Below are 137,913 nucleotides of genomic sequence, written 5' to 3' on the forward strand. Positions count from 1 at the left end.
AGAGTAATTTTTTTAAATCAGATTTTTTAAAAAAGAAGAAGAAACAAACATAAATAAATTCTTTGTCAAGACAGAATGGGGTCCAGATGAGCTATTCCCTAAACATGCCATGGCCTAAACACTCTGATGTGCCCATTGGCTGATCCTGTAAGTAATTACATTGGAGGCCAAAGCAGAAGCCACACTAAACAGGCAGCCGCGGTCGATAAATGGCAGCCGTTCATCTGGCTTCCCCCTCCTCTTCTGGAAAGTCTAGCCGAAATGACTGTGTCCTTGCATCACTCCAGGACTCATTTTTCTACTGACGCTGGCATTTCTTTGGGGAGGGTATGTAAAGGGAGCAGCGGGGTGGAAGGGGAATCATTTTAAAACTGATTCTGCAGTCTAGTGGTTAGGAGACCCAGGTTCGAATCCCCACTCTGTCACGGAAGCTTGCTGGGTGACTTTGGGCCAGTCACACACTCTCAGCCTAACCTACCTCACAAGGTTGTTGTGAGGATAAACTAGAGGAGACATCAATGTAATCCACTTTGGGTCTCCACTGGGGGAGAAAAGCAGCGTATAAGTGAAGCAAGTAAATAAACAAAAAAAAACCTTCAGCTGAGCAACTGGTGAAAGCAAATTTTAAATCTATAGTGTCATCATAAATCATGAGACAGCTTGTTTGGGGGCGGGGGGGAGGATGCTTGGTCGACTTTCCCAGTTTAATAAGGATTAGAAAAAGTAACAAGGAAAGATGTCCTCTCCTTTCAAACAACAAATGGTAAATAAGTTGTAGGTCCTTTCTACGTTTTACGGGGGCCACTGTGTTGGTCTTTTCTGCTTATTCCCTTTTTTTAATCCACCTCTTCCCCCAAAGAGTTCAGTACTGTATTTGTAGTTCTCTCCTATGCTATTGTTGTTGTTTTGTTGTTAATAATACTAATAATAATAACAACTATGCTTATGTACTGCTTTTCTAGACAGATTAGTGCCCCACCCAAAGCAGTAAACAAGTTAGTATTTTTGTTATCCCCACAATACAGCTGGGGAGCTGAGGCTGAGAGGAGTGGCTTACCTATTAATAATAAAATTTATTATTATTATTATTATTATTAATTCCAACAACAACAGTGTGCTTATATACCACTCTTCTAGACAGATTACTGCCCCACTCACAACAATGAACAAAGTCGGTATTATTATTAATCCCACAAAACAGCTGAGGAGCTGGGGCTGAAAGGAATGGCTTACCCAAGACCACCCGCTGAGCTCATGGCTGTAGTGGGAATCGGACAAGCAGAGTGCTGACTCACAGCCCAACCACTTAACCACTGTGCTATAGCAGCCACCACCCAGCCACCACTTAGGGAAGCTAGGATGCAAATGGCACCAGGTCACTTAAAGAGCTTTGTGGGTGGCTTCGGAGGGATTTCTGCCCACTTCTTCCTGGTTCTGGTCCCATCTGCTGTCCATTGTACATTCCTGGATCGTCCCAAACCTAACGCAGGGAATATCTCAGGTATCTTTGGATTTTTAAAATTTCGCTTTGGGCACTTCACTAACTCTTACTAAATATATTAATACAGGCCTCCTCCCAACCAAACTGGCCCCCCAGGGCAGATTCAACTGGGTCTTTGGGATGGGAAAATCCAAAGTGTAACGAAACACAATCAAAATAATGCTACGATGGGCAGCCCTGTCCGCCTCAGGATAATTTGAAATCGTTTTTTAAAAACTCAGTGTGCCTGAAATTCTATAACAGGTGACAAAAGCCAGCGTACAGTTACCAGGCAAACTCAAATGTGCGTGACTCCCCTATTAAATAATGCGTGAGTATCACTTTAAATAAATAGCTTTCTGGATAAATATTGAAAAAGGACTTTGAAAATAAAATGGCAATCCCCTCGGGAAATAAATCCTCAGAGTCTGCAAATGAAAAGCACCTTCCTGACCCAAATTTGTATCATGCAAATATCCTGAAAATTGTCAAATATCCAAACCAAATAGTCATAGCTGTCCCCACTCCGCTGTGAGAGACAGGGACATTCGGTACAAAACACTAATGTGCACAGACCCACTGAGGCGCTGCCCGCCCCAAGAACTGACCCCATCCAGTGCCGTGACTAATGAGCATCTCAGCCCTGCTCCTTCAGGTAGCAACTGTTTGATTGGCGTAGTAGTCAGAGACTCAGGGCCAAGCTACAAGTGATGAATGGCACTTGAATGGCAAGTGAACAGACTCACATGTATTCCTCGCTGTTCACTTGCGCTCCACTTGCACTCCACTCGATCACATAGTGTTCACTTGCCATTCCAGTGTAATTCGTCACTTCTAGCTTGGCCCTCTGACTAAAGCTAGGAGACCCAGGTTCAAATCCCCACTTGGGCATGGAAGTTTGCTACGAGCCAACTTTTTTCCTCTCAGCCAAACCTGCCTCACCATGTTGTTGTGAGGATGAAAAGCAGAAGAAAGATCCGTGTGATGGAGCTCTCTGGAGAAAGGGTGGGATAAAGATGATCTACATAGATGGTCTGACTGACAGTTTCTCAAAGCCCATCAGGAGCCACCTTATTCCAACAAGTAGGGTTGCCAACTCCAGGTTGGGGAATTCCTGGAGATTGGGGGGGGGGCTGGAGAGGATGGGGCTTGGAGATGGGAAGGGCCTCAGTGGGATATAATGCCACCCTCCAAAGCAGCCATTTTCTCCAGGGAACTGATCTCTCTGGCCTGGAGACTAGTTGTAATTCTGGGAGATCTCCAGCTACCACCTGGGGCATGGCAACCGTACCCACAAGGGGAGAGGAGCCGCCACCACCACCGCCGCCAGTGCCGCCGTCACCACCACCCCATGATTTTTAATACACCTGAGTCTCCAAGCAACCCAGGACTTCCCCAGCCCCTTCTACAATGGCAAGCTGTCCTTCCAAGGGCCAGTAGAACAGACAAAACAGGGAAAAACCCAAGCGGACCCGTCCCCTTCCAGCGCTCCCAGAGTCTCCCTCAGGAGCCCAAGAACAAAGGCGGGGGGGGGGAGCCAAAGCCTGGACCCAACAGAATGCATCAAGGGTTGTCAACCTCCAGGTGGTGGCTGGAGATCTCCCAGAATTACAACAGCTCTTCACACAGCAGAGATCAGTTCCCCTAAAGAAAACGGCTGCTTTGGAGGGTGGCCTCGAAGGCACTACACCCTGCTGATGTCTCTACTCGCCCCAAACCACGCCCTCCCCAAGCTTCACCCCTCCCAAATCTCCAGGAATTTCCCACTCTGGAGCTGGCAACCCTACTACACCTGGCAGCTCAAGGCATCTCGTACTCAGGTTCAGGAGAGCGTAGCACTATGGATCGTGGCAGGATTAGGGCCCCTGCTCTGGTTGCAGGAAAGGGTGGGCTTCCTACATAACCTCTCCATTTGGCTCTAAGCCCTGACGGCCTGGGACTCTTGTGCCTCAAGCTCAGCTGGCCTGGAGCTCAACAGGATAAAGTCACCATTTGCAGGTTCACATTTTTATTCCATCCTTCCAAAGAGCTCCGTGCAGCATCCAGCAGTCTCCCTTCCCTCACAACAACCCTGGGAGGTAGGTGAAGCTGAAAGAGACTCACTGGCAGCCCAGGTCCCCCCAGTGAGTTGAAAAAGGATTACCCCCCCCCCCACACACACACACACTCCCTCCCCCCAATGGGGATCCAAAGTAGCTTTTCACATCATTCTCCCCTCCTCCATTTTATCCTTACTACAACAGGCCTGTGAGGGAGGTTAGGCTGAGAGAGATTGACTGGCCCAACATCACCCAGCAAAGCTTCCATGGCAGAGTGGGGATTCGAACCTGGGCCTCCCAAATGCTAGTCTGACACTCTAACCACTAAGCTACGCTGGCTCTCATTTGAAGCCCAGGCCTTCCAGAGTCCAGTCAAACCTTACTACCTGACACAGGCCCACCATTTTACTGCCGACAGCATTCCCCACATTGTACCTGTCGGCTGCAATCCTCTCATTTGTGCCCCTCGGTAGAGAGATCTTCACGGGAAACGGAGCCATCAGCAGACTTTACACTCGGGCTCCAGGCAGCAGAGCGATCTCGCTCTCTTCCTGCAAATCAGCGCCTCCAGGACGCATCTGTCATCTCCCGAGTCCACATTTGCCCTTCTGAACTGCAGCTTGATAGAAATATAAAATGATGATCTTCCCCCAAGACAGCCATAACTCGCTCAGGTTCAAAATGGATACAGGGCAATAATTCTTCGGCTAACAAAGCCAAATCCGAACCATATGCTAACTGCCGCTCTTCGCGCAAGTCTCTGCTATGGTCGAGTCTTAGAATTCGAAAGCGTCTTTCTGCTTCCGTTGTTTTTTAAAAAAAATTCTTTTCCCTGAAGTTTCACAATTTAAGCTGCCTTATACCAAATCAGACATGGATCCATCAAGGTCCGCATCATCTATGGTGCGCTCTAGAGTCTTTCACGTCACCTACTGCCTTGTCTTCACCTACTGCCTTGTCTTTTTAAACGGGAGGTACTGGGGGATTGAACCTGGGACCTTCAGCTCACAAAGCAGAGGCTCTACCATCAGCAGTAAAATCCAAGTCAGGGCACAGATGTAGAGAATAGATGTAGAGAATAGATGTAGAGCTGGGGGGAAAGTATTTCAAATTTATGCGATGCCCACCCAACAAGGTGGAGTACGTGCAGTATAATGCGTGGCGGGGGGAGATCTACATCAAATGCCATGGTGAGGGTTTTCTGCTCACAAATAGGGTCAACAGAGGTCCTCTGAAGGCCAGAAGTAGACTCGTCTGCCAGAAAGTCTGTCTCACATTATCCTTCCTCTGAGGCCTCCAGGACAGCATACGTGGTTCTCCCTGTCTCCATTTTATGTTCTCATCAACCCTGTGAGGTAGGATAGATGGAGTGACTGACCAGCGTGGTGTACTTGTCAGTGCCGTCTTAGGATTGGGGAGAGCCAGGTTCAAATCCTCATTCAACCGTTGAAACCTGGGAAAACCCCACACACATACTGTCTCTCTCCTCCCTGCCTAACCTACCTCACAGGATTGTCATAAGGATAAAATGGATGACAGAAAGAATGATGTGCACTACCTTGAGTCCTTGGGAGGAAGGGCGAGAGTAAAAGTACTAAATGAATAAAGAGAGGAGATTTGAACTCAGGCCTTTGTAGCCTGACGCTCTAACCACACTGGCTCCACTGTGCAGAACTTTGCTGGAACACACAGAAGATGCACAGCGGCCTAGAAAACCCCAGCTGAAATCTCCCCTCAAGCAAAAGCCCACTCAGCTGCTTTCGGTAAGCAACCATCCTCTCATTCTCTGCCGCTGAATACAGCTCCTCTGCAATGTGACAATCCCACTCTTGAACACCTTGCAGGGCTGTTGGAAGGGTGACTTGAGACCAGGCCTGTGGACTGCTTTGGCAACCTGAGACAGGCAAGATCCATGCTGGATTCACCTAGTCACACATCAGTCTTTCCCCCTCACCACAAACCACACAAATCCCTCCCAGCAGCCCTGATTGTTTGTGAAGGCGTGGAATCGCACGCCTCTCCCCACGTATTACTTTCATCCATTTTATTTTACTGCCGATTCAGCAGTCAACCCAATAATATGCTTTCAAGTGAATTATCTCTAAAAGCGACTCCCTTCGAGGCACAAGTCTTCCTTCGCCTCCCCTTCACTGCAGAAGATGCTCGTTCAAGAAACCAGGACGGAAATGTAAAGGACGCTCACACGACAGAGTTAACGCTCCTTGAGCAGCCGGCAGAGTGGGTGCCAAATTCTTTGGTTTGCCCCCCTCAGTCCTGCTCCCTGTGCCTTGAGGCCTGGAGCCTCAGGTGACAACCACGGTCAAGAGTGCCTTCTTGGAAGCTTCTGTAACAGAAAAGCCTGGCCACTTGTGAGGCGAGCCTTGGTGACTTCCAGGTTAGACTACTCCAAAGCACTCTATGTAGGTCTGTTCTTGAAGACAGTCCAGAAATGTCCACTGGTTGACAAGGCAGTGAACCATCTTTCATCAGAGGTGAACAGTAAGGAGGGAGCACACCAGTACTCCAACGTAACTTCACTGCCCATTTTTCAGAGCACAGTTCAAGATGCTGGTTGCAACCTTTAAAACGATAGACTGGGACCCATCTTTGGCAAGCAACACCTGTCCATAAATTCCTTCCCACTCACTCCATTCTGCCACTCAGGCCCTGCTCTGGGGCCCATTATGATAAAAGGTTATCATTTCCCAGGAACTGGTCATTTCCAGCCGTTGTCCCAACTTTATGGATCTCTTTTCCTCTGGAGGCAACACTTCTGTTGTCTTTTTGAAACCAGATAGAGGCTTTCCTCTACCACTGGATGTTTTAACATCCTGAGAGGGCTTTTAATATGTTCAGAGTGATTTTGATGCTAAGATGGTTTGCTGCACGTTTACTGATTTTGGCTTTGTAGACAGATTTGCTTTCTCTGGCCTTTTATGAAATCTCAATTGTTAGTTGTGGTTTTTAACTTTTTGCAAAGTTCTGAGCGTTTTTTAAAAAAATATATAAAAGCATTCTCGTCTCTGACAGTGGTTTTTCTGGGGAATAGGGCACAAAGGCCCTAGCCCTCACTGTCCTGAGTGGTGGTGGAGAGTGCCCTCAAGTCATAGCTTACTTATGGCAACCCCACCCCCCCTGCCCTTGCTGGGGTTTTCATGGCAAGAGACTAACAGAGGTGGTTTGCCATTGCCTGCCTCTGCAGTCCTGGCCTTCATTGGAGGTCTCCCATCCTCTCGACCCTGCTTAGCTTCTGAGATCTGACGAGATCACCTGTGCTATCTAGGTCAGGGCGTTTGTCCCAAGTGCATGGTATTTAAAGATAGACTTCCTCTGAATAGGGAGGCTCTGTGGGTGCTGACTCATCAAGAGAAAGGTAGGTTTATACATATTTTTAAAAATCCATCAAATTTAGCTCCTGTGGCCAAGGATGAACCAATCCTCCATGAATCTGCCCAGCCTTTTTAAGAATTAAGCAAGAGGCCATCGCTGTGACTAACGCTGCATAGAATTCTATACATTCCTTTAACGGTGAATAAAGATTTGCATTTATTACATTTTATCCTACCCTTCCTTGGAGGAGCTTAGGGCCACATATGGGTCTCTCCTCGTCCCTCTTTATCGTTCAAACCACCTTGCGGGGTCAGACCAGGGGGGCGTTCGTTGAATCCGAACCCAGGTCTCTCCTGTTCTAGTCCAGCTCCCTGACCACAACATCACACACGTTTTCTATTTGTTTGTCTTGCAGATCAGTTTCGATGAGTTATCCTCCGATCTAGAGTTCTGAGAGAGGGAAACTGTTTCTCGGGGCACTCTGTCCCCACCAATTCCAGTTATGCTTTAACATCTCTCCCCCCCTCCCATGCAGTTTCCTTTTTTCCTTAATAAAAATGACCACAGTGGAATCCTGCCCTATCCCACCGCCGCCTTCAGACTTCCCTAGCAACATCTCATCTGACCTGTGCATGGCTGTGGAAACTGAGGTTTAATGACTCCCGTCAACACAGACCATTTTCATCTGGCCACTAAATCTATAGAATACTGACACCTGCTGGCGAAGAGAAGGGTTTGCATTATTGGGGCAGGGAGAGAGGAAGACTCAGTTTGCAAACGTGCCGAGTCACGAAAGCTGATACCGGAATAAATTCTGTCCATCTCCAAGGTGCCTGCAGAGCTCAGTTTTACTTTACTGCTGCAGACTAACGCAGCGACCTTTCTGGAATTCAGCCCTAGTTGCATTAAACATTTACAGGAATTTGTCTCAGGGCCATTTCACACATTAAGCAGGGCAAACCCAGGTCAGCCAATAGACTGAAGCTCCCCAAGAAGTATGATTGCATGCTATGGCTGCGTTGGTAGGTTTAGGTGTAAGCTTAAAATATCTGAGATACACACCCAAAAATGTCCCCTCTGCTTCGCTCCCCTGGGAGAGAAAGCCTGAGGGTGGGCATAGCAAGCACAAGGGAAGGATTTCAGTCACTCTTGTTTACCCTCTTCTTGGCTTACTCCTAAGGAAGCACGCACAGAACTGCAGCCTTAACTCTGTATGGTGATCATTCTACTACTGAAAAGTCCAAGGCTGTTGTAAAATGTACCTAAATATCCAAATGTATAACTTCTCTTTAATTACGTTACAGGGGCATTTCTTTTGCAAACTCTACCGGTTCTGGATGAGGCTGAAGTCTGCAAAACCATTTCCCAGCACAGATAAATAAACTGTTCCTTTTGTTTAATACAATATTGACAGTTCCCAATTGTCAACACTAAGGGCTGACCTTGGGGACATGTGCAATCCTCGGCCACCGAGGCCCAACGGTGGGGATTTTTGTAATTATTTGCCCTTGTGTGGAAATGAAATGGACTTCTTCTCCCCAGGGCAGACTGGCTATCAATCTCACCGAGAAATTCCCAGTAGTCCTTGCCCTGGAAGGCTGGAGACAGCCTCCCTTAGCCCCCAGACAGATGCAGTGACAGCTGAGAGGTTGGTCCCAGCAGCCAGCAGCCCTGACCAGAAGTGTCTGCAAAGAAACAGAGTTCAAAGAGAGAAAAAGAGGGCAGCCCTGAGGCTGGGATGGAGGGGGGGGGGGTAAGCCTGCCCTGGAAGGGAAGGGCTGCTCAGAGCAGATTCCCGCACTGTTCCTCCCCCCTTTCCTGCTTCTGGGCACCTTTTACTTCGATGCCCTTTGACATACTAGGCTCCACCCTTAAACCTAACCAGAAACATATAAGGAGGCCACTCTGAAGCAGTGGGGGGTTTTTGCTTCCTAAGCCACCCCAGCTTCCACTGTGCATGTACATAGCTACTTCCTGCTCGCAGCCTTCAAATGTCCATCAGGGACACAGCCTTCTTGATGGCACTCTAAAGCAAGACAAGATAGGGGCAATGGGGTAGGAGGGGGAGGTCAGGCAAAGACTATCCTACCTAGTGACACTTTGGAGACAGGTTGGATCTTCTTCCCTGAAGCTGTCATCTTTTTAATTTGGAAGGCTGCCTCTTCATTCATTCATTCATTCATTCATTCATTCATTCATTCATTCGTTAATTTACTTTTGCTTTTTGGGATTATAAACTATCTTGCATGGCCTTATATCCCTGCCTGGGCATAGCATTCTTCTCCGCATGCCCATTTCATGTTCCCTCCAGCATGAAAAACAGGGCCTTTTTGGTGGTGGCACCCTGCGTTTGGAATTATCTCCCCCTCTCCATTCCACTGCTGCCTCATTCCACTGCTGCCCACCTTCAAAAGCCAAGCTCTTTAACTGGTTTTTAATTAGGGGATCGCCTCTCTTTCAACTGCCTGCCCTCGAGGCTCGTGTTTTATTGGTAAGTCCTGCTTCAGTTGTGCGTGGCGCTTCCTGAGCTACGGAAAAAAAGCTGCTCCACCTCTTCTCCAGGAAATAGCACCTTTACCAGAATACTAATGTCAGCCTGGCCCCCAATTCCTCCTTGCTCTGTCTATGGAAGCGCCATGGCTCATTGTCTCTGAGCAGAAGTTCATTCCCAACTTTAAATCATTTCATTAAAAAATAAATTACATTAAGAGCTAAGCCTTGATTTTCAATTTTGTCTCATGCCAGGGTCTTTTCTTTTCTTTTTTATAACCAGCGTATAAAAAATATATTTTAAATTAATATCTAGCCTTGGCCATATATTGCACTGTAAGTTTTAATCAACCTTCCCTGAAGGGAAGAAAATCTAATAGTGCTGGCAGTCACTGCACAATCTTGTTTGGAACATTTTTTCTGTTTCCCCATTATGTCGTTATATTTAACGCCGCGGCTTCCAACATGTGCTCTTCATCTATCTGTCATTCAACGCATATCTTATTTAAATCCTTCAACGGTACCACTACAATATTATTTACTGCAGGGGGGAGGATTTTTCCGAGCTGCAAATGGCAGCTATGTGCCTAATTCCCACGGAATTTGCATCGCTTACTGATTATACCTTCTCACACACAGAGGGGGCTAATGAATTTTCTCTGCCCGATGGTTAGAATTATGCCTCCCATCTCCCTCTCCTCCTTTAACTTACCATTTCTAAACTGCTTTATGAGTACCATTTCTTCTCAGTTTCTTTTACAGCCATCTCGGGCAGATCATAATTTGACACAGATACGCAGGGCTGCTGCCAAAAATGGCAGCCCCGTGTCCAGTTCTTCCCTTCCAGTCTATAACAGCTAGTACAATTTATCCCATTTACTAAAACAATGATATTATCTCCCTGGCCCTAGCAACCAAAACTAACGGCCTCAGGTCACGTTCCCCCTACAGGATCAAATTTACACTGTCTAGTCCCCGTTAGAAAGAAAAACAAGGTGATAACTCTCGGAATAAAATAAGCCCTTTTCCCACAAGGGGGCCCTTTGCTGGGGATGCAGCCCCCCCCCCCGCCCCCGCAGCCCAACTCACCGGCCATAGACAAGGCATCCTCCCGACTGTCATCGTCAGCTGGCTGGTGGATGTTCCAGGAGGTTAAAGGGAGCGAAGCAATTTCTTCATAGGATGCCAACTTTATCATGTCCATGTGGCTGCCACCGGGTTTGTACCGTGGAATGAAACACTCCTTGCCTCGCTGAAAAATGTCCTTAATTATTTCTGCTGTCTGGACTTCATCTGGCATGCTCAGAAAGACCGCGATTCGGCTGGATGCTTGATATTTGGGATGCTCGACAACCTGCTTTCAGAAAAGTAGAACGGTGCTTGGAGGATTGAAAAGCTTATGGAGGGGAAAAAACCTGGCATGTTTGGTTAAAGTGTACCTGTTCCGCAAGACTTTTGGCTCTTCACCATCTTCCCCAGTTTATAACTGAGCTTTAATACCAAATAAGTTTCTGGAACTCCATGCCACTGGACAGCCACTAATTTAGATAAGTTTCAGAGAGAATTAGACAAATTTATGGAAACTGAGCCCATCTATTAGTCAAGATGGTTAAATGGAGCCTCCATATTCAAAGGCAGTATACCTCTTGACGTCCATGGGTGGGAAAACAACAGGAAGAGGCTTTGGCCTCCGTGCCCCTGTCTGTGAACCTTTGGAGCGTTTGGTCAGCCACTGCGGGATACAGGATACTGGCTACAACAACCATCCATCTGATCCAATGCGGCTTTTATTCTGCTTGTGTGTTGTTGTAGTGATAAGCCAGTGTGGTATACTGGTTAGAGTACTGGTCTTGGATCTCAGAGGCCCAGGTTCGAATCTTGACTCTGCCATGGAATTTTCTTATGTGACCTTGGACCTGTCATTCTCCCTCTCTCAGTCTAACCTATCTCACAGGCTGTTGTAGTGAAGAAGAAATGGAAGATGAGAGAACAAATTATGAGTGATTCCGCACACAGTGGATAATGCACTTCCAATCCTCTTTGTAGATCATTTGGAATGGATTTTTTCGTTTGCGGAACAAAAAATCCACCTCAAACAATTGATAAAGTGCATTATCCAACGTGTGCGGAATCAGCCATTGTAGGCCTCTTTGGGTTCCCATTGGACAGAAAAGCAGGGTAGGTTCAAATTTTACATAGCTATACTTTCCCATATTCCTCCCACTCCCTCTATTTTTCGCCTTGGTCTCCTGCAGACTTCATCTGTTTTTGTCTAAGAAACTCGCCCCCCCTTTCCCATGGGTGCTACAGGGCGCAGCCACGCTCTGTGGAAGCTTCCCCAACTGTGCCATACTGTGAATGAGCCTAAAAACTGTACTGAAGTTTTGCAAAAAAAAAAAAAGGAAACACACTCGCCTTTCTGGATCAGCGGACTGCCATTATTGCCGAATCAGAGCATGCAGCCCAGCAAGACTTCAATCAGGAAAGCAAACATTAAGGCAAGCAAAACCATCCGGTTATCTAATTAAACACCAGTGGGTAGGTCAGCGCAGAGCAGTTAGTCTAATTTCAAATTAAGACTCTTGGAAAAATGAGTCTTTAGACAAAGCCGTTGGAAATAATATTTGCTTCCCACCCTCACCGCTTTCTGTTTCCAAGTATTTCAGTGCCCTTCACAACATTTTCATCTCTTTTCCTCTGCATCTTGGACTGGATTAGATACTCCAGTCTGGCATTCTTCCAGCGTTGTACAGCACTCAGCCACTAGATGGCAGTAAAGTCTAATGCCCACTGGATACACGTAAGGGGAGTTCTATTCTTACGGACATTTATCTGACCTTATTGCTGAGGACTAGAAACTAGGAATAACTCCACTGAAACAAAACAGGCACACTAGTGAAATCTCTGGAGTGTGCATCTTTGGAATTAAACATAAACTGAAGGCATCTACTAGCATTTGGATTGGAGAGGGGATTCGGATATGAGAGAACCAGGTACAAAGATCCAGCTTGCCATGAAATTTATGGGTTGACCTTGGGTCAATTGCTCACTGAGCTCATCGCTCACTGTCAGACTAATCTACCTCACAAGGTTGTTGTGAGGGTAAAATGGAAGAGAACTATGTACATTACTATCCCTTGGGGGGAAGGATCAAAATTCATTAAACAAATATATAAGACTCACTATGGCTTTTGCAAATTGCCTGTGCACTGCAGAGAGATTCGGGTTAAAAATGATCTTATAACTATATTGTTCTTGTTATCATTTATATCCTGCCCTTCCTTGAAGGAACTGGGGCAGTGCATATTTCCATTTCATTTACACAACAATCCTTCTAGGTAGGTTTACCTAGAGAGCACAAGACTGGCCCAAAGGCACCCAGTGAACTTTAGAGTAGGGGGTTGAGTTCCACCTTCTCTACTCCACACTTGGCAGTCTTAACACTGATACCGTACAGCCTCAAGTGAATGGAGCTGGGGACAATGATAACCGGAGGAGGCAGGCTATTGGAAATATACAAGGAAATAGACAATATAGGAAATATACAAGTGTTGGCTAGGCAACCTCTGATCGTGCCTCTGGCCTGGTGACCCCTCCCAACTCAAGCTCTTTATCCATCTTTCTCCCTCCCCACATTTTTGGAGGAGATAGGAGATCTTGCGGTTCCTGTGGGCCAAGTCAACAGGCCCGGCATCATCCTCCAGGGAAGGGCAGAAAGGGATGTTACCCATGTTGTGCTTTTTAAAATAAATGTGCTTGTTGTTTTAACAGGGCCACACTTCGGTGATTGTTTCGGGGGGGGGGGTAGCCTAATCCGCAGTCAAAGAGCAAGCTTTGAGTCTGGTAGCACCGTCAAGACCAACCAGGTTTCTAGGGTACGAGCTTTGGAGAGTCAAGTTCCCTTCGTCAGATATCCTTAGTTTGACTCTCAAAAGCTTATATCCTAGAAATCTTGCTGGTCTTGAAGGTGTCACTGGACTCGAAGATCTTGCTCCTTGGAGACAGTGGCTTCTGTTTATTTGCACTTGCTTTGGCTGATGCATCTGCTGAATAAACATTTTGTGCCCCCAGCACACAGATGAAGGAAAACATTTATGCCCCGGGTTCAAAAGCAAAGCGCTGGCCAGCCATTCCTTTCTGAAGTTGGGAGAAAGGGACAGAAGGGCACTCAGGAATGGAAAGAGAGGGTGGTGAATGGCAGTGGAAGGCCGGGTACAGCAACTCACCTGGCCTGAATGCAGTACTTATTTTTAGGGGATATTAACAGAACCCCCCTTCTCTGAGCATACACAGAGTGCAGGTCCCACTCCGCCCACTTAACTCCAACTAAATCCGATGTAAGTGCGGAAAGGAACACAGCAGTGGAAGAATCTTAGATCAAACTCTATTCCAGAGGAGCCCAAAGCCCGGGGCCTCTCTTCCCTTAAGGGCTAAGGCACCAGCAGACGTAAGACACGGGGACACTCAAGGGAAAGCTCTCCCATTGTGGACGCACCTGTATCACTAGGGAGGCAGCGCACACTTGCCTATAGAGGAAGCCACTTGAGCGTCCCCCTTGCGTAGAGAGCCCCCACCTGCCACCCTCCGCCCGCTTCCACGGGAGCCAGGCCCCTTTGCACGCGGCGGGGTTACTCGGGAGCAAGCCCCCACCGCTCCGCACTTCCGAGCCAGCCGAGCAGTCACGTGGGCGCCCGCCCCCTTCGCGCCCGCGGGAGGAAGCAGCGCGGCTTCCCGGCCGGGCCAGGGCAGGGTTTTTCCCCGGGGATCCCGCGGGCGGGTGGGCTTTTTTGCGCGTGGGCGCGCCGGCTTCGGTTCGCGGCGCGCCTGGACGCGGCGGGGCGGGTTTTGGGGGCGCGTGGGAGGGGAGAGGCCGCGAGGGGGATTCGGGCCGCGGGGCAGCCCCTCCGGCTGGCCGGCCGGTCTTCAGGCACCCACCTGGGCCGCCAGCAGGCGCGCCTGGCGCAGCTTCTCGCTCTCGCTCAGCGCCCGCAGGCGCCGCTTCAGCTCCGCGCGCAGGGCCCGCTTGGCTGCCTGCAGGCCGGCCATGGCGCCGCCGCCGCCCGCCCCGGAGCTCTCCATGCGCCCCGCCCCGAGGACAGGATTATCCGCGTCGACTGCGGAGTTTCGCCCGGCGGCCCTTAAATGGGCTGCGGGAGGGGCGGGCAGGGCGGCTGCCCCTGCCCCTCCTCGTGCTTGGCTCCCAGGTGGACTTTAGACCTCAGTTGGGGTAGGGTTGCTAGCTCCAAGTTAGGAAATTCCTGGAGATTTGGGGGGCGAAACCTGGAGAAAGTTGGGTTTGGGGAGGCAAAGGACCTTGGCATGGCATAATTCCGTAGAATCAACCACCCAAAGTAGCCATTTTCTCCAGGTGAACTGATCTCTGTGGGCTGGAGACCAGTTGTAATTCCGGGAGATCTCCAGCCACTACCTGGAGGCTGGCAACGGGGAGGCCTGATGGAAATGAGTGCAGCCCGCAGCGCCCAGCATCTCATCTGAACTTTGCAAAGTCTCCAGGCGTGCTTGGTTTAAGAACACAGGGGCATTAATAACAGCATGCTTCTATCAGCAGAAAAGAGAAAGAATCCAGTAGCATCTGTAAGACTGAACATTTGTGGTAGGGTATAAGCTTTCATGAGTCACAGCTCACTTCTTCAGATACCAGCACGGTTCTTCAGTGTGCTTATATTGCGCTCTTCTGAACAGATTAGTGACCGCTCAGCACAGTGAACAAGATCAGTATTATTGTTGCCCCACAATACAGCTGGGGAGCTGAGGCTGAGAGGAGAGGCTTCCCCATGCTGGATCAGTCCAGTGGCACCTCATCCTGTGGCTGACAATGGCTAGTTAGATGGCACACGGAAGGCCATAAGCAGGGCCAGTTGACAACAGCCCTCCCACTCCCAGCGGCCCCCAGCCAGTGAGAGTCCCTGGCATGTTGCTTCGGCCAGTCCTGTGCCCCATAAATCTGCCCAGCCCTCTTTGGAATCCATCTTGAACTGGCAAGCCATCCCTGTGCCTTGTAGCAGTGAGCTCCACAGTCCCAACTTCCCATTTTGGCCTCCTTGTGTCTACTGACTCCCTTTTTGTAGGATGACCCTGAATTCTAGTATTATGGGAGAGCAAGAGCAGCTTCCGTTTCGTTTCTGTACGCCGTGTGTTATTTTGTAGACACTCTAGCCTGTCCCCTTTGACTATAACCCTATTCTTGCCAGATTCAAAGAGCAAGAGGGATTAGGGTGGTTTTGCTGTTTTACTTTAGAGGAAACCCTAACTGTCGAATCCTGGTTTTTTTTTTCCCCAGAGGGGTAGCCATGTTATGCTATTGTAGCAAAACAAAACCGAGGCCCAGTAGCCAGGGATCTGAGATAAGGTAACTGATGTATGTCTCAGCAGCTTCCTCCTATTTGGGGACATTCTGGTGTGAGCAACAGTCCTCTCTCGAAACTTGCAGGCCAGCACGTCCATGCTTCAGATGGTGCATGCATGTCATCTGCTTTGCTCAGGGAACATCACATGGCCGGAAATGTTTGGATTCAGAGCTCCGTTGATGTCATGTCATGTTCATAGCTGTTGCACAGTCGGTTTGACGCTGACTTCCTGCACTGCCGCCAGTTCTTCTTTGAACACCTCCTCCGTTCTTGCCCAATAGCTGTCGTAGGTGCTCAGTTGTCGGGTCAATCAGGGCACTTGGTGTCTTGCAGATATGACGCAGCCCTTCCATTCAGCAAATTAAACCTGCCCAACTTCTAGCCTTCCCTGGCAGACTCCATGCCACGCACTGAGGCCAGCAACAACATACAAGAAGGTAGTGGGTGGCAAATAGGCTGAAAGCCAAAGAAAAGGATGCTTATTTAAATCCTAGAGAAGCTTGTTCATGGTCCCAGTGGGTCATTTAGGTTATTATCTAGACTGAGCTAACAGAGCCGGTGCAGTGGTTAGAGTATCAGGCTGGGATCTGGGAGACACAAGTTTGAATCCCCATGCTGCCACAAAGCTTACTGGGAGAAGGCAGGCTCCCATGTGTCCATATTTCATGGAAAATTGCAGTCTGATATACTTGCGTCATACAGAGGTCTAGAATTGTAAAACACAGACTGTTTTATTGTGGACAGTTGGTTGTCAATCGCTTCTGCCATTTGCCTTATTCACTCATATAAAGTCTCTAGAATTCTTACAAAAGTTACTCCATCAGTGTGGGATTTCCAGGTCTCTAAGAATGAAGCTTGTATGCTAATTGAGGAACACATTCTTGGCTTCAAAAGCTGCTATTCTCTAGTTGACTCGTCCCCTTCTTGTCCTCTTATGATCATAGTTCTAAATTGCATTATGATTGTCTAGGTGAAGAGTTGGTCTCGGGAACTCCCCAGAGCTCCCGGGACACAAAGGTATTTTTGTTGTTGTTTTAAAACAATCTTTGTCTTGAAATATTGCACAAGAGAAGCAGAGTTGCAAGGGAATAAATAGCAAGGCAATAAACGTCCGGCTTCCCAAATGAAATACAGACGTGTCGGCCTTCTGTGCTCTTAGCCTGTTGGTTGAAAGGTTGGAATCAGAAAAATATCCGCATCAGCTACACTAACACCGCCCACTGTTGCAACTCTGATAGTGATTAATGTTTTCTTTAGCACCAGCTAAAACACAACTAGAATAAAGAGGCTGGAACAGGGCCTTTCTTGGAGGGCTGAGCTGCTTGCATTTTGTGTTTTTAAATGCATGGTGTTTTCTCACCTGCATAGTATGAGGACACCTTAGTATTTTAGCATCACACCTCCAGCTGCATTGGCTTTGAACTGAGAGAGGGCCAAGCTAGAAGTGACGAATTTCACTTGAATGGCAAGCGAACAGACTCACGTGTATACCTCCCTGTTCACTTGCACTCCAGCTAGAAGTGACATAGTGATCGAGTGGAGTGCAAGTGAACAGGGAGGAATACTCGTGAACAGGGCTTTTTTTCAGCTGGAACGCGATGGAACGGAGTTCTGGAACCTCTTGAAAATAGTCACATGGCTGGTGGCCCCACCCTGATCTCCAGACAGAGGGGAGTTCAGGTTGCCCTCCGCTCTGCAACTCCCCTCTGTCTGGAGATCAGAGGGTGGGACCACCAGCCATGTGACCATTTTCTCCGAGGGCAACCCACTGAGTTCCATCACCTCTTTTCCCAGAAAAAAGGCCCTGCTCGTGAGTCTGTTCACTTGCCATTCAAGTGTAATTCGTCACTTCTTGGTTGGCCCAAAGAACATCATAGTTGTATTGTCGAAGGCTTTCACAGCCGGAGAACGATGGTGGTTGTGGGTTTTCCGGGCTGTATTGCCGTGGTCTTGGCATTGTAGTTCCTGACATTTTGCCAGCAGCTGTGGCTGGCATCTTCAGAGGTGTAGCACCAAAAGACAGAGATCTCTCTGACACTGAGAGATCTCTGTCTTTTGGTGCTACACCTCTGAAGATGCCAGCCACAGCTGCTGGCAAAACGTCAGGAACTACAATGCCAAGACCACGGCAATACAGCCCGGAAAACCCACAACAACCAACATCATAGTTGCGCTCTTGATTCATAGCTGAGGTTTCTACACGAAGGCGCCTGCTAGAGCAACACAGGAAGCAAGTTCAAGTCCCATGACAATCGAGATGAGTGTTGAAGCAGAAGACTGAAACCAGAGAGGCAAGCAAAGGAAATGAACAACCTGTACATGTTTGCCTGGCACCAAACCTCCCCTTTGTCCCCTATTTATTGGGGGCAGTCCCTATTTTTTGGTTCTTGTCTCCAGTGAATCGCTGTCCCTGTTTAAACTTCTTGCATGTGCCTTTATAAAATTTATTGTGTGCAAGTTGTTAGGAGAGCGGGTACAAAGCTGCTCCTCTCAAGCTGAATCGAGAGCCAGTCTGGTATAGTGGCTAGAGTGCTGGCCTGAGATCTGGGAGACCCAGGCTTGAATTCCTGGTCTGCCCTGGAAGCTCACTGGGTGACCGTGGGCCAGTCAAACCTAACCTTCCGTGCTACTCTTCTGACCGATAAATCTTAAGTAGCCTAACCTCCCTTTCAGGTATGTTGTTGGGAAGGTAAAACGGAGAAGAGAACAATATAAGCCACTTTGGCTCTCCACTGGGGGAGAAAGGCAGGGTATAAAGTAAGTAATCTAATTAGATCAATCTTTTTGTTGGGGGCAAGAGCACCATTGAAAGATCGGCTGTTGCTGGACAGGTGTCACCAAGTTTCAGCCTTCACGAGTATGTGCAGAGATCTTTGGCACGTGCCCTTTTTTCGTCCGTGAAACTATGGAGGATGGGTTGGTTTGGTAGCCAGGTCAGGAAAGAAAGAACCACCAGCCATGATTCAGAAACCAACTCAAATCTCCTCTGTGTGCATATTTTTGAATCAGAATTCAGATAGGATGGTGACAAGCTGGAAATTCTTTGACAAAAATAAAATCCAGCCGTCCCCTTTGACAAACTTTAGATTTAAATGTAAACAAACACAAGTTTTGGGGAGACTGCGACTTTGAAAAGGTTTAATGTACTAGAAAACAAAGCAAAAACTTTTTGAATTGGGACCCCCCATGCTGACGATTGTAAACTGAAACATGGTTTCAAAATAATACACCATCCCCAAATAAATAGGATATAAATAAGATTTGAAATGGGGGGGGAAAGGAAGTCTCTAGTAGGGCCGTTTCAGCTTTCTGCTGACCAGAACTGCAGTAGGAAGCTACGGTGGGCACATCTTGTGGTCTCATCTAGTTCCTGAAGGAAGCATTGACCAAATTTGTCAGTAATATTGATTGACGAACGAGAAAGCAGCTAGGATTTTGGTCTTCATCCAGTGTAAAGACAGCCAGGGACTTTTGTCCTCGAATTTTGCCACAAAGCCATTGTCCTGTGAAAAAGAGTGGATAATATCTTATTAAAACCAAGAGCCCGTTGGCTTTCAAGCATCAAGAGAACAATTTGGGATGAAGGAAGATGATTAGTTTTTGTTTTGACTAAGCCAAGAGTGCTGGGTTTGTCTAATGCACCAGGTACGTCACGACCATGCAAACATACTGATTTTATCCCAGTTTTGATACCATTGTGGCTTCCCCCTGAAGAATTCTGGGAATTGTAGTTTGGTTAAGAGCCAGGGTGGTGTGGCAGTTAGAACTGCCAGCATCAAGGTGGGGCACAGCACTCTCCGAGAATGACAACTGATCTCCAGAATACAGAGAGCAGGTCCTCTGGAGAAAAGGGCAGCTGGGGGAGCCAGACTCTCTGGCATCTTGTCCCCGCACAGGCTCCGCCTCTAAATCTCCAGTAAGTTCCCAAGGCAACCCTAGAAGAAGTTGGTCTATTACTGAAGAGGTTGGAATTCAAGCCCCCACTTCGCCATGAAGTTCACTAGACGTCCTCGTGATAGACACGTCCTCGCAGCCCAGACTACCCCACAAGATTGTTGTTAGGATAAAATTGGGGAAACTACATGTTCTGCCTCTGGAGGAAGGATGGGTTAAAACCTTCATAGGTAGGTAGGAGATCCAGGTGGGCAAAATCCAAGGGGCACAGGGGCAACGATAAAGAAGAGGATGGGACAAGACTGGGTGGAAGAGCTGGTAGGATCCAACATGGTTTCCCGGGTAGAGGGAATGACTTTCAAACCAGCTTAACTGTGCAATTCTAAAAGAGCCACACCCTTCTAAGAGAGCAATCCTCTAACCAGCATTGATTCCGCATACGTTGGATAATGCACTTTCAATGCACTTTAGCAATCATTCGGAAGTGGATTTTTTGTTTCACACACGAAAAATTCAGTTCCAAATTATCTTTAAAGAGGACTGGAAGTGCATTAGCCAACGTGTGCGGAATCAGCTCAGGTCTACTCAATGTGGCTGACTCCTTGGAAAGGTACTGGAAAGGATGAGACTCTTTAGGTCTGTGCTGTGAATCTGTAAGGCCCTAAGGCAGACATATTTTGCACTGTCATTTGGTCAAGCGGGAGCAAAATGCAGGGGACCTTAGAAATCTAGAGAGTCCTTTCTGACACACACACACACAAAAGGTACAATCCTGTCTTAATAACAACAATACCATGTCAACCACAGTCATGATAAGCCAGATTTTGTAAACATACTAAAATAGATCGATGAATGTAAAATAAACATGATTCTGATCAACTCTGTTGGCATATGAAATACAATTCGTAATAGCATTAACCATTGTTCTGACGGAGAGAAATGGAACGTACATTGCAGAGAGTCTTGAGGGAAAACTGATTTGTTAGAACGGAAACCCAAAACGAAAGGACTCCACTCTGCTTAGCTTTCCCTAAACACCTACTGAGAAAACCTGCCTGAAATTTTGACAGCGCAGCAAGAAGAGTTCGTGTGCAATCCTGGAAAAACAGCAGCCAACCTCTGAAGCTTGGAGAACATTATAGTGCAATCCTAAGCAGAGTTAACCTCATTCTAAGTCCATTGAAGTTAATGGGCTTAGAATGGTGTAACTCTGTTTAGAACTTCACTGCTAGCAAGTTAAATCATTACAATGGAGATACTCATGGAAAGTATCCTGTAAATTTTACAGGGTCTAATTGCCATTTTTAGAAATGGAGAAAATGTTTACATATTAAAGGCAAGTCAGACATTAAGCAACATAATGTCACATTTAGATCATTCACATGCAATTTTTTTTTAAGTTCACATGCGCTTAATTTTTTTTTAAAAACCTGCAAAACAGCCAACTTAATGTTTTTCCGCCCCTTATAGGTCACAATCAGGATGCTATTTACCAACAATTTCATTAGCTGAAGAGCTTGTCATCCCAGATCAGCTTTAGAGGTCCAGTCCTGAACGCCTTCCCATTTGAAGGGAAGGGGAGCGAGCCATAGATGCAGGGCCTTCACAGTTGTGGCACCACAATTATTCCTCATAGGGAATCATTTGATGCTAATAGAACCTTAAGCATCAAAGCTAAAACGTTCTTGTTTTTTTCTGGGGGTTTGGATTATTTGGGTCTTGTTTGCTGTGTGTAGACCTCCACTTCATCACATATTCCTTTGTGAGGAGGGGGTTCCTACATTTCCCCCAATGAGCTCACGCATTGCATGATTCTGCCTGCCTTTATTTTACCCTCATAACAATCCTATATACTAGCTTAGGTTGAAAGAGAGCTACACCTTCCTAAATCCATCCAAGTCAATTGGTTTAGAAGGGGGTCAAGTAAAACCAAACTCCTGCAGCACCCTAAACCCCAACGACAGTCATTTCAGTATGAGCTTTCAAGCATTACAGCTCCCTTCTTAAAATGCAACTCTGCTCAGGATTGTCCAAATTCAATCAGGGAGTTTCATGACTTAGCAGGGATTTGAACCCAGGTCTCTTTATTTAGCTCTCTCCAGCCATGCTCATTTCAGAGGGATAGCAGCGTTCAGTTTGCAAGATCTGAGCAAGGCTGTTTTGGTAGTCATTAAATCATAAGATTGCCATAAGCCGGAAGCGACTTGATGGCATTCACACACACACACACAACTGTGTTAGACTGTTGCAGCAAAAGCTGTCTTGTGGGACCCTAAAGGTTAGCAAAGTTTTATTCCAACATAGGTTTTAGGGGACTGAAGCGCGTTCTTTCTAGTGTCAGCTATGCAATTAATTGATTTAGCAGTTTTACAGTACAATCGAAACAGAGTTACTCCAGTCTAAGCCCATTGAAACCAATGGACTTACAGTGCAATCCTAAACAGAGCCACTCTGTTTAGGATTGAACAGTTAGCCTTGCTGTTTGTTTGGTTTTCAATCCTCATATTTATTTATTTGAAATATTTATATGCCTGATCGCTGAGGATTCCCTCACAGGATCTGAAGAAGTGAGCTGTGGTCCTCGGAAGCTTACGTGGGGATAAAATTTTGTTAACCCTTAAGGTGCCACAAGACGCCTGTTTATTCTAAACGACATCAACTTTCATAAGAGGCAAGAATCAGCTCAGTTCTTCATAACTGTTGGGTGAAATTCAGCGGATGTTCTGTGCTATCCATTTCCTCTGCATTTCACCAGGCTCAGAACCAAACTCATAAGATTAAAAACAGATCAATGCCAAATTCAGGATGGAAAACAGTAACCTGAGCTGAAACTTACCCATCCTCCATTTTCAACGATCCATTTGGAGTGGGTGTTGATGATATAGTCTGTGATAAAGTGAGAAATCTGCTTCAGGGTGTCTGCCGTGAAAAGGACACCACGCTCCTGGAGCTTCTTAGCAAGAATTCCTCCAAACAAGAATATTGTCAAAATCCGTCCCCAGTTGGTATTTCCATCAGTGAATTCATTGACCATCACCTGATCGAAAACTCGGCCGGCTTCCTCCGTAGAACAAATCTCAAATTTGTCCAGGTAGGGTCCCAAGTTCTCTTCCACTTCTCCTTGAAGGGAAGATGCGACTTTTCGCAAGACTTGAGAGGCTTGGTTGGAGGCTGTTTCCGGCTCAGAGTCCAAACACACATATTTCAGGTAGTCCTGAACCAAGTTGTAAACAAAGAGGAAATCACAACGATCCATTGACAAGGTAACCCAGAAGGCAACGAATGGACGTTGACCCCAGCGGTTTTCCTGCTCAAAATGATCAGCCCGTTGCTAAGCTGAAAACTAAATAACTTCAGCGGTGTCATCATGCTATATGTGGGCCGGTGGGGTTTTTCTGTGCAATATCCTCAGTTCCACAAAAGTCATTATGTGGAAAGTGATGTGGAAACTGACGTGTGTCTTGTGAATGGGAAGTGGAAACATGTGACCTGCGTGTTTGAGAGAGAAGCGAGACTTCCTCTAAAATGAATTATTACCCATTTCTAAACCCAGGGACTTCAGTGGACTTAGAAGGCTATATAACTCTGCTTAAGATTCTGCTATAAATGCAGTTAAAGGATTACAACACCAGAGCACTACAAAACAGAACATTCGCTGGTGTAAAATGACATAAAGTCACGAAATCAGATGAGCTGCGTAAAGTGTACAGGGAAACCTCTGAAAATTTCAGCATTTTGGGAAAAAACCAGCTAAATAAGGCAATTCAAACATGGTTCTATTTTAAAATTTTAAATCCCAGTCCGATAAGCAGTGGTTTTCCAATTGCGTCCCCAGAAACTTGACAGAGATCTCAGCTCAGGGGGTTGTGTGGTGTAGTGTTTAGAGGGTCTGGGGAAACTTGAGAGTTGGACTAGGATCTGTGAGACCCAGGTTCGAATCCCCACTCGGCCACGGAAGCTTGCTGGGTGACTTGGGCCAGCCACACCCTCTCAACCTCACCTACCTCCCAAGGCTGCTGTTGTGATGATAAAATGGAGGCGAAGGATTTTGCAAGTCAGTTTAGGTCCCCGCTGGGGAGAAAAGTGGGGAATAAATGCAGTAAATAAGTTAAAACAAACTCTGTGATCTATTTTTAGATTTAACCTACCTCACAGGGTTGTTGTAAGAAAAAATAGGAGTGGAATGATATAGTTGGGTTCAAATCTCCAATCTGTTGTCAGGCTCACTCGGCGGACTCTGGGCCAGTTTTTTAGTCTAACGTAATTTGCCGTGTTGTTGTGCAGATAATATGAGGGAGGGAACAGCTGTATATGTTGACCTGAAAGGAACAAAGGAGTAAAATTAGAGGCATAGATCTATTGTAACACTGAAGAGCGTAAGTGGGATTTCCAGCTGGTGTCCCATGATGAGTCAGATCTGGTTTTGCCTCATCAAGGTTGCCACTACAGAGTCTTCAGGCCTGAGCAACATCTATCCCTGCCTGCAGATCACAAGCTGCCCTCCAAACATCCCCCATCCAGCAAATCTAGTTTTGGACCCAAGCTGTAGAATTTCACTCCTTGCTCACAGTTTGATGCTATGAAGTGGAAATACACTTTCTAGTTTATAATAAAGTGATTCATTGCAAGAGGGAAAGCCCCCAGTGTGCCATGGTGGTAGTATAATAAATTTATTAGCGCGCCCACTGTATTTGTTAGAGAAGTATGTCATGTTCTGAGCTGGGAAAGGGTTGCAATAACAAGAAGCTGGAATTTCCCAGTGTTCCCTGGTCCAATAAATCATGGCACAAGCAGCCAATGGCGCTGATTAAAACTTGGCTCGCTGGCCTCGGGCTGGCGAATCTAATGCATGCATCTTCTGCAGATTGATGAACTAACCTGCTCGTTCCCACAGGAGCCTGGCATGTGCACCAAAGTTAATCATTCATGTACAGAGTCCGATGTTGGCTGGTACTAAAGCCCCTGAACTCACAAAGCCTCCAGCTGAGAGACAAACACCGTTGGGGTGAGAGAGGGTCTTTATCGAGACTTGCATGCCCGCCTTCCTTCGCTCAAAACGGCAATTCAGTTGCAAACTGTGAGCAACATCCTTCCCACCGTCTGAAGCCCCTGTTCGCCTTTTTCTGTCGAAGATTCAAAATGGTTCGGCATTGTATGGCAAGAGGTTTGCCCAGGCATGTTCTGTCCCCGTCTACTGTTCGCCTAACCCACCTTCGAAAAGGGAAAAAAACTTTCCAAAAGAGGTACTTTCCTTGTGGTCACCCAAATAGGGGCTTTCCTCAATCCTGCTGGGGTGGGGATGGTAAAGGAACTGTGTGACTTCCCTCTCGGAATTCCAGCATGCCCATATTGCCAAGCTTATTCATCCTGGGCGGCAATTCTCAGTATTCTCAGACTGCTACCTGGGAACCACAGGCAACTCCAGTAAGCGTGTACCAAAGGATGGAGGTCGACTACTGCACGGGCATAGGAGCAGTACGCCCAGTTGAAATGTAGCTGATCTGCCAGGAAGACCTTGGGGCACTGGTACACCCCGTAGTCAGTTGTGGCTAAACATAAGGAAGAACTTCCTGACAGTTAGAGAGGTCCCTTAGTGGAACAGGCTTCCCCAGGAGGTGGTGGGCTCGCCTTCTTTGGAGGTGTTTAAGCAGAGGCTAGATGGCCATCTGACAGCAATGCTGATTCTGAGAACCTAGGCAGATCCCGAGAGGAAGGGCAGGAAGGGCTTAGTTCTCGTGGCCCCTTCTTACATGCTCAGAATAATGCTGATCGCCGCTTGGGGGTCAGGAAGCAATTTTCCCCAGGCCAGTTTGGCTAGGGATCCTGACAGTGTTTTGCCATCTTATGGGCATGGGGCAGGGGGGTCACTGGGGATGTGGAGAGGAGAAGAAGTTGTGAATTCCCTGCATTGTGCAGGGGTTGGACTAGATGGCTCTGGAGTTCCCTTCCAGCCCTATGATTCTATGTGGCAACAGTGGCTACCTACCTAGTGCCACCAACTGCACAGATACAAAATCCCTGCTGCTCGGTTTGAATTATGAACAAATCAACTCTTTAATTACAGCAGAGGCACATAAGGAGAGCCTTGCTGGGTCAGACCACCTGGACTAGCCACTTGCATCACACAGTGGCCAACCAGTTACTCTGGAGTGCCAATAAGCTAGGCATAGAAGTTGAGGCCTTCCCCCAAACTTTGCTCCTGGCACTGGTATTTGGAGAGTCATCCCACCTTTCTCCCCAGTGGAGACCCGAAGCAGCTTACCTCACTCCCCCCTCCTCCATTTTATCCCCACAACAACCCCATGAGGTAGGTTAGGCTGACTGGCTCGAGGGGAGTGATTGGCCCAAGATCACCCAGTAGAGCTTCCGTGGCAGTGTGAGGATTTGAACCTGTCTCTCCAAGATCCCAGTCCAACACTGTCCACTACACTACACTGGCAGTCTGTGGCCTTGATATCTGGCAACCTAGTAGGGTTCCCAAGTGCCCACCAGCAGCGGGCAAACTCCCAGGGATTTTCCCCCTTGTCCGCCAATTGCCCAACGATCAGCAAGAGTTTCCGGAGCTTGCCCGCCACCGGCAAGCACCTCAGGAGGGCACACCGCGTGTGCGCTCCCAACCGGCGCCGCACCATCACTTCCGTAATTGACATCATCGCACCGACCATGGGAGCGTTCCTGCACTTCATTTGGGGCTGACTTGGGCCCCAAACAGTCTGAATCGGCCTCATGCTGAGCCAGCGCAACGACATCACTTACGGAAGTGACGGCGCCACGTAGCCAGCGTGATGACATCACTTCCAGAAGTGATGTCATCAAGCCAGGTCCTGAGCAGGCACACACGCACGAGGATATACAAGGAACTGGCACAAGGTAAGTGCCAGGTGGCCCCAACCCTCCTGCCAGGGGGAGCGAGGGCCTTGGCCACCCTACACCTTAGTGCCGTAGTCGGAGAGACCCGACTTCGAATCCCCGCTCTGCCCTGGAAGCTCGCTGGGCCAGTCACTCACTCTCTCTTAGCCTAACCTTCCTCGCAGGATAAAATGGAGGAGGGATGACTCCTGCTGTAGTCCACTTTGGGGCCACGCTGGCGAGAAAAGCAGGGGGGATAAGCATCAAAGTCAATAAACAGGATTCTGACAGTCTGATTTTCCTGAATTTTCGATCTTCCAAAAGATTTCCAGATCCTGAATGACAGGTAATGCAGTGCCTCAGGGCACTCTGGGAGTCGTGGTTCCCACGATGACCTGCCATTTGGATGGCACGTGCACAAAAGCATCCTGGCGCATGCTCAGAGGTGCACTTACCTTGGTTGCCAGCCCCCAGGTGAGGCCTGGGGATCTTCCTAGAATTCCAATTGCTCTCCAGACTACAGAGATCAGCCCCCCTCCCCTCCAGAGAAAATGGCTGCTTTGGCCTGTAGGGCATTCCTTCCCGTCCCCCACCCCCTCCCCTCCTCAGGCTCCACCTCCAAATCTCCTGGAATTTCCCAACCCAGAGTTGGCAACTCGGACTGTTTAAAAGGAAACAGTCCAACGAAGTTTAAAAGGAAACATCTGACAAAGAGAACTGTGATTCTCGAAAGCTTATGCTACAATAAAATTGGTTAGTCTTAAAGGTGCTACTGGACTCTTTTTGATTTCGCTACTACAGACTAGCACGGCTAACTCCTCTGGATCTAAAAGGAAAAAAGACACTCTTGGGAGATTTGGACTCAATTCCCAGCTTCTCATCTGATCTGGACTTCAGTCTGCCATTGGTTTCACAGAGCATATTTCAAAAGCTCTTGTAAGAATTGTGAATATTAAGAGGAAATGGGTTTTTTAATGGTGTGAATGAGGCTAGTTGTGTTGGTTTCCTCAGTACAGCACTGCCACCTAGTGGCAACTGACAGTTTTTCAGGCGAGTGAGGGATTTTTTTAAAAAATGCAGGAAATTTCATTTTAAAATATATTTTCGGAGTTTGTAGAGAAATGGAGGCCGGTTTTGGTAATCTAATTTCTTCATCTTTTAGAGGTTTTATTCTTAGGGAAATGTTAGCTGCCTCGTTTTGGCGAAATTCAACTGCCATTCAGAAAAAGTTAAACATCTTCAAGTCACCTTGATCTGTGTGGAACACCGATGCATGTCCTTATCTCTCTTCAGCTGAAAATCAATATATTTTAAAATGCCATCGCCCTAGCTATTCACGGGAAGGCTGTAAACTCCCCCCTACTGTATAGTCCTCCATGGCAGACAATACTCATTCAACAATCTGGTTGACACAGGAATACTCAATCCTTATCATAGCTCACCAGCTGTTGCTTAAGGGAGCGTCTGATATTCTGAATTATCTCTGACCCATAAAACAGAATGGCTATTGTTGAGGGCACGTACCAGGAACTGTACTCCAGTAGCAAGAAGCCAGCTTTGTAGATCTTCCCCACCACACCAGGCAATTAGTCTAGGACCACCTTGGTCTGTTGAAGGTCACAAAAGGAAAGCCATGAGTGGCCCCACCATTACCTAGTTGCTGCACCTTCCACCAGCCAGGTGAATATTACTCAGGCCCTTTGAGGGAGTGGGCTGTTTGCATCTTACCCCTTCCTCTAAGGTACCTGTCTGCTTTCTGGGCTGCTAGACCAATGCTTTCCTAAATGATTTATATGATTTTAAAGGCTTCTTTTAAAAAATTATATATATATATATTGTGGAGCCAGGCTGCTGCAAGTAACAGATATTCTTGTCATTGCCTTTTTGTGAGGAGATTTGAGGGTGAGGGGAGTTTTCTTTCTTTCTTTCTTTCTTTCTTTCTTTCTTTCTTTCTTTTTCTTTCTTTCTTTTTCTTTCTTTCTAGCAAGGCTTGTCAAAAGACTTATTAGTCCCAATAATCCCCGTTTACCTGTAAATCTTTTTAAAGGGTATGCAGGTAATAATAATTTTTTAAAAAATTCTTCCCAGTTTTGGTTTATGGCCTCAGCAACTTCTGATAAAATGTAGACTTTTGCAAGAAAGAAAAGCAGGATTTTTCTAATTGGTCCTAAAACCCAGGCTCTTAAACTTGGAATTTTCTCTCACCCCTTACCTACATACAGAACAAAGACTCCTAGGGTTTATATGGGAGGGAAGGTGGGATTGTATAGCCCGATCTCATCTCATCTCAGAAGCTAAGCAGGTAGGGTTGCTAGCTCCAAGTTGGGAAATCCTGGCGATCTAGGGGGAGAAACCTGGAGAAAGTGGGGTTTGGGGAGGAAAAGGACCTTGGCATGGCATAATTCCATAGAGTCCACCCCCCAAAAGTAGCCATTTTCTCCAGGTGAATTGATCTCTGTGGCCTGGAGACCAGTTGTAATTCCAGGAGATCTCCAGCCACTACCGGGAGGCTGGCAACCCTATAAGCAGGGTCAGTCCTTGGTTGGGCGATCACCAAGGCAGACTCTGCAGAGGAAGGCAGTGGCAAACCATCTCTGCTTCTCACTTGCCTTGATAGCTCTTTGCTGGGGTTGCAGTCTACGGCCCTTGTGGGAGGGGGAAGTGGCATGGGATAGCCCAATCTCATGACATTTCGGAAGCTAAGCCGCGTTGGTACTTGGAAGGGGAAACACCAAGAAAGACCACCTCTGCTCTTCATGGCCTTGAAAGCCATAAGTTGCTTGTGGCTTGGTAGCACATAGGCATGTACATAGAATTTATATCACAATCTGAAGCCTTCGAAGAATGTACGTGATCTTTTTTAATCTTTATGACAACCCTAGAGTCTACAACTCCTTTCCACTGAATCCAGAGGTCTATTCCAGGTGAAGGAATTTTGCTGTAGAGGAAGTAGATTGCTCTTTCAGAAGACGGCCCCTTACTTAGCAGTAACGTGTTAATAATAACAACAACAACAACAACAGCAACAGCAACAGCAACAACATTCAATTTATATACCACCCTTCAGGACAACTTAATGCCCACTCAGAGCACTTTCCAAAGGGTGTTATTATTCTCCTCACGACAATCACCCTGGGAGGTGGGTGGGCCTGAGAGCGCTCTAAGAAGCTGAGCCTGACCCAAGGTCACCCAGCCAGCTTCAAGCGGAGGAGTGGGGAATCAAACCCGGTTCTCCAGATTATAGTCCTGCCACTCTTAACCACTACACCGACTGGTGTTGTAGGATCCAACCCAATATCCTAGTTGTTTTTAATTGTAGACAATTTATAGCCTCCAAGACTCAACTAGATTTAGTTCTCAAATCAACTTTCAAACAAGAGACAATACTACGTAAAAGTATTCTTTTAGAAAACATTTACGTGATAAACACTGGAGTTGGTGACCCTAGGCTACCAGACCATGGAGGCAGCTGTTTCCAAACCCAAAGGCAATTCCTCCTGGGCTCTTCTAAAGTGCCTCCTGATCCAAGGAGGCAGAGGGAAACCAGAGTGTTTTGCATAGGGAAATGATGTTTTGGGAAAGAAGCAAAGAGATTCCAGGAAACCCATTCATGGGCCCTTAGTGTCCATGGGTGCCGCCTCCTGCTTCTCCGATCTATGGAAAACACGGCGTTGCATTTGGCCTCCTGTCTTGGCTTCAACCTCCACACTAGCCTGCCATTTCTGATTCCCGCCACCTGCAACTTCTCTAGCCACTGAACCCGCCCGACTGCACTCAAGCACCAAGTGTCTGATGAGAGCCAAGCTACAAGTGACGCCTGACACAGGTTGGACACGTGTCAGCTTCCCTCAAGTTTTGATGGGAAATGTAGGCGTCCTGGTCTTGCAGCTGTAATGGAGAGCCAAGCTGTAAAACCAGGACGCCTACATTTCCCATCAAAACTTGAGGGAAGCTGACAAGTGTCCAACCTGTGTCAGGCATCACTTGTAGCTTGGCTCTGACACAGGAATCAAAACGCTTTGTTTCATGCCAGCAGTGGACATCCAAGAGACCGCCTAAGTTCCCTTGCCATTAAGACTGGGGGGCTTTGGATTCAGTTTGATTGCACGGCTTCTGTAAAGACCAAAGGAACTATTAAGGAGAGAGGGATTCTATTAAGGAGGTCCAATGGAATTCAGCTACATGTCTCCTAGCGATGTTAATGGGCATCCCGCTGCAAAATCCCCGCACATCACACACTAAACACTTCTGCCTAATGATCCTATTTGGAGTCCCAAAGAAACAATTACGATCTGAAGTGGAGTCCTTGACGTGAAACTTCCTCTTTTAATTATCAGACAAACTGAGTCCATCGCGCAGGACAGAATCCGCCGTTACATGGATTGGGCCCCAGAGGAAATCTAAAATGCTTGTTGCCTGGTTTAAAGCAAGTCCCAACAAAATCAGTGGGATGAGCAGCTTGGTCTTGTTCCTGATTCCTCAAGAGTAAGCCCCACTGAGCTCAATGGGGTCTACTCACACACACAAAGTATGCAAAGTTCCAGGTTTAAAGTGACTGGTAGTGCAATCCTAAACAGAATGGCACCTTTCTAAGTGTATGGAACTCAGTGGTCATAGAAGAGTATAACTTTGCTTAGGATTGCACTGTAATTTTGGCCATATTGTGCTCCTAATTTGTCAATATAAGGCACAATACTTTGCCTCTAACTCCTCCCATTCAGATGTTGCCACAGCCTCTAAAACTGCCTCTCCACCACCAATAAAAGAAGACTAGAGAGGAAGCTGTATTAGACCCGGGTTCTTATAAACAGGTACGGTGACAGACTTTGGTCCCATGGGGTATTTTGTGACCCCCAGTCCTCCTTCCTCACCCCTGCTGGCCAGTTTCAAACTAAGCCCTTGGAGCATCTCTGTTCCCTTCCCCGTGTTGTGTCAGTGGCTTGATCCAAGAACCTTCCTTGTCTCTGAACTTTGCCACATCTGATGGCCCATGGGTGGGGCTTTTTTCCAGCTGGAACGCGGTGGAACGGAGTTCCGGAACCTCTTGAAAATGGTCACATGGCTGGTGGCCCCGCCCCCTGATCACCAGACAGAGGGGAGTGTAGCTTGCCCTCCAGCCGTGTGTCCATTTTCGCCGAGGGCAATTTAAAATTTTAAAAACTCCCTCCTTGTTCCAGCTGACCCAAAGTGACGTCATTGGCCTTGGGAGCATGCATGAACTTTGTGTGCACACATGTGGTACCAGGGGCACCACCTCCTGCCAAGAGTTGCCCCCTGTGCTGGCAACCACCTCTTGTCCCAGAAAAAAAGCCCTGCCTATGGGGATGATAGAATGCAGGGGGGGAAACAAAACAAACAGGCATATACATGCATCAGATGGCAAAAAAACAGCATTTCAGAGTGGGCCTCTGAAAAGAGATGGGTCTGCAAAAATACCCACAATCATCCCTTTGATATCCACTATATTTGAGACCCAGCTAGAAAGGGAAGAGTTCACTCTAGGAGGTCAATCCCCCTTTGACCCATAGGACTCTTAGCTTCAAATGGAATAGTCAAGAATTCATTTAGTTTCTCACTTGTGATTTTTAAAACAAAAACAAAAAAAACGTGACATATGATCCAAACATTCACACCAAAGCAAGCATGTGTTTCAAGCCTACAGGGGAGCAATATAAATCTTGCACTGAGAGCTGTAGAGCATAAATCACCCCACTCTTTCAGGAAACATACAATGACACATGAAGCTGCCTCATACAGAGGAATAAGTTTGTCTATCAAGGTCCGTATTGTCTACTCAGACTGGTAGCGGCTCTCCAGGATCTCAAGTAGGGTTCCCAGCCCCTACACCCTCCTGGTGGGAGGGAGGGACCCAGGACTTACTAGGAATCGAATCCTCATGTGCACACGCTCCTGGCAAGGTATGATGATGTCACATCCTGGAAGTGACATCATCACGCTGGCCAGGCATGCTCCTGCTCTTTGCGCCAGGCTAATTCAGCCTGTTTGAGGCCAAAATTGGCCTCAGCGAAGCACAGGAGCATGCCCATGACTGGTGTGATGACATCACTTCAGGAAATGATGTCGTTGAGCCCCACCAGGAGCGTGCCTGGTGCACGCTTTTTCCGGTTGCCTGTCAGTGGCAGGCAATCACCAGGGGGGTTGCCACCTCCTGCCGATCAGCAGTGATCAGCAAACAATGGGGCAAACCCCTGGGAGATTTCCCACCACCAGTGGGCAACTGGTAAGTCTAGTCTCCCATCCTTTCCCATCACCTACTAAGTTCATCCTTTTCACTGGAAACTCCAGCAATTGAATTTGGGACTTTCCGCATGCCGAGCAGATACTCTGCCACACAGCCGTGGCCCCTCTCTGCTTCTTCTCAGTTAGAAGTGGAAAATCACTGCACTCAGCTGGAAGTAAAATGGAATTGCTGTACAGCACAGGCAGGTCCTCTGAATAACATCATAGCTTTTCAACGCTGTAAAAGTTTATAATCTCTGTAAAACCCTGTAATAATAATAATAGAAATAGTCTAATTTCTCTGCTACTGAGATGATGGTGATGATCTGCACTTACATACCTCTCTTCTAGACAGATTAGTGGTGAACCCTCAGAATGGTGAACAAAGTCAGTGTTATCAATATCCTCATAAAAAAACTGGGGAGCTGGGGCTGAGGGGAGGCGCTTACCCAAGGCCACTTGCTGAGCTCATGGTAGTAGTGGGATTTGAACCAGCAGAGTGCAGATTCACAGCCCAACAACTTAACCACTATGCTGCAACAATATTCATGGGACCATTCTTAGAAAAGTGTATTAAAATATTTTTGTCTCCCTTATGAGTTTAAATACGGGACCTACCATGGTCGCTGGATCCCACGCTCTTTTTCCCAGCAGTAAATCCTGCTCAGCTCAATAGGGAGCTTATTCCCAGGAAAGCATGCACAAGATTGCAACCCTCTGTGCTCGTCTTGCTTGGATCAGCTACCCCAGTGAAGGTACCGGCATTCTGCACATCCATAGTCATTTTTACCCTTCTTGCTAGTCCCAATTCCTCAGCTAATCACATGTAAAAGAAAGTCAAGGCCATTTGCAAGAATAACAAATGCACTGGCGCATAGTGCACCGGCTAAGTGTTCACACACCACCTAACCCACAAATGAAACGAAGATGAAACATTAAAGGCTCCTGCTTCTAATGAATTGTCCAATTGTTTTCCTGTCCTCCAAAGAGCGCGGTGAGGATGTCGCATGCTGGTGAGAACGTTGCTGCTGCTGCTGCACTGCATTTGATGGGAGGGAAATGCTTCTCAGCTCTGAGCGGTACAGAACATCCTGCCTTCCCTGAAGCGGGCTTACTGGGGGCCAAACACAATCACACAGCGATGAATAAAAGATTAAATACCGCTGAGACATCCGCAAGGCCTGGGTTTTTTCCCTTCATAGTTGCATTTGGCAAAGCATTTTCCTAATGATCCCCAACACTAATCTTGCAGATGTTTTTTACGTCTTTGCAATATGCTGTTTTTTAAAAAAAATTTCTATCACAGAGATAAATTCTAAGCAGCTCTATCCAGAATCCTACACAAGTCTATTCTATGGACAATCACTGGACAGTCACCTAAAATAATTCCATGGTGATGCGGTAAAAGAGCCCTCCCTGGCAATTTTTGGAACTGTATGATTATATTTCTGATCCGCTATTCAGCAAAGAGAGGCTGGCATTCTGTCTCCCTGTGTTACATTAGCCTCACTGCAGGGAGTCGACTTAGCCCTGTACACACATGACATGAAGACACCAGCCCTGTTCACAATGGATCAGTATCGGGCTAGACTGTATGTGCGTTCACTGTAAATTGTGAACAGGGCTAGTGTCTCTTCACTGCCATGTGTGTGCAGGGCTGTCAGTTCCTGCAGTGAGGCTAATTGCAGTGAGACTGCTTTCAGGACACAGCTGATCACAAGGAGGGGTGTGCACGCACGGTCACTGGCTCCACACTGTTGCCCTCTGCAAATGGCCAGGCAATCACACGAAGGTACACTGGCACTGCCTCTCCTTTCCCATGCAGTGAGCCAATGCCCAGAGCGGGGGCTTTGGTACTGGGCTTCTGTGTACAGTGTATATTATTACTATTACTATTACTATTACTATTACTATTACTATTACTATTACTATTACTATTACTATTACTATTACTATTACTATTACTATTATTTACATTTCTAACTCGCCCTTCCCACAAGCAGGCTCAGGGCAAGGTACAACAGTTATAAAAATATAATACAAATATGAAAACAATTCCTAAAACAACAGTTCATCATAAAACAAACAAACAGATAATAACTGTCCCAAGATGGGGTCAATTCCAGATTCCTGCCCATCAACATACAGGGGGAGGGAAGCGGACAGATAATGTACGGCAACCCATACGCGGGTCAGCAAATGAATGGGCACCACATAGCCCTGTGCTGTACCCATATGTTGGGCAGCCAGCCGGTGGACACCGTATAACCCCACACTTAGTGGGAGGCTGGTGGGAGGCTCAGTGAGGCTCTCATGCTGGCCTCAGCCATACGCCTGGTGGAACATCTCCATCTTACAGGCCCACCGAAATGATAGAAGATCCTGACGGGCCCGGGTGTCCTCAGACAGAGGGTTCCACCAGGCTGGGACCAGGACCGAAAAGGCCCTGGCCCTGGTTGAGGCCAACCGAGCCTCCCTGGGGCCAGGGACCACCAGCAGATGTTTTCCAGCTGATCGGAGCGTTCTCCAGGGCACATACAGGTATTGAGCCATTTTCATGTTATGTTGTGATTCAACATGTGATTCAAACCCCACTTTACAGGTTCCCAGTTTCATTCATAAAGTGAAAGCATGCTCTCTCTTTCTGGCAAACAGATATATGCCGGTACATGCAGGATATCCATGCATTCATTTTGCCTTGTGAATACACACACAATCTGTGTACATCCGTTTGCAAGAAATAGCCAATGCCTGTTCATGTTACAAATAAAACCAGGGACCAGTAGCTTAAATGTGGAGTTTAACTTGCACATTCAATCATACATGCATTGAATGCAACATGAGAATTACTCAATGCGTGTAAAGTGTGCAAGTATACAGACTGTAAATGCGTTCGCTGTAACTTGTGAATGGGGCTACATACAACCTGTGTACAACATAAACATGCATCCTTTTCATTTGTTATTATACTGGCAAATCCAGCAACACATAAGGGGATATTGCACTATAGATAATCCTCTCAATACACACAGTCACCATTTTGTGTGAATTGGGCATTGGGCATATTTTACAGCTTTGATACACATGATTGGAACCTGAGGTTTTGAAAGGTTTTTTTGTCTTCCCTCCCAGCAGAGAGGCTTCCCTCCTGTCTTTCGGTTGCAAAGAATGATGCTACTCAACAATCAGGGGTCTATGCATTCAGATACTAAACAAACCACAATTAGGACAAATTTTGTTTCACCAACCAGCCACAAACTCTAGTTTGGAATCCCAGGTTGTGCCAACAAACAAACCCCAGTTTGTGAATTATTTGCATACAGATATCACAGTTAACCAACTGTATCAATCCAACTATAGTTTAGCAATGTTCTCTTCTGAATCATAACGTCCGGGTGGAGCCATAAAATGTTTGCCTTTCAAGGAGCCAATCAACTAAGCAAAAATAAACTTCGAAGAGCCGACTGTTTAGGAAATAGAAAATATCTGCAAGGTAGCAGAGTTAGCCTTGCTGGTTTTAGATCAGGAAATAATAGAGTCAGGGTGGATAATAACAGTGCCGAGCAAATGTAGCATAGCCCATTACAAGTAAATTAAAATCTAATTAAATTGCTAAAAATGTAATAGATGTTAAATTCCTCCAGCCCTCTACAAGCTTAATCTGAATCTCCCATTCTCCCTCCAACGGACCAAAAAATGCCAGCCCAGATTAACACCATCTGAAATGGTTCTAAGAAACGCACAAGTTCATGCATTGGAAAGCCCAGCAAGTGGAGAGGAGTTCCATAGCCCCTAGACAGAATTAATTATCTAAGAACATGCTCTTCTAAAACCTGATTCTCCTCCCAAAGCAGACTACCGGGATATCCTCTGGCCATCCACAAAGTGAATCCAAATTCCCAAAATCCAGAAGCCTAAAATTCTGTTCGGATCAGAAGTCAGGACAGATTGAAGGGGACTTTGGCCCAATCCTGGCCAAGCACTCTCCACATACATAGCGGATCTCTCTTCTCCCCCTGCTGACTGCAACTATGCTGGGCAGAGAAGAGCATGTGCGCCAGCTGGTCTAACTGGAGTCATTTCTTGCTTTCTCCCACCAGCAAATGGGAGGTTACCCCTCGTCCAGCTGCCCTGTAACATTGTAGGGGTCTCTGAGCCAATTGCAAGAGGTGCCTGAAGGGGGCAGCATAGGGCAATGCTACTTCCTGCAATGACCCAATTCCCTGGGTAATGGGAGATCAGCCCAGAAACTCCAGTTGGGAGTGAGTCATGGGCTCAAACTTGCCAACTTCTAATCTTGTCCCCAAGATGTGTCGTTTTCATGAACCAAACGAACTGGTTCACGAACCAGGGGCAGGTTTGTGAAAGTTCGTGGTTCATGGTTCGTGAAATTTGACGAACCACATGGTTCGGGGTTCTTCCAGTTTGTGCCCATCTCTATTAATGAGTTCATAGCTGTTTTGAGGACCTGCTTCCAGTATGTGTATCAATGTGTTCCTCTGATGGCTTATTATTGTATCTGTCTTGCTTAAAGACAGAGAAATCCTGGCTTAGTTTGCAATCGAAGAGGCCTGGCTTTACTTCCCAGGCTTAACTTTGCAGTTGGAGGAAGTCACAATATGAACGAAACAGAGTCAGGGGCTCCCAGATTGGACTCGCCTCCTAATCTGAATCGGGAGGTTAATCACATGTCCCCATTTTCCATCAGGACATCCCGAGTCTGCACGTGCCCAGAGGGAGTGATAGGGAAGATGTCAGGGCAGGAGGAAGTGATGGTTATGAATTAGCATCCTGTACATTTAAGCAAAGCACAGCAGTTGCAAACACCAGGACATCTTCGCCAGCATTTCAGGTAGCATGGTGTAACAGTTAAAGCATCAGACTAGAATCAGAGAGGCCCAAGTTCGAATCTTTCCTCTGTCCTGGAAGATCACTGGGGGACTTTGGGCCACTCTCGCCCTCTCAGCCAAAACTACCCCCTGGGCTTGTTGTGGGGATAAAGGGAGAGTGGTGTGAGCTTCTTTGGGTCACCACTGGGGAGAAAGGCGAGCTATAAATGAAGTCTTCCTTGATTGACTGGTGCCACAGCATCAAGAAAAGATACTTATGGGAGAAGTTGGGTTCGAGAGTTTCGCTGGCTGCCTCTTTGCTTCTGGCTGAGTACAATGCAAGGAAGGTGCTACCTTGAGACCCAGCCTGAGATCTGAATACTGGAATGACTGGCTTTTCCTGGATATACCAGTTTAGGTCCTTGCAACGGCCTCTTTTAGGGGGTTCTCCATTTGCAGAGTCCACACTTCCTTGGTGAGGGATTGTCCTCAGCTGTATGGAATGGGCTACCTGAGAAGGTTCTGGTGGCATCATGTCTGGAGCTCCCCTGGCCCTGCCCATACTGCTTAGGAAGTCTTCGTGGAGAAAGAGGAAGACTCTTCAAGGGCTGAGGAGCTTCCTGTAGTCTTTTGCATTCAGAGCCTCCAGGGGTAGACCCTGTCTTGTCAACGACAGCAGGCTCCCATTCCACAGCTGGAGGAACAAGCATACCATGCCCCCCTCCAGCACCCCAGAGCCTCCCTCAAGACCTCCAGAACAAAGAAGACAGAGGGTTGGAGCCAAAGCCTGGACCCAACAGAACAGCGTGAGCCTGGCTGGCCAAGGCATCCAGCACTCAGGTTCAGGAGAACAATCCTGTAGATCTTGGCAGGCGCAGAGCCTCTGTTCTGTTTACAAGAAAGGTCGGGTTATCAGCTTCCTACATAACGCCCCCAGTTGGGTTCTAAGACCTGCTGGCTCGATGCCTTCTAAAAGCCGGCGTGCTTCTGTCCGGACACTTTCCTGCAGAGAGGGTTTCCATAAGTTCTCTAAGACGTTGCCTGCCTCCTTGTGTGTCTTTCTTGTTCTTGCTTCGGCTCCTGGTTTGATGGACAGGCTACCTGCTCATGACTCTTGTGCCTTGGCACCTGGCTGGTCAGGTGAGTTATGAGGCTTTCTCCCTTTATGGATCCTGTTCCTTCCCACCGCATTTCCTTCTCCTCTGGGCACCATTTTGGGTTGCGATGGGGTGAGATCATCCGGGTAGATTATCAGCCATTTTGTTTTTGTCAACATAGATTTTGGGGCAAACCTGGGGTTGTTCCTCTGGGTTTGTAGAAATGTTGGTTTTAACAAAGCTAAGATGTGCATTGTGGCTTTTTGGATCTCTGTGGGGACCTTGGCTATTTGATTTGGATTTGGAGAGCTGCTGTAGCATGGTGGTTAAGTGGTTGGGTTGTAAATCAGCAGTCCGCCGGTTGGAATCCCACAACTGCCGTGAGCTCATGGGTAAGCCAGCTATATTGTGGGGATAATAATAACACTGACGTTGTTCACTGCTCTGAGTGGGCCACTAATCTGTCTAGGTGAGCAGTAAATAAGTGCTGTTGTTGTTATTATAATATGGGTGTAGTCACCAGAGATTTGACTTGGGACTGTCAACTGACAAATATGTGCTCTGTCACTGAGCTATAGCCCCTTTCTAATCTCTGTGGCTCTCTTAAAATGACCCGATTATTCCCATTGTATGGGAATATTTATGACTAGCAACTCTCTCTTTACGCTGAAGGTAATTTCTTTTGTGCAATTAACTTTTCAACCTTGAGTTTGTTATGTTTCTATGTACATGCACATTCCCATGAAAGAGTTGAAAACCATTAAGAGAATTAGCCCTTTTTGGTCTTTTAACTATCTCGGATTCCTAGCCGGTAAGAATTCGTCGCCCTACTACTTGTAATCTCGGCACAGAAACTTTGTGCAACACGGAACGTTTTTCTGCAAAGCACAGCAAACACTCTGGAAATTCCAAAGAACTGGGTGTACTCTGTAAACCTTTCTAGGACTAGCAAGATACACCACAGTGTGCGATCACTGTGTTTCAGTACACCAACTTGGCTCCTAGGAGCAAACAGATGTCGCTCTTCGGAAAACTGGCATTCTGCCGTTCCAGAAAACAGCAGCCGCAACCTGCAGGTGTGTGCATGAACGTGATGCCGCTTGACTACCTTCGTTCCTCAGAGTCAGCTGTTTATAATTTTTTTCATCCGCGAATGGGAAGAAGATATTGGAATAGATCCAAAGGACGGTTTGCAGAAGGTCCCCGAAGGTGTGAATAGGATGAAATCTTCTTTTCTGTTCAAAGCTTTGAAAAGGGGACGAACGTTTTTGGACCTCATGGGGGAAATGTGGATATTGTTTGCATGTTGCTTCAGCTGGCAATTGTCAAAAGGTCAAATATTTATGCCAGTAGATCGACACAATGAATGGTCCAGACTTGGCCTGGGAGTGAAGTTGAAGCTTCCTTTCTAGTGTTCCTCCCACCCACTCCTACTTGCTCTTCCTGGGCAAACTTGTGACATCTGGCTTTGCCTGCCTTACGTCTTCCTGCCTGTTCCTCACCCAGGGAGGTTTCAGAACCATCTTGTCACTTTTCAGCAATCGCTCCAGTCCTTCGGAATGAGACAACTAGAGAAGCATGGGGGACTCCATCTCGGGCAATCAGGGGGGAAAGTAAGGCTGAATGATTCCAAAGGGACCTTGGAAATGGGCCTGTTGCACTCTTGCGCACTTGCTCTTTTGAAGTTTATGGTTTCCAATCAATAATTCCCTCTTCATATGGTTGGGGGCACCCTGCTTCCGGAGTGGCAAGGAGTTCCAGCGGCTGACACTGACCTGGGTTAGTTCCCTTTGGAGGAGACAGTTGGCTGGTTCTGTCTCATTTTCTTTGTCTTGCATCCCACCTGTGCATGTGCAATGTCGGAGGACGCACGTGCTCATTCCCACGGCCACCCCCTTCGGCTTGCGTCTCTCAGGCGGGGCCTTGGCCTGCAATGGGCTCTGGATTGCAGAAGCCTGATTCTCCTGCGGATCTGTCCTAAAATTCCTTCCAGCACAGGCATGGGGTGCAGGATCAGGGCAGCAAGCTCCACTCCTGACCTGTGCGCAGTCAGTGGAACCAACATGCCTATGCGTATTTGCACATAGGAATTTCTGCATGGGACCCAAAGTTCTGCAAAAGCAGGCTTCCCAACCACACAGAGAGAACAGGTTTCCTGGCTGAGCCACAAGTTCCATAGAGGAGGCTCTGTGCATACTTTTCAATGGACAGGGCAGATTTTGCCACAGCTATCCCATTCCTTGCAAGTTGCCAACCTTCAGGTGGTAGCTGGAGCGCTCCCAGAATTACAACTTATCTCTAGGCCATAAAGATCAGTTCCCCTGGAGAAAATGGCTGCTTTAGAGGGTAGACTCTATGGCATTACACATTGTGCACTGAGGTCCCTCCCCTAACCCTCCCCTTCCTAGCCTCCACCCACCCCCCAAATCTTCAGGAATCTCCCATCCTAGAGCTGGCAACCCTACCCATGAGTCATTGCATGTGCTTAAAATCCATCACCTTCCATGTTCCACTTCTCTCTCTCTCTCCCCCACCTCCCTGTCTCATGTGACCTTCATCATCTCTCTCTTCCTCTTCCCCGTCCTGCCACAGGCACTGTTGGTGAGGTCTTGGCATCTCAAACATCACATACTAGCTAATATCCAAAAATATGTCCCTGACTGCTCAGAAAATGAATCCCACCTGCAGAATTTCAAGCCCACCCAAGCACACCTTTTGCGTCTCAGACGATAGTCAGCTCCTTCTGTCCAAAAGAGAAGGAGGTCCGGAAGAGCTGGGATAGGCCAGAGACCCAGCTCTGAGGTCACAATCGGCATGCTGACATCACAGCCCTCCCGCGTCAGAGGAAATCATCCCCAGGGCAGCAGAAGGAAGAGAAGGAAGGTGAAAAGGAGAGCGAAAGAAAGATGAAGAGGGGGATGAGGCATGGGGAAGAGAGACGGTGCTTGAAAGATCTCAGGTTCTCAGATGCCTGACACATACCTTCAGCCGTTAGCTGCACAGTTCCCTCGTGGTTCTTCAATGTTTCAGCGACTGTGATGTTAAGGACAAACTCTACCATCTTCAACCATCAAATTCCTCTCCTTTCTACTTCCTGCATATTTACAAACAAAGTCCTGCCTGGCATGTATGGTGGATGTCTGATGTGAGTTCGGTGAGTGTTCTCCACGTGCCTGTTTCATTCACTTCCGATCTAAGTAAAAAGGTCAAAGCAGTCACCGAGAGGCCTGACGGCTGCCAAATTTCAAGAGGCAAGATATGAAGTCCGGGGGTCTAGTCTTTGGTGTTAGATGTCCTGGGTTAGATGTTAGGTAGCTCATTGGTGGGGCTTTAAATAAAGTATGTGCCTTCTGTGAATAAAGTCAACCAATTCCCAGTACCTCCAGGTAAAGGAATTCAGGTGCCAAAGACATGCAAGGACCCCTGCCCGAGTCCCTGGAAAAGCCGCTATCAGTAGGCTAGCTAAATGAATAGTTTGTACAAAGCAACTTTGTCTATTGGTGCAAATTAGTGGGTTTTCAACTTGTGCCTTTGGGAGGCCTACTCTGAGTAAAGGATAGGGGCAAACCAACTACCCCAAAGCATCTTGTTAGAAAGTCCAACTGCTGTTGCCACCCCTCCTCCCTTGTTTTTTTTTCTTTTATAATTATTTACACCATGACATCCAGTCCTTTACATGGGCCCATAACCAAAAATAAGTAAGAATAGCCCTGCTTGATCAGACCAACAATCCATCTAGATCAGCATCCTGTTTCCACAGTGGCCAGCAAGATACCCCACATGTGAGGGCACAGAGATGACGTTTCCTGGTATACCCCACCCATCAACAGGTATACTGCCTCTGAACATGGAGGTTCTATACAGACATAATGACAAACAGACCAGGATGGGCGTATCCTTCCTGAATTTGTCCAGTCCCCTTTTGAAAACCTTTAGTGACCATCCTGTGCAAGTGAGCTTCACAAATGAATTGGGGGGGGGGAGCAGCTGTGTAGCTTGGTCTTTGCCTTCAAAGAACTTCCAATCTAAAATAGCTTCAGGTGGCTGTGTTGGTATAGGGTTGCCAGCTCCAAGATGTGAAATTCCTGGAGATCTGGGTGGTGAAACCTGGAGAAAGTGGGGTTTGAGGAGGGAAAGGATCTTGGCATGGCATAATTCCATAGAGTCCACCCCCCAAAGTAGCCATTGTCTCCAGGTAAACTGATCTCTGTGGCCTGGAGACCAGTTGTAATTCCGGGAGATCTCCAGCCACTACCTGGAGGCTGGCAAGCCTAGCTGGAGGGCTTAAAGTTTGCAGGCCTGTCTTTGGCTTTCTTTATAGCTCACAGTCACTGCTAGCAAACCTCTTGCTTTCTTGCAAAATTGCTCACATGTTGTTCCCAATGCCGTTGTCAAAACGATCAGCAGTTTGAGCAGTCCCTTGCTTAGAAAAACCTTTATCCCCCTTCCCAAATCAGTTTGGTAAAAACTATTCCTATCACTAAGAGGATTGTAAAATCTTTCTCACGCCATTGACTGGAAAGATAGGAGTGAGTCACTTACTGACTAGGAAGGCAGGGGCAAGCTTTGCTTACAGAACACAGCAGGGTTGTCTTTTTTTTTTTTAACCCAAGCTGATGAAGAGTCAATAAATTCAGATGACAGCGGCTCTACTCTTTTGGGAAGGACAGAAATCTATCTATTTTGGTAGACCCTTTTAAAATTCAGGTCATCTTGCAATAGATTTGATAAACTGTAGCTCATCCTGCATTTTATTGTCTTGAAATAGACCACCCAAAAAAAAGAGAGAGAGAGAGAGAGATCTGACCCTGGTTTGAATCAGTTACTTAATCATGAAGTTGATTAGGACGGGGCAGTTTTTTTCAGAGTTGGAAGAATTTTGAAAGAGCGGTAGTAGCCATTCCAGCTCAGGGCCATGGCATGGGAAAGAAGGGGTTAACCCCTCACGCCATTCCATGATCAAAAGTGCCCACCCTGGAGTGCTTTAAAGAGTCCCAGGGGGTCATTCTCAAGGTGGCAAACAGCACAGGTGGGGAGTTAACCCCCTTTTCCCCTAGCTCATGCCCCCTCCCTGTTTGCTTTTTTGAGTGAACTAATATGTTTGGAGTTCGAATTCTAGAACGCCGGCATCCCATGTAGTTCGGCCTTCTGGTAAACAGCCCCCCTCCTTTTTTTTTTGCATGGTTTAAAAACCTGCATGACCTGTTTACCACAGGAAGCCAAATCTCTCTCAGAGCACGTTCAGTTCTATTATAAATTATTGCCTGTCTCCACCCATTGGCAGCTTTAGTCGTCACTCGCCGCTGGATCATACCATTCTCGCTCAGGGCAGCAGCAACAGCTATCCTATCTACTCATCTTGTGAAGTAGACAAGGCTGTCATTCCTATGGCTTCTGGAAAAAAAATGTTTCCCCCGTGATTTGCCAGTTAATGCAGTCTGTTCTTGTAATCACTCTCTCAGTCCATGAATATGTTAACTGGTCCGATGGTTCATTCTAACCTACATCATACGATTGCTATTAAATAGGTTGCGGGAAAGAAATGAATTTAATCCTCTCTAATCACCTTCGTAATGAGCAGTAAATTCGACAAGGTGCTCATCAGGCTGGACAGCTGGGAACATGTGTTTTTATTTTTGCAACAATGACTAGGTAGGCCAATCAAATATATTCCTTCCTGTCAGAGCTGGATTATTTCATCAATGTAAAGTCTTCCCGAGTGACTGGGGAAGTAGATTTCTTTTTCATTAACTTTATTTAATGTTGTGTTTACCTGAAGTGCAGGCTCCCTCTTAGAAGAGGTGTCCTTCTCTGGCCCCCAGGAATGAATGCCTCTTCTGAGATACCTCTCGCTGCCTAGTTTACCTTGCAGGGATGTTGTGAGGATAAAACAGGAGGAGGGGACTACATATGCCACCACGTGCTCCTTGCTGGAACAGCAGGATAAAAAATATCTGATCGATACAAAGGAAACTGAAAGGTTTTCTTTCTATGAACCGCAATTACTCGTTAATAATGGGATAATAATAGCGTTTACAGAACAATTTTAGTCTGTTCAAATAAATTTACATAATTGAGCTGAGCAGTCATTTGACAGTAACCGGTAAGGTAGGGCAACATTACAAGCAAAAGGCAAAAGGGTAAGGCTGGATGAATGTGTTGTAGAGTCGAATGTCGAATCTCCACTCTGCCAATGAAGATCCCTGGGTGATCGAGAACCAATTGCTCTCTCTCTCATCCTGCCCTACCTCACAGGGGTGTTGGGAAGATAAACCAGAGGAGGGGAAAGTGATGTTGTAATCCGTTTGGGATCCCCATTGGGGAGAAAAGAAGTATAAATAAATAAAAATATTTATTTTTCAAAAGTGGGAAGCTGTCCTAAGGGCGGGTGTGAAACACAATCTTGTGTCCATTTATTCAGTCATCCTACTGAATCCCAAATATCTGTGCAGAATACTGGAGACTTTGCCGCTATGCTTTACCTTGGGCTACAGTCCTATGCAACACTTACTCAGCATTGATCCTATTAAACTCTCTAGACTTACTTCTGAATAAATGCAGGATAGGGTTAGAAGGTACCTTCAGGAATCCGTCTCATTATCGCCTGGATGGGAGAGAAGGTGGGAAATCCTATGACATTCTTTTATTGTTTACTTCGTTTATTACCCTGCTTTTCTCTCACATGGGGATCCAAAGTGGTTTATTATTTTCCACTCCTCCGATTTATTCTCACAGCAATCATGTGAGGTAGATTAGGCTGCATGACTGGCCCAAAGTCACTCAACGGATTTCCATGGCAGGGCAGGGATTCGAACCTGGGGCTCCTAGCCCAACACCCTGTCTACTACGTCAAGTTGGCTCCCTTGAGGAAAGACTGTAAATGTCGTTTATTTAAAGCAGTTGTGGCCTGACCTTTAATACAGTTGTCCACCAGTCACAGGCAGCTTAGCTTACATTTAAAACAGCATTAAAAACCACCACAATAAGAGATAAATTTCAACCATAACAATATTAAAGATCTAGATAGAGGCAACTACAATAAAATGCCTTTTCAAAAAAAGCATGATGTGCCCAGTATGAGGCAGCAGATCCCACATCACTGCTGGCTTCCATTGCGAAACTTTAAAAAGAACTCCTAATATTCTTCAGAACAGCCTGAGAAATCACAATGACCCCCACTGCAAAACGAAGAGCCGTTGAGTTTTTCCAGCTTCCTGCGACAAGGAGTTCCATAGATAACTTTGTGCAGGGCAGTGAAAAAAGGGGGGAAGCAATAACAGCCCTCCTCGACCGTTTCACTGGGGGTGTTGGTTGCCAACTTTCCTGGAATTTTCTGCAGGAATAGGATGCTGTAGCTGCCGTTTCTTCCAGCGCAACTGAACTCTGCAGGTCTTTAAGGTGCTGTTGGACCGGAATCGTCCTCTTCCACTGCAGATCAACATGGCTACCCACCTGAAACTGGAGATCAGTTACAATTCCGAGAGATCGCCAGGCCCAACCTGGAGGTTGGCAACCCTAACAGTTGCATTGCAGTGCTTCCCGTGTAAAAACGTGTCCCCGACCCGCTTTTCCTCACCCCCGCCCCCCTTTGAACCGGCCTCTATCAACTGTCCCTTTAAAATAATTTATCGCTCTCTTTGGTTAACGTCTCCCGCCGTCCTCAGAATCCACAATGCCCTGGCGGGGAAGAGGGGAGGAGCAAAGAGGCCCGCCACGCCCCTACTCCTCCCCTCCGCTCCTTCTGGCCCCGCCTCCTTTCTCTGCTCCACCAATCAGCGCCCGTTCGTGTCGTCCTTCCGGGAGGGGCTGGGAGGGGAGGAAAAAAAAGTTTAGTCAGGACTGAGGGGAGAAAAGGAAGGCAGGCGGCGGCCGGAGGACCCTCTCGGTGGCTCCAGGTGAGAGCGGGAGGGAACTGCGGGTGGGGAGGGAAGAGGGTGAGGGGCGTTCTTTACCCCCCCCCCCCATGGAGGGGTGGGGGTGGCTCGGTGCTTAAAAGCCCTGAGGGGGGGCCGTCATTATTCCCCCCACATATTTCTTAGGATCTGACCGGGGGGGACATGGAGAGACCGTAACTCCACCCTGATTGGGGGGGGCATTTGAGAATAAAGGATGGGAAGTGCCCCCCCCTTGAGGAAAAAAAGGGGGTTGTGTCTTCGGAGAAGGCTTGGAGGGGTTGACCGAAGGACTGCTGGAGGGAGAAGGGACATGGAGGCTCTGGAAGGGATATGGGGAGGGAGTGCCCCCCCTGGAAGGGACATGGGGGGCTGGAAAGGATATGGGGGGCCTGGAAGGGACGTGGGGAGGGAGTGCCCCCCTAGAAGGGACATAGGGGGCCTGGAAGGAGCATACGGAGTGCCCCCCCCCTACACACACAGCCCAGGCCGTCTTATCCCCCCCCCACACACACACACATGTGAGGAGGCTAGTAAAAGCTCTTGGGTTGGCATTTAAGCCCCCACCCCACTTCTGAAGGCCTGACATGGGGGGACTCCCTTGTATACATGCTAGGCAAGAAGCTTATATAGGGGGAGTCTTAGGTGGGAGGCTAAGTGAATGTAGCACTTTCACTGTTCAGGGCCAGAGTGTTGGGGGGTGGGGGGAGAGATGGATATGTGGGGTGTCCTCTTCAACCCCCTAGAAAGTTTGTCTTCCCCCCTCCTCTTTTCACATGGAAGAGGATAACGGGGGGGGAGGCTTCACTGAGAGGCTTTGGGGGGGGGCTTAACTCCTTACTTCCTAAAGGCCTCACCTTTTAGGGGTGTGGAAGAAGGAGAATGATCAATCGATTATTTATTATGGTCCTAGACCAGCAAAATAAAATATACGGTATCCAAAAATATTTACCTGACACCATTACACAAGAAAAGCTCCTTGTATGGACCCATACCATAGATGCCCCCCCTTTAACATGGAAAAGGAACGTGAGTACTTCCTTCCCTTCCCCTTAAGGGATCTGCTGCCTTCTCTGGCATCTTTCCCCATACAGAGAAAAGAATAGCAAAGGATTGTGTGTGAGCCTTCAACCTCCCCCCCCCCAATTAGATGCTGTTCTAGGAGGCATATGAGGAAAAGGGAGAGGGGCTTGAGTAAAAGAATGCAGGTAACATTTTTGCCCCCCTCCTCATCTAAGGAATGTGCACACAGATAACAGTGAAAGAAGGAACCCAAAGTGTAGGGATGGGACACAAAATATATGCCCCTATGCCTGTATCTTTATGGAAGGCAAGAGGAGGTGAAGGGGCTTGGTAATATAAGCATGTCTGACTCTTCCTTCATCTAGATAGCCCCCTCACACACAGACACACACAAATATACACCAGATGAGGAAAGTTCGGAGAGTTGGGTGGGAAGTCTTTTTGAAGATGCTGGGAGTGTCAGAGGAGACTGGAAGTCCGCAGGTGAACCACTGGCCATTTCAGCTTGTTGCCAGCATCCCTGTTAAGAATTCTGGGCTAAACGGGCTTTATGCTTTTCAGGGAGAGTGCATGCTTGCTATTTAGTTATGACTCAACCGTGAAGTGAACTGCGTATGTGCTTTGACTGTATTGGACAGCTGGAGGAGGTTCTGATGAGGTGAACTTTGACTCACAGAAGTTTATACCCTGGAAAAATTTGTTGGTCTTTAAGGTGGTATAGGCCTCAAATTCTGAAGGGATTCTGGGAAGAGAGCCAGTGTAGTGATGTGGTTAGACTAGGATTTGGGAGGTGGAAGAGAGAGCCCTCAAGTCAGAGTTGACTTACGGCGACCCCTGGTGGGGTTTTCATGGCAAGAGACTAACAGAGGTGGTTTGCCATTACCTGGCTTTGCAACCCTGAGGTCTCCCATCCAATTACTAACCAAGGCCAACCCTGCTTAGCTCCTGAGACCTGACGAGATCCGTCTCACTGGAGCTATCCAGGGCAGGATTTGGGAGACTCAAGTTCAAACCCCCTTCTGCCATGAGAACTTGCTGGGTGACCCTGGGCCATCACATGCTCTCCACCCAGCCTACCTCAGAGGGTAGTTACAAGGTCAAAATGAAGAAGAGGAGAGATACTCCACTTTGAATCCCCATTGGGGAGAAAGGCAGGGTATAAATGAAGCAGAGTGTATTAGGGCCCATCTCTCATTAGCTCCTTGTGGTCTAGAAGGTGGATTAAGACATCTTCTCCAACACATAAGAGTGGGGCTCATCCATAAGGACTGTGGGAAAGAAAAGGGGTGAGGAAGTGTGGAGCGTTTACTAGATTGATCAGGCAGCTTTAGAAAACGGGGACTTTACCCAGTCATAGAGGGATCCACTAGTAAGGATGGTAGCCAAATGGTCTGGGGATCTTCTGGGGTATGTGAGGAGGCTAAGGGGGTTATAGAGAAAGCAGGAAAAAAGCTCCTACTGCAAAGATGTTGGGCAGGCAGTTAATCCTTAAATGCTGAAACTATGTAGAAAGGGCTATGAGACAAAGAGAAACTGGGCTTTGACAGTCCATTTGATAAGCGAGTGGTGATAAAAGCTGATTTGCATTTTCGCCCCCAACAAATAAACAACGGGTGGAAGGCGGAAGTGAGTTTAACCTCAAACAGTTGCTGTTGTCCCCGGCTGCCCTGCCCTGGGGAGGGGGTGGGGGTGAGTCAGGCAGGTGACTAAATATCCAGGAAAACAAATAGTATGCCAGCTAGCAGTGATTGTGGTGGTGTGGTTTGACTAGAAGCTGTGGGGCTGTGATGTAACTTGACAAACTGCAGTGCCTTCCAAGGGCCCTGTTTTGGTCACAGTTCATCATGTTCACAGCTAGTTTCTGTGATCAGGGCTGTGTGTGGAGGGTAAATATTTGGGACACTTGCATTTTAATCTTAGATATAGGGCACACATTTTTTCTTCCAAAGCAGGTACACTTAAAATTGTGGCTTTAATGTACTTCTTGTGTCGTCATAGCTATAGTATGGTATACCATGATTAATTTTATTTATTTATATCCCACCCTCCCCACAAATGGGCTCAGAATCATGTTAGAATAGGAGACCTTGTGGCTTCAGGTTACCTTTTTTATACAGGTGGCCGTATGCTTTTTGACACCTGACCATAGTAGACAATAAGATCGATTGTATTAATATTTGCCAGTTAACATGAATTAACAGAATTCAAGGTCCTGTACAAAGTAAGGTAAAATGTACTTTACTTTGAGAATGGGGTCACTTACAAAAACCCCTAAGCGTGAATCCTTGCAGGAATCTGCGTCCTTCTTTCCTAAACCCAAACATGGCCGGGAGATGAATCCAGAGCATCAAGAAGAATATGTCCACTGAGAGTCAGTTTGCACCTGCTGTTTAAAAAAGCCACAGCAGCTTATTCTAGCAGTAAAATCCTTCATTTCTGCACTGTTAGCGCTGCCACTTCAAGTGGGAAGTAAACTTCTGTTGTTCCTCTCTGCTTTGTCCCCAGGCTGAGAAGAAATATAATAGCTGTCCTATAGACTCTTTAAATAAGTGAGGATGGAAGATTCCTCCCCTTAAAAGGACACTCTATTTAACTATTTCTGCCCAGAAGGGAAAAGTGTAACTACCTTATACTCCTGGGCTGTTCATACTGTCTCTTTCAAGGGAAAACAGCAGGAAACCTCTGTTGAATCTTCCACCAGCATTTTAACACTGAGCAACTTCTTGCCGGTTGCAAATCCCATAGAGGTGAGAACACATCTCGTGGTAAACTGTAAGAGCAAATGTACCCTGAAATTCTGCTTGGGAGAGCAGTTTTCACCCCGAATGCTGTCTCTTATCAGTGACAGGCCTTTTGGTGTATGGATGCCTTCTTTCCTGTGTCTGAATTGTGAAATGAAGAGGTCAAAGATCAGGGCCATTTGAAGGGGGTGGTGTTATTTGTGTGTCTAAGACCTAGTCAAATATGACTTAGTCCATCATTTGAAATTTTCATAGGGAAAACAACTTAAGCGACAGTGTTTCTTCACTCTTAAGGCCTGCATGAAGGAAGGATGGTAGATAAAGGCCATTTTAAACCATTTGGAACATTTCTTCAAAGACTGGGTTATAAAAATACTTCTTTTTATAAAGACTCTGGATATCGCTATCATTCTAAAATACATGACCCATAGTTAATAAGATTGGAAGGGCAGGTATAAGCAAAGGGATGTCACTTGTGGTTTAGATATGGGCCTAAATTTGGATAGCAGGCTGTCTTCCTTAGGGCAGGAACCAGTCTTTTGCTTCAGCTATTCTTTAAAGCACCATACATACATACATACAAGCGGTGTGTAGTAAAAAACAGGCACTGATCTAACTCACTGAAATGGCAAATCTTTTTCTGGCTTTAACAATTAAGAATGCAGATGCAGACTAAAAAACGGAAGATCAAACCTTTCACTCATAGAAGAGGAGACGTTGGGAAACAGGAGGGAGAGAATTGTAGACTAGTTTTCTACACACTGGGATTTGGGAAGAACATTCTGTGCAAGACTATGTCTGTAGATGTATGTACATCGGTTGTTGTTGTTGTTATTGTTATAGATGTTTACTGTTCTCGTGAGTTGGACCACAGGCAGATTTTGTGTGTGGGGTAGGGGCTCTTTTTCCTTATACCCAGAGGTAGCCCTGGTTTTGAGTCTTATAATTGAATTCAGAATATTCTCCCTTCATGGTTTCAGGTGGGTAGCCATGTTGGTCTGCAGTAGAACAGCAAGATTCCAGTCCAGCAGCAGTTTAAAGACCAACAAGATTTTCAAGATGTAAGCTTTCAAAAGTCCAAGCCCTCTGATGAGGGGAACTTTGTCTCTTCAAAGCTTACACCCCCCCAAATCTTGTTGTCTATAAAGTACTGCTGGACTCATATCCTCCCTTAGTGCTCCCTCCTTGTTATTTGATGGTTGCCCTTAATGTGTTGTCCTTTAAGCCTTTCTGTTTTGTTTTTTAAAAACTTGATGGTTGGCAACTTCCTCAAGTTTGCAAATGTGCCTTCCAGACCTTTTCCTCGGATCCCTGTCTGGGCTTGTTTCTGGCTGCAGCCTTGCCCATGAGATATAGCAGCGGAGGAGACAACCCAGTACTGTGCCGTGTTTGCTTTTTTCCTGCGAAGGATTCTCTTGGTGCTGCGTCGTGGCCGACTCCCATTTAATACCAGTAGAGACTGCTGCGGCTTAAGGACGGTAGATAATTCACCTCTGTAGCTTTTGCTCTGGAGCCTTGATTTAAAAGTTAAGCAGCAAAACTTCCTTTGTGTGCTTAAGCCTTCTTGCCATCCCTGTGGAAACGCCTGTTAAAAAAACTTTTGATTTGGGCAGCGGGGTGGGGTGGGGGTGGGATCACAGATTTATATCCAACTATTTTTAGGTGAGCGGTATTATGAGTCTTTGTAATAATTCTTCCTACTCATTGATATTGTTCCTCTCATCTGTTACTGTCTTTCATGTTCCGTGGCTCCTAGAAATCTAAAGCTATTTCTAGGATGCAAATTGTAAAAAAGAACATAGAAGGAAACCTGTTTCTGCCTGATCCTTGGCTTTGTTCATGCAGGTTTCCAGAGGGAAACCTGTTGCAGCAAAATCAACCGGCTTATCTCATTTTACAGATTGACTGTGGAGTAAGCTTTTGCAGGCCTCAGGCAAGTCACTTTTTTTCCCCTGTTGCCCTCAAGTTAGTGGATGAAGCCCTGAGCCCTGTGTATGTGCTGAGACCTCATCTTCTCAACCCCAGGCATGTGTTATTTTTCACTGGTTTGCTTCACCCTTTGACACGGGCAAAAATGGCTTTTTGCTTAGTGTTTCACAAATTGCAACATTACCCAAGAATAAATGTTTCTTTAAAACGTGCTGGTGTGCAAAGTAGAATTGTTGTGGAATTTCTGGTAGCAAGTAGTGTGTGTTTTGCGTGTGAAAATGATTTACTCTTCGTTAAGGCCATGCACATCATAATATTTTATGACAATAGAATGGATTAATAGGGGGAGAGATTTCAGTGGACACTGGATATAAATGCCATTGCCCTTTATTAATGTTATATGCTGCTTTGGGGACTCCAGTCAGAATAAGAGAACACATTTAGCAATTAATAACACTTTGAAAATACTGTTTGTAGCGTGTATCAGAATGTTTTGTGCGGGCTTCGAGGTACCTACTAGATCTTGTTCACAGGACAGACCTTGAACAAAATGGGTATGTTTTCCAATCAGTCTCTGTCTCCTTTTTAACATGTATGCATTCCTGAGCTACTGAAAAAAGCTATCCAGTTGGAAATGTTTGTTAAGCAAGATCCGTCTGTTTTAAAACACTTGTCACAATCTTATAGAAACAGGTTTGAAAGGGCCAGAGCCAGTTGTCAACAGAATAGTAACGCTAACACTGTCAAAGAACAGAACATTGCTTCAAGCAATCAGTTCCTTTTTCAGCAGTTAATTAGGAAGCTTATCAGCTATCAGTTAAACCCGCATATTGCAGAACATCAGCACGATTGTCTTTTTGAAGTTTCTGAAGTACAAAACGGAATGTGTAAATTATGTTTTACTTTGGGATATAATCTAAGCAGGGTCAGCCATGGCCAGGACTTGGATGGGAGATCACCAAACAAGACTGGGGTGGAGGAAAGCAATGGCAAAACCCTCTTACCTTGAAGTTCCTGGGATAGCCAGGGACTTCTTCAAGTTTGGGCCAGCCTTTCTGTGTGGCCCAGAGTTTTTCCTGTCAGCCCCACAAACTAAGATTAAAGCTAGCAACCATAGTTACATGAAACACAGTACTGAAGAGCTGCCTTTGTTTCTGTATCAAGTCCCCCCCCCCTTTTGTAATGATAAACTTTTATTTTAAAAGGTAGGATTTGAATCTCTTTATCAGGTGTCTGAATGTTAAATTATAAATCTGCGCTTCTGTGCCACTTTAAAAATGGGGCTGATGTAGTTGTTTTGGCATGAGATAGAAGGGTTTCTGAAACCTGCTGTTTTTTAATTTAGAAACGAGAGAGACCTCCTTGAAGTTCCGGCTGATATATAGGCTCACTTATACAGCCAGGTATTTTCCCACCTGTTAAGAATCACAGGGGTCGAGATGTTTTGAAATTGTTTGAATTCTTTGAGGATTGCATTTGGAAGGCATTCATGAGCAGCCCCTTCTGTTACTCTTCCAGTTTGAGGCAAACTCTGCCGATGAATAAGCAAATACTGGTAGAGGGTATGTGTCCATCCACACATGCTGAGATGCCTTGACTAATGAAATAAGCACACACATGAACATGCATCATGATCGGTATTGTCTACTCAGACTGGCAGCTGCTCTCCAGGGTCGCAGATAGAGGTTCTTCTCCCATCACTAATACCTAATCCTTTCGCTGGAGATTCCAGCAGTTGGACATTGGACTTTCTACATGACAAGCAGATGCTCGACCACTGAGCCGTGGTAACTTACATGTAGTTGTTAATTCCAGAACATATTTATGTAACTCGGGACAGCTAGCTGCTAAACACTTCCAAGCTGAGGCCTCTAGTATACTAGGAAACAAAAACATCTCATTTGGTATTTCATTTGCTGGATCTACATCATGTTAAAAGTGATCAAGGTTCAAGCCATATTTTGAAGGCTGGGATATTTAAGAATCCAGGACCTTGGGAGCTCTGCTCCTGGGCATAGGGAGCCTTATCTTCTTAAGATGTGAAACTCATCCGCACAGAAGAGCCTAGAATCGAGTCATAGGGAATTGTAGCTAGACTGCAAAGTAATGCAATTCTTTCAATCAGTTTAAAATCAGAACTGTACCTGCATTTCGCCCCCTGGCTTCTTGAGTGACCAGCTGTAGCCTTCATGCAGTGTTAAGGCAGAAAAACAATCATGTCATTTTTCTGAGCTCGGGCGTAAATAGTGACTTCATACATAATGAATCTTTTACTGTGAACATCGCTGGCAGTATTGTGTGTTGCCATTCCTGGATATTTTCGTGTAGGTCTACCTCTAAGTGCGCATCTGTAATTCTCGAGCATGAAGTGAAACTTGCTAGGTAGGCACTAATTGATTGCTAAGAGAGAGAGCCTTAACTCTTTGCTCCACTGCCCCAAGCCCAGTTTCTTTTCTTTTGTTTCGGTCAGGGTGCCGTGTGCCAAACAACTTCTTCTTGTTGATTTCAAGGCTTGGAAATAATGGAGCAATTTGTGTGTGTGTGTGTGAGAGAGAGAAAGTCTGTGTGTGTATGTGTGTATTTGTTTTTTGCAATCTCTATATTGTCTGTGTCTGAGAAGGGGGTCTCTGGCTTTGAATACCTTCACCATCGGCTGCTGTGGCTGTTCCCCTTTCCATTTCTGCTAAACTGTGTGCCTAAAGGCCTAAAACAAGAATGTATGCTGCCAACTCTGTTCAGCCTTGCCTCGGGCACCCACGAGAAGGCAGATTTTTTTTTCTTACCTTGGTGAGGTTTTTGGCTTCCATAAAACTATCAAATGAAAGACAACTTTTCTGTCTCCTGTGGCCAGCCGTGTTGGCAGTGATAGCAAAGAATAGATTTTCTTTTGTCTCCCCAAAGTACTTTGTCCAAACCTTGGCGCTGCAGACAGTAACTGCTCATTTCACTTCATTTGATCATTTTGAGTTTCCCTTGGTGGCTGAACAAGAACTTTGAAAGCAGCTGAGGAAGAACTTCGGTCTCTGTGCTTAATGCCTGGCAAGTTCACTTTAAAATCAAGGGTGACCTCAGAGTCCCTGTGAACAGAGGTGAAGCGCATGAAATGATTGTATGTTTTCCAGTCTCTGAGACTTACTAAAAAAGGCAGGACAGTGAGGGAAAAAACTGATCTCAGCATTGTGCAATTCTCAAGTGTATACTTTACCCTGTTCCTTAGGGAACACCTGTAAACTGGATAGGAATCTAATCCCCATTTCTCCGATTTAGCAGCCTCGCTCTTTTCAGATCAGTTCATCATTGCAATAGCTCTAAAATTAGGGTACTTGGTCAGGCTTTTTTTTTGTTGTTGCTTCACACTTGTAATCCTCCTTCAGTCCCAGTGAGAAAGACGGGCTAGTATGGGAGAAAGCAGACGAGGTAGGGAAGGTAGAATACTGTCCTTCAGGTCGTGGGCTGGGTTGGTGGCCAAATTGGGTAGGCATAAATGGTGGGGAGGGATGTCAGTCTAAGGGGCACATTGACTGTCTTTTTGAGTTAGGTGAACCGGTTGGAAGAGTCAGTAGCAGCCCTAGACCATGTTTTTTTTTTTTTCTAAAGACTTCTGTAATTGTCTCTATTTATTTTTAAATAAACGAGAACCAATGTACACTTATAGCGGCTTCTGTGAAGTGTCAAACAGCATCTAGCGCTCTAAAAATAGGCTGACCTCATTTTTCACACTTATGTTTTGTAAAGTGGCTTCACCTCTCTTGGTAAGTGTTGTCATGCGCTTTTTGATGAGCGTATAATTACTACGTTCAAGGTCCCAAACAATGACCGCCGTTCCCTTTGTCTGTTAAAGGTCTCTCTCGATCTGTGCTGTTTTGACACCAGTTTTACTTGAACTAGACTCCCCTTAGCAGCTGCTAAAAATCTGTGTGCTGTTTCTTTAAGAAACCAGCTTGCTCAGGGTGTCTTAACCTGCTTAACCTAACCTGCTAGCAAGGAAAAAGTTCTTTAAATAATGGATATTAGCTTTTACCAATTAGGATTATGAGCTTCACAAACAGGGTGGAGTTTTCCTGGTCCGGCCAGTCACTGTTGAGAAGGCGGGGCGTAATGTTCAGGGTAGGTTGCACTAGAGTACAGCTTCAAGTGAAGTTAATCTGGGGTGAAGCAAACAGAAAAATTGGGCTGCTTTTGTTGGTACGATTTTTTTGTCCTTCTCATGTTTGTATGTTTTCCACTTTGACTCTAAGGCAGTTGTGTCTGTTTGCTTCTAGCTGGTTTGACCGTGGTTTGTGTGTGTGTTTTTTTTTTTTGTGGTGCTTGGCAGGATATTAAAATTTATGCAGGGAAGCAGAACAAAAGACATCTTTTGGACAGGAAATAAGGTGTCGAGAGGCAAACTTAACTGAGTTTATTCTTTCCCTAAACCTCCAGTTTAAGCTTTATTCTCATTCGGAAAAGTGGGTTTTGGGGTGGGAGAGAGTGTTTTTACACTACTGTAGGCTCATCTGTTTTTCTGTGACACTGCACCTCCTAATCCCCTCGATCTGCTTTTAACCTCTTAACTTCTCTGCTTCTGATGAGGCAAGGGGAAAAAACAAACCTGATAGTAGCTGAGTTTGCTGGGCTGTATAAAGATGACGTCTGCTTTCTTTTTCTTTGGTTTCGATTTAAATGGCATTTGTCAAGACTGTGTTTGTGCAGATGTCATACCAAAAAAGTGTGTCAGTTTCTAAGGCACTGGAGAATCCTATGAAAATCCTTTTGCATTTGTAGTGGGGTCTAGGAAAATACAAAAACCTGCATTCAGAGTGTGTGCTTTTTCCTTAACTCTAATTCCCCTGAACAATATTTGTACCAAGAAAAGATACAATTATAGTTTCGATAAGTCTCTGGAACACAAATGGAATTTCCTGCAGGTCAATATTGCCTCCAAACAAATCTCAAAAACAGTTTGTAGGGTGTGTGTATTTCTCTGCATTTCAAGTATGTGTTGTTGTTGTTTTTAATCAGTTGGTTCTGACTAGGAAGTGGAGGTTAATACCGATGTCTCGGTGTCCCAGAGACGACTGCCTCTCTGAACATGATTCAATGCTGCATTTTTGGTATTCTAGAGAGAGTGAGTGTTTGTTCCTACATAGGGTGACCTGCCATCTCTGTCAAGCAAAGATTAGCCAAAATGTGAGAGTCTTAATTAATGAAGAAGGACATATTACATTTTTAATTAGTAAAAAAGTTATCCCCTCTGCTCGGAAGCGCCGAAATAGCCATTCTCATAAACGGTTTGGAACAAATCTCCTGCATTGAATATCATCATTTGGGGATCCCTGAGAAACCCCACACTTGGCCCTTCCCTGGCAGTCCCAAGCAAGAGAGATGTAAGGAAGTAGTAATTATTTCAGACCACTTTGGGGGGTAGAATGAGGTCCTGACCTAGTGTTGTCTCCTCTCAAAATGGCCCTTGTGTAACATTGTTAACTAATACCCCTTAAAACAAAAACCACACAAATATCAGTGTGGGGTTTTTTTTGCAACTCCTGAGAGCTGCTAGGATACTGCTCCAGGGCGAACCATCTGTAAAAGCAACTCTGCCCTGAAAGATAAACATACCAGTTTGCTGGCATGAGCCAGAGAACGTCTCTTCGAGGGATGACAAGCATTCCTCCCTTTGTTCAAAACGGTAGAAAGCTGGCAGAAATCTGCCATTCCATCATACCAGTTGAGGGCCCCAGAGGTTGGGGCTGGCAAACCCTTGGCTTCTCATGTCATCTTAAATCCCAGGAGAACATTTCTGTTTTGATGTTTGCATGTGCTACTCGCAGGGGGTGGGTTTTATTGTGGCTTGCGGAAACTCAGGAGCCTTAAGTCCTGGCTAGGGGTGGGGTGGGGGCTGGCACAATTGTATGCTCTTCACTACACTTAGATACTCTCGTATAACTGGGAAGGGTCTGGCCCAGCTCTTTCCTTGGCATGTTAGTTTTCTTTATGCGGAGTCCTCACTTAAACCATATGAAAATGATTCTGTTGAGATACAAACTCGCTGTTTCACCAGCTTTTTTTGAAGCTAAGGCCTAGCATTGCTGCACTGACAAGCTTTGGGCTTGTTTCTGATAAACAACAACTCTAACCCCACCCCAAACACACACACACACACACACACACACACACACACAAAGGTATCGCATGGCAAACCACTTTTTAAGCTGGGGGGCTCTCAAATGCATGTCTAAAGTAGCTCTTGGCATACATAGATACTTAATGAAGGTAACATATTCTCCATCCAAGTTTAGAAAAACGTCAAGCTACATGCTGCCTAGGAATTTGAAATTTGCTGCCCTTCTCTTCAGATAAACATCTTCATTGCTGTGCCTACAGATTTGTCTTGAATTGGTACATAATCATGGACATACTTGCAAGTCTATTTGCCAGAGTGACTTTGTTCTGGGTCTCTCCAGAAGGAGGTTCTAGCAATGTCAGCCGTATCTTCTTAAGAGCATGTTCAGTAAACATTATCTAACAAATGTTAGAATTGCATGTGGCATTTCAGCGTGAAGATGTGGTTACTGGTTGGTGAACGCACAGTTTATTTCCAAGTCATTGTCTTTATCCTTTTTGGGCCAAAATATTAATTCTTTGTATGCTTCATGCAAATTGGTCTTGATTTCTAGGAAGTACTGGAAGGAATTTTATAGTTGACCAAAGTGGTATCCAACAAAAATAAAACAGTAAGCAAGAACTCTGAGTCAACCAAAACTATTAATTCTGTCAAAGATATAGAGGAATGAGTCAGGAACAGAGAAATCATTCTTGAGATCCATCTAAGTACAACAAAAGGCTACTTAGATCAGGAGACACGGGTTCAACTCCCTGCTCAATGCATGCTGGATGATCTTGGACCCAGTAACTGTCTCTTAGCCTAATCTACATCACAGGGCTGTTGTGAAGATAAGTAGCATTCTGTATGTTTCACCTTGCTTTATTTGGAAGAGGGATAATAATGTAGTAATATAGTTATCACAAACAGTAGATGAGGTGACAGATTTATCCTTAGGCTGCCCATCCCAGTCAGCAGATGAAAGATGCCACGCCACACAATCTAGCATTTCTGCCCTTTATAAAAATGAGATGTTCAGGAAAGCGGTTCCATCCTGTCAAGTATGAATGAACTGGCAAGGTAGTGCAGAATTGGCTGGTGAGCACAAAAAGAGTTTCCAGAAATCATTCTTTACCCCGGTACTTTCTGTTTCAAGGTCTGTTTACAAAAGTGCCTGTGTAAATATTCTAAATAACTTAATATATTCAGAGCAAGTCAGCACCTGCTCTTTGTTTTCCATGTGATCTGTCACTGAAAACGTACAAAAGGCTGGTAGAACCTATACTTCAATTCTGTTGTCTGTCATGTTCCTGAGTAGCTTTTTACTTCTTGTTTTTTAGATGTGAAAATTAATATCTTATGAAAGAGGTACTTGCCCGCAGTGATAACTGTGGGAAAATGTCTTCTCCTTCTTCTTTCCTTAAAAAACATTAAGATGAATTTTACTAATTCCATGTAAAGCCTAGTTAGTTAATAATGCAAAGTGGTGGTAGAATTTTTGGTTTCTTGGCCAGCTGGAGCTCTGCAATCTCAAAGAGATTGCATCTCAAAGTTCCTTTTCATTCTGTCCCCCCCCCCCAGTAAAGTTATTGGTACTGCCACAGAGATGCCATTTTTGTATGCAGCAGTAGTGGATAAATATTTATTTACTAAACTTACGTGCTGTCGTTCTTCCCCATCAGTGCCAACGAGACCGCTAACTGTTAAAGCAAGTGTTATCCAAACACTATCATAAAAACAATTAAAATCTGAACTAAAGTACATATTTTTAAAGCACAGAGAGAAACAGTATTAAAAACCTAGAGCAGGAAAGAGGGAACACCATGGTGGAAGACGGTGATAAACAAATATCCCTGAGAAAAGAATTCCATAGTTTTGGTGCCAGAGACCTACTCTCAGGTTACTACCCACTTAATCTCAGAAGGCAAAGGCACACAGCTTGGGCCTCAGAAGATGACTGCAGTGGTTGTGAAGGTTTGCATGGGAGTAGGCAGTCCTTGAGGTATGGTGTCCCCAAGCTTCATAGGACTTCAAATGTTAACCTCGGCCTCTTGAATACTCATTCCACAGTCCCTAAAGAAGGAAGTATGTGTTTCACATACAGGCAACATCAAATTCAGAATTGCAGCAGACTGATGTGCAGAGAGGTGCTGCTTCTCTCCCTGGAGCAGGTGCATGTTCAAAGTCGGGGTTGTCTCAGATAACTTGTATATTGTAGGAAAATATTTTGTTCCTGTGTAGGAGTTGTGAACTCCCCAAAGCATACATATTCTGCCCAAGGACACCTTGGCTGTATATGTCAAATGTGTAAAATTAAGTAAACTTGCATGTGTTTTGCAGAGTTCAGAAACCAGGGGTAGGACTCAAGATCCCAGCGGCCTTGTTAGTTATATGGGCTGTGGAAGACAGCTGTATTTCAGCTTTAGTCCCTGGCTATGAAACTCCCATAATCAGGGTCAACATTACAGAGATGTCAGAAAACATGAGAGGAGGATTGTGGAGTGCTTTGAATACTAAGGCTAAATTCAGACCCCCGTGCTAGACTTCTGTTCGCCTGAGACAGACCAAAGTGTAGCTTGTAGTCGTGCACTTCTGCCCACCCACTTGGTCTTCCTGCTGTTATGCACAGTTGAAGACTTCCTGGTTTAAGATGTCTCAAATCCAGCTCTCACTTGTCGTGAGGTCCAGTTGGACAAATTTCCCTGCTACCGATCTAGATGGCAGTTCAGATTTCTGGTTACGGGTAAGGAAACAAACTCCAGTTTGCCCAGGTGGTCTGGTTTTGGACATCACAGCAAACTGAAGTTGGATTTGAGACCTCCCAAACCAAGAAGTCTTCAGTTGGACTCTGGCTGGAAGGGCAGGCAGGAGGGAGCACATGAGAGTGTGGATGTAGCCAGTAAGTAAAGTGAGTGTGGTAGCCTTTATAGAAGCTGTAGATAACTTGGAATAATCAACAGAAGGAATTTTGCAGAGCTGTGGCTTGCAGCGGAGGTTGGGAGAACATCCCTTGAGCAAGGGACATGGCATAGTGCCACATTATGAAGTCTCATCTTTTATCTTTTGTATACCGTGCCAAGATGAGTTTGGCTTTTATATTTTTGCCATGTGCTGTTCTCATATTGCCTTGCTGAGAGCCATAACCACTAGAAACATTTAAGGAAAACCTCGTGCTTAGATTTCTTCATTTGGATAGTAAAATTCTATTGTAGGGGGGGGGGCTTGTTGTGTGTACTGGATATTTCTATGTTTAATATGTCAGTTGCTCATGCCCTGTCTCAGCATTTCTTCAACTCTGTGTATTGGATTTCTGCTGGTTTTTAAATCTTTGCAAACTTGCATTTATAGACCCTATTACATTTTTTTATTGAAATGTCTTTGAAATTGACTAACTCACACTGTGTAATCCGCCTTGAGTCCCAGTGAGAAAGGCAGACAACAAGTGGCATAAATAAATAAATCTATCCTGAATTAAGGCAGGATCGGTTTTGCTCCATTGTCCTGCATATTTAGCAGAAAGAAACCATAACTGTACTTGGATTTTAGCTGTGAAATATTCCCTTCAGTACCGTAAAATTATTTTCTAACATTAAATGTATGTATATTCTAGACCTGTTGTAAAGCATGTATCTAAAATTGGTATTGCACCAAAAGCCTTTGTAAATAAGAGGTGGAAGGCGGGTTTCATATGCTGCTTGCTCTACAGTTATCTGCAGGCTTTCAGACCTTGCTTACCTTGTTAATCCTGAATTTCTAATCTTTAAAAATGCAGACACAAAGGTCTTTATTACTTATGTATTGCACAGAAGTAAAACCCTGCTTCTTCCTCCGCCACTCCCTTTTGCTTTCCTTCAGGGCACCTTTGTCAGTGTCTGTGTCCACAAACAATTGAAGTCTTGAACTTTGTGTTCCGATCAAAGTGTGGGGATTGGAATCTTCAGTGTTGCTAGGAGAGGGGAAGCGGCCTCTTGGAGTGCGCCCGGCTTCACTAGAGTAGTTAAACCAAACAGAAGAGTTCCCTTGCTTCTGCAAAGCTGTGTTCAGAGAGTGAATCTCAAGACCTACGTCGGGGTGGTGACAGGGGTTGAAGCTTGCTTCAGAAAGCCAAGCTGCCCTATTGGGTATATCCTCTGAACCTGTAGGAGTGGGGAAGCCCCGTGCAGGGTTGATGGGTCGGTGGGCAGTGACTTCATCCGAAGGGAAGAGAGCAGGCACCAGACTTCTCTGATGTGATCTGTGTTGCAGCGAGTGAGAAGAGAAATACCTGTTGGCCAGAAAATAAAGTTTTGAGCTGGGTCTTGAGTGACTTTTCAGAGAAGCACATAGAATGCTAGTACTAAAGAGGCCCTCCTGCGGTAGGAAAATGGCTACGGTTCTAATGTGCTCTTCTAATTTTAATTTTGGGGAGGGGGGGGATTTGGTGTCTTGGGTGTAAAAAAAATCCTCAGAGCAAACTGATTTTAAAAAGAGTTCTGGATCCTTTGTGGTGTTGCTCAGATCATCTTATCATAGCACACTGGGTCTGCTTCTGCCTTTACTGAAAGTTAGTGCGTCAGGCAGGGGCTGGATTTCACCAAGACAGTGGTTGGTAGTACAGGGTTTTCTCTGTGCCACACAATTCCTCCTTGAAGAGCAGCAACTAGCTTGCTTTAGCTTAGACTTGGGTATTTCCACACTCCTGAACATGGTTGCATATGGTACAGTCCTTCCTAAATTATAAGTATGATGTGTGACCTCAAGTTTTTGTGTCTTAAATTCCTTGTGTTAATATGTTACAGAAGGATTTTTGTTTAGCTCAGAAATAACCATACCACGTGATAAGCTCGTTTGGGTTACAGTGCTAGAGAAGGATTTTCACGTAGCTCAGGAAGAATTGTGCCATGTGTCAAGCACCACCCGCCCAATCTGAATCAAGCATATTTTGTGGCCTGATTTGATAGAGTCAGGTAACCAGTGTGGGAACAACCACACTATGACAGAACCCTTGTTTACAACAGGTGACTTATGACTTGGGTTTGAATCAGCCCATAATGTTTTGAAAGAGAATCATAAGACCTGGCTAGGTAAGTCCGGGAATTGTGACTTTGGCATTCAGAGCCAGGTTTCATGGGTATTAGATTATTTTGTACCCGTCACCTCTGATGTATCTGCTGTGTGTGATTCATGGCTGGAAAAATTCAAAGTTCCAAAATTCCAGAACTGTGCTGCAGGTGATCTGGCATTCTGAAACCTTTATTCAGATCCATTAAGGCCTGGAAAATGATCTAAAGTGTCTCAAATGTAGATAACCTGCTTGTATGTGTAGAAAGTACGTGAGGGGAAGGGTGTGTATTTTGGATCTGACTTCTCGAACAAAGGAAACTTGTTGCTAATATCTATCCCAAACAATACGGAAGTTCAAAATAGCTGCTGTTAAACTTCAGCCCATGTTGTATGTTGTTCTTGGTGCAGGAATCCATTCGAGAATAAAAAAAAAATTGGTGGCCAATAACAGTTTAAGTCAAAGCCTGATCATCCTGTTTATTGTTCTTACTGTTAAGTTTTTGGGTGGGGGGGGGATGGGAAAGCGTTCCATAACATGAGCAGCCACCTGCAGTCTGAAGTGGTACAGGCCATTCTATCCTAATGAAAAAAGGCTGCTACTATAAGAGGGTAATTTTTTAAAAAATGAACAGCTCTGATACATTGCACATTAGCTTCTTGTCGCTTTTGGCTGTGCAATCTGACAAGGAGCAATTCCCGCTATTTTTAATACACTGAAGTCTATGAAAGATGAACTCATCCAATGATCGGTGTAGTTAATAGTATGAATGCTTGTAATGCTTGTAAAGTGTGTCAGTATTTGCCTCATCTGATCAGTTATGTTCACTAATCGTGCTCTGACCTTAACTGGAAGGGGCTGACTGGTATCTAGTAAAAGGCAACAACGTGTCCTTCCTTTAAAGCTGATACACATTTACAATGAGTGAATCCTAACAATCTCATATTAATTTTGTGCATCATCAGGCTCGAGAGGTGTCTGTCTCCCCAGATTTTTTGGACATACAGTTCTTGCTCTCATCCATGAATGTTGATGATTGCTCAATTTTGTTTTTGACATGCTCAAATATATCCGGGATTGTTGTAGACAAATACCGGCAGTCTCCAAACTTCAGTCATTTAATGTAACACTACTTTGACTAAATTCTGGCTTGTCCCTCTGTTGAGAGACCAAAAACTGTGATGTTTAATATCAGGGCACAAACGTTTTGAGTAGCAGCCCAAGTATAAGAAAATACTCTTCTTTGGCGCAGAATCATAACATCAGAAGGTTTTAATACTGTAGTATTAGCCATGACGCTCTTCAGTAGTTTACTGGGACCAGAAAGGAATGCACACTTAATACACATTTTATTAATGAAAGCTTTTGTATAAATCAGTGCTGGCTGTTGGTAGAATCAGATGATAAGGCTGTTTTGTTTTTTTGTCTGGCTTCTCAATCAGATGATGCAGGTGCTGCATTTTGGGGGGAGTAGATCAGGCTTCCGTATCTGAGGAAAGGCAAGGAAGTCCCATTCCACTGAGGGACATGCCTTCTGTTATCAGAGATTTACACCCTTTAAGGAAAACAAGACCCAAGCGAGACACATTTAACAAGAAAGAAAGAAACAGACTGAAATGTTAAAATCCAAGTTGATAGCAAACGAAAATAACCTGTAAAATGTTATGACCGTAAAATGCATATATTTAATATCAGATTAGAGGCATGGCGAGGAGGGAATGGAGCTTACAGACAGGGCCTCCGGTTATTTACAGTCCCAAGTAGGTAGTAGTAGGCCAAACAGTCTATAAGGGGTTACTCTTGGGCTATAGAGAACTGTTATTAAGCAACTTAATTAATCCAATTTAAATAGTAAAGAGGGGACGGGGGGAGGGGAAGGGGGGTTACTTTAGCAAGGTTTATAAGGGTTCCAATAACGAGTATATATTATCATTGGTGGTTCTTCTATTAGTATTTGTAATCGATGGGTAAAAGGTTTGATTTCATAATGATACTTATTTAATCATTATTATATTTATTGAACAAATCTTCCTTAAACAGTATTTTTATTAATAATCTAATTATTATCAAAGTAGTTCAGTCATCTATGTTTACGCTATAAAACCTCTATAATAAGGTTAAGATTTAAGTTATCATTTACTATATCAACCGTGAATTGAAATCCAAGTTGAAATACTCATTTGTAAGAAAATTCATGGTTATAAGGGCATGGAAATTAATATATAACAGAAGATTTCTTAGTTATCAGTGTTTAATGACTTTCTCTCAATATTGTACCTATTAATGTGCATAATTAAATAAAAACTTTTTTAAAAAATCAGAGATCTACCATAGAATCCAAACTGTTATGGCAGGCATGTGTTGGCAACCAAGAATAGCCTCCCTACATTTTGTGTGTGTGTGTGTGTGGTTTCATTAATATGTGATGTGGTTCTCCCCACCACTGCACCTTGTTAATTTGTTTTATTATTTGTATATTGATTTTAGTTTTTGTTTTTATCGATTTTAATTGTTCACCGCCCAGAGCCCCTGGGGATGGGCGGTATATAAATTGAATAAATAAATAAAATAAATATCATGCCCCACCCCTCGACACCCATAGCAGCCAGTGATGTATAGAACAGCGATAACACATGGCGTGAAAATGTTATTGTGAGGGTAAGTGGAGCTGTACGTGACAGGGGTATATGAAAAAAAACATGACTCAGATGTGTAGGCAACTGTTCTGTAGCTGCCATAACTTAGCAGTTTGACCTGTAAGATAAAGTTAATAGACAGATCCAAGGCCAGCTGGCTACCCTTTAATCCACTTCCAGTTGAAAGTTCCCGACAGGAAATGAAAGGCGACACAAGTGTTACATCTGTGTGGACGGACTTCTTCGGGCTTCAAAATATTTTTGAAGAATTAGGCTTAAAATTTGGGCTCCATGGGAAACCGATAGCATCGCACAATTATCTGAAAGCTTCACTCTTAATTTGGCACGCAAAGGCTAGGCTGCAGATTGGCATGTTCATGTGAGCAAAGTCATGCTGAAGTGGTAATTGGTCCCGCTGAAACTCTTGCCACCTTCTTGAAACTTTTTTTCCTCTCGATTTCAACTCTGGGGTGACAAGATGCAAATGCCTCCCCCACGTGAAACTGAGGTGCTCACTCACGGCATTGCTCAAGGACTTCACCCGCCTCTCAGGTCAGCCTATGACTCTTCCATAAGCAATCCCTTCTTTCTGTTGAGTTGGCCTGTGAATGACCTCTCAAATAGAAAGCAGAGTTTGCAGGTTTTACTGTGGTTCAGAATCTCTCAAGCGTACTGGAAGGCTAAATGTTGTGTCCTGTCCTACGTCAGAGTGACTGCTTTCTGCCTCTTAACTGACACAGCAATTTCCCCCCTAGGTCATGACTCATGACTAATTTGACATAGCACAGAATTGTATGTAGCATGTGGCCTCGGTATCCTTGTCATAGATTGTGTGTCAACAGATTCTTACCCTAGTTCTGCTGCTTACATACTTTAATAATTTTTTCCCCTTTTGCACCGCCCGTCTCCATCATTGAGGAGTATTTCTGTCTGTCTCTCTCAGCCCTGTCAAATTGCCAGTGTCCTAGATCAGCTGTTCATCCCACAACTAAGTATTGGCTGAACCTGTTAATCAGATGGTTTGGCGCAGAGTAAAGCTCTGCTGTGTTGATGACGTTAGTGTTCAAAGCACTTCACGTATTTGGTAATGCTTACAACAGCCATGTCACTAGGTCACTCTTCTCTTTCTTGTTGCAAATGGGGAGGGCTGATTTAAAATTTGAACTGGAGTGTTGTGTCTCATACTCTTAGCCACTGTGCTATAGCAGCTCTCAAGCATATTAAAACTGTAATTCTATCATTGCTATTATTTTTTTAAAAGATTTTTGGTGTGCTTCTCTGGAGAAATTTGTACCTAAACCCAGTGTACCCTATTGTAGGCTGCCACTTCCTGTAAAACGGAACATGAAATATGGCCAGTTTCTGGCACTAGACTGAGGTATTAGTAATGCATTATGCTTCAGCCTGGCTGCCCAGGGCATCGTAGCCGTCAGGCCGCAGATCCATTTAATGAATGTTTAAAGCCCAGGCTGGAGGATTTCTCAGTCGATAAAGACTGCTGAGAAGGGTCACGCTGAGATACTGTTGGTCTTGAATTCTTGACTTAATCTCATGGCGATACCTTTACTTAAGTTGCTTGAATCATGACGCCGTCTTTGGCCTTAGCGACGGGACGTGTAGTCTGCTTTTTAAGCATTTCTTGATAATGCCGGCTCTGGAAAGTGTGATTCACAATGGTGATATTGTGTGTTCCAGTAGCAGTGACTTTTCTCTAGCTCAGGCTTGTGAATAACCCAGTTGTCTCATCACCTGTGGCAAGAATTTCCCTAAGATGGGATTGGCAGAAGAGTTTTCATGAACTAGAACAGTGCTGGTTAGTTAGATTCGGGTTTTTCCTTTCAGCAGCCTTCTGTGCAACATATGACATGATGTACATATGTGTTGAAATGTTGTGGGCTTAAGGATTTAACACACAAGCCTGCGGTGTTTTAGTAAGCACAAGATTGTGGGTGTGTTTTGCATGCATTCCAATTTTTTTGAGAGATTTCCCTGTATGAGCCTATATTCTCCACCTCCCATAAAGCTGCCGTCTTGGAGGGTAGTTTATACAGTCAGAATCTGTGGTTGCTATCTCAGTCTTTTTTCTTTTCTTTTTTTTGGCCTTGAAAACATTTCTCTCTTTATGAACAAGATAAGGAAACCACAGACATGCAAACATTTGGGCAGTGAGTGTCCACTCTGTTTGGTGAAGTGACTCCATTTTGTACTGTGGACCTACCATGTGGGTTGTCTCTTTATCCTGAGATGGGAAAGTATTGAAAATCCATGGCTGTACTTAGAGTTGTCTGATGGCTTAGTTGAGTAAAACATCTGATTTTCCTCTGGGGTATGTCAGTACCGGAGTTTGAAATGAGTTCAGAGTAGCCATGATAGGGTAATTTTTCCAACTCTCAGCCGTTGGTGAAGCTGCCGTAACATCTAAGGGTTGGGGAGAAGACATCTTGCACCGTGGCCCTCCCAATGCCTTTGATGGTAAAATCTTTTTATGTGCGTGGTTTTAACTTGTTGTCAGTAGCTTTGGGGGCTATTGTCATGAGTCAGAAGGACAACACAAGTATTTGCGGGAGTTGGCATAAAAAAAGATGGCGATGAGAATGAGCTGTGTTCTGGAAAGTCACAGATTGAGGTCTGCCAAGAAGTCATTAGCTGGCTTTAGACAAGCCACTGTTTTTCTCATCCTGTCTCTCCCCCTCTCCCCCAACCCAATCCCCAGTCATTGTAATACGGGTGATAACAATACTGGTGTACTCTACAAGGCAGAACAATACAATGAATGCGAAGCCCTTTGAACAATATAATTACGACTATATAATGAATGTGAAGCTCTTTGAACAGTGAAAGCACTACATGAATGCTATATATTATTGTTTCTTGAAACAAACTCTACGGGACTGTTTCAAGCAGTATCTACAATATACAGCATTTATATAGTGCTTTCACTGTTCGAAGGGTCTCACAAAATCCTCATTGCATTTGTAAGTTTTTGCAGTCTGTACAATCTTGTAATACACTGTTAACAGACAGTAGGGATAAACCAAAAAAAGCATGTTTGGCAAAATAAATCACAAAATTTAGGAACCAGCATCAAATGTTAGGGGCCTGCTCTATCCCAGGTTAGGAAATATGAACTCCTTGGCAAAGCTATTAACTTCTTAAATGACTTTATGAACCCTGGCTCAAAATTGCATTAAATAAGATGGGCACTTCAAGCATGCCAGACCAAACTTTCCCCCCTGCTTTTGCAAGCTCCCCTCTGCTTCAGTGGCGGCTTGCCATGTTGCTGGGCGAGGGGCTGCTCTTCAGAAGTGCCAAGCCAAAGTTGTGCTGGGCATGCCGAATTGGTTGCATAGTGCTTCTTTACATTCTGGCCGGTGTGTCTCGACCGAACCAAAGGCTGTGTTCTTCAAAATATGAGTTGCATGGAAATGTACCAAGTTTGTTTCTCCCTTTCTCTCCAAGCCAGCTTTTCCTTCTAAAAATAGTATCCCCTCTTTCCCTTCCTATTCATAGATTCTGGATTGAGTTCAGAAAGTCTGAGCAGGAAGTTTTCAGTCAAGTAGGAAGTAACTGCAGTACTTCCCATAGGTTAATATATAGGATCATCTTTGCAGGTGCGCATAATAAGTGTCTAATCCCATATTCTGGCAATTGGTGTTTTATTGTTGTGGTATACACCATCTTTGTTAACATACCTATATCCACCAAGCTGGGGTTTTGTGCAGACATAACAACAATAGGAAATGGGCATCCTGCCAGACTGTATTTAAATCACTGTACCTTTCCTTAATTAGATGGTGTGTCAAATAAAATTCCTGTTGCTTCCTGCATGTAGATTCTTCTGTACAAAATCTGAAAATCATAAAAGTTCCTCTTTTAAGAGTAGGATTTTAGTCCAGCGTGACACCTTAGAGACAACAAGATTTTCAGGGAGTAAGCTTTCGAGAGTCAGAGCTCCCTTCTCCAGACACCAAGTATGAACGGAGATCCCTAATCCTTTATATCCCAGCCAAAGGTGGGTGGACTGTTACAAGGGAGGGCATCAGGATGTAAGGATACAATGCAACTTGATTAGAGCAGAAATTCGCATCTGTAGTAGTGAGATAAGAATCCTAAGGTTCTGTTCAGCCCCCGAATTTGTTCCGAATTTGTGAATAAACTGAATTTCAGCAATTTCACATTGTAACCTCCCCTTGAAGTTTCTCTGAGGACACCAACTTTCAGGTCAGCAATGGAATGTCCTGGAAGATTAAAATGTTCTTCCACTGTTGTTTGAATGTTGCAGTTTCTAATGTCGGATTTAGGCCCATTTATTCTTTTGCGTAGGGTCTGACCTGTTTGTCCAATACAGACAGTAGAAGGGCATTCCTGCACATGATAGCATATATAACATTGGAAGACAAACAAGTGAATGATCCTGAGATGGTTTAACTGGTGTTGGTAGGTCCAGTGGCAATGCTTTTAAAAGCTACCTTCATGAAACTGAAACTCCACTGTAGGAATGGTGGTAATTTTCTCGGCAAATGACACATGTGGCAACCATCACTAATCTCAAAGCTGGACATTTCCAGTGTCCTCTGGACAGAAACCTAATTTTTGGTTCTAAAATGTCCTGTTCTAGATGGATTAATGATCTAACTTGTATAAGGCAGCTTCCATTGAAGCTGAATTTACTTAAGGACAAGCTGGTTTTTGTGATGCGATGCAGGAATTATTCTTGGACAGGAAGTTGTCTGATATTAGGCTGAAAATGTAAAAAAAAAAAGTTGGGTGCATCTAGTAGCTTAAACTTGGAATACTGAACATGGTGGCAGCTAGTAACGGTTGATGACGATGTTCCAGTTCAGCACCTCTCTCATTCCTTATTTCTCCTGTCCTTACCTTGGTACTTGGTTTGTTCTAATAAAGAGGATGGCTTCCATGGAAGAGAGCATGCGTATAACTTCCAGACAAAATTGAGATCCAGCATTTCTCAATAAAAAATTAACTCAATGCTAGCAATGTATTAAGAAGAATGAGCACATACACATGTGCAGTGTGATCCCCCCCCCCCCGAATTTATCAGTCAGTGCTCTTTAAAATATTAGGAGATGCTTCACAACTGGTCATATGCCATTTGTGTTTTTCCCAAAACCCTATCCAGTCAGCCAAAAGTCAAACCTTTTCTTGCCATAGATTGGGGGAAATAATTTGGGCCAGAGCCGTCTCAAGATGAGGGAGGGGGACAGCCTGGGCAGGATATTTATTCAGTGTCGTTTCTTCTCCTTCCCTCTTAGCACTGCTGCCTTCAAGGGGGTGGCTCCTTTTTGCTCTTGCTCATTTGCTTACTCGTAGCAGGGAAGAAGCCACTGGAGGAGAACTCTGTGTTTCTGCCTGGACTTTGTGGCTGTTCTCGGTGGCTCCTATAAGTTTGTGGATACAGACCTGTTTTTATTTTAATGGTGAGGAGGACAGTGAAGTCCAACGTAAGTGTAGCTGGGTCCGTTTGGTGGCATCCTTTGGCAGCTGCTCTGCCTGGTATGTACTATATAATGAGATGTGGGAGAAGCTGGGTCCTTGTGTAGGCCCTTTGCAACCATGTTTTCCATACTCCTCTTTTCCTGTTTCTGCTTTTCAGTCCTGCAAAGCCATTTTATTTGCCAGAGCTTTTAACAGGATATAAACTGCTAGCATCTTTTCGGAGGAAAGCATTCTCTTGGGCTTCATTCCATTGGTGTAAAATAATAATATTTTAACTATGACTTGTCAGATGCCATGAGCCACAAGGAAAAGCAGGAGATAAATATTTAATAAAATAAGTTGTTCTTGTGATGGATTCAAATGATTTGAATGTAAATGTCATTGACTGTGCACGTTTACGTGAAGATTCAGAGGCATCATTGAACAGCTGCATGGCCTGCTCCCAAGTGATGCAGAATAAAGGGGAGGGGCTCAGTAGCAGGGCTCTTGCTTTGCATTCAGAGAGTCCCAGGTTTAGTCCCCAGCATCTCCAGTTTAAAAGGACCAGACAGTAGGTGATGGGAAAGACCTCTGCCTGAGACCCTGTAGAGACACTGTGCATCTAGATGGAAAACCCTGGCCTTGACAGACGGATGCTCTGACAACGTAAGGCGATTTAATAAATACGAACTGATATTTTACATGATCCAGCTGACAGACACATTGGCTGGTCAGCATACGTGCTGTACACTAGATGACTGCATATTGCCTAGGCAATACATGAACTTGGTGTGGAAGCTGTGTGTGTTAACTGGTCTTTGTACAAAATAAGTAAATCAGTTTGCTGATAAAATATTCAATCAGCTTGATTTTCTGTACCTTTTAAAATGATCAGCTAATTGGTCTGACCCAAGAGAGAATTTCTCCATTTCCAAACTCAAACGATGCAATGTGACTGCTCTTTTAGAGAGTGTGTGTGTGTGTGTGTGTTTAATTAGAGGAGTTAGTTAGCTATTTGCACATTTGCAGGCATGTCGAAGGCTTCTGTGTGATCCCTGGAACAATCTGAAAACCAGTTCATAGTTTACTCATAAATGCTTTTACTCCTAAAACAGACCCTTCTGTGAAACTCTTTCAACTCGCAATCAGTCAGTTTGTGTTTTGTTCACAGCTCTTCTTTCAATTGATGTTGAAATGGCACATTGCTTTTTAAGCCAATGTCACAATGCTTTTTTTCCTATAAGTTCTTTCTAGGGTGGCATTTGTGATTATTGCTGTGACGTGCTAGAGTAGTGAATAGTCTCATTTATGAATAATACCACTTGCTGTGCAGCAGAGTGTTGTGAATAATTGTAGGGTGGAGAGAAGTGACCCTTTTTTTGCTGCTTACAGCTTTTTAGGAAAACTTCATATAAAGAGCTGTTTTCCTTTGCCGTCTGTGTCTTCTGTCTGAGATTAACCAGAGTTACTTACTAGCATGTTGTACTTCGCAGTCATTATCATCTTTGATCCTCAAGATGGTGTTTTACTAATCTGTGTTGCAGCTGCACTCACCCTTTAGTGTAAGTATTAATTACTGCTTCAGTGTACCCAGGCTGCTCATCAGCTGCTATACTCAAAGGCATTCACTGAAGACAGATCTTTCTAAAATAAGATGCGGACCCCGGGATTCCAAACGTCTTCGTAGTTGGCCTCCCCAAGGTTTATGAAGGCAGATTGGAGATCGACCTCCATCAAGAGAACTTAAGTTCGCTGTACTGCTCTCATTTCCTACCTATCGCCTTCTTAGGTCTCCAGCTCTGCCTCCTCTTTGCTGACCCAAGACTTGGGTAACTATTGGAATCTCACCTTTCGGCATCCACTTCCTGTTCACACAGTGTTGCATCGTTGCCTTTGGTATGTCTTGAATTCTAGGTCACACATACACTGACAGAGTCCGTTTGGCAAGCGTTGCCAGGTGCCCAGAATAAGTGTTTCTGAATAGGTTCTTGTGGTACTTCGGATAGGTACCTTTATAAGGAAGAATGAATGAGAAGGCTGTCCGAATCCCTTGACACTTCACATATTGTCTAAGGATGAGCAGGTGTAACTTCTGGATTGGGAGCCAGGTCCTTTCTCAAACTCATAAGAATACTGCAGCATGGTAAAATGTGGGGGGTTACGTTAGCAACCAGCATGCGTAGGACCGGACATCGGCAAGGTTCAGGCTTATCTGTGCATAGGTGTTTGAATGCTGTCATGGAGTGCTCATACTGTATGTCTAGGAGGTGGCAACTTCGTTTCAGGCCACGTGGATGAGGATTTCAGGAGGTTGTGCGTAGTTGTAAGATTTAAATAGTCTGGGTTTTTTTTCTCTCCTACTTTTTCCAATCTCTGGCATGATTTCTTAACATTAAACTCAGGCAGTGTAGTGTTCCAAAACCATTTAATTGCTTGTCAAACCTTGCTCCTGAATATTCATTTCAGATGGATGGCTGAGACAGGATACACCTGATTTGATATCTTTCTCCCCCTTGCTGCTGTCTTTAAACAGTGATGCTAGTAGAGTGCCGTTTGCCGTTAGTGCGTCTCTGATGGGCATCTTGATTCTCTTGACAAGCTGCTTGGAACCTGCATTCCTTTTTCAGTTAAGTCTCTCCGAATTGACAAAGTGGTAGATTTTTCAGGTAATGTGGCGTTAGGGAACGATCCCAATGAATTTTTCTACTAATAAAAAGGAGGAGAAAGTGTAACATGCAAAGGAATACCCGTCTGCAAGAGAATTTCTGCAAGCTAAAGTTCTGTTTGTGCAAACATGGAGGTAAATATTTGTAACTCTCTCTGCGTTGCAGTAGAAAAGAGCAAGAATCCAGTATCACCTATAAGACTAACAGAATTTGTGGCAGGGTATGAGCTTTCATGAGTCACGACTCACTACAGATCTGTGTTTCAGTGAGCTTCAGGTGTGATTATAGGAATAGAGCTCTTCCTGACTTTAGGTTTCACTAGACATTGCAAAAGATGCGGAGTGGAAGCACCAGTTCTGTATCTCCTCACTCTTGCTAGTAAAATCTGCAGAGTGGTAAGCGGCAGCCCAAGCTCTGCTCGCGACCTGAGTTCAATCCTGGCAGAAGCCGGGTTCAGGTAGCTGGCTCAAGGTTGACTCAGCCTTCCATCCTTCCGAGGTCGGTAAAATGAGGACCCAGTTTCCTGGGGGTAAAGTGTAGATGACTGGGGAAGGCAATGGCAAACCACCCCGTAACAAACAGTCTGCCAAGAAAACGTCATGATGCGACGTCCCCCATGGGTCAGTAATGACTCGGTGCTTGCACAAGGGACTACCTTTACCTTTTACCTAATATAGTAACGGCATCTCACGATACATTTGATTGCCCTGGATCGCTGGCTGTTGACAGAGAAACATTCAGTATAATGTCTTCTTGGAGTTGTGGCTTGTAATGTCTAGCAACACGCTAAACAAGCAGTATGAAAAGTTGTTCTTCACGGTTCTGGGTACAGCATGTCTGTTGTAAAGTACTGCAAGAGACCGTGCAGCCGTACTCTGAGAACCTGATTCCTCCCCCAACTGGGATAACTCTGAATACAGGGAGGTTATAAACCCTGAGATTTAGGACTAATCCTCCTAAATGCAACCATTGCTAACCCTTTTAATTGACTTCTGCAATCTAGGAAAGCTAACAGGTCTACAAGAATGGAAGCGGGAATGCTAACTCTCAATAAAATTTCATAAAAGGGGAGTTGGGAGTGCTCTTTGTAAGAGTCCCCTGATCCCCAGGAACAAAATTTCAGAAGGTTCGGTGTGCCACACAGCAAGTCCCATTTTGTGAGCTTTTTTTGCGCACACAGTTTGTGGCTATAGCCTCTGGTTCTCCTACAGCTGCTTCCTGCAGCTCCTTTTCATTTAAATCCCAAATCAACTTCGGGAGAGGCTTCCCCACACACATCTACTGCATGACATTTCGTTTGGCTGGAGTAATACAATAAAGTTCATTTTACGACTTGATGAGCTTCTAATTACAGCTTAATTCTTCAAAAACATACACACCCCACTCTTAACATCTCTCTCTCTTTCTTTGTCTCTTTTTGAAAGTACACAGAATATTCAGGAGTTTGTATCCAAGGTGTTGTGTCCTGTTTTCCTCTCTAAGGAGAAACTGGTAACCAGCTTAGCGGGTACTTGATCCAGTTTTTCTGGTCTTCCTTTTGTATGGTATTTTTCATCTCTGTACTCTTTTCTTCCTGTTTTGTGTTCTCATTTTCCACCCTCCCCTACGAAGTCATTGTTGTGTTCAAAATCCATTCAAAGTACGTTATTCACTGTTGAAGTCTGCGCTGACCCTGTAGCTATTGGCCTTACTACATTCAGGGAACCCATCCTATAATAACTGGCCTGCCAGGGCCCCCTGAGGGTGTTTCATAGAAGCTTTTGCTTTGCAGTATATCCTGAAACATGTTCTAGGTCAGCTATAGGTATATGTTTGGTTTGTGTAGCTTTTGCCGGTCACGTCTGTTGGATGTTATTGTTATCCTGTTTGAACAGAATGCACATTTGAGAAAGTGCATAATACTATTTTAGCTGGGTCAGAGCTTCCGGTATGAATCCAATCGAAGGTCTGTTTAATCTAGTATGTTTGTTTTTCCCCTACAGTAGTTAACTAGGAGCCAGATGAGAAGCCCGCAATTGGGACATGAAGGAAAGAAACCTTCTCCCATAGCACCCCTAGCCAATGGCATTGAGACGTATACTGCCTCTGTTACAGCTACTTTCTGGAACAGACAGAATGTTCGTGAACATTCCATTTATCCATTATGGCTAACAGCCCTCGATGAGCCTTTCCCCCATAGATGTGTAGTCTTCTTTTTAAACATTTTAAACAGCGGTCATTACCACCCCGCACTCTGCTGGGGAAGATCAGCCGCAACTGGCAAACTGTCTTTCAGGGGAGTTTGTCTGCTGTTAAATGATGTGCTCCTTGAGACAACATGGAGTTCCCTGAAACACAGTTTTGCTGATTCGTCTTCTTCCTGCAGCAACAAATGCAAGAAATACAAAAGTGTACATGCTTTCTCGGGAACAAGTTCCAGTTAGTTCAGTGGGACTTCCTGAAAATTGAGCATAACATTGAAACTCACCGTGCTTCCTTAAAACATGGGTTGTTCAGTTTGCAGATTTCAGCCGGATGGATATCTTGCATTGGGATGTTTAACAGTTAATTGGATGTATTAGAGCATTTCTTTGCATCCAAGCGTGTTCTTCCGGCAACACACTTGGTGTTCACATGTTTATCTGGGCCCATGTGCTCTTTAGATTCTTCTGCTGCACAACTGATAATCTGCTCATGTGGCAACTTCTGCACTGGGTTGCCTAGAATGGTGGTGTGCAGTTTTTTTAGCACTCGGCTCGTGAGGACAGGCTATTGATCCTGTCCGGCTTCATTCACTGAACCTGTGATGATGAATCGATTTGCACAGCATTCCTTTTTTTTAAGCTAAAAAGCAGAAATTTCAGGGAGCAGCGTTAGAGAATGCAACAGTGTATAATTTAGCGTGGAAAAAACTACAGCTGCAGACTCGAGGCTGGTTAGAAGCGTCAGATTTCTCTGCGTGGTTGTGTGTGCAAGTACACAGCCCCCTGAGGAGAGGCTGGTGTAAAGGGGCAGTACCTGTGGGAAGCCAGAAGTTATTTGTGGTTGCAGCTGCAGAGAAAACTCCAGCTGTGGTCAGAGAACCGGCGGCTGCTCTCTCCATGTACACAGTTGCATGGAAGGATTTTTAAGACCTTCCATATGTCCTCATGCGCCAACCAGTCTCCAGGCAGCCATCTGCGGGCGATCCCATCTCTCAGGGTGGCTCATCTGGGATCGACTAGAGCTCAGGCCTTTTCTGCTGTGGCCCCTGCTCTGTGGGGAAAGCTCCTTGAGGAGCTGAAGGGAGCCCCTGCCTTGGAGATCTTTAAGAGATGCTGCAAGGCCTCTCTGTTTGCCAGGGCTTTTAAGGACATTGGAATGACATGTCCCTTTAAAGGGCGGGAGGGAGGGATTTGGGGATTATTTTATTTTGATTTTCACTATAAATGTTTGTAGTCGATTATTGTAAGCCACCTTCCCCCATAAGGTGGGGTAAAAATGTTTTAATAAATAAGTAGTATAGGCCTTTCTAGCTTACCCCATCCCAAAGACTTGGGGCAGTAACTTGGGACAGTGATTTTGTTATGTAACTTTTGCATTTGTTAGCCAACTTGGTGGCCATTATGAGGACAGAAAGTGGGGGTATAAATTGTGTAAATAAATAAGCATGCAAATTCCTCTACCTTGGCTATCGGAAGCCAGTTTGAATTTTAGAAACGTCTTGCACCACCAGTGAGGGGGAAATGCTCAGGGTTTGGGGAGGATTCCACAGTTAAGGGGCAGCTGCTGAACTCCTCTTTGCACCCTTCAGGACCAGCATATGGTGGGCCAGGGACGCTGTGGAGTTTGGGGAGACAAAAGGGACAAATGACCTCTGCACCACACAGGTGGTACACTTAAGAGTGCATTCCCGGGCCCAGTGAATGGCTTGGGAACACTCGATGTGGCATCGCCACTCAAGTCAGTCTGTTGTTGTCAAAGCCACTGAGAGCCCGACAAGACAGAAGCATATAATAAATTTGGAATATACAACACACCTAAAGGGCCGCTGCTCCTTAGATAAGCTTGATCACAGGTCTTGGGGCAGCTGTTCCTTTAAGTGTTTTCTTACAGGGCAAGTTTGGTCATCCTCTGCTAAATTGGATGTCTTCCTCTGTGATAGCATAGACTCTTTTTGGAATGCTTTTTCTGGAGGAAGCCTATATAGGTACCTCCCTAGATCAGGGAGTGATACAAGGCTGTCCCCCCCCCCCCAAGCCATCTGGAGGGCTGTGTTTTTGTATGTTACCCCTTCCGAAAACAGGAGTTAAGTTGTTGGAGTGCTGGTTCTGACCGATTAAAAACTTCACCAAACGTCAAAAGATTGTATCTGTCTTGTGACTTTTAAGTTTTGTCAGCCGCTCTGTGAAACTAGTGATAATGGCACATAAATTTATGTGAATAAAATACGCATGGATTTACTTATATGTATATAGATGTAGCCCGCTCTTCTATATCAAAATACTCAGTGGCTCACAAGTAATAAAGTAAAATAAAATGCAAAGTGAAAACTGAAAATAGATTTTAAAAATTTTAAAAAGATAAGCAAACATAGCAGTCAGTAAAATGTCATTGATAAGAGAAGGAGAGAGAAGTTAACTGCTAAGATTTGGAGGAAATATTTTAATCTGGTGCCTTATAAAATGTATTATAATTTTCTTGCTTTTCCTGGGTTTTCCTGTGGCTTCCCATTGGAAAATGTGGTGTTTCTTGGGGTAATAAAATGCATCTTCTTTGGTGGCTGAAGTTAGTGTATTTCACACGCTCACAACCTAAATACACATTTTAATATGGTGAAATATTTAATTTACCCCACCCCTTTTTGCATATTTCATCTCTCATCCGTTCTAAAGAATGTTGCCAGATGAGCTTTCTGTGGAAAAGAGAGAAGAGACTGTATTTCTTCAGAACGTTGACTACAGCCTCCCTTGATCAGTGTTTTGGGGGGGAAGTTCCTGGGTATTTTTTTACCCCCCATAACCCTGGTGGGTTCCATTGTTCAGGGTTAAAAAAAAATCACCCCAACTGCAAAACTCGTCCTATGGCTGTTTTATGCCCCAGGTGCTTTTTGTTTACAAAAAGAAAACTGAGCCTTAAGTTATTGTACTTTGGTGTGATTATTTATTAAGGTCTACGTAGCTATTTCCTAAATAAGAAGAAAATGTAGAGCCTTTTCTCTATGCATTCTGCCAAAAAAGTAGAACTGGAGAAGAATTCCACCATGATGAAACTGGTGAAAGGCTGTGATGAAGTGTCCTGGGAGTAAAAATTGGTCTGAATTCATTGAATCTCCATCTTGTCTTTTTCTCTGGTCACTAGAAAAGGAAAATGGCTCAAGAAACCAACCATAGCCAAGTGCCTATGCTTTGTTCCACTGGATGCGGATTTTACGGAAACCCCCGCACAAACGGCATGTGTTCGGTATGCTACAAAGAACATCTTCAACGGCAGAACGGTAGCAATGGTAGAATTAGCCCCTCAGGTAAGCGTAAATGCTAAATGGTGTCTGGCTTGGCACCCCAGGTATGCAGGCTTTATATGGGGCTTTTTCGGCATCCCAAGGTAGTTGTAGTCCCCCCCCCCAACGTATATGCAGAATGTAGCAGTCTAACCAACTTTTGTCGTATCAAGCAGCTGCTAAGTGCAGAGAGAGAGAGAGAGAGTGTTTGGCCACAAGAATGACTAATTGTGTGTGAGTCCAGTAGTATCACCATCTGAATTATGATTCAGCTGGAACAGTTATGCAAAAACAAAAGTGTTAACACAATAGGGTTTTTTTCCCCGTCAGTATAATTATAGCAAGTGTCATTCTTGCAGCTTGTGCTTATTTTTGGTAAAGTATAATAAGCTGTATGTGTCCAATGCTGGTGGTTAAAAAAAAATACATAGTTTATTTGTCACTGAAGGCTTAAACAAGCAGCTAAAATAGGGAAGCATACATAAATTGAGAGCTGGGGTGGGTGAATGCACGGGCCAGAGATGGCCTGGAAGCAGGTGCTGCAGAACTAAATGATAAGTGGGTACCCCTCTATCCTTTCCTCAGTCTCGATCCGAAAAATGATAGGGCTGCCTTCAGACGCTGCAATAAAATGCTGTGTGGGGGCATATTTTGTTGATTTGCTGTTGTGTATGTCCTCTTCTTCACATAAGTTTCAGCAAATCAGCAGTCCCCCATGTTCAGACATGGTAAAGATTTGGACCTTGATGAAACCGAGAAAGTTTGCGGCATGCCCCATACACAAAGGCTGTGGAGAGTAGTGAGGGGCACACAACAGTAAAGCAAGAACCTGGTTTTGTGCACAGTCAGAGTTTAGTCCCAGCTTGTCATGATGTCCAAATAACTTTCGCTTGGGGGCGAGGGGAAGGTAAACATACCTGTTGAGTACTCTCACTCTCAAACTCTTAACAGGAACGCTTGCAAACGAACAGACTCAAGTATGCGTTCCTCCCTTGTCGTCTTCTTTGTCCCTGGGAGCAAAATGATGGCCATGAAGGGTTGGATTTGCAGAAGAGATGGATCTTTAGCATTCTGGGTATCTCTATTGGGAAGCCATGTTGCTCGCCCTACGGCTAGCTGCTGTCCCTGCCCCTTCCCCCCAATATCTTGTTCTGGAAGCAGTAGCAGAAGGATTAGGCAAGTGGACGCGTGCTCCATTTCAGATTGCATCCCAGAGGCCCCTTGATAGTTAAAAAGTTAATATCTCAAATGCTGTTTCTAACAGACTTGATGAGCTGGCCATGCAGGCCTGGTTCATGTGTTTGTTTTTGAAGTCTGAGAAAGCTCTCCTCTGATCTTAATGATACAGGATCAAGCCTTGGATCATCTTAGCGCAGCCAAACCTTTCCTTAACACAAGTGCTTCCTCTTACAGCCACTTCTGTTAGTAGTCTCCCTGAGTCTTTACCCGTTCAATGCACTGAAGGCAACATCCAGGACTCTCCATCAACACTAGACTCTACACCTGTACCGCCTATGCAGCCAAGGTAAAAGTTGCCGATTTCGCTGATATATTTTTTTTAAGCCTGGGTGTCACTTTCTGTCTTGGCCCTGTGGATTCTGCATTTGGGGTTGGGTGGTAATTGCATGGAGGGCCCACTGCCCTCTCAAATTGCTATTTGTGACCTGTTGGCAAGATCTTGGCATTGCTAAGGTGACTAAAGTCTGGATAAAACAGGAGCAACCAGTCCTTCCTTCCTTCCTTCCTGAGGTGTTTTTTCAAGGTAATCTTGGTTGGTCGTTTTATTAATTCCAGGGGGTGAGAGAATGTATATTTAGTGTCTGGCTGGAGCATCAGCTCAAGGGCTAGATCCAGCGTGATACAACAAAGAGACCCAGGTTCAAATTTCCGCTCCGCCATGGAAGCTTCCTGGGCCTGTCTCAGCCTAACCAACTTCACAGGATTCGATTCAAGAACACCTTAAAGTCCAACAAGATTTCCAGGATATAAGCACTCAAGAGTCAAGCTCTCTTCATCAGATCTTGAACGCTTATAACCAGGAAATCTTCTTTGTCTTTAAGGTGCTACTGGATTTGAATCTCGCTCTTCTACTGCAGACCAATACGGCTACACCTGAAACTCTACTGCAGGGTGGTTGTGAGGATAAAATGGACGAGGGGAGAAGGATGTAAGCTCCTTTGGCTCCCCTTTGAGGAGAAAGGTGGGGTATAAATAAAGTAAATATACTTCCTTAGGCATCAGTAGACATTTTTGAGGCCAAGAAGGCTGCTTGAGATTGCCGTGCTGAAGGGAATAAGCAAAACAGGTGGGGTGAAGGAAGGAGGCGTCTCAAGGGAAGGAGGACTAGGGTTTAGTAGCACATCACATGGTTTGCATGTAGAAAGTCTTGGGCTCATTCCCAGATGCTTGCAATTAAATGTTCTCAGGCAGCAGTTACTAAGAAAGGTCTGAGCCCCTGGAGAGCTGCTGCCAGTCAGAGGAGATAGCACTGATCTAGGTCTACCAAGGGCAGAATGTTGGCCTAAGGCAGCCTCAGAGGTTCATTTAAGGGAAGCCCTGCGATGGGAAATGCAGGAAGGGAAGAGATCTGAGAGCTGTTTGAGATGGAGGAAGCACTTGGGGGTGTCCATGTCCTTTGGCCAGGGTCTTGTATCGCATCTTTAAGCCCAAGCATGTCAGTGGTTCCCCGGCTACCAGACTTGGATTAATACAGTTTTTGCCTTCTGTTGTTTTCCGACTTAGCAGACCTGTTGTCTTTGCTTGACCTGAGAATGTCAGCAAGCCACTTGCTCACTAAATGCTTTAATTTGTGGTATAAAAGCCAGAACTGGGAGTCCTTCTCTGGAAGTGTGTTTCAGTCCTGATGCTTGTGCGCTGTCTGTAAGAGCCAAGCGTTCCTTTGTAGTGTTAAGAGGTTTCTGCCTCTTTGCTGCCAACTTGCAGGTGCGCAGACCTTGTCTTAATGCAGTCTTCTAGATGAGCTGTCACCGAGCCTCCTTATTTCTTCAGGGGCTATAGCACCTGTCCTGCTCTAACAAACCACCACCTCTTGTACTGCATGTGCATCACTCTTTGTTGGCTTTCTCAGTGCACCACGGGATCCTGACGCAGCAGCCCAGAATCGTCGTCCCTCCCAGTCAAGCACTGTAGGCTTGATTGCCATAACTGCCTTTATATCACCATCATTTGTCAGCCCCTTTCCCAAGTAACTCATCAGAGTGGCGAGTCCAGGGCGCTGCGTTAACTCTGTTTCTCTTGTGGTGATACATGCTAAAAATGTGGGTTTCTGAACAGATGTAGAAGAACAGATCCTCCTTTTCATATGCCGCTGAAATTGCTGCCTCTTACAAAGGGCTCCAAAACTTTTTTGTTACCACTAAGACTGAATCCACTTTCTGAACAACAACAAAATGTGTGCGGGTGTTTTTGTTTCAGCCCTGTGTCAAGCCCATCCTCGCTCTTAGCAGAATCAGTAGCATCATCCGAAGTGGAAAGTACAGACCTAGTGGACAAAACAGTTCCTGAAAAAGAAGGCGTGCAAGGTCAGTACACGGAGTTTGCGTCTTTACAGTCTCTGCACAGGTTAAGATAATGGGGGAGCTTGGTTTATTGCTGGTTTTCATTAACTGAATGGTGCCAGTGGTTAAAAAGCAAAATGCTGCCAGAATCTTAGCTGAAAAAAGAGGCCTAGTGGATAGGTGACTTTTTAAGGGTGCCATTCTATTATTACTATTACTATTACTATTATTATTTAGATTTATAGCCTGCTCTCCCTACAAGCAGGCTCACAGTGAGTAACATCAAGCAATAAAAACCACATTAAAACATAAAATTCAGCACAAGAAAGCAGCAAGTCTACACAGTGGCCCATATGCCAGACCTGATATGTCCCATGGGGTGGGAGATGGTAGCTGTGGCTATAGGAAAGGTTTGTCCTTTGGGATTTCCTGTTGAGTTTGCTGATAATAAAAGAGAATCGGCTCGCTCAGCAATCAAGAGAGAATCTCTGTGTGCTTCATAATTTTGTGGGAGGAGGCAGAGTTTCAAAACGTCACGACTTGTTGTCTTATTTCACTGCTTTTTTAATGCTTGCCAAAGGAGGGAGGCAAAGGATTCACATTGTGTGTTGCTAGACATTTAATCTTGCTGAGCTTCTGCGCTAGGCTAAATAAAGACGTTTTGCAAATCCCGTCATTTGCCAACTTGCAGCTTTTTGATTCAAAGCCCAGAGTGCTTTTTTACATCTTGCTACACGTGACTTAATGTTTCCATACCCTGGTTCATGCCATCCATCTGCTTGGGTTTTGGAACCCTCCCATTGACTTCATGAAAGACCAAACTCGGCATAGCTCGGCAGAAAGATGGCCATGCCGGTGTGGCATAGCGGCTAGAGTGCTGGACTAGGATCTGGAACCAACCAGGTTCAAAACCCAACTCTGCCTTGGAAGGTCGCTGGATTACCCCTTGTCCTCTAGGTTTCTTTTTTGCCCAAACTGTAACAAAATGCTAGGGAATTCCTTTATAACATCATTCAGTGGCAGCACAGCTTTAGCGTTGAGCATCCCTTGATTATCATAGCTAAAAGAGATGGCAAAAACCACCTTCTAAAAATTGGACACGCTTTGTTTCAAATTCAGTGTGTGTTCTGAACTGTGCTTGTCGAGCATCGTTGTTGTCCATTTTCGAGAACTACAACTATTTCCAGTATTCTACAATGACTCATCTTCCTGCTCTCTTTTAAGAAGATAGCATGGCTAACAGCTTAATACACACGGAGTAATCCTGTGCTTTTTAATTGAATGTCTGTCTCTATATTCTCATGTCTTTGTTTGTTTGTTTGTTTGTTTGTTTGTTTGTTTGTTTGTTTGTTTGTTTGTTTGTTTGTTTGTTTGTTTGTTTGTTTGTTTGTTTGTTTGTTTGTTTGACTTATAGTCCGCAATGCAGGCAGGCTCAGAGTGGATCACAACCTGATTAAAACACAATACAATATTCAATAAATAACATATAGTTAAAACAGGCAGCAAAATTTAAACAGACAGCAGATTTCACAGTCCTGCAAGATCACTGGGTCTACAGAGGCTAATACACAGCAATGAGCTAAAAATCAGGAGAGGGTGGTCTCCCTCCCCCCTCCCTCGGTAGGAGGCCAAGATCCATTAGGGATGGCTTTCAGATTAAGCTAGCTCTTGGTTATGCTTTCAGTAGCAAGGTCCATAAGATACAAATATCCAAGCTGCCATACTTCTTGTTCTAGGTGAAATCTTCCTTTTTTTCCTTAACATCTCAATAGAACAAAATAAGGTTTCTTTCTCACTGATTCCCATTTAGGCATCTTTTTTTAAAAAAAAAAAACTTGTACTTCACTGATAACTTCTGATCTGTGTGGCCCCTTTTGTAGCTTGGCTTAGTAGCACCAGTTCTATTGTGTCTGTAATCTGGACTTGTAAAGAATTTGCCGCATGTTCAAAGCAAAGTCATTGGGGGGGGGGAGGGGGTTACCATAGTGAAGCTGGTGGGACATGCAGCCGTTGGCCTTGAGCTGCTTTGGGTGGGAGGAGCGGGGAGCAACCTTAGCTGCAGTTGGTCTTGCTTGATGCAGTTTTGCGAGAAAAGACTGTGCTGTTTCCTGTGAACACAAAACCTTCAGCACTTAGGGAGTGCTGCTAATTCTTGGACTGCTAGGAATTGCACCACTCGTGGGTCTTGGAACTTTTTAAAAGTGGTTGGCTCTCTGTGACGTGTGAAATCTTAGGCATACCAATGAAGAAAGGATGGTGTGCCATGATTTTTGCAAACCTCAAGGGATTCTCTTGTTGAAGGGTCTAGTGTATAGTGGTCTAGAGACACTGGAGTTTTGGTAACAAGAGGGCAAGCCACCTCTGCACCCAAACCCTGAAAAAGAGCACAGCTACTGGATCTCACTGCATAGGGCTCAGAAACGCTTCCTGCTTGTCACAAGGTCCCGGCTTGTTGTTCTCGTGTGATGCAATACGCTTGGTACAACCCATATCTAGCTAAGAGGCTGTAGAGGGCTGGGAAGGACTCAGTGATTTCTTAAGAGGTAGCCTCCCCACCACGCAAAGAAGAATTGGGTCAACCAGCCCCATGTGCAATTGGGCTCTTGCACTGATCTTCTGGCCCACAAGTGACATTATCCAGCGCTTTTTTTCTGGGAAAAGAGGTGGTGGAACTCAGTGGGTTGCCCTTGGAGAAAATGGTCACATGGCTGGTGGCCCCGCCCCCTGATCTCCAGACAGAGGGGAGTTTAGATTGCCTGCTGAGCAGCGTGGAGGGCGATCTAAACTCCCCTCTGTCTGGAGATCAGGGGGCGGGGCCACTAGCCATGTGACTATTTTCAAGAGGTTCCGGAACTCCGTTCCACCGCGTTCCAGCTGAAAAAAAGCCCTGACATTATCCGTGTAATAAGCTGGAAGGTCCATTTGCTCCTCTCTACGCCTCTCATGAGCGCTTGGGAGACAAGTGGGATATAAATTCTAGCAGGAAATTTGAAGAATATAATGAATCCAGAAGAATATAATGAATCCAGCAAAACAACCAAGCCCAGCATATACAGAATTCCTAATAGGTATGTCAGCTCAGGTCCTAACAACCCCTACCCACCCAGCTGTTGGTCTTTAATGGGCTGCCCTTGAAGATTGACTAGCCAAACTTATTCAGAGCTTGTAAGTGTGTTGTAATGCAGTTGCTAGTGTCCCTCAACTCTTTTCAGTCAGTAAGGAATCCTCCAGTATAATAAATTTGGAGTGAAAGGCAACATCTTGGGAGTTTTTCTTCCAGTCCTCGTTTAAGAAGGCTACGTAAAATCTGAGTTATTAAAAATAAATATGTTCTTTCTGTCTAGAGAACTTGTCCTCTGGAGGCTATCTTCTTACACCACTTTTTAAAAGTATGGTTCCTAGGTAGTGTCCGTGTCTGAAAATACATGAAAACCTTAATGGGCATCTTACTTGGGAAGAAGACTATCACATGACTCTTATCTGTGCTGGATCTACATCTGCTAAAACTTCCACCCAACAAATACGGTGTTAGATATACCTGCATACTGGTTAACGTGCCGAGCACAGATCCACGTAAAATTTGGCACATACGATTTGTCTTGTTTGTAATTTTATCTGTAGCCTTGCTGAATCCTTTTGATGGCATTACACGTGTAATGGATTGGGATTTAAGATGGAAGGCACTACCTTGTATTCCATCTAACCATTGATCTTATAGCACAGTACTGTGTACTGCGATTAGTGGCAGCTGTCCATCCTCTCCGCAGTTATCTTCCCCTGTTTTGATACCTGTTGCAGGTGACAAGCTTTGGCCTTGCACAACTGGATTATATCCTGCCTTCTGCCCTCCCGCAAATAACTGCAGTTAGCTACTTGAGCACTTACGGTTCTTCGCTCTCAAGCTGGGTTGTGAATTGATCCTTGAATAAGTCCTCAGTATGGATCTTCTGTTACAATATTCTTTGTACTGGCAGAATCATACCTCCCTGTTTCTCCCCACCCCCCAGCAGCAAGCACTTCTAAATATGAAATTGCACACTTCCCCCAGTGTGGTACGGTCATGGAAATAACCACGGCTTCTGTGCACCACACCCGCTCAATGAAAGGCCTATGTGGGTAGCCAATGTGGTGATCTGCAGGTGGCTATTTCCTAGACCAAATTGCTTTTGAAGCAGGGAGGAGGGAAATAGTTCATTACCCCGACTTCAGACCTGGTTTGCTCACTGGAACACGCTCTAGTTTTTAAAGTAACATGAGTAAAGATCTGTTCCTCATGTCATATCATGTGTGTTAAGCTAACTTTCCCCCATTTCTCATTTCTTGTTCAGTTTACAATTTGCTTTGTACTGGGAAAATCTTCATGCTTAAATCCCTGTGCACGTTAGCAATACAAAGGAGTTCATTGAACAGCAGGCGGTGGCGGGAAACCTTAGTCAACTTACTCTGAAGTGGAAAAATTGCATCAGTCTTTGCAGAACGCCCTTCCTTTCCTCCATATTCCTAATATTTTTCCTGTCCTCTGTTTTCAGTGATAACAGAACAGGTCAAAAATCACATCTTTCCACATTAATTCCTCACTAGTGAATCCAACCACTCCCTGGGCATGTTTGCAAAATGGATAGGTGCTGCATTGTTGCAACGCTGAAATGCAAATAATTACAAAACTGTGTAACAAATGCAAACAAGCTCTGTGAAACTGAGAACACAGCTTAACTTTTATTTTATTTTTTTTACCCCCCAATATTTTTACATCCCTAAAATACACATCCCATTAAACAAATAGAATCAGCATCAGTGGACCTGGCCGAGACAATTTCAATAGACAGTACCGGAGAGGAATTGTCGATGGATAACTCAGATTTACCTGACACTGCCAGGGGCTCAGAAACAGAGTGTGATTGTGATGCAAGCATAGAAAATAATATAGATGGCCCTGATTTCCCGGATAAGAGCTCGAGAGTGCGAATGAAGAGGCATGACATGGATTTAACACTAAACACAGTAGGTAAGTGAGTTTCATTATTAACCGTAGGCTAGAACAGTGATTCCCAAATTGTGTGCTGGGACACACTTGTGTGCCGTGAGAGAGGCTGATGCATGCCTTCAAAAATTTGAGCCACCATGTTGGATGCACCAACTCCAAGAAAGACTTTGCAAAGCCTGGGTCTCCGACTGCCTTCTGTGTGGGGTGGTGAGCAAGAGTAAGCCTATCGGGTTCCCTGATGCAACCTGCAGTGTAGGGGAAAGGCGTAGGAGAATCCCAGAAGCATCACAATTGCTGAAAAGGCAGCATGTGAGCAAAAGGGAGGACAGAAGCAATATTTAACTGGGCTTCCCCTACATTTACCAAATGTTCCTGAGAAATGGTTGAGAAAATGTCTCTTTTGGAATACGAGTGAAGTGTGTACCTGGGGAAATAAAGACTGTGTACCAGGTATCAAAAAGTTTGGGAAACACTGGGCTATATAAATTAGCTATAATAAATACCTGAAACATCTAGTTGCAATAGTGGCGGTATTAAGAAGGCATAACCAAGATTTGCCCATGATGGGCATGAACAGAGTTTGCTGCTATCGTTGTGTGCTTCCCCCCTTTCATGAAACATAATTAAAGGCTTCTGGGTTTGAGTCAAACTCCAGGTTGCCGTGATGTCCAAATTCCAGGTACCAAGGTGAATTGGACTCTTGTTTCCTGCCCTTAAACTAGAACTGTACACCAGCAAGCTGTGTTCATGTCCATCGCAGCTAAACTTCTGTCACGATATCTGAATGCGCCTCAGTATACAGATGGTCATAATCTAGCACTCCTTTTAGTCCTATTGATTACAAAGGCAGAAATTTTAAGCATGTGTTTAATTCTTTCCTTGGAATCAGTTGGACTTCAGAAGTGCTAAACTGAAGGAATCATGCCAGACCTGATTAATTGGCAGTGAGTCAGACCACATCCTTCTTGCATCCCTTTTTTTGGCTTTGGTGCAGATGTTGCCCTTTGTTAGCAGATGTCTCCTCCTAACCTGCTTCTGCCAGTGCTTTTATTCTTGTTTGCATTATGCAGTAGGTGTTGATTTTTTTAAAAAAAAAAAGCTTTTGCTTTTAGCTGCCTTCCAAATTGTGACAAGCTTTATGATTATGTGGGGTTCCCCCCCCCACCACCAGTGTTTAACTTTTCTGCATGCTGTTGCATCCAGATGTTTGTGTATCTCTGTCTTGCATTGTGATTCTTCTCCTAATAGTCTTTCTATTCATACTTCCATTTGCAGCTTCAGATCTCCCAACTTCATGCTGTCCCATAAAGAGAGAGGGTGTCACAGACAAAATAACACAAGCTTGTTCGGGCGGGGGGGGGGGGGGCTGTGTTTTTTACCATTTACTTTCAGCTTCCTGCTGTCTAAGCATTCGTTTTCTTCAAATGTGTTTGCCATTTTTGGCAGGGTTTTTTTTTGCAGCTCTTGTGTGTTTGTCACTTTTTCCTGTAGTCATCGGCTCTCTTCCTTGGAATAAAAGGGAAAATTCTGCACACATAAGGAGCGATAGGACTGGCAGCCAGTCACCGTGTTTCTTGGAGGTTTGGGGGAGAGCTTCTAAGAAATTGTTGAAGGTGCTCATACATGCAGTGGAGTTCCCCTTTTCATACTGACCCCCCCCTCTCCTAGTCACTAGAAGCAAAGTCTCCAAGGGTGATAGTGGTGGTGGTGGATATGTTATAACTCTTAACCACTGAACCTGCTGTTACAAGCACCTGACCACTAAAGTACCTGCTAGAGCACAGTCTGCCCTTCTGTATGGTGGAGCTAATGATGTTCGTTGTGAACCATTAAATATGCTGCCCTATTATTATTCTATCATTTCTCCAAAAGAACATGCACTTTACTGGGCAGAAACTTGTGTGGGCAAGTCAGTGGTTTTGTGATTGACCAGGTACACCGTTGCGTTGCTTTCTTTCCACCCCATCTCCAGGCAAGCCTTCCTTGTTGTATGATTAGGGTGCTTCAAGAAGTGTTCCTTGGTGTCTGTTTTAAAGGCAGCGTGTCCCCCATTCTCATCAGTGAAACACCAGAGTGTTTTAGGGGGTGGTCCTTCTTGTACGCCTGCCCAGCGATATTGGGGGTTGCTTGTAGGAATGTATTGGCAGAGAGAGAGAGAAAAGGGAGACCTATACTGCTCAGGCGCTTTCCTGCTATAGTTGGGGATGCACTCGGTGCTGTAGGGTAGTTCGCACGGCATGCTTTCTCTCACAGCACACAAGGGTGTCCCACTACGCAGCCCAAGCATCTGTCCTGAGAGCCACCACACTCCAAAAACAACTTCTTGCTTTATTTCTGTCTCTTCTAATGGGCTCTGGTGTAATAAAACCCCTTTGACACAATTGTCTCCTGAGGTTGGGGTCCCGCCAGTTACGATTTCTCACCTGACTTTGCAGTTCGCTCTTGACGCCTTTGTGTAGCACGTTCATCTTCCTGTTTTGGAGCAGTCTCTGTGAAGTAGTGCTGGGAATTGATCTCTCCGTACTGTCCTGTGCTGGACAGTGTTCCTGGTTAGGTCTTGTTAGTCTTCTGATGCTCAAAGGTGAAAGGAAGGAAAGGGAAGTTCTTCGTGTACTTCCTTGCCCAAGGGCTTCCTGCTCTGTGCCCCCTTTGTGCTCACCCTTATATCAGAACTCCTTCCAAAACTCACGTATAGCCCCCCTCGGACCATAAACATCTTTGTCCCCCCCCCCAATCTCTCCGCCTTCACTCTTAACTGAAGCTTGTATATCTGCCATTTGCACATTTCTGAAACCCTCGTGGCACCTTCCCCTCCCTTGATGTCCTGTGCAGGGTCAGACTAGACATGGTAGAGAGAACAGGGGTCCCTATGAATTGCTCACATGCCCACCCTGGAGTGTGGCTGTTTTATCGGGTAAGGGGAGCATAAGTTAAATAGAGCCACCCCATTCATCTTTTTGCACCCAGATGGATAGAGACCTTTATTTGTATAAAATATTTACATGCTGCTTTTCTTCTGCACTACAGCTCTCAGAGCCCTCTTACAAACAATCCAAACTTTTTTAAAAAATAGCTAATAATTACAATACCCTGACTTGGATAACCCGGATGAGCCTGATCTCGTCAGATCTCAGAAGCCAAGCAGGGTCGGCCTTGGTTAGTAATTGGATTGGAGACCTCCAATGAAGACCAGGGCTGCAGAGGCAGGCTATGGCAAACCTCCTCTGTCAATCTCTTGCCATGAAAACCCCACCAGAGGTTGCTATAAGTCAACTCTGACTTGAGGGCACTCTCCCCCACCAATAATTAAAGTAAGTTGTGATTGGTTGCAGTTCCTTCCTGATGTGACTGGCGTAGCCTTTAGATTGTAAGCTGTTGCCTGGACTTTGGTTCTTTTGCCATTTTTTTTAACATTAGTTGGTAAAACAGAACATTGTCAACAGCGGTATAGAAATATTAATGTCTGTATTCTTTAAAGCTGGAAAACAGGGTGATGTGTCTGTGCTCTTGTACAGCGTAAGCCAAAGCAAGTGCATAAATGGTATCCGCATATTAAAAATGAGAGTCATGCATAAAATATCAGCCTGCTGCTCCAAAAAAGTTAAGGGCACTTGAGAATATTAAGAGGAGGTGAGAATTTACACAGATTCCTTCAGCCCACAAAATCTTTGTTCCTGGGAATCATAGTCCACCATGAATGGCATAGGTGGCAAGTGAGTCTGCAGTGAGTGGAAGAATCAGCAGAAATTGCCACCTCCGTGTATAGTTGGATCCAGGCAACTGGCTCCATAAAATAGCCCCAGCCAACCAGTACGCACAGTAAACCTTCTGGGCAGCCATTTAAAATCAGGATACTTAACCCTCAGAAAACGGCTATTTTAAAAGCCCCATTATCCCTTGCAGTGAGGGGGCCAGTAATGAAGAAACCAGGAAGACTCAAGCGCACAGCTTTGTACTGGGCTTCCTGAAGCTGTCTGCAGTGAATTAGAAGTTCATTTTGAAGCTACAGGTTGCTAATAAAGGAAAACTCTTTCATAACTGGATGAAACAGCTCCTTGTTTAGTATAATTGTTAAGGCGGAAAGAGGCTGCTTCCAGTTAGGAACATATGAATATGTATTTTGTTTAGGATGGGGTTTTTTTGCTTGTGGTCAGAAAGAAAAGACTGTTTTCATCTCATCTGTTGTTTTCTTTGGCATTTTTTGTTTTGTGTATGTGGTGCCGTTGTGACAAATTGTCACAAAAGCAGTGTCACTTTTATGACAAAATTCTATTGAACTTTGTTCAAATGGTTGGAAGAGGGGGACAGGATTTAATTTCAGTTCTGTCCAGGGCCGGCGCGCCCATGGAGGCCAGGTAGGCGGTGGCCTCGGGCGCGTGTGCACGGGAGGGGCGCTGGAGGGGGTGTTGGGGGTGGAGGCGCGCGCAGCGAAGCTGGAGTGACTGGGCTGCCTTCAGCTACTGCTGCAGCCAGCCAGCCAGCCCCTTGCTGCCGCCGCCGCCGCCGCCGCCACACACGCCAGCCGGGCACAGCCTCTGTGTGCCGCTCAAGCAGCGGCTCGCGGCTTCTGCGCCCAGCTGGGGCGTGCGGCGGCGGCGGCACGGAGCTGGCTGGATGGCTGCAGCAGCAGCTGTAGCCAGCCCACGCCAGCTCCGCTGCGTGCTCCTCCACCCCAGCTGGGCGCAGAAACCGTGAGCTGCTGCTGGGGTGACGCACGGAGCAGCCTCCGCGCGCCTCCCCAGCCCCGGCTCGCAGCTTCTGCGCTCGGCTGGGGCATGTGGCGGCGGCGGCACGGGGCTGCCTGGCTGGCTGCAGCTACTGCTGCAGCCAGCCACCTCAGCTCCGCTGCGCACTCCTCCGCCCTGGCCGAGCGCAGAAGCCATGAGCTGCTGCTGGGGCGGCGCGTGGAGCAGCCTCCGCGCGCCGCTCCAGCAGCAGCCCGCAGCTTCGGCGGTCGGCGTGCCGCCCAGCCCCCCTGCGGCGCGTGATGACGTCTGCGATGACGTCATCACGCCGCGCAGAGGCGCAAGGCACGCTGCCGCAGGCGCCAAAACCTCTGGCGCCGGCCCTGGTTCTGTCCCAGGTGTAGAGAAGACATTAAAGTATCTTGAACTGTCATATCAGACCAGAGCTTTTCATGAAATCCAATAATGTCGCTGATTTGGACTTGAGATAAGTATGACTCTGAACAGTGAAGCAAACTGCTGCCTCTTCTTTCAAGACATCTTCCATAATGCCATCTCTTAGTTGCCTTGGAAATCAGGTTTATATATGAGAACCAGTATTACAAGAAATACCAGAGTATGTGATGTTTAGAATTGAGCTAACCAGGGTTCTCATTTCTCTCTCTCTCTCTCTCTCTCACTCACTCACTCACTCACTCACTCACTCACTCACAGACACACACACACACACACACACAACCAAGATTCTAGCCCTAATCATGGCAGATAACATGCTTGAAAATGTATAGGTAATACCTAATAAGGTATTGCTAAACCGAATTTCCAGTCGTCAGTCCGTGAGCTTCGAATGTCCTGCAGAGCTCCTTTCCTCCCTGCACAGCTAGTAAAATAAATGGAACAGAATAGTAAAAACGCTGTGCAAATTGTGCAAAATAAAAGAGGATTCTGTAGAGATAGGGGGAGAACAACGCTCAAGGCCCTTGATCTTGCCAGAGGTTGATTCTCCAGTGCATTTCAACCTCTGGTTCATCCCAAATGTGTACACTCGTCACAGGCTGAATTTACGGAAGGTTTTGTTTTAGTACAACTGATAACATTAGCAGGGGATAGAATCCAAGCTAACCTTTCTCTAGGTGCAAGAATTTCTGTTCACAGAGTACAATTTTTCCATCCTTCTCCTTTCTGCAGCAGCCTGAAATGCCCCCTGAAATCCTGTTCCTGGGGCCCCCTTTCCTCCAAGAACAGAATTCAGGGGGCATTTGGGGCTGCCACGGGAGGAAAATTATACTCCGTGAGTGGAAGTCCTTGATCCTACAGAAACGTCTAGTCTGCATCCAAGTCTAGGGCCCAAGTCCTTTCTTTGAAATCACGTGTTTCTAATGCATCCATTATTTGATTTCATAAATTTTTATGTCATTTATACCCCTTCTTTCTTCCCAACGGAAGAAAGAAGGGGTATATTCTTCCCCATTTTATCCTCTCAACAGCCCTGTGAGGTAATTTAGGCTGAGAGTGTGAGTCTAGCCCAAGGTCACCCAGAAACTTTCATGACTGAGTGGGGGATTTGAACTTGCGACTCCCAGATCCTAGTCCAACATAGTCTACCCATTAGCCCACACTGGCTGCACTATGAAATAGAATAAGGGTCCGGTCCAATTTATGGAATTCTCAATTTTGTGTCATTTATTTTTAGGTAGGGGCTGTTCTGAATCTGTCAACACACCATGTTTTAGTCCTAATGGTTACATGTGCCTTTGCAAAGGGTTGTGTTTTTTTTTTAAATGCAACCATGTTCCCTCCTGGGACATTAGTTACTTTCCCCCCATCCTTCCATTAAAGCTGTATAAATATGGTCACATGTGTTGTGTGTGTGTGTGCCAAACTGCAACACAAAAATGTAGAAAGTCATATTTGCATCCCAAGATGCTTGGTTTTCATTTGTAAAAAGGAGCGTTATAGCCCTAATGGCTGCATAGAGATGCTGCGGTGTGCTCAATGCTTGCTGAAATCCCAAATCTGAGTTAGCCACATATGATTTACAGTAATTTAAGTAAGGCTTCATTCTGTGCGTAGCTCATTCACCCTTCCCTGTGAATTGCAAAACCAGAATATATTTATGCAGAAAATAGTAGAAGAGACTAATAAATTACATGCAAAATTATGCAGTTTTGCATCCCCTACCTAATTTGTCAAATTCTTTTGTGTGTATTCAAAGCATATGCAGTCCTTGCCTCTCTCTTCCTTTATGCCTTTCCAATGAGAAGGTTTTAACATTAATTTATTTGCGCATCACTGAGGGCTCTTCCCCTTTGCTCCTCCTACCCTGTTCATATTGTAATACTTTCTTTCCTGTATATTTGAAAATATTTGTGAAAATGCTGTGGCTTTAAGTCTTCAAGTTCTAAAAATCTGTCTTCCCCTGGGTAGCACGGTTGTTCTCATTTCTGTCCTCTGACATCTGGGAAATAGAAACCCACCAGCTTAATCGATAGGATGAACTGACTTGACAAATTGAAATGGGTTCGACCCTACTGTAGTGATTGTCCTTAGCAAGGAAAACACTGAAGCAAGCACAGATTTGGGGGGGGGGGTGCGGTGGGGGGGGAGGTGGCATTGCTGAGTTGCAGCGACAAATCCAGCGTGCTTTTGTTTTTTTTAGTCATTCTGCTTTTGTTAATTTGTTTATTACTGCTGCAAGCAGTGATGATAGAAACCCTCTATATACCATGTTTTAAATTTCAGCAGCTGCATTAGCCCAGCCCAGTTTCCAAAGCCTTTAGAGAAAACTGTGAGGGAGATCAGCTGCCTTTAGATAGCATACACATCCCTGCACCTGCCCAGTGGCATGTTTTGACCCTTCCTCCCTTCCTCTTTTGAAGCGAGCCCCCGTGGTCTAGCGGCTAGAGCATCATCCTAGGATCTGGGAGGCCCAGTTTCAGACCCCCAGTCTGCCGTGGAAACTCACTGGGGAGCCTTGGGCCAGTTGCATGCTTTCAACGTAACCTACCTCACAGGGTTGTTATGAGGATAAAATGGAAGAGAACTTTGCAAGCTGCACTGGGAAGAAAGTTGGGGTATGAGTTAAATAACAGACTCCTGTGCTATATCACAGTCTCCTTTTGGAAGTAGCCTTACATTTCCAGATAGGTTTATTGTATAACTGGAGGCATTGCTGCCTGAGAAATAAAGAGTCCAAAGCCCCCTTGGGGGGACACAGAACACTTGGGAGATAGAGTGTGTGCTTTAGGGTGTGTCCAGGAAGCTGTTTAGCTCAGTCTTGCCCATTCCCCTCCTTACTACAGCCCCCGTTCCTAAAGGCTTTTTAAAATGCAAGTTCCACATCACAGGCATAGCATTTTGTGATTCATTAATCCATAACACAGGCCTGTGCCTTACTGGATCCGTCAGCAGCATTAGGGAAACTGCACAAAACAGCAAGTTTTATCTGTGTTGTTACTGAGCTTGGGCTGCGTTAGGCTTGGTGGACTGAAGGCAAGAGTTGAACGCTATGCAGGCATTTTGTAGACTGATCTTTTTTATGACCATAGTTATTCATATGAGCAGTTTAAGGTCTCATGGATGAAAATTTCGCCCCAGTTTTTTTTAAAAAAAGTGTATTTATTTACTTTATAGTCTGCCTTTCTCACTGAGGATCAAAGCTGGATTATACAGTGTGAGTCAATACAGTGAACAGAGCAGGGCATCAAATAAGCAATGTAATAGGACTATGATTGCAGAAATCAGAAACACAGTTAAAACAAAGCATAAGTATTAAGATGACATGTTAAACGAAGCAGAAATTACATACTAGCATAATACACATAGCAACAGATAATGCTTACCGTACACAGTGATATAGTTCACAGTCCTTTTCCCTTCATTAAAGCATCTTTCTGATGCTTTAATGCATCAGGTAATGGAGCTATACTGTAGCTCTATATGCTAATAATATAGCTCTATTATCTGGGTAAGAATGCCCTCCTCAATACTTCAAGTTTTCATAGTTTGTGGAACGCCAGGAGAGTGGAAACCTTCCTGATCTCACCGAGCAGGCCATTCCATAAGGTTGGGGCCACAATGGAGAATGCCATATACAGGCCGTTGTTGATTTTGCCCATTTGCAGGGTGGCCCCTGCAGAAGGCCCTGCTCAGATGAGCGAAGCTGCTGTGGTGGAGCATAGGGAAATAGGTGGTTCTACATATATAAGGGCCCAAGGCTATGAAGGGCTTTGTATGTGATAGCCAATACTCAAGGTATACGTCCAGTAACTGATGGAGAGCAAATGGTGCAATGGCAGAATGGGAGTAATACACGTGCTCCATTTAGCTTTTTTCAATAACTGCTGCAACGTTCTACAGTACATAGAATTTGTGAGTTGGCTTCGAGGGGAGACCTATGTAGAGTGAATTACAGTAGTCTAGTCTCAACGTCACCATGGAATGGATCTAGATGTTCAGATCGGTCACGTCCAGGTAGGGGGGCCATTTTCCAGGCAAGAATGCATTGGAAGAAAGCGTTTTTTGCAGCTGTTTCTGTCTTGCTTCTCCAGCGATACCAAAACTTAAAGTCAACTTTTAAAAAATAATTAATTCTCGTGGCTATACGGGAGGCATAAAAAGAATCCACGTACACCTTTCCTAGAGGAAATGCTGCTGTGCGATAAAGACAAATCTTAAGTTCTAGGTGGAGGCCATGCCCGTGAGCGTGAAGGAGAATTTGTTTGCAGACCTACAGGATCTGAAATTGCAAAATGGACTTCAACATTTTCTGGGCTTTGTCTCTGCCCGTTTTTGAAAAACTTGTTTGGATTTCCCCCCCTCTCTTAGCTTCAGCATCCGATAATGCGGAGCCCTCCTCTGAAGAACAAGAGAAGTCGCTTGACAAACCAAAACAGAAAAAATCTCGTTGCTTCATGTGCCGGAAGAAGGTTGGTCTCACTGGTAAGTTGATGAAAACTGAACTTGTGGAATGAAAACAGTGAGGCCAGATCTACCTGGAGGTGTTAACAGCTGCTAGTTCAAAGCAAGGCTTGGTGCTTACTTACCAGTCTCTTTCAACCTAAAGGTTGTGTATTCTTTTTGAAAAAAGCATGCGTGTAATTTCACGGACACCTTCCTCTGAGGGGAAAGAGCCTCGAACTTGGATTATGTTTTCTCAGTGACTGCAATTCAATAGAAGAGCTGCATTTTGGGGGTCAGCATCTGCCAGCCCCCAAGTCTATCCCCTCTGTCTACCAAGAAGAATCTGGATTGTGAAATCATCAGCTAGGGGCTATATTTTTCTAGCTGGGGGAAAAAAACAGCCATCGTAAAGAAGAATATAATTCCTAGGGTACGTCTCATTTACTTACTTATTCATTTATAGTTATCTTTCTCACTGAGACTCAGAGTACATTATAAACAATGCAGTAAGAGGAATAAAATACAAAGTAATACAATTGTATTACGAAGTAATACGAAGTGATGAAACTGTCACAAAATAAGAGAATGGCACTCCGAAAACAATACAATACATAGTATAAACTGTAGTGGTGGAGAGTGCCGTCAAATCATAGCTGACTTATGGCGACCCCTGGTGGGGTTTTCATGGCAGGATACTTAACAGAGGTGGTATAAACAGTAAGGAACATATAATAGTGCTGCAAAACTGAAAATCAGAGAAATAATGCAACAGTATATAAAATGAGCAAAGCAATGCAAGCTACCTAAAATTTCATATATATTAAGCATAACCCTAATTCCCTTTTATAAAAAGCCACTTCTAAACCACCCTGTTTTATATGTTCTACGGATTGGTATAAGCATACAGGCTTATATTGCTTCCTCTTGTAATGTGTCCATTCTTATAGGGCTTAAAATGTTAGCATTGTGGCAAATAAATAATAGCTCAGTTTATTTGAAACAAGATGCCCCTGCAGTATCTATAAAGACTCTACTAAAATGTTGAGAAACTGGAGGGTGGGTTGTTTGTCTCCAATACTGCCATGTATTATGCTTTTCCATCATGTTTTATTGTATTGTGGTCAGCTGATATGCATAAAAGGTGTTGGATGGGCTAAGAACGATCTGAATTTGAGATTCCTCTTAAATACAGAAATAAGATTCCGGTGGATTTTAAGTTCTAATAAAGCTGTGGAATGTACCCTGTAAACTGTCCAAGTTTACCTACATGGATAACAGGCCGTTATTAAACTCTGGAACTTTGGTATGCACCAAGCTATAGCCTCAACACAATGGGAAGAACGATTACAGTGTCAGGATTTTTATATATATTACACATAAGAGGATTTGAGCAACTCAGAGCATGGAGATTTGAAATTGAGTGTAAACGTCAAATGCGTTAGATGGTATTGTTCACCTCTTAAAGTACATTGGATCAATTTCAATTGGATTTATAAAGTGCATTCCCAGATGTGAAAAAGCTCTGAATGCAAATATCCATAGTATTTTAAAAAGTAAGTAAAGGTAAGTTACAAATGCTGAAGATAACCAGTGCCATCTTAGAAGAGGTATTCCTCCTGGCATTGGAGAGAAGAAGGAATGCCTCTTCTAGAACAGCTGCTTTGACACATGTACACTTTTATCAAAAATCCAATGAAACCATGACTAATCCAACTAAAAGTCCTATAGTTACCTGGCTAAAGTTTCTTCAGCTGAGTGAACCGTAGCATGAACATTTTTTTCTTAGCTTGGTCTTGCAACAAATTAGGCCAGTTGGCACCCACCGATCCAGGCTAGCTTCTGTCACTGAAATAGGCTGGGGATGGGCGTACCGTTGGTTTGTTCACGTTCTTGAGAGGGTGGGGATGGAAACAAGCAAGAACTTCTAAAAACATCCTTGTACTACCTAATATTGCATATCCTTAGTCCCTGCAATCTTCTCCACAGGGTTTGAATGCAGGTGCGGAAACGTATTCTGTGGTGTACACCGTTACTCAGACGTCCACAGTTGCTCTTACAATTACAAAGCTGACGCGGCTGAGAAAATCAGAAAAGAGAATCCTGTCGTCGTCGGTGAAAAGATTCAGAAGATTTGAACTGCTACCCTGGGTGGAATATTAAAATTTCTGACCGTCTGCAGATGAAATTGACTTGAGCTTCTTCCCCCTCCCGCCTTCCCCTTAGTTATCAGGAACATAGGGACGTGTATCTCGAATCATGCATGTCATCAAAATACATAGATCTTTATTTTTTTTCCTTTTAGAACATGAACCAAACACTTACTTCATTACAGATTTCTTTTCCTACAGCTGAAGACTTTAAGCAGGCATATGACACCTATGCTGTTCACTGCGTGTGTCCCTTACGGGCTGTTGAGCGAATACCATTGCTATACAAGTATTATCCTTTTTAATACCGTTTTTACTTTAGTTGAGTGCAGAGGGCTTTTATAATCCACCACAGAGCTATAATGGCAACGCGGCAGTGCTTCCCCCCCACCCCCCCACCCACCCCTACAGGACATGCATGCATTTACCTGGCCGTTAACTTTCTTTGTATATAGCTTTTTTTCTTCTGCAGCACGATTTCCCTTTTTTGATAACTCCTCGTATGGCACAACTAGCGATCAGTAACTGAATGTATTTTAATCATTACGGCTGCTTGTTTTTTTTTGGTTTTTTTCCATTAACAAAGGTTTATACATACATTAGCATAATAGCTTGTTTGCACCCACTACCTATTTATGTATGAATCATTTGTAATGAGTGTGTGTGCGTGCGTGCGTGTGTGCGCTGAGATTCTAAAGTTCGTATGGATATTTTTTCCTTTTGAAAGATAACTTCTGGGGGGGTCTTTCCCTGCCCATGTGCGCGTGTGTGTGGTTGAGGGAGTTGTCTGCACTTCATTGCCGACTGCAGGTTTCCTTGGGGTTTATGTTATCGGGTCTTTATGTACACCAATATGAAGAATGATATGAAGTTTTAACTGTATTGTATTTATGTTCATCCACGTCTTTAACTTTGATTAAATAAAATTTTTAAAAATTGGGACTTGGAGGCAATCGTGTGTGCCTTGCCTGTTTTTTGTCGGTTGGATAAAGTTTGTTCATCTTTCAGGCCTCAAAGAAATCTGGTAATCCTGATAATGTCAGGATTGTTCATGCAAAGTTTGTGCTTGATCACTGAGCCTGTGGCCTTCAGCTTCGATGTAGAACTCCAGTTCATGTCTGGGAGTCCTGTGATAGATTCAGGACTGGAGAAGGGGGGGACGGGGACCCCTGGAGAGGCTGGGGATTTCATGACAAGTCCAAAGGGGCAGCTGTGTTAGTCTGTTGTAGCAAAACCGAACAGAAATCCAGTGGCACTTTAAAAGGCTATGAACATTTATTCCAACATGAACTTTTGTGAATCCGAGCTTAATTCCTCAGATGCAATTGAGATGCATCTGAGGAAGCAAAGTCTGACTTACAAAAGCTTATGCTGGAATAAATAACGTTAGTCTTTAAAGTGCCAATAGGCTTTAGGGTTTCATATCTGCCATACCTTTGGTGGGGTTGTCTCCGTATCTGGCTTCAGGCACATAATTCAGTGTAATGTGGATTTGGAGTTCTGTCGAGGATAGGAAGTCATGAGATGAAATAGTTCCTTTTTCTGACGGATAGATCATACCTGGTGCCATTAATGGCAGTTCACAGCTCCCGCGCTGGTGGGAGTCATGTTTAATGTGTCCCCAAGAGTGACGGCTTCCTGGCAGCTTTGGAGGATTTTCTTGGTAAGACATCAAAGAATCAATTGGTCTCTAGTACCAGGAGACCTCACATCAGATAGATGTTTGCTGCTAAAGTCCTTTTCTATGTGCCTCTGCTCATGGAAGGGGCATGAAGCAGTTAAGAAAGATGACTAGAATGGTGGTGGAGGAAGAGACTCAGTGCCAAACTACAAGTGAAGAATGACAGAGGTTGGACACTTGTCAGCTTCCGTCAAGTTTTGATGGGAAATGTAGGCAGCTTGGCGGAATGTTGGACAAGCGACAGTTGAAAAGTCTATTGGACAGCAGTCGGAGAGCCAAGCTGCAAGACCAGGATGCCTACATTTCCCATCAAAACTTGAGGGAAGCTGACAAGTGTCCAACCTGTGTCAGGCGTCACTTGTAGCTTGGCCCTTAGTGGAAATGACCAAACACATGTGGAGCTCCTTTTAGAGCCTGCTCCATGATAGGGAAGAAGTAGCCATGCCATTGTGGCACTTAATGCAGAACTATCCCACGATGCTTTGACTGGTAAGGAGTATTTTTCTTCTTAGTCTGCAGAAAGGGTCATAAGACCCTCTGTGGCTCTCTCTGTGAAACGCTTTGTGGATAAAATCACTCTCATTCTATCTGACTTGGGCTGTGATCCAATGGATATTCTTGAGGTCTCTTCTCAGGTTCATGGGGCTTACCGCTTGCCCTGGACTCCTGCCCTTTCTTGGCTAGTAAAATCTAGAAATGGGAGGCTAGAAATGGCTTCTGCCTACAAAACTGCTCTCCTGTTGAAGGTCCACTCTCTTTAAAGCTGGTAGTGAAACCACTGGGGTTTTAAAAAACAACAACTTTGATTCGGCTGAAGAATTACCATTCCATTGCATCTTTTAAAATAGCCATTCAGAAGTCAAAAGAAGCTTTTCAGTTTCTTCCTTCAGATTGAAAGTACAGAAAACAAAAGGGGATGTGTGTGCATGAGATGTGCCAAGAAAGCAGTCTGAAATCTGTAGTTCCCTGGACTGGAGTAGAGACGAGAGAAGAGCTTCTTTGATGCTTTCATGTTCAAAACCATCCGCGGACATCCTTCCGGCAGCCCTGTTGAGGTAAGCCAGTATAAAACATTGCAGGCCAGAGTGTAACCTGCGTATGGCTGCTATCTGTAATGTCTCTACACAAGACATCTTACATGGGTATGATCAAGTGAAAGATCTTACACTTGTTCTCCCTTTGTGGATACACGTACACCGCTAGGGAGACGAGTACATTTGAATATAAGACCACACATCTCTTTACAAAGGACCTCTTACACCAGGACGCTCAAGTGTAGGGAGATGCCATGTTAGCCGGGAAGCCTAGTTTAAAAAGACAAAGACAAAGGTTCAGTCAATTTACCCTCTCTATAGAGCAGGCAAAGATCACTCCTCAGAGGGTTTGTTAATTTCCTCTTGCCTCCCTTAAGGCTCTGTCAATTTCACCTCCCCTTCCCCTAGGCGAAGATGAAATTAACAAACTCCCTGAAGAGCTCTCAGCTGTCTGTCTTTTTAAACTAGGCTTCCAGCTAACATTGCATCTCCCTACACTGTAAGATCTCTCTTCTAGAGGGACTCACAGAAAGTGTCACTTGAGCATTCTGTGCAAGATCTCTTGTGTATAGTGGCTCTTAAGTTTCCGGCAAAGGCAAGGTTCGTGGTGGGGAGGGACAGGTCGTGTTTGCCCCAACCCCGCCTCACAAGAGGCTATTCCTATTTACCACCGTCCAATTGATAAACAGAATGAGACGTGGTCTGGGGAACTAGATTTGGTTGTGCAAGGCTGGCGCAAAACAAAGACGTCGCGAGTTGCACCCCTGGCTGAAGGACCTCTGCGCAGATGTGCCCTGCTGCTGCCTTTCGTGCTACGCTGTCTCGCCCTCTAGGCATTGCTGGCAACGCGAAGCGCTCCGCCCCGAGGAAGTCTGCAAGAGGCGGGCGAGTCTGGCCACGTCTTCGCAGACTTTCCGGGCTGCTGCTGAGTCAGGCGGACCTGTGGAGTTCATTAACGGCCTCAGCCTCGGGAAAGGGTGGGCTCGGCAAGGCGAGCGCGGATTGGCTTCGGTAACGCAAGGGGGAGCGGCTTGTTCAATGCCCCGAGAGTCAAAGGCAACATCTGGCGAGTTTTCTTCTTCTTGCTGGGGCTGCGAAGGCGACTGGAAATGTCTTTTATTCACGTGGACGAGAATTCGGATTTCCCCATTCAGAACCTGCCCTACGGGGTTTTTTCCACCAAGGACCAAGTAAGCCCCTCCCTAACTTTTAGCTACTGCAGCCATCGGGGCGGGAAGTGACTGGAAGCTTTTTCCTGGGGTGCGTTTTAATGTTGCCTAAGCTTGAACAGTTAAGCGTTCTTGTATTTCCCCTCCGCCTTTGACTTTGTATTTGCAAACGGATTCTCCAGCTTGGTCGGTCCTGAATCCCTCTCCATCCCTTCCTTCCTTCCTTCCTTCCTTTCTTTCTTTCTTTCTTTCCCGTCCCCTTTCCCTTCCTTCCCTGATGAATATCCTCTCTTATGCATGTGTGTTTTATTGGTTCCCAATTTGTGCAAAACTGGTTTTTAAACCGTGGTCCCAGAAAACTTGAGATTCCATGGGAAATTTTCAGGGGGGTTGTCGTGGTTGGAAAGCAGCTCCACCACCAACAGTTTACCCCTAGCTGGGCTCTTTCCCTGCAAGGTGTAGCTGGATTTACTCTTTAAGATACCTCCTCAAAGCAGGGCAAGATGCCACAGGCTAAGCTAGTGGCTGGTATGAACAGAAGACCTGGCCTCCGGTCAGGAGAGTCCCAGAATCCTCTGCTGTTGACAGGCTCCAGGGATGCTGAAGGGGGCAGGAAGAGATTTAGCCCTGCCTGAACAGAGATCTGAGAGCCAAGCTACAAGGGACACCTTACACAGGTTGGACGCTTGTCAGCTTCCCTCGAGTTTTGATGGGAAATGTAGGCGCCCTGGTTTTACAGCTTGGCTCTCCATTACAGCTGCAAGACCAGGATGCCTACATTTCCCATCAAAACTTGAGGGAAGCTGACAAGTGTCCAACCTGTGTCAGGCGTCACTTGTAGCTTGGCTCTGAGTTTGACAGAGTTGGATGGTGGGGTGGAAGGAATTAGAACGACACCATGGGTAAATATTTCTTACATTTTTATCCCACCCTTCCTTCAAGCACTTTGGGGGAGGCCTATGTCATCTCCTTCTGTGTTATCTTCACAACAACCCTGTGAAGTAGGCTAAGCAGAGGTAGTGCGACTGACTGAAGGTCACCCAGTGAGCTACACAAGGGGATTTGAACCTGGGTGTCCAGTCTGACTCTTTGATCATATCAACCCCCTTGTATCTAGTATAAAGTTCCAGTTTAAAACTTCTCCTTGTAAGACCTTGAAAAATGGGGCTGCGGGGAGACAGATCTATTGTAAAACAAAGCCCGCAAATATCTGGAAAAGGAGAAATTAACAGCAGCTAATTAAGCAAAGGTCTGAGAGTAATCCATTCCCCTCCGAACACCTCTTTATTTTAAAAAGCAGTATAAAAATGCCGGTTCAAGTACAAAGGAGCTTAGACCTTGCAGAAAACAGCAAATGATAGAAAAACAACAAAGCTTAGGGATAAAACCGGTAATGTGTGATTCAAAGGCGTAGGGGATGAGTGTGTTTTCTTCTGGCAATGATACTCCGCTAAGAGAAATAAAGCAAACAACGTCAGAACAATTTGTGTCCAGGTAGCCAAGGGCAGCGAAATAAAATGGGACTCCTGGGAGCAATTCAGAGACTAACAAAATTTATTCCAGTGTCAGCTTTGGTAAACCAGAGCGCTTGCTTCATCAGACCCCATTACGCAGATGCATTTATATCAAGAGAGAGGCCCGATTTTGTCTTCTCTTGTGCAGCGGCAGAGCTAACATGCCATTCTCCTTATCAGAGGTGAAAATGGGGGTGCTCTTTTATCCTTTTTAGTTCATTAGGCTAAATCTACAATTCATTGCAAAAAGCATTAATATCTAACTCTCCTATTGGTGCATCAAGAATCATTGCTGGAGAAGCCTCACTCCTCGGTCGGAACATGGCTGGTTCTGGTCCATCTGTTGCACAAACACACTAAGCAATTATTACTGTCTAGATCAGTACAGACTGTAGTAAAACTACCTGAGGGAAATTTCCCAGTTTCCAAGATGTTTGTGGAAAAACCAACCATTGCAGGAATGTCAGTCTGGTATATAGGTCTTAAAATCAAAGGGTGTTCTGTGAGTTAAAATTATTCTAGGAGAAAATATCATTGTCCTATAATATAGAACCGTATGGTGTAGTGGTTAGCATGTTAAATTCGGACGAGGAATACCCATGTTCACAATCTCCGTTTTGCCATGAAGCTTACTAACTGACCTTGGGGCCAATCAGTCTCCACACAGCCTACTTCGCAGGGGTGTTGTCAAGATAAAAGGGGAGGGATAGATTATGCCACTGGCAGGCTGCGCACTTTATGGTGCCTTAAGGGCCCTGCGGACACATTGCTATAAATGCACGCTGTGCATTAGAGTTCCTTCCCGCCCAGATTTTTAACTTTGAGGTTCTGAAAGGGGAAGAAAAATTAACTCGGAGTGTATGCATTAACTTTTTAAAAGAGCATTCCCAAAAGGCAAAAATGAGGACAGTAACTCAACCGTGTGCTAGAAAATAGGAGCCTATGACTGAAAGGACAGCCTGCAGGTTAAAATTAACTTGTCTGTTTGCAGGAATGCAGCTAAACAAACATTTTAGGATCAGGTTTTCAAGGTCAAAGATGACCTTGGCTTGCCTCCAATTGTCTTCTCTCGCCCCTCCTCCTTCCGCTTTCAGGGAGCTGCAACAGTCTGTTACTCTCCCATAGTCACTCATTACGAAGTGTACAGCTTGGTTAGTTTTAATGGTTATCCACATGTGGTTTTATTATGTATGTTTTTAATTTATTAGCCACCTTCATGTCCATTATGAGGTCAGAAAGGTGGGGTATAAATTTTGTAAATAAAACATAATACCTAATTAAAACTATGTGATCAGCAATACTCTCAAGTTCTTTCCTAACAAGTCTGAATTCTATAGAGGTTGCAAGTTGGGGAGAAGGTGAGAAAATCCCACCCCTCCTCCCTGAAATCTCCCCGCTGTGTAATCATCAGAAAGTGCCCCTCTTTCTCCACCACCATTTTCTTCCCTTTCATGGACATTTGGACATTTGGCTTCTTCCGACGTCCTGTTCCCTCTGGAGTATTTCCATTCCTCCTCATGCCTGCTTTTTTTGGATGGTGGGGGGTTAAGTTACAGAGTCCTATTTTGCTGCACACCTGGGGAGCTCTGTGAGTAAGCAAAGGCCCCTATTTTGTCTGTAGACAGCTCCTTAATACAGCTTTCATCATCTACACACTGGCCAGCAACTTTACATGTATTGTGATGGGAATTGGAGTTGGTTGGAAGAAGCAAATGGTGTTTAGTGTTAACTCATCCAGGATTTTTGACTTTTCCTTATAGCCCAGGCATAGGATCGGAGTAGCCATCGGCAACCAAGTGCTGGATCTCAGCGCTGTTAAGCACCTGTTCAATGGCCCGATCCTTTCAAAACATCACCACGTCTTCGATCAGGTATTTAATGAGACCACACTGCCTGCGACTAGGTTGGGCTTTGGGTGGTGTTCCAGGGGAGATGGAGAAACAGAGGAGAGAGAAATTGCAACCCCAAATAGTGATCTTTGGTCCCTCAAAGTGTAAGAGAGCCAGTTTGGTGTGGTGGTTAAGAGTGCGGGACGCTAATCTGGAGAGCCGGGTTTGATTCCCCACTCCTCCACTTGAAGCCAGCTGGGTGACCTTGGCTCAGTCACAGCTCTCTCAGAGCTCTCTCAGCCCCACCCACCTCACAGGGTGTTTGTTGTTGTGGGGATAATAATGACATACTTTGTAAACTGCTCTGAGTGGGCATTAAGTTGTCCTGAAGGGCGGTATATAAATTGAATGTTATTATTATTATTGACCACCCTACTGATATACTGGAATGCATTGGTCCATCTAACTTCGTATTGTCCACTCTCATCGGAAGCAGCTCTCCAGGATCTTAAGGAGAGGTCTTCTCCAGCATCTAATACCTCATTCTTTTTAAACTGGAGATGCCGGGGATTGAACCTGGGACCTTCTGTGTACAAAACAAGTGTTCTATCCCTAAGCTATAGTTCTACCCTAAAATAAAATGTAGCCGTGAACCTGTCTTATACAGTAATCAGTGATGTCTATTCCGACCAACTGTGGCCGCCTCCAGGGTCTTGTCTTTCATATCACTCACTGCCTGATCCCTTTAACTGGGGACTGAACCTGGGGACCTTCTGCAAAGAAGATTCTATCCCTCTGAACAATAGTCCTTGTTCCCACCCTTCTGGTATGGAATGGACATATTCTATTGGTTAATGAATGTTCATGAATTGCAAGCTTGATTTTGAATAGAATGGCTTGGTCTGGCGGCCTCTCTTTCGTGCATCCATGCACAGTCAGTCAGCACTGTGCTGCACCAGCCATGCACAAGCACATGCGTAGGTAAGAGAAGAGCATGCATTGGCTTTAATTTTCCTCTCCTTTGCAGCCAACCCTGAACCATTTCATGGGACTGGGCTGGGAAGCCTGGAGGGAGGCGAGGGCTTTTCTCCAAAAGCTGCTCTCTGCGGACGAGCCGACGCTGAGAGATGATGCGGAATTACGCAAAAGGTAAAAAGAACTTGGGGGAGGCCAGGATATGCTACGGAATGTAGCTACGGGCCTTGGAATTCGGCTTTCAAAGGTGGTTTTGTTTTTCTTCGGTCTCCAGTCCTAGCTGCAAAGTGATGCTTGCAATGCCTCCTGCATTTCAGAAGCCAGAGGGTGGCTAAGTAAGAGTTGCAGCAGAGGATGAAGCTCCTATGCCTTGGACCATTCCCCCCCACACACAAACACAAACACACCATGATAAGCAGAATAATTTTGCAATGTGAGAGAAACCATGGAAGTTATGTTTATTTGAATAGTTTTTGCAGAATTTTGGTATAGATACACGCTCGATAATCAATCTTTGACACTTAGCCAATGGAGACTGGCTTTAAAAGTATCCATCTAGCAATTAACATTGTAAACCACTACTCTAAGAAGTTCAGGGCAGCACCCTCTGTTTCTATTCGTCTTAGGAGAGCAAGGCCCTGCTTCCACCATTTTTTCTATAGTATTACTTTCTTACCTGCCTCAGGTTTTCTCTTCTGAAAAAGTAAACCTCTCTCTCCCTGTTTTTTGTTCCTCAGAGCATTTGTCCCTCAAGCGTCTGCTAACATGCATCTTCCTGCTGAGATCGGTAAGCGTCCTGAATTTCCCCCACGTCCATTTCTGCCTCTTAATTTCTTTGCTCTAAGTTTCCAGCTGGAGGAAATCCTGGCTGTGACTTAAACAATGCATGCAGCAGGCTGTGGAACCTTAAAGCAGTTCAGACTGCAGTTGAGAGAATTCCATTTTTGAACTTACAAAAATAAATAAATCCTGCAAGTAAAAAAATAGCACGCCAGAGGAAAGGTTGGAATTTAGCCCATCCTCTGCCATTTTCTCTGGGGGGACTGATCTTCGTCATCTGGAGAGCTGCTGTAATTCTGGTAGATCTCCAGGCCCAAACTGGAGGGTGGCAACCCTATTGACAGTGTAGAGATTCGAACCTGGGTCTCATAGATCCTACGCTGGCACTCAAACCAAAATGGCTAAACATGCAATGTCAGGATTTGCTCCGTGTTCAGTGTGCTTATATACTGCTCTTCTAGACAGATTCGTGCCCATTCAGACTGGTGACAGTCAGTGTTATCATCCCTACAATACAGGTTGGGAGCTAGCACTGAGAGGAGTGGCTTACCCAAGGCCACCTGCTGAGGTCAGGGCAGTAGTGGGATTCAAACCAGCAGGATGCTGATTTGCAGCCCAACCACTTAACTACTATGCTACAGCAGCTCTTTTGAAAAGTTTGGTGGCCCCTGCTTTAGGGGCACTTGACTTCTCTTTTAATCATCCATTTATCTACTCAAAAGAGTCCAAATCCAGAAAAATCAAAAAGAGTCCAGTAGCACCTTTAAGACTAACCAATTTTATTGTAGCATAAGCTTTCGAGAATCAAGTTCTCTTCGTCAGATGCATGGTACAGAAACTGGTCAAATATAGAAGAGGAGGGGAGGAGAGAGAAGATGCAATTAGGGGGGGAGAGGGAGGAACAGCCCCCCAACCTTAAACGACTTCTCACTTACAATCATGAATCGGCCAGCAGAGTCACCAGCACAGGTACCAGGCCCTGCAACAGACCCAGATGCCAGCTCTGCCCCTATATCTACCCAGGGAATACAATTACAGGACCCAATGGCATCAACTACACTGTCTCTGGCTCTTACAGCTGCTCATCCTCCAATCTGATATATGCCCTCATGTGCCAACAATGTCCTTCTGCTCTGTACATTGGACAAACCAGCCAACCTCTACGCAAAAGAATAAATGGACACAAATCTGACATTAGAAATGGAAACATCCATGCATCTGACGAAGAGAACTTGATTCTCGAAAGCTTATGCTACAATAAAATTGGTTAGTCTTAAAGGTGCTACTGGACTCTTTTTGATTTTGCTACCACAGACTAACACGGCTAACTCCTCTGCATCCAAATCCAGAAAAGGCGCTGATCGAAATTATCTGAAAATTAAACCATTTCCCATGAAGGCCACCAGAGGGCAGTAAATGAATGGTATATAGAATTAAAATCGCTTCACTCAGAGTGGATTTTTGGTTTTACAAACTGAGAAGAGAAAGCAAAATCCCAGGAAGCAAACCACAGACCAGGAATGAGTATCACTGCTGAAAACCTGATACAGACATGTCGAATTCTCACCCCACCCCGTACCACTGCCACCTGTTTTCATAGCCCACGTATAATCTCATGGGGTTTTTTTCCCTGCAGCTTTTCAGGGTTCTGTAAAAGTTTCAGAATGCAAACAAACTGTTCCATGAAGTTAACTGTGACTTTTAAAAATTTCTTCCTCCAGGAGATTACACAGATTTCTATTCCTCCTGGCAACATGCTACCAACGTCGGCATCATGTTCAGAGGGAAGGAGAATGCCTTGATGCCTAACTGGTCAGTACCAGTTGCCCTGAGGCTGCACTTGGTTTTGCAGTTTTGGATCTGCATGGGTGGAATCTGAGAGCAATGTACTGTCTGGATGTAAACATGGAGACTGTAGTTGTGCCGTGCTTCAAACCCTTGCATGTTTATTTGTTTTCTTTACTCCATTTATATCCTGCTTTTCTCTCTGAGGAGCACCCCAAATGGCTTACTTCGTCCCTCTCTCCTCCATTTTATCTTCACAACATCCCTGTGAGGTAGGTTAGGCTGAGCCTGTGGGACTGGCTTGAGGTCACCCGGCGAGCTTCCAGGGCAGAGTGAGAATTCAAACCTGGGTCTCCCAGATCCTATTCCGACACTCTATCCCTACACTAGCTCTCGTATGTTCCAGTTGCCCCTATTTTCCAGTATCTGACCCTGGTAACTCACTGGCCCTGTTTTGGGAGAGATGTAGCATTAAAATTATGTTGGCATGAAATGCTAGTGTTGTCATTTGTTAAGGATTGGGATTTCACCTCAGTCTATCTTTCCAAGTCTATCTTTCATCAAATAATACACTTTTCCAGCTCTGAGATCAGTGGAGGTTAGTCTTCAAAGTTGCAGATACCACCTCAAACCACTTTAATTTGCCAGGGCTTGCTAACCATGCTTTGCTGGTGGGCAATCCTTGTCCGAGCTAATTTTTTTGGTACTGAGGCTTTGTATATTTTTTAGTCCCCTGCTGAAGTTTTCCTCTCTGTTTTTTAATGTCACTGTTCTCTCTTGCTGTTTTTTTAATAGCGTTGTCATCTTTGAACTACTTTGGGGCATTTTTATTGATTTGATTGTCAGCTACTGTTTGGATGTGTTTGATGCAAACAAAAGAACAAAATCACAGCGATAAGAAGAACAAGCTAAATAGAGACAGCTCTAAGGGCTTGAGCAATGTGCGTATCAGCAGGAAGGGAGGGGAATTCTGGCAACAGTCTTTGGTGTGAAAATTGGGAGGTTCAAAAATGTCTCTGTTCTAATCTATGGCATGGTGGAAGCTGCGCCTTTGAAATCATCAATGAAGGTGTCAAGTCAGGGGTTTGGACAGAATTCTTAACTACACTAAACATTAGAAAGAATTTCCTGACAGTTAAAGCGGTCCCTCAGTGGAACAGGCTTCCTCGGGAGGTGGTGGGCTCTCCTTCTTTGGAGGTTTTTAAGCAGAGGCTAGATGGCCATCTGACAGCAATGCTGATTCTGGGAACCTAGGCAGATCATGAGAGGGAGGGCAGGAAGGGTTGCATCAGTGCTTAGTTCTCGTGGCCCCTTCTTACATGTCCAGGGTAATGCCAATCGCCACTTGGAGTCGGGTAGCAATTTCCCCCAGGCCACTTCAGCTAGGGATCCTGACAGTGTTTTGCCATCTTCTGAGCATGGAGCAAGGATCACTGTGTGCGGGGGAGGAAAGAGGAAGTAGCTGTGAATTTCCTGCCTTGTGCAGGGGGTTGGACTAGATGACCCTAGAGGTCCCTTCCAGTTCTAGCGGAGGAGCTGTGACTTGGTGGTTGGGCATCTTCTTGGAAAGCAGAAGGTCCCAGATTCAATCCCCAGCATCTCCAGTGACAAGCGATGTGAAAGTCCTCTACCTGAAACCCCGGAGAGCTGCTGCCGGTCAGCGTACTGACCCTGTTAGACCAGTAGTCCGATTCATTATAAGGCAGCTTCTTGCATTCTGCTCTGGTTTTGCAACACGGCCATTCTGGCTCATTCCACAGCGCAGGCCAGGATACCAGCCAGGTCTCTGCAGGGTGGGTGGATCAGGGTTTGTAACCCAGACTCACATCCCGATTTTGCCATCTAACTGTAGCTCTGTAGTTTTGTGATTTGACTGTACCAAGCTGGCGGGTGTCTGTCTTTTCCAAGGTTGCACTTACCTGTTGGATATCACGGCCGTGCCTCTTCCGTCGTCGTATCTGGGACACCAATATGGAGGCCATTGGGGCAAATGAGGCCTGATGACGGTGAGTCTTGTCAAATCCCGCTGAAATGTGCCTCCACTTTGACAAACAGAAGTTAATTGATACATGTACGGCAAGGCACTTTGTCAGGTATTTTCAGTCTCCGTTGCATTTCCCTCCTGCTCACAATGTGCTTATTGGTTGTTTCTTCCTGTTTTGATTCCAGCTAAGCCTCCAGTGTTCGGTGCTTGCAAACTTCTGGATATCGAGTTAGAGATGGTAGGAGTTTATTTCTAGCCCCCGCCCCCCTTCAGGAATGCCGGGAAGCCTCTGGCATGTTCCCCTGTAGCTGTGCCTTGAGTTGCATATCAGTTCCTGCCCCCAATAATCTGGTTGGCTCGTTCAAATCAGTTTATGAAATTCCTCCCCTCGGCACCATACCTTCAGCTTCATTGCCTCAGTGTGTTGGGTCCACAACCTCCCAAGCGCTGATGAGCCTTCGTTACCCATTTGTAGAGAGAAGGCCAAATAAAATGGAAGAGAATGAAGAAGAGAAGTTGCATGCTCACCTCTCTGTAGCCCCCAAGCTCACCTAATGACCAATCTCTTGGGCCTTTGTATAAGAGAGCCAGTTTGGTGTAGTGGTTAAAAGTGGCAGGACTCTAATCTGGAGAGCCGGGTTTGATTCCCCACTCCTCTGCTTGAAGCCAGCTGGGTGACCTTGGCTCAGTCACAGCTCTCTCAGAGCTCTCTCAACCCCGCCCACCCCACAGGGTGATTGTCGTGAAGATAATAATAACACACTTTGTAAACTGCTCTGAGTGTGGCATTATGTTGTCCTGAAGGGCAGTATATAAATCAAATGTTATCATTATTTAAACGGCATTTTTTTTAGCATCTTCGACTGCTTTTCAGGCATTCTTTGTGGGGCCTGGAAACAGACTCGGAGAGGCTGTGCCCATCGGTGAAGCTCACAAACACATCTTCGGGATGGTCCTAATGAATGACTGGAGTGGTAAGAGACGCTGCTTCGGTTCTCCGGGAAGAAGCCCCCAGAGAGATCCGAGATAGGGATATATGGAGAGGAAAATAAGGGAGGCAACTAAAGGGGGAAATGTTTGAATGCTGGGCTACTTCAACTACCCTCGTGTTGATGGAGCAAGTGTGTGCTCACTCTGTAGCAATGAGGTTCTGGATGTTGTCGATGTGCATTGGAGTAGTTGGTCACAGAGCGTAGGGACTCTGGGCTTGGTTCTGAGATGGGCTCAAGACCTGGTGCAAGATACAGATGTTGTTGTGCCGATGGGGAGCGGGGACCAGAACGCTATTAAGTTTAACATTCATGTCAGTGGAAAGTTGCCCTCAAAGTCCAAGCAATCACATGTGATTTCAAAAGAGGAAACTTTGCACAAATGAGAGGACTAATCCGTGATATTGTCAAACCAGAATGACACCAAAATCTCACTTTTGGGGGGGTATTTTCTCTCCCCCTCATTTTAATTCCCCCCCCCTGTAAACCTGAGATTTCCTCCAGGTTACCAGAACTATCTCCCATAGCTTCAATGACTGTGTTGTGCCAGTATTTTTGATCTGCACTCAGAACCACTCATGCCTATTAGATACATAGGGTCAAGCCAGAAGTGACGAATGACACTTGAATGGCAAGTGAACAGACTCACGTGTATTCCTCCCTGTTCACTTGCGCTCCACTTGTGTTCCACTTGCACTCCACGCAATCACGTGAAGTGCAAATGAACAGGGAGGAATACATGTGAGTCTGTTCACTTGCCATTCAAGTGTAATTCGTCGCTTCTAGCTTGGCCCGTAGATGCTACTGTAGAAATATCTATAATGCATAAAGAGATTTGGTGGTGGGGAAATTTCTGGCTGTGGTTGGTTGAGCTTGCCTGATGTCACAGAGGGACGGGACAGACACGAGCATCTCTGTTGTTACTAGCTGAGCTACTCAGGTCCTATATAGGGGCAGGGGTGGCCAAAAAGTCTGGGGAAGGACAAATAGAAAAATTGCAGGGTTAGAAATGGAGGTTGCAAGGCCAGAAGAGGCAGCGGACAAGAGGAGACAGGAAAGGCATGTCGGATTGTACCCACTTAATGGTCTCTGTGAGAACGCAGCCCGAGAGGAGAAGAAATACTTGGTGAAAGAGAAAGCTATGCACCTAGAAGAGTATTGTAGAGGGCAAGAGTCAATGATTTATTTGAAATAGTCAGCAAGCCTTTTTTTCCCCAAGCGAGATAGTATTCAAATAGTATGGTATAAATATATTGTTGTCATCTTCTCATTAATGTCCAGCTCGTGACATTCAGAAGTGGGAGTACATTCCGCTGGGCCCGTTTTTGGGCAAAAGTTTTGGTACGACCATCTCTCCCTGGGTGGTGACGATGGAAGCTCTCCAACCGTTTGCACTGCCAAACCCCGTCCAGGTTAGTAACGCATGAGCAGATGTTTCTTGTCTTTCAGATAGGGAAATGTGTGTTAAAGCACCGTGCGTGACACTTGATTCCCCATTGGAGGCCTCCTCGCCACCTCATCTGAACAAGCTATGACAGCACTGGGCGTCTTGTTTTGAGGACTCAAGTAGGAGGATTCGAACACCCAACTTTTATGCCGTTGTGGTAGTTTGGCAGAGGAGAAGCCACTAGTGTGTTTTTCATTGTGCTCCAGCTCCACCAACAATGGTGGCCAGATGGTGGTACTGCGGTCACCAGCTCAACAAGGGTCCGGTAACCCAGGAGCCAATATGGGTCTGGGCTGGGCAGAAAGCTGCTGAATCTAGTCTGTGTCCGTTGGCTACAGTCTGAACTCGTCTTCTAAGTTGCCAGGCCTGACAAGGGAATATAAAATTTAAAAATGTGTGACACTTTGGTAATTGACACCACTGTCATCTGAAGTGGATTATCATGCATGAATATTATCAAATTTCACTTTTGAAATGGAACTTTTGATGAATGCTATGGTTTTTTAAATGAGATGCAGGGCTTTTTTTCTGGGAAAAGAGGTGGTGGAACTCAGTGGGTTGCCCTTGGAGAAAATGGTCACATGGCCGGTGGCCCCGCCCCCTGATCTCCAGACAGAGGGGAGTTGAGATTGCCCTCTGCGCCACTCGGCGGCATGGAGGGCAATCTCAACTCCCCTCTGTCTGGAGATCAGGGGGCGGGGCCACCAGCCATGTGACCATTTTCAAGAGGTTCCGGAACTCCATTCCATCATGTTCCAGCTGGAAAAAAACCCTGATGGGATGGATTAATTTTATAGCAATGTTAACTATCAACTTGCCACATTCGGTGTTTATGATGATTTATCATTTTTCTAAATAGAACTCATAGTTCTCCCTGTGACACTGGCTGTCTGATCACTCATTCACACATGCAGATCACGATGCCGGGATGAACCTGCCTACGTGAAGAGCCAGCGTGGTGTAGTGGTTAGAGTGTTGGACTAGGATCTGAGAGTCCCAGGTTTGAATCCTCACTCAGCCATCAGCCATGGAAGCTTGCTGGGTGACCTTGAGCCAGTTGCACACTCTTAGCCTAACCTACCTCACAGAGTTGTTGAGCATAAACTGAAGGAGCACAGACCAGTGTAACCAACTGAAGTTTCTTGAGGAAAGGGTGGAATTAGAGTGCCCTAAATAAATAATTCTGTGTAGCGGCTATAACACTACTTCTCTTCTTTCAGGATCCTAAACCTCTGCCTTACCTCTGTGATGACCAGCCGTATACTTTTGACATCAACCTCTTTGTCTCTATTAAAGGTACCATTCTCCCACTTCATACATTTTTGTTCCCCAAAGTGATCTTCTTTGCTCAGGAGTTTGATAATATAACAGCTCCTACACACATGATAAGAATCCTGCATGGAGAAAGCTTCCCTGTGGGAATTAACACATAAGAGACATATTCTTTGTGCTGAAGACCATTACTCGTAACTAAGTACCCCAGACCCATGTTAGATAGTTACTGGGTGGTTGCAGTTTTTCATGGAGGAAAAGCTGTGTATTTGACACCCAGGCCTGTGCATGGCTGTCTGGTTTGCACTGTTCTTCTTCACCAAGAAAAGGAAAGAAAGATCATAGAGTTGGAAGGGGTCTTGCAGACCTTCTAGTCCAACCCCCTGCCCAATGCAGGAACAGCCTAAAGCATCCCTGACAAGTATTCATCCAGCCGCAACTTGAAGACTGCCAATGAGAGGGACCCACCACATCCCTAGGCAGCTGATTCCACTGTTGATAATATAAAAAAGGTAAAGGTAGTCCCCTGTGCAAGCACCAAGTCATTACTGTCCCATGGGGGGGACGTCGCCTCACGACGTTTTCTTGGCAGACTTTTTTTGTTCCGGGACGGTTTGCCGTTGCTTTCCCCAGTCATCTACACTTTACCCCAGGAAACTGTGATGATATAGATCAGGTTTTTAAACATGGAGTAACACTGTGGGTCATGTACACCACACATGATTTTTTATGCACAAGGGGAGGAGAGGGATATGTGCCCGGGCACAAGTGTTTGGTTTCCATTGAAAAAACAGCGTTCAGCCAATCTTGATCCACCTGTGTCCCCCATCTCTTTTCCAGGAGAGGGAATGAACAAGCCAGCTAATATATGCCATTCGAACTTTAAGGTAAGAAACATTTCCCTGTGCCTGTTGCTGTTTATCAAATTCTTGGCTGGGCAGGGATTTGAGCTGGAGTCCCACATATGCCCACCACTAGCCACTGCACTGCACCACCACTTCTGTTCTCTGATACTGTTCTGGGACTGCAGCAAGCGCAGAAAATTGCAGCTCAGATGTGGAGTATAGAGGCAGGAGAATGAGGTGGTAGAAGCTTGAGATGGTAGGGTGGACTGTACCCAGGGCTTTTTTTCTGGGAAAAGAGGTGGTGGAACTCAGTGGGTTGCCCTCGGCGAAAACGGTCACATGGCTGGTGGCCCCGCCCCTTGATCTCCAGCGGCGCGGAGGGCCATCTCAACTCCCCTCTGTCTGGAGAGCAGGGGGCAGGGCCACCAGCCATGTGACCGTTTTCAAGAGGTTCCGGAACTCCGTTCCACCGCGTTCCTGCTGGAAAAAAGCCCTGACTGTACCACACTAGACTACAAGTGAGGGATGCCAGTTTTGATTGCTCCCGCCCCGCCCATGAAAAAGTTCCTTCTGATTTTTTTTTAAGGAGAGGAGGCAACTGTCACAGTCTAAGGAAACCAACTCTAGCTTGGGAAATTCCTGGAGATTTGGGCCAGTGTTTAGGGAAGAATTTGGAGGAAAGAGCTTGCTTGGGATGTGAGGCCACGGAGTTCATCCTCAGTGGCTGCCATTTCTTCCAGGGGAACTGATGCCTCTAATATCGAGATCTTAACTCTGAGAACTTCATGTCCCTCTGGAGGCTGGTAACCAAGACTGCCAGGTCACTCATTGTGAGGAGAGATCTCCTGCCAGCAACCTTCATTGCTTGCTGCTGCTCAGAGCGGCAGTGGGAGGAAGCTTTTGTAGAAAATGCCAGCTTCAGGCCCCGTGTGAGGTTGCTTCCAGGGAAAACCAGAATATTTATCCCACCATATCCCCTTCCTTTACGTGTGAAAGGTCAATTTGATGCACATAAATGGCCCCGTCACATCTAGTGTGATGCTTAATAACTGGATACGCAACTAGAGTTGCCAGCTCTGAGTTGGAAAATTGCTGGAGAACGTGCAGCCTGGAGAGAACAGAGTTTAGGGGGAGGGGACCTTGGCCGGGATGTGATGCTGTGGAGCCCACCTTCCAAAGCAGCTCTTTTCTCCTGAGGAACCGATCTCTGTAGTCTGGAGATCAGTTATAATTTGGGGGCTCTCCAGACCTCACCCTGAGATTGGCAACCCTACGCATTACCAAGACCCTAGTTCAGGATATTGTTCTGTATTTCCCTGTCCTCTAGAGGGCGCCATCAACCCTTAATTTTTCTCCCTTGAAAGGAATGGCCATTCATTTTTATGACCAAAAAGAAAGAAACGGGGCTTTTGTGAATACTATTTGGGCAGAACCGAAGCTGATATTGGGCTCTCCAATGTCAAGAACCAGGGAGCAGGTTCTGAGCCCACACCAGTGATGCTGTTTGCTGCTCCTTGGTTAGTTTTTCGCTATAGAAGTGAACGGCAGCTATTTATTCTAGTGTCTGTGTAAAGTGCCATCAAATCGCAGCTGACTTATAGCAGCCCTATAAGGTTTTCAAGGAAGGAGACAAAAAGAAGTGCTTTAACATTGTCTGCCTATGTGTAGAGATCCTGTACTTCCTTGGAGGTCTCCCATCCTACAGGACAAGACAAATGGATTGAAAGTCCTGTGGCACCATGGAGGGATGCGAAAATGCTGGCTGTCAACCATGAATGGCAAGGGGAAGAGAGCATGATGGGTTTCTTGGCCTTTTGCTCACAGTGTCTGTAACCAGGCCATAGATTTGGGGAACAAATCAGCGTGTCCCATTGAACTATGTTACTCCCAGCAGTGCAGTTCTGTTGCTGTAAAGGGTTGTGTGACTCTTGGAGGAAGGATGTCCCAGACAACTGTTCTCTTTCTATTAGCATGACTTGGGAGAAACAAAACGTGCCGAGTAAAGATCTTGGAGTAACCAGTGCCTTGAAACACGTCTGTTTTTGTCCTTTAGCACATGTACTGGACCATGAAACAGCAGCTAGCCCATCACACCGTCAATGGCTGCAACCTCAGGCCCGGAGATCTCCTGGCCTCTGGAACCATCAGCGGACCTGTAAGCATTTTTAGCACCCCTCATCGTATCCAAAGTGCATTTGGGTAGAGACGGAGAGGAGTGCCACCAAACCCAAATTTTCAACACTAACTTGGGGCGATCGTGTACCTGAGGGTCCAGATTGGCTTGAACCCCAGACCGCCCGAGATCCAGATCTGGCTTGAAATAGGTCTAGACCAGGCAATTTGAGACCTCTAGATCCAGGCACACCAGTAATGTCATTGGCGCTCCAGGACTTGGGGACCTGAGTCCCTTTTGTGGTGAACAGCAAATACAGTAGACCTTTGCCATCTGGGAGGTTCTGTTCCCAGGATCAGCGGCCCCTTGGTTTTGTGAGTCGAAACCAGCTCTGCTGTTAACATTTGAAAGGGAAAAGAAGGTGTATGTTTCCCTTTAAAACCCAAAGCTTAGAAGTCTGGTGTCAATTGACAAAACCAAGCGCTGCCTGAATGGTTAAACCCCTTCGTCCCTTCCCTGTGTGATTCTGATGTCATTTACGTTTTATAGTTGAACAGAGATGCACAATGGTTAACTCATCTGGGGGGGGGTTCCCCCCCCCCATAAATGCTGCACGTGCACGCTGTGTCAGGGAAGCTGGGTCCCCTGGGAAATTAATTTCCCATGTTTCTTTGTGTCCTTCTGTGCCACACAACTGTGACTCACCCCCGCTCCTAAAAAATTCTAAAAAGAATTAACCCCACCCCCTCAAAATAGTGCAACATGCAGAGGGTGCACACGGGAGTCGCTTTTTTCCTCCAAGAAAAAGAATCCTTCTGTGTGCCCTTGATGTGCCTAGATTTCCCCCCTGTTCTTCCTTGATTAGGGTTATTTTTGGATTTTGTTTTTGTTTTGCTTTGCTTTGTTTTAACAGTTTGCTCTTAGACTTTAAAGGAATTAGCTAGAGAAGCAGTCTGTAGGCAATCTTCCAGAGAACAAAGGATTCAATTAGAGCCAAGCAAATCAGCCAAGCACATCAATTGACTGAATCGATAGCAGGATTTTTTGGCCCTAGGACCTCAGAGTATTCTTGAGTTTTGAAGGCCGGTAGTACCAAAGGTACAGTACGTGCCCCAAACACGTGCATACCCAAATGCTACATTTCTGTCCTCGCTTCCCCTTTCAGAATCCTGAAAATTTTGGTTCCATGTTGGAGTTATCTTGGAAGGGAACAAAAGCAATTGACCTTGGGAATGGCCAGTCCCGGAAATTTCTGCAAGATGGGGATGAAGTCATTATCACAGGCAAGTCTGTATGAGTGGAGGGAGTGGGCTCTGAGTATTGGGGGGGGGGGTTAAATAGGAGGAGCCTGGGTGCCTAATTCAGACTGAAATACCAACACAAGGGGGAGGCTTAAGTGAACATACGGAGTGGCCTTCTATGGTGTTAGACCCTTGGTCTATTAAGGTCGGTCTCATTCCTCTGACTAACAACTGCTGTCCAGGGTCTCAGGTAGTCACATCACCTGCTACCTGAATCTGTTAACCAGAGATTGAACCTACGACTTTCTGCATACCAAGCAGGCGTCTACCATTGAGCCACGGCCTCTCTCATAAAAAAGAAATGACAATCTGTGCAGGTTATGTCATACAAACAAGATTTTCTGCTTCATTATCTTTCAATATTCTCTTCTGCCCGTTATTCTGGATCTGACCAGGTCCTAGGAAACCAAATCGCCTTTCCGTCTTCCCTGCAACCTCCCCTCCTCTCCCAAAAAGGAGTGATTTGGATCCTCTGTCCCCTACAGACCATGATGGATTCATGCATTCGATACTCTGTAGAAATTCACTTAACCTTTGCAGAGGATCGATAAGATAAACCCGGAACTATTCATCAAGAGTTTAGCTAGCTATAAACTTCACAAGTGCTCTGTGAGTGCGTTTCCCCTCCTGAAGTCTTTTTGCAGCAGCATGGCTTTTTGAGGGGCTTACCTCCTTCCAGCCAGAACACTAATTTGCCAGAAACACGAGGGTTACCTTCTAAAGTTTGGGGTATGCTGTTCTAAAGCCCGTAATCACAGGCATCCGTATAAACTTCTAAAGATCAGTATGAACCTCTAAAAAAAATTCAGCAAGCCCCTGAATTCATTAATGCCCCCCCCCCCCATGTCCATGTTATCAGAGATCGCATTCCTCAACTTTGGGGCCACAACAAACAAGGCCCCGTTCATGCCCGCAAGATTATCTAACTTTGTTTTCTCATCCTGCAGGCCACTGCCAGGGAAATGGTTATCGAGTCGGCTTTGGGGAATGCTCTGGGAAAGTGCTCCCAGCCAAAGTGATCTGAGTATCGTCTTTCAAGAGTATCCAAGAGAAGGAGGAAGAATTCCTTTCGTAATGTTTTCTTCCAGTTTCGGACATTACTGTTTACTGGTACAAAAGAATGTTAGTTTTTCTCTCTGTAACAACTTTTGAAACAACTAAATTTTTGTAAAGGACGCCGAATTCTTGTTGTTTGTCATAACCATAAATCTGAGCAATACGTATTGTCTTATCGCATGCCGCTGTTTCGGTGCTGCATTTCAGCTAGAATTGGAGGCTACAGCTAAACCCTGAGAGCTGTTTTTCCTAAATCAGTTTCTGATGTGTGAGCTGGCTGGAGAAGATAAGTCCTCTGAGCATGTACTGAACGCTGCTCTTGACAGTATGAATAACTCCGCACAGGATTTCACTGAGTCCATTGGAGTCGACTGGCTTAGACTGGAGTAATTCTGCATAGGATGTCAGTGTGCAATTGAGTTATGGGAGTGGGGAGCTAGTGAGCCCCAGAGCTTTACAAATTGGGTAATTTTACACGCACACACACGCACACACCATCTCCCTCCAGCCCCCACTGATCATCTGGAGGCAGGTTCTCTGCGGGGCCCACCGCTCAGGTAATGAATGGATTCTTCAGGGGATCTACCTTTCTCTGCCTCGCCCAAAGCATCAGGCCTGGGGCATTCTCTGACCCAGGGATGGCTCTGCCAAACATGCCATCAAAAAACAAACACCCAAGAGACTGAGAGAGTCCAGGAAGACGCAACGGGATTGCTTCCAAGGTGAGGATTCGCTGCTGCATGTTGGCTGCTGTAAAACCACTTTATTGCTCGTGTATTAAAGTAGCAACAAGATGTTTGACTGCAGGGAATCGCAGGAGTCCTGTTGCCTGGAGCAAACAGGCAACTACCACTGTCACATCTGCAGTTTCCACTGGCATGAAATCGATTATCCTAATGGACAAAAAAGGGACAAAATGAATCTCTCCGCTGTGGCACTTGCCGTGATGATTCACGGGCTGCCCCACTTTGCTGTGTGTGAGTGGCAGGCACACCCATGTTAGTGAAGCAGTTGCATTAACAAAGCAAGGAATAACATTAATAATAATAATAATATTTGATTTATGTACCGCCACTCAGAGTGGTTTACAAAGTGTGTTATTATTATCCCCACAACAATCGCCCTGTGAGGTGGGTGGGGCTGACAGAGTGCCAAGAAACTTTGACTGACCCAAGGTTGCCCAACTGGCTTCAAGCGGAGGAGCGGGGAATCAAACCCGGTTCTCCAGATTAGAATCCCGCTGCTCTTTTAACCACTACACCAAACTGGCAGTAGTGCCATTATCAACGGCCAGATACTACAAAGCTTGAGTACCTGTATGTGTTTGTCCGATATATATAATGGAACTGGCCTTCGGGGCATATACATTGAGTAAACCATGCATGAAGTAGTATCTGCATTTTTGCAAGATTGCCTCATTTGATTCATTGATGGGCATATAACTTGTGAAGCTGGGCTCAGGCTATGGGAGAAGACCTTGTGCTGAGGTCTCTAGAAGACACAGCATTTGTAAGAGAAGAGAGGGACAGGTGAGGCAAAAGAATGTGTGCAGAGCTAGTGCATTGGCTGTACGGAGAGCACTATGCTTGCTGAGGAGCCAAAACTTAGCTAGCATATATGGTTTTTTTAAAAAGTTTGAAATATAACTTATGCAAAGCGTTTCTGTTGGAAGGGTGTGCTTCAGCTTCTGGGATCAGGCAGGTGTGGTGAACACTTCGAGCCTTCACTCTATGGGTTTGCCCTAGAAATGCCACCCTCCCACACACTATGCCCCATCTAGGGCTGTCTTAGCTCTTGGGACCTGTAGCTTTATCAAACACTTCGTCTCTGGTTCTCCTGGCAGAATATGTTCCATTTGATCTTCCACCAACCTTGCTAAATAATGTTAGGTGACCTGGTGAAAGTCAACCAATTAGCACTTGAATCTAAGTAAGGCTGTTGAAAACCACCCCCCCACACACACACCCTGAAAAAGGGTTCTCTGTCTACTCACACCATATGAGTAGACATCATCATACGAAAAGAAATTGCAATTTGGTGTTAGAGTGAGCATGCACCTATCTGCATCGTATGTTTCTTTCCCCCATTCCATTCTGCACACTTGTACCTTGCCCTTCCTTTTAGGAGCTCATACTCCCCCTCCCGGATTTTATCTTCACAACAACCCTGTGAGGTAGCTTAGGCTGACAGAAAGTAACTGATCCAAGATCGCAGCTCACAAGCTCTAGCTATTTTGCCCAGCAAGCACCTTGGTGAACAAGAACCCTCTCTCCCAGATGGTTGCTTTCCGCCTTGACACCCCTGAATCCAGGTCGCCCCAATACTAGTGTTGTGGCTATATGGAAAAAAAATATTTTGCTAGTCCATTGGTTACCAGTGGAGTACCGGATCAGGTTCAAGGTTCTGGTATTGACCTATAAGGCCTTGTGTGGACTGGGGCCAGCACACTTTAGGGACCATCTCTCCCTGTATATTCCCCGGAGGACCCTCCAATTGGGAGAAAAACAACTGTTTTCGGTCCCTGGCCCCAAGGAGGCCCACCTCGCCTCGACTAGAGCCAGGGCTTTTTCAGTCCTGGCTCCTACCTGGTGGAATGCTCTGTCTACTGAGACCAGGGCCCGGCAGGATTTACTATCTTTCTGCCGGGCTTGTAAGACAGAGTTGTTCCGCCAGGCTCATGGCTGAGGTTGGGCCTCCACTGGCGGGAGGAAGCAACATCTACCCCCCTCCCTGTGAAAGTTGCCCACCACTGTTTGTTTTTCAGCTGCTGTTACTGTGCTGCTATGTCTAGTTGTACTGCTGTATCGTTGGTTATTAGTTGTATTGCTGCCACCAGGCAAAAGAGTGTTGCTATTTTTATATGCCGTTTTAATGTTTTAATATGGAACGTTTTAAAATGATTTTAAGGTTGTTATCCGCCCTGAGCCCACTTGCGGGGAGGGCAGAATACAAATATGATATAAATAAATAAAATTCCAAGTACTAAGAAATAAATTTTGCGGAAGCTTTAAAAGAAAACTCTTGGGAACAGATGGTGAGCAGACATTTTCCGTTGAAGCCATTTATTCATGTATTAGGTAATACATTCTCTATAGGTTTCCAGCAAGTAGTGTTGTTCGGAGTGCAACTGCCTTTGATGTGGAAGAATTGCTTAAGAATGAAAATATTTTTTTCTATTACTTAAAATCAGCAGAGGCACTTTCTCACATGCAGTTCCAAAATCGCTGTTGGCCAACACTGCAACTCCTGTGGAAGTGAAATTTCCGTTGCCTTTCCAAGGAAATTTAACCAGACAAGAGGGTTGCCTTTGAGCCCAGAGGGTACGTTAAACAAGGCATCTTATGCACGGACATCTCCAAAACCATCAGGGTGAGGTATTTAGACAGTCCAGCATTTCTTCTTAGTTACCTATGAAATTTATTTTTAATCCCACCCTTATTCCAAACATGTCAGGATGGCATACAGCAATTCTCCCTCCTCCAGTTTATCCTCACAACAACCCTGTGAGGTAGGTTAGGCAGAGGGAGACAGTGAAGAGGTTGTCATCCAGTGAGCTTTATGGATGAGTGGCGGATTTGAACCCATGGCCATTCTAACCCTTGTATCACTCTGGCTCTTTTCCTGCTCCTCTGCAGCTGGAGAAGGCAGAGGAGACACAAAAATATTACTTAGTTGCTGCCAGGTTTTTTTCTGGCAGTGGACCTGTGCATTTAATAGCTACTTGGCAAGCAGCTGCTACAGCTCTGCCTGCCAGGCAGCTATGAAAGGCACAGAAGCTTCGGTAGGAAGAAGAAGTTGGCAACCGCTAACTACTGAGTTTGGTGGCAGAGAAATGGCGCAAGCTTATGTATGTTCACAGAAGTAAGACTGAATGTATTCATTGGGGTTTCCTCCTAAATAAACGGGCATCAAAGCTCTGGCGTTGGGTCACAGGCTCAAGTTTGGGAGAAATTCATTCCCTAGTTGGTCTGAATTGGTCCTATTTCAGGTCATAGGTAGGTCTGGACTTTTTTTTCAGGCAGGGTCCCTCCTCTGCTTCTGGCAGTTAATTAAAAGATGGATCTATGCGAACCCCATTTTAGTGCAGCAAAAAATGAGCTAGTTAAAAACAATAACGAAAGATTTAATCTGAGCTAATGCTCAGGGAAATGGTATGGTTGGGCAGATGGGAGTATCAGATAAGTTACATCTAGTGAAGAAGACTGGATACAGCTTCTAGGCACACTTAAGCCCCAACAGTTTCTCATTTTAGATGTTAATTACTACCCAGAATTGCCAGTGTGGACAAGTATAGCCTCATTACACTCGTTATCTCAACGAGTATCGGAGGTGAAAAGTTTTGATCAGAAGAACAACATGGAGGCAAGAGTTCAAAACTCCGTGGGCCATGGCCCTGATCCATAATACATGCCCTCCCCCCGGCTTCTTTATTAAGGTTAAATAACACATTGGGAATTTGGTTACACGGTTGTGTGTAGTACGGTCCTCGGGGCTTACATACTGCACAGTTGAGTACAGTCAATGTTTTAAAGGTCATTTCAGGGGCTCAATATTCAAGGTCCATGAACTCAAGAATCCTCACAACAGCCTTATAAGGTAGGTCGCTATTCTACTCTGTGCTAGAAATAGCTCAAAGTGTCAGCATTCTCTTAGAGGTCTTTGCTCACTGTATTCATAGCGATGGAGTGGGCAGGCTTTGATAGCCATATGGGTCTGATGGAATTAGCCTCCTTGTAGGAAAAGCTCAGGTGAATTAAAATGAAACCCAAAAATAGATGTGGAATTAATTTTCAGCAGAAACCTCCTTTCTGCATTACTCCTGGCCTGCCGTTAACCAAAAGTCAGGCTAGTAATTCTACCTCATTAGTGCAGTTTTTGGAACAAAAGTTGGACTTTATAAGGATGTTTTAATCAACGGGGAGAAAAACTGACCACTGCAAGGCAGTTGTTTTTCTTGCTTGAGATACAGCTGCAACTACATTCTCTTTTGTTCTGCTCTACAAAAACGTGTCCTTCTACCCACTCACCCACCTGTCCTTAGCTTTTATAGTTAAAGTAGAGCATGAATGTGTTGTCCTCCTTTATCTCCCAGTCCATTTCATTCAGGTGTTGTTCAGAATCGGGAAACAAGGTGGGATATTGTTTAAGGTCAGATTGCTTTAGGATCAGCATATGGTATGCGGATTGCATTTTATCACAGTATCCAGCATTATGAGATGCAGGATAGGCATGGGAGGTGGGTTTGTAATTTCCAGGATCCGGGCAAAGGGAGTGACAGGGGTGCCTCTGAGAGCCCTAGACGTATGCCATCTGCAAGGACTTACCCCTGCTCAGTGTCAGGGCAGCTGAACAGGTTTAGCCTTCGGAAACATACCCAAGAGCAGTACGCCATTTCTCCATATTGGACGTAAATGCTAATGATGCCCTTACATTAAAGAAAATTTAAAGTGTGCACTCAGGGCCTGACCACCCAAAATATCATCTGGCTACAACTCCAGATGTCTTTTTGGGGCTTATAAAGCAACCATGGAGTGGAGAGCCTGATATAGAACAGGTAAAACTTCCTGATCAGAATTGCACCTCTCCCCATTGGTTTATACTCTAGGAGGGGGGGAAAAGACAGGCACAATATAAAGACCGGTCTTTTTCTCTCCCACATATTCAAGTAGTCTGGGGTGGGGATTCCAAATTGGAGTTTAATTCCTCTTTGTCCAGTGCTGTGACCCCAATCCCTATCACACCCTCCAAAACACACAACCTGCTTTTTAAGGCCCAAAGAAATATCTGGAGTTCAGGTTGCAGAACTCCAGCATTATGCATACCTGGGACCCTCAAGGAGCCAAGAGTATTGGGCCTAATTATGTCCCCATGACCCCAGTGGCCATTTGTGTGTGTATTTGAAGTGCCATCAAGTCACAGCAAAAGATGTTCAGAGGTGATTTGCCCTTGCCTGCCTCTGCATAGTGACCCTGGACTTCCTTGGTGGTCTCCCATGCAAGAACTAGCCAGGGCCAACCAATGATCTTAGCCACGAGACTCTTCAAGGCCCTGTGCTTGAGACAATTGTTCCTTGGTTTATGCTATAGCACGACAAAACTTATATGTGTAGACAGACAAACAGACTCTTGGAAGTTTTCTCAAACGAGTGTACATAAGTAGATGAATATTCGGTGCACGCCTTTTGTCTCCTTCCAGAATCTCCCCTTGTCAATCACGATTATTAGAAATGAAATACTGGGCAAGATTTCTCGTGTTTCGTGCATCTGTTATGACACACTTTTAATCCACCTTGCTACAAGCTTTAGCTTTAATCCAAACTTGCTACAAGTTTCAGGAGATCCTTCTGACCCCAGCACCCTAATATCTATGCCTGGTCCCCAAAATATGTGTTTGTCACTCCAGTTAAAAACAGTATTGATTCCATCGGAGGGAAAGTGCTGAGTAAGAGGAAAAGCTGGAAAGAGACTTCTATGGCCTAAAGAGCTTTTGTGCTACTTTGACAGACTGTCGTAATTTTTTTCTCATTAAAACTTGGAGGTCACTACATAAGAAATAGGCTGAAAGTCAGGCACAGCGACAGGTTGCAGCTCATGTGCAGAAACTGGTGTGCTGTCAGTGGAACGGACATGGCCTGCGAGAAGCTGGGTAAAACTCCACGCCCTCTTCATTGTAATGAGGCCGCCGTCCGTTTTGTGCTCTTCCAGTTGGTCCAGGTTCTTGCATACTTATTGCCCGCCTCTTTCCCTACCCCCCCTGTCAGTCATCCAGGTGTTGCTCCTCCCAAGTGGATGTCGGGATGGCGCTGTAAGGGTCCATGATGACTTTGGCACAGCGGATTATCATGACAATCAAGAAAAGGCAAAGGAAGACGAAGCATGCCAGTGTCAGCCCTTTATCCACGTCGACAAAGACTGGCTCTGGGGTTGGTCCTTCCATAGCTCATGTCTCTCCGCAGCAGGGCTGAATCTTACTGCTACCATCATCTTACACCTGCAGAAGAGGACAACAAGGACACACCTGAAGGTGGAACCATGAAGCCCAGGGGACTGAGTGGCTTTGGGGAGCAAGCAAGGGTGGAGGTTGTTCTGCCTAACCTTCAGGGAGGGGGGAAGCAAGATTAGTTTCCTCTTTGTTCCCAGCTAGCTATCTAAAACTTCCTGATGGACAAGATCTGCCTCTTTAGGGAGGAAATGGACACCACCCATCCCAAAGGGCCACAGATTATGGCTGCAAGAGAAAGCAGGCTGGATCTTTAACGCCTTGTCATCATCCACAGAGGTTCTGGCAGGCTTCAGTCCTTCTTTGGGTATATAAGGAGGCTCCCTTGGGCCCTTGTTGAAGCAAGTAACCTACTGTTGTGCTGAAATCTACACAGATACAGCCACCCTTACTAAGAGTCAACCTACAAGTGACTTTTTTCACGCGTAGAACACTTGATTGTTTTCGCAAGTTTTCCTGGGAACTGAAGTCCCAGTGTCCTTCCCCTCTCTGTTAGAATCGCTGCCTCAAGAGCCAGTGAAGGCCGGCGGCAGCAGCAGCTTTTGCAAATCGTTCCTCCAGTCACAAGCCTGCTCTCAACGATCTTTGGGGGCGGGCAGCTGCAGCTTTCTCCCTGGGTGTCTTGCTCCCGGGGAGCTGCTCTGGATTTGCAAAAGCTGCTGCTGCCACCGGCTTTCTCTGGCTCTTCAGGCAGCGATTCTAACAGAGAGGGGAAGGACACTGGGACTTCAGTTCCCAGGAAAACTTGCGAAAATGATCACGTGTTCTAAGCGTGAAAAAAGTCACTCGTAGCTTGGCTCTAAAATGATAATCTCTACAGCTCAGAGCTTGTGATGCCCATGCGTAATTGCACCACACTGTTTAATGGTACCCCCTGGTGAGTTTATTCCCTGGTTCCCCTATGCCAGGGGTCCTCAGCCTTGTTAAGCCTGTGGGCCTTTTTGGAATGTCAAGAAAGGAGATTGAGTGCTGCCACAAAATGGCTGCCAGGGAAGATGTTGCTAGGGGCAATCTCTATATACAGGGAGGTTGAAAACCAAGCATCCCAGCAGGCCCAAGATGATGCCTCCACGGCTCTTCTAAGTTTGACAACAGCTTGGAGAAAAAAACAAGTACTCAAAGGACAAGAGCTTTATTTTCTCCAAGATGCTGGCAACTGAAGTCCCCCCTGCTCTGGTGAGGTGGAAGGAAATCTGCAGCAGTTCTTCACTTTGGGGCAGAGGCAAGTGGGAGCCAATAAATCCCTCAGAGTGTGTCACACGACGTCCTCAGGCACTATGTGGAAGGAGGAGTCACTGCTCTGTTCAGAACATCTAATTTAGGGTGAGGAAGGTATCTGGGGAAGGGGGAAGGATGCTGTCCGTTAGGTTGACGTGTTGAAGTGACAGAGAAGACTTGAGGGCCAACTCTTATGGTACTGTAGTTGCCCTGCAGCCTGGTCCCACCAAGGCTGAATGGAAGAGGTTGGCCGGGTCAAATGATTTGTACTTGTATGAGACACTGTTGCATAGTGGTTGGACTAAGGACTATTGTGGCATGTGACTGAGAGCCAAGCTACAAGTGACAAATTACACTTGAATGGCAAGTGAACAGACTCACGTCAAACGTATTCCTCCCTGTTCACTTGCCATTCACTTGTGCTCCACTTGACCACATAGTGATCAAGTGGAGTGCAAGTGAATGGCAAGTGAACAGGGAGGAATACACGTGAGTCTGTTCACTTGCCATTCAAGTGTAATTCGTCACTTGTAGCTTGTCTCTGAGAGCCAAACTACACCTGACACTAGCTGGACACTTGTCAGCTTCCCTCAAGTTTTGATGGGAAATGTAGGCATCCTGGTCTTGCAGCTGTAATAGAGAGCCAAGCTGTAAAACCAGGACGCCTACATTTCCCATCAAAACTTGAGGGAAGCTGACAAGTGTCCAACCTGTGTCAGGCGTCACTTGTAGTTTGGCTCCTAGTGACCTTGGACCAGTCACACTGTCTCACCCCCACCCCCAACCTAACCTACCTCACTGGGTAGTTGTACTGAAGATAAAATTTAAGAAGGAAAATGGCCTGTGACCAAATGTAATAGTTATTAAAAGCGGGTTATCCCTATCCTTCATTTCCTCTGGCTTTGGCAATGGGGGGAGGGCAGATGCTTAACTGGGGATGGGTATGACTTGTGGGCCGCCTGTGGCTGACCTCTATCCAGCTGTTTCTCTTTCTCGGATTGTGAGCAGGGTGTCAGATCACTCGTTGTACCTGATGGGCTGTTCCTGTGCAAGGAGTGTTTCCTTGACATGTACCCTGGAACAGGCTGGTTGATGGGAGAAGATCAGGATTCCTGTTGTAAAAGAACAACAAAAAGTTACATTGCCCTCTTCAAGCATCTCCTGCAAACAAATTTCAGGGATGAGTGATTTATCCCTCCATTTTGACCCGTGTTAGGCAGCGGTCCTGAAAGTTAATTGATCCCATTCTCACGTGCAATTATTACTCTTGTACATCAAGCCAAATTGCTAAGGTGGGTAATAGATCATATAGCATCATTCAAGATGAGTGTAGGAAGTTCCTTTCCAGCGAAAGATTGTGGAGGGCAGGAACATACTTTTTCAGCATCACACCGACACTATGACATTGCTCCTAGTCTTACCCGGAAGTGGCAACGTCATGTTGGAGCTACACTCTAGCATTCACTAAAACTCTGTGGTTTAACCATAGAGTTTGGGGTGCATGCTAGAGCATCACCCGATGCAAGATGTTGCTTCCGAGTCATGCTGGGAGTGACGACATGTTATTGGCATGACGCTGACTGCCTCCTACTGAGCAGCAGTGGATGGGAGAAGTGTGGGTTGGGATATTTCTGGAGATTTGAGGGTGGAGCCTGGGGAAGGCAGGGTTTAGAGCAGGGAGGGACCTCAGCAGGCTATAATGCACCCTCCAAAGCAGCTGTTTTCTCTGTCGTCTGGAGATCATTTGTAATTCCAAGAGATCTCCAGGCCCCACCTGGAGGCTGACAACCCTAAGCAGCTAAACGAGTGCAAAAATTAAACTGTAATATTGGGATAATCCCAGGGTTGGAGCTGTCTCTGTAAGGAATTCCAGGGTTTGAATTTAGGGGACCTGATGAGGAGTTGATGTTGGGATTCTAGCCCTAGAGGCCCCCGGAGAGACTATGCATCTAAGCCTTGGCACTCTCTTCAAGGACATAAGAAAACAGGGGTATGTAAGAAGAGATGCTGTCATTGGATGGCAGTATGAAGTGTCTGGATTGGCCTGCCCTGAGACATGCCTTTGCCTTGTATAGGACCTGTTGTACTTCCTTTCTCAGCAGCTGGCCCTGTGGGCCCTGACTAGGAGAGTTTGCCCCCCCCCCCGAGTCTTGGTCTGGGCACAGATGTCCCTGGACTCAGTCCGGTCCCCAACAGCTTCCCCTTTAAGTACAATTTGCACTTGCAAATTGCCATCTCTCTGCCATTTTTTTTTGCAAACGACGTTTTCCAGCAAGGGAGTGGTTTGTGCCACTAAAATGGCAAGCAGACAACTCTGTTTCTTTCATGGCTGAGAGAGTTTGGTGTATTGGTTAATGTCAGACTGGGGGCTGGGAGTCCCAGGTTCGAATCCCCACGGTGCTATCCGAAGTTTGCTGGTTAACCCTGGGCCAGTCACGCACACTCAGCTATTCACACACACGAGTTTGTGGCTGCCATTTGAACTGCGAACTTTGCAGTGCGCAGACTAAAATGACTATACGGTACCATCTCTCTGATGGGTTCTCTTTGTTCTGTTTCAAATCCCCACACAATTATGTGGAAATCAGGCTTCAGACTTGGGCTTTTTTTTAAAACAATCCCTAAGCAACAGTGGCAATTTGATCATTCATCAGTTGCAATTTGATCTGTCCTCTATAAACCGTGCCCCCTGTGGAGATTCTTTCCCAGCCCCTCCAAAATCAGAATCCAGATCTTTCAAGAATTACCCTAATCTACCATCTCAAGCCACGTTCTAGTGCTTTGCCAACACTTGGGGGGTTCGCTTCTCAGGTAGGCCTGGAAAGGGATTTTGTAACTTATACATGTCTCAGGTCAGGTGCTATTGGAAAGGTTGTTTTTTCCTGCTTCATAGAATCATAGAATCAGAGAGTTGGAAGGGGCCATACAGACCATCTAGTCCAACCCCCTGCCCAGTGCAGGATCAGCCTAAAGCATCTCTGACAAATATTCATCCAGCCTCTTCTTGAAAACTGCCAGTGAGGGGGAGCTCACCACCTCCCTAGGCAGCTAATTCCACTTTTGAACTACTCTGACCGTGAAAAAGTTTTTCCTAATATCCAGCCGGTACCTTTGTGCATGTAATTTAAGCCCATTGCTTCGGGTCTTACCCTCTGCTGCCAACTAGAACAGCTCCTTGCCCTCCTCCAAATGACAGCCTTTCAAATATTTAAAGAGAGCAGTCATGTCCCCCCTCAATCTCCTCTTCTCCAAACTAAACTTTCCCAAGGCCCTCAGCCTTTCCTCGTAGGGCTGAGGGCCAAGCTACACATGACGAATGACACTTGAACAGCAAGTGTATTTCTCCCTGTTCACTTGCCCTCCACTCAATCCACTTGCCGTTCAAGTGTCATTCGTCATGTGTAGCTTGGCCCTCAGTCTCCAGACCTCTGGTCATCCTCGTTGCTCTCCTCTGCACCCTCTTGACTTTGTCCACATCCTTTTTGAAGTGGGGCCTCCAGAACTGCACACAATACTCCAGGTGTGGCCTGGCCAAGGCAGTATAGAGAGGGGCTATGACTTCCTGCGATTTCGACGCTATGGCCCCTTTGATACAACCCACGATTGAATTGGCCTTTTTTGCCACCGCATCTTCTACACAGTATCTCAGTACTTCTCTATACCTTCTAGGTTTTCTGTCTTCTTTTTTCATATCTTTCTCAAATCAGCTTTGTGATAGTGATTTGGAAAAGATCATAAGAGACACCCATGAGAACAGGAAAGTCTGGATCTTCCTGGCCCCTGTCACATGACACCATTTTCTCTGCTCCAGTCTGCCATGACCATTTCTCCTGCCACCAGAGAGCTATTTTGTTTTTTAAATTGGCAGTTGAATATTGTTATCTCATTATAACACTCTACCAGGGTCTGTAAATTCCCAGCTTTCTGGGGTTTTTGTTTTTTAAACTAAGTCTCTTGCCCCTTTTGTTGCAGTGGCACACCTTTCCTCTTATATCTCCATAATGACAGAGGCTAGAGATGTCATCAGGAGCAGGCAACTTAACCTTAAGCAAAAATGGCAGTTGAAAATGTCAGAGAACCTGACAGAGAGAATGCTATAACGTTATAACAAAATTAAATTGCCAAGTCAAAAATACCTGGAGATGCCCTGGTGCTGCAGAGGTGGGGGCAGCTGTGGCCAGAGGACTGCGGCAGGGAAAATGTGTCAGCCACAGACCCTCCCCATTGTAAAAGTTATATTTCTTCCCTTCTTTACAGCCTCTCCTTAGTCTGACCCGTTGTGGCAATCTGGTTTGTTTGTTTAAAGACCTGGAATATTAATAAACATTCAAAAACACCTCTGCAACTGAATCAGCAACTCGGAAGGTCCATGAGCTGTAATCAGAGCTGATAATAATACAAAGGCTGCAAAATCTTCCGCTTGGCGGGGGAGGGGTGCAAACTGATAAAGGTGATGTGTTTCCTACAATGCTCAGGTGTCCTTTTAATTTGGTATCATCAGTTTGCAATCCAAATCAGACCCCTAGCAGATTGCTCACAGCCAGTCTGGACTTCACAAATAAAAATAAAAACAGGTTTTCAATATCACGTTGTAAATGAGTCCTCCTGATTCTTGATTCCTAGGCTTAAGGGTAATTCTTTGGTTTCCTCCAACAAAATCCTTTTGGTTCTCTAAACATGGACGCTGATCCTTTGGCTGTCATGCTGCCATCTTTATTGAATGATATTGCTCTTCAGTTTCAAGTGCTGGGTCAGATCCTGCATCTTTATTCAGCCATTTCATTGATTTGATTGTGTTGGATTTTTCCCACTCCCCATCTCTTTGCCCTCAGGGTAATGGCTTGATAAGTTTTGGTACTTTTTTTTTTTTAAAATGGCAGCTTGTTTGTCACGCTGCTTCATTTTGAAATAGCATTGAAAGCTAAGTCTCTTTTTGTTGGATTGTATATTTGTTGCTCTGGAAGCTTGGCAGTTGAGGTTTGGAATCTACATCTCTCAAATACAATAAATAAAATAAATGGAATGCGAGTGACCACAATTGCAGCGCATATGGAAAAGATTCCGTGACTGCCCAAAGTCACGGTAAGTATTGACCATTGAGTATAATAAGTAACATATTCTACTGTAGTTGTGCGTTTGCACGCTAAAACACAGCCCTCCCCTGCGATCGTACATTGCCAGGAATGATCAGTAATGTTGACACTAAACCTTTGAATCTCAGTGCTAGGAGCCAAAATCTGCCTGCTGACCCCTTTGGCAACTAGTTGGCCACTGTATGCAACAGGATGCCGGATTATATGGACCACAGGTTTGATTCAACAGAGTTGAAATAAGTTCTTATTTCTCTCTTGAAAGCTTTGTTCTTTGATACTTTCCATCTCATAGTGAAGCCTGTGATAAATTTCTCAGGAGTAGCACCTTGGAAGCTGCCATTCTCGATAGTGAAACCGGCACATCCTTCACTGGTTTGTATGAAGCGACTCCATCAGAATATTGTCAGCTGCCCCCCTTTGCGCTCTTCCACATGAAATGAATGTTCCCCTGAGTCAGTTTAAAAGCCTCTCAATTATCCGACACGGATTCCAAATTAAGCCAATGAATCTGTCTCTAATTTCATTTTGGGGTCCATTAAACGGCAGTCTGAACCGTTCTTCACATGGCTGGACTCATCCAACTTCGACCGAAAATGCCCGCTTCTCTGATTCTGAAGTGAAATGCTGTTGATGGATAGAAGCAGTCCGGTAACTTCTAGTGCCAAGACAGCAATAGACTCGGTGGGTTTTGCCCTTTGCTATTACAGTTTGGTCAGAAAGGAAACCAGCCCCTTCATATGGTAACAAAACCCCACAGAGTTCTTCTGTTGTCTGCCTGAAGGCCCCTTTGTGTGTGTGCTTGCTTTTCAATTAGCTCCTTTCTCCTCCAGTCCCTTCGATTAATTATGTAATTTTTGAGAGCTGTGTCAGCTCTTACACGCCCCATTTAATTCAAGGCAATTCTCTCCCTCATTCTATCTTGGAAGCCCTGAGGCATTCGATAGTGTTTCCTCAGTACGTTCAACCTGGGGTTCTTTGGGAAATTAAAAAAGGATATTTATAGAAGAGTTCCGGAATGGGATTTTACGTATCAGTGCCCTAGAGACAAAAGGGAGTTCAATTTATACAGGAATCCAATGATGCCTTCAAAGGCTCGCAAAATATATCCCGGCATGAGTTTTTGTGAATCAGGGCTCACATCGTCCGATGTGTGAAGTGGGCAGACATATTTCTGAAATCTGCAGCGTTGACTACAAATATATCTGCCTAATGGTTGAACGCTTCTTGCATCTGATGAAGTGAGATCTGACTCACAAAAGTCCATGCTGGGAGCAGTTTTGTTGTTCTTAAGGTTCCACTGGACTCCTGCGTTATTTTGCTACTCCAGATGAACACGCCTATACCTATCTGGAAAAAACAGACTTTGACAAACTTGAGCCTTTGGTTTATTCTCTTGACAGTTTGCTGCCTCCCTCTTTTCTCCCTTTCAAAGCAGAACCTCAGTTGAGACTCCCCGGTTCAGGAAAACTTCAGTCCAGCTTGCTTTGTCCAAATGTGGGTCTTCTTGTAGCCTGAGGATTGGTTTGTGCCTAGCATTTTAGGTTACTGAAAAAACGCTCTTTTTATGCCCCTGGCTTGTTTTAATATTGAGGCAACCATAAGCCCCACAATTGAAGTCTCCTGTAGGAGAAAGAGTATAATCGTTTCTATTCCTCTGTGGGAGAAGCTATCAGTATTTTAAATTGGCCTTCAGCTGGGGGGAAAATGCTTCTCTCTCATTGCCAAGCTGGAAGGAATCTTAAAGGAATGTTTTTGGAGAGATGGATCCTAAGAAATCGGCCTCAAGGGTCATTAATCAGAGAAGAAGAAAATGTAGAGAGTTTGTTTTAATCATTTTGCGGTAGTTTGCTAAGTCAGAATATCCTTCAACAGCTTTAATTAGGCCTTTTTAAGATTTCCTTATGAATCACTTGCCTTAACTTGCTAATTAAATCAAATGTTCCCTAGCAACAAAGCCGACTAGGGAAGATTCCAGAAGTTCACAAATACATTAGATCTGAAACCCCTCCATGGGGAAAGCAAAAAGGCTTTGTATGGGGTGAGAACAGTAGGCTCTTTAGAAAGTCTTATAGATCTCTGCTCTCTCAACCACATTTACAGTTTAGGGATTTTGAGTACCTAAATTTGGTCATCAGTGTTCATTAAACCCTTTGGGAATGTCGCCTGGTTATTTATTCATTTGCTCAGAGCCAGTTCCAGGGGTTTGGAGGGGGGGCTGGGCAGAGAGTATCTGCGGCCTCCTCTCCTGCCCACTCCTGTTCCCACCCACCTTCCCTCCCACGAAACAGGTCCTCTCCCTAGCTCACTAGCTTCCCCGAGTCCCCACCACACACACACTGCACACATTGCACCAGGAGGGTGGGCTGTGGAACAGCTTGTGAGCAAGGAGGTGGGTCGCAGGGGGCACAGAAGGAGTGGACAGCAGCAATAATCTCCAGCACCTACCATAACATAGGGTATGCTGGAACAAGCTGGCCCCCGTTGACTACTTCCTAAAAGAAGACCCTCAGTTTCCCCTCTTCCAGTTTATTCTCCCAGCAGTAACTCTGTAAGGTGAGTTAGGTTGAAAGAGTGTCACTGGCCCCGGGGTCACTCAGCAAGCTTCCATGGCAGAGTGGGGATTCGAACCTAGGTCTCTCTGATCCTTGTCTGACATTCCAACCATCACACCTAACCTACTGTCTATCCTGGGAACATAGATAATGCTGTCAGTCTGCCCCTTGTTGCAATTATTCATGTTGGTTATGCTCTGTAGTTCATATATCACAATCAACCGGGCGCTTGCATTTTAATAATCCTTGGGGTGACTTATAATATGGTTTCCATTCTCCTATATTTAAAAACCATTCAAGCTTCAAGCTGCAAAGGCAGTTACTTAAAGTCCGGCACATTAGACAACTCGCTGAGATTAACCTTCTTTCTCCTGATATGATTTATGGCTTGTTTATTCTTTCTAATGCTAAAATATGGACGGCTTCCGGAGTCCATTTAAATGCTGTAGCTAGCAGAGAATAACAGTTCTCTGTTCTCATTTGGGCAGCCAACAATCAGGTTTGTTTGTTACCTGTTAATT

The 137,913-nt window shown here is 45.4% G+C and overlaps 5 protein-coding genes across 10 annotated transcripts in view; 2 read left to right on the forward strand and 3 right to left on the reverse strand.

Moving 5' to 3' along the window:
* MTHFS (methenyltetrahydrofolate synthetase) overlaps positions 1-14,419 on the reverse strand; it is a 21,403-nt gene extending 6,984 nt beyond the window's left edge. Inside the window, exons 1-3 of one of the 4 annotated variants that reach the window (XM_055002986.1) lie at positions 14,275-14,350; positions 10,779-10,877; positions 10,429-10,693 (exon numbers count right to left, since the gene is read on the reverse strand). In XM_055002986.1, the coding sequence (XP_054858961.1) occupies positions 10,429-10,639 (211 nt within the window). In that variant the 5' untranslated portion in view covers positions 10,640-10,693; positions 10,779-10,877; positions 14,275-14,350. Of the gene's footprint in view, positions 1-10,428; positions 10,697-10,778; positions 10,878-14,274 lie in introns of those variants that run through there. The other 3 variants (XM_055002985.1, XM_055002984.1, XM_055002987.1) reach the window with 3 other exon arrangements.
* A 4,430-nt stretch (positions 14,420-18,849) lies between these two features.
* Positions 18,850-22,914, reverse strand: BCL2A1 (BCL2 related protein A1). Its single transcript, XM_055002960.1, has 2 exons — positions 22,438-22,914; positions 18,850-19,210 (listed from the first exon to the last, which is right to left on the reverse strand). Exons 1-2 carry the CDS (start codon positions 22,855-22,857, stop codon positions 19,103-19,105), a joined length of 528 nt encoding a protein of 175 aa, XP_054858935.1. The 5' UTR covers positions 22,858-22,914; the 3' UTR covers positions 18,850-19,102.
* A 23,525-nt stretch (positions 22,915-46,439) lies between these two features.
* ZFAND6 (zinc finger AN1-type containing 6) lies at positions 46,440-100,709 on the forward strand. 3 transcript variants are annotated; one of them, XM_055003005.1, is made up of 7 exons: positions 46,440-46,511; positions 79,382-79,544; positions 80,934-81,045; positions 82,956-83,062; positions 87,822-88,043; positions 97,535-97,648; positions 99,596-100,709. In XM_055003005.1, the coding sequence occupies exons 2-7, from the start codon at positions 79,391-79,393 to the stop codon at positions 99,742-99,744; spliced, it is 858 nt and encodes a 285-aa protein (XP_054858980.1). In that variant the 5' UTR covers positions 46,440-46,511; positions 79,382-79,390; the 3' UTR covers positions 99,745-100,709. The 3 variants fall into 3 exon arrangements, with proteins under 3 accessions (XP_054858980.1, XP_054858982.1, XP_054858981.1); XM_055003006.1 differs by lacking the exon at positions 46,440-46,511 and adding an exon at positions 56,333-56,386; XM_055003007.1 differs by lacking the exon at positions 87,822-88,043.
* A 2,809-nt stretch (positions 100,710-103,518) lies between these two features.
* FAH (fumarylacetoacetate hydrolase) lies at positions 103,519-121,649 on the forward strand. Its single transcript, XM_055002975.1, has 14 exons — positions 103,519-103,661; positions 106,915-107,025; positions 108,011-108,132; positions 108,696-108,745; positions 110,460-110,550; positions 112,432-112,529; positions 112,693-112,745; positions 113,382-113,481; positions 114,778-114,908; positions 116,164-116,239; positions 117,056-117,102; positions 119,114-119,215; positions 120,339-120,456; positions 121,422-121,649. The coding sequence occupies exons 1-14, from the start codon at positions 103,581-103,583 to the stop codon at positions 121,496-121,498; spliced, it is 1,257 nt and encodes a 418-aa protein (XP_054858950.1). The 5' UTR covers positions 103,519-103,580; the 3' UTR covers positions 121,499-121,649.
* A 6,637-nt stretch (positions 121,650-128,286) lies between these two features.
* CTXND1 (cortexin domain containing 1) lies at positions 128,287-128,466 on the reverse strand. The gene has a single exon (XM_055002238.1). The coding sequence runs from the start codon at positions 128,464-128,466 to the stop codon at positions 128,287-128,289; it is 180 nt and encodes a 59-aa protein (XP_054858213.1).
* Between the last annotated feature and the right edge of the window lie 9,447 nt (positions 128,467-137,913).

The sequence above is a fragment of the Eublepharis macularius genome, chromosome 18, assembly GCF_028583425.1.
Source record: "Eublepharis macularius isolate TG4126 chromosome 18, MPM_Emac_v1.0, whole genome shotgun sequence".
NCBI classification, from domain to species: Eukaryota; Metazoa; Chordata; class Lepidosauria; order Squamata; family Eublepharidae; genus Eublepharis; species Eublepharis macularius.

What these genes read in the sequence shown, in the direction of transcription:
- BCL2A1 (XM_055002960.1), bottom strand. Translation starts at nt 22,857, where the DNA reads ATGGATCGTTGTGATTTCCTCTTTGTTTACAACTTGGTTCAGGACTAC. An exon ending in TCGTTGAAAATGGAGGATGG is followed by an intron (nt 19,211 to 22,437) that starts GTAAGTTTCAGC and finishes TCTTTTTCACAG; the next exon opens with GACAATGGCTTTGTGGCAAA.
- ZFAND6 (XM_055003005.1), top strand. Translation starts at nt 79,391, where the DNA reads ATGGCTCAAGAAACCAACCATAGCCAAGTGCCTATGCTTTGTTCCACT. An exon ending in TGAAAAAGAAGGCGTGCAAG is followed by an intron (nt 83,063 to 87,821) that starts GTCAGTACACGG and finishes TTAAACAAATAG; the next exon opens with AATCAGCATCAGTGGACCTG. An exon ending in GAAGAAGGTTGGTCTCACTG is followed by an intron (nt 97,649 to 99,595) that starts GTAAGTTGATGA and finishes TCTTCTCCACAG; the next exon opens with GGTTTGAATGCAGGTGCGGA.
- FAH (XM_055002975.1), top strand. Translation starts at nt 103,581, where the DNA reads ATGTCTTTTATTCACGTGGACGAGAATTCGGATTTCCCCATTCAGAAC. An exon ending in TGGATATCGAGTTAGAGATG is followed by an intron (nt 112,746 to 113,381) that starts GTAGGAGTTTAT and finishes ACTGCTTTTCAG; the next exon opens with GCATTCTTTGTGGGGCCTGG. An exon ending in CCTCTTTGTCTCTATTAAAG is followed by an intron (nt 116,240 to 117,055) that starts GTACCATTCTCC and finishes TCTCTTTTCCAG; the next exon opens with GAGAGGGAATGAACAAGCCA.
- CTXND1 (XM_055002238.1), bottom strand. Translation starts at nt 128,466, where the DNA reads ATGGAAGGACCAACCCCAGAGCCAGTCTTTGTCGACGTGGATAAAGGG.